This window comes from Staurois parvus, unplaced genomic scaffold, assembly GCF_062004578.1.
Source record: "Staurois parvus isolate SC_StPar_1 unplaced genomic scaffold, SC_StPar_1.0 ptg000694l, whole genome shotgun sequence".
NCBI classification, from domain to species: Eukaryota; Metazoa; Chordata; class Amphibia; order Anura; family Ranidae; genus Staurois; species Staurois parvus.
Window position 1 is genome coordinate 4,543,972 of NW_028318490.1, and position 117,888 is coordinate 4,661,859.

The window sequence follows — 117,888 nt, forward strand, 5'->3', positions numbered from 1 at the left end:
GACTATTTATTCTCGATCCAACAGTCCAGTGAGGGCGGGATAAAAAGAGAACCTAAAAATAGCCCCAAGATGGTAGCAGCCACTACCGTTTCCCCTCCAAATCCAAATTTGCAGGCAGAAAAAAAATCATATGCGGAAGTAGTCCGTGGGGGTAAAACCAATGGTTCCCCTAGATTTGTACCTCAAACCCAGCAAGTGAAGGAGGTCCATAACTTTGCACCCCAAAACCAGTGGGTAAGAAAGGATAGACAAAAGCCAGGGAACTACGGTAGTGGAAGTGAGAAGAATAAAAAGTATGGTAAGGGTCAGTACAGTGATGAGAATCAAAGGAGGCAATGGTATCCTCAGAGGTTCTATTATCCTCGCCAAAACCAACATGGGAATTTTTATGGGAACCCCAATTTCAACAGGCCCCATAATTACAATAAGAATCCCAATTTTAATAAAAATTCCGACTTCCAAAGATTTCCTCCACGCCAAGAACACCCTCAAGCTCAAAGGGGGGATACAGTACCCCAGGCTCCCTTTAATAACAGGGAGACCCCAAAACCTCAGAGAGAACAATGGCGTCGGGACCAGAGCAGTAGTTCTGACTCTGAGTCTCATTACCAGTCTCGTCCAAAGTACAAGCGCAAGTATAGGAAAAGGGAGAATCAACAGAATGACTCCTCTGAGCGTATTGGACAAATAGAGGCACAGGTCAGCAAAATGGCTGAACAAATGGACAGGCTTGTCACTCAATTTCCATCCAATCCTTTTTTAGGAGCAGCTCCTGTGACCAACCAAGGGTCACAGAATTAACAGGCAACCAAGCCTTAAACCAACAGGGGAGGACACTGAGTCAAATGACAGGAGATGTGTGCCCCGTCCCTGACACGCCTACTAATAGAGAATCTAGTTCTCAGGCAAAGGGGGACCAGTTGTTGGTTATTAATGATTCTCCTGTTTTTCAGTGTCCATCTATTGCCCCTAATATAGTCGCGGCATCGGAAGTCGTCGGGATTGACAAGCCAGACGGAGCACCAACTTCTAGTTGTGCTTCTGTCTTGAGACAGTCCAAGAATCCCACCAGGGAGGATAAGGGTGATGTGTCTACCACATGCGGTGAGATAAGAGCTAGTCATAGGTCATTGAAGGGCCCACAGATCTTCAACCACACCAATTTCATGTGTGAGCTGACTGAATCTGATGGGAGATATTATGCCACGGTGCAGGTGCAGGATGCCAGTGATCTTTCGATTGTCGGCTTAATAGACACTGGATCCCAAGCAACCATCATGTCACAGGAACATTTTGACAAAGTGGCGAATGTCATGCCCACCAAGCCGAGACTTAAAAGTTTTGACAGCTCATTGATTGGTGTAGGTGGAGACCCGTTACAAGTCATGGGTACCGCCTGGCTTAAACTGAAACTGGGTAATAAGGAACTGAGACACCCCATCATCATTGCTAGCATATCCCAGCACCACATGATAATTGGGATGGACTTCCTAAAAAGGCTGAACACCATAGTTGACTGTGTGAACCAAGTACTGTGGTCACAGGTAAATACCCCAATTAAATATGGGAAACTTAAAACTCCCCATTCCCGACAACACTGCCACCTGGTGGAAGAAAGGCCTGGATCATTAGAAATCCATTTCAGGAACAGCCAACTTCCTGATATAACGGTTATCAAACCTGATGACCATAACCCTATCAGAAGAGATGAGGAACACATTTTTAGAATTCCCCAAGATAAAATAAAAGATATTTCCCTCCAAGATGACATCCTTACGATATCTTTTCATCAGGAGGATAAACCAAGAAAAGGGGGAGATCATACCCAATTCTTGACAGGTATTGAAAGGGTTAACAGCGACTTGTTTATCCCCATCCGGATAAATGGTCTTAATAGGTCAAAATATGCCAAACTAGATTTGAGACAGGAACACAGCTTTGTAAGCCATGGGCTGATAAAACACCTGACCGAAATGGAAATGATCCGTTTCTCCACACCTCAGCGTCATTGGATTTCAGACTCCCTTGATGACTCTGATGATCACAATTCAATGGCTAGGTGTCTCTTAAATGTCACTGTAGGAAACAAAACAGCCACCCATGTGTTCCTAGTCTTGGATAATCCCCAAACTAAAATTTATTTTGGCAACGATGTATTACATCGCTTTGCAATGCAAGTCGACCTAATTAATGACTGTTTATGGAGTCGACTAAAGGGGGACCCCGAAAAATACCAAAATCTGGACTTAGCTTTAAAATCCCAGCAACAGATGCCTTATGCTGTTGAAGTCCAGGTAGCCCAGAAGATTACAATTCCTAAGGGCATAAATAACTTCATACTCCCCATCCAAGTTAAAAAGGGACATAGACTGAAGGGGTCAGATGCATTAGTATGCCTCTCCCATAAAATGCAGGGGGAGGGACTGAACTTTACACACACGCCCCTAGTCAACACACATCAATCCCCGATGTACATTTACATCCATAATCTGTCCAATCAGGACATCGTCTTACCCAAAGAGACCCTTATTGGTCTAGCGGTAGAGACTGAATATTACACCTTTGGGGTCACTAACCAGGTGATTGGACTCATCCCCGATGAATATTTGTCGGAGGAACAATTAATTGAACAAACATTCCATTCACTACCAGAGGGTATTTTCACCATAGAGTCCATTTATCCATTCGATTCTAAAGATGGCACCTGTCGAATCGAAGAGACATCAATTGTCTTTGATCACCCAATCAAAGAACAAGAGTACCCCAAAGAACCTGGATGGCAAGAGAACACACACACACATCACATACCCAATGACCTCACCACGAAACTTGAGGAGGCATATGAGATAGGTCAGCCGGAAAGCTTTCCTGGATTCAAGGAGTTAGTGGAAGAGATGGTGGCCCTCGCCGACGCGTGTGCCAGTGATCTCGACCGACAATTGCTCCGAGAGCTTCTCCTTGAATTCCAAGAGATCTTTGCCAAGGATTCTTACGATTGTGGGACTACTGACCTACACATCGCTAGGATCCAAACAGATCCAGATGCCCCACCAGTATTCGTAAGACAGTATAGGTTACCATTAGCTTCCTATGAATCTCTAGCTGAGATTATCAGGAAGTTACATGAAAGGGGTATAATTCGGCCCATCCACAGCTCCTACAACCACCCGATCCTGGGTATTTTAAAACCCAATGGACAATGGCGTTTGTGCGCTGACCTCCGTCAGCTGAACAAACGTGTGTACATGTCAGGATGGCCTGTCCCATACATAGACCAATGTCTCGCCCAGCTCCAAGGATCCCAAGTTTTCACAGCCTTGGATTGTGCACAGGGGTATTGGACCATAAAGGTGAGCGAGGAAGACCAATACAAACTGGCCTTCAGTTTTGGGAATCGACAATATTGTTGGGTACGAATGCCTTTCGGATTCATAAATTCCGGACATGAATTTGCTGTGTTCATGCACAAGGCCATGCCAGACGCCTTCGAAAGGGGGACGTTGGCATATGTGGACGATATCCTGATCAAAAGTACAGATATGGCCAAACACATTACAGAACTTCGGCATGTCCTGGGCCAATTAAAAGCAGCAGGAGTTAAACTGTCCTTACAAAAAGCCCAGTGGTGTCGCACGAAGGTAAACTTCCTAGGCCATGAAGTTACTGCTGATGGTTTGAACCCACAAAAGAAGAAAGTTGAGGCGGTTCTGAACTGTAAAGTCCCTACTAACCTTAAAGAATTGAGATCATTCCTAGGTATGGTAAACTACTCGCGTAAGTTTATTGATAATTACGCCGAGATAAGCAAGCCACTGCTTCACCTACTGAAGAAGGATGTCGAATGGTCGTGGGGTAAGAAACAGGAGGACGCCATGAAGGAATTAAAGGAACGTCTCACACAAGCCCCGTGTCTCGGATATCCCGAAGGGGGTAAACATTTCTATCTAGAGACAGGGTTTACGCAGGTAAGTATGAGTTCTGTTCTTTACCAGAAACGTGATGATGTCAGTAAGGTGATTGCCTATGCCAGTAAAACTTTGTCCCCGGTTGAAATAAAGTTCAGTGACTGTGAAAAAGCTCTATTGTCCACCGTGTGGGCATTACAGAATTTCCGCAGTTACATTCAGGGAGAGAGAATCATTGTTGAAACGGCACACCAGCCTTTACAGTATTTAAAGAGTGAACGTATCAAGGGAGGAAATGTGTCTAATAGCCGCATCACTGCTTGGACTTTGTCTTTGCAAGGGTGGCCTCTTGAAATTCGGTACAAACAGAACAAGGAAAGTCCAGTAGCCCAGGGCCTAGCCGAGCTCCATGATTGTTCCGCAACTACGCCTGCTATGGAGGGCCCGGACACTGACTTTCTGGAAGAACAACTGTTCTCTCCCTACAAAGTTTATGATGAAGAATACTGTAAACAGCTGCCGTGTGTATATGTGGATGGTTGTGCTTTTCATCACAAGGATGGGGAACAGCTCCAACTAGTGGCAGGTATTGGAATCGTTTGGACCCAAGGTGTCACCCCAATTTCTGTGGGATACAAACTTGGACCAAAAAGCAGTCAGGTTGCTGAACTTACTGCAATTCTTAGAGCAGTTGAGATGGCTATAGAGTTCAACATCAGAGAGTGTGCCATCATAACCGATTCCAATTATGTCAGGAATAGTTTTGTGGAGTATTTCCCTAGGTGGAAGCGAAACAACATGAACAAGAGTAATCACAAACCCGTGAAACATGGTAAGCTCTTTTGTCACATCGATGAACTGGTAAGGTCCAATGATCTCACCCTGCACTTCAAGAAGACCAAAGGCCACTCCAAGGTTCTAGGTGCCGAGAAAGAAGGGAACGATCTGGCCGATTCTCTAGCCAAGGAAGGGGCAATCACCGGTGAACTGTTAGACATTGATCAATTTTTAGGTACCGTACAGGTTGAAGCTGTCACCAGGCAACAGACCAGAACAGCTGGTGATCCGAATGCAATACAGTGGAGTCACGATTCTCCTAGTGAGGATTTAATTACTGCCCAAAAAGAAGACCCAATAATTGGCTTGTTTTATAGTCATATAGAAGATCCCAACCAAAATCCCATAAATAAGGAAGTATGTAGTGGGAAGGAGGATTTACGTATCTTAATGAAATCCAAATCCCAATTCTCTTTATACCAGGGATTGTTGATACGAACCTCAAAGGGTGGCGTACAACAATGGGTCGTCCCACTTAAATTTAGAGGTTTGATGCTACAGCATGCCCATGATGCTCCCACTTCCGGTCATCGTGGGGAAAAGATCACGTATGAGATCCTACGGGATTATGCCTACTGGCCTCATATGTTACGTGATGTGAAGGAGTACTGCCAAGGTTGCCTAATATGTCCCCAATTTCAACCTACCAAGCCAACTCACAGAGCACCTCTCCAGAAGAGGGGGATATGTATGCCTTGGTCAGACCTTCAGATGGATTTTATTGGGCCAGTAACAAAATCTTCACGAGGAAATCGGTATATGTTAACAGTTACATGTTTATTCACCAAGTATGTCGAATGTATACCAGCACCAAATAACAGCTCCGAGACATGTGCTGCATTGCTAATAAATCATGTATTTTCACGTTTTGGTTTACCTCAGAGGATAGAGTCTGATAGAGGATCACACTTCACTAGCGAAGTGATGGCCAAATTGTGGAAAATTTTGGGGGTTAAAAGGAAATTGCATATCGCCTATCGGCCAGCCTCTAGTGGTGGTGTAGAACGATACAATCAGACCATCGTTAACGTCCTTAAGAAATTTGTTAAGGAAACAGGCAAAGATTGGGATGTCAAACTGCCACTGGTCCTGATGGCGTTGAGGGCTACTCCGAATACAGTTACAAAAATGTCATCTTTTGAACTGATGACAGGTAGACGGATGGTACTGCCCCAGCACTTATTGTATCGCACTACAGATCAAAATTTGATCAATGCTACCACCACACACCAGTACATAGAGGATTTACGTAAACATCTGCAATATGCTTTTGCCTTTGCCCAGCGAAATTTGGAAAGAGCTGCAACTAGTGCTAAGACATACTATGATCTCAAAACCTCCAAGAAGGAATATGAGATTGGTGACAAGGTCTATTTATACAACTTTGCAAGAGACCAGATCAAGGAACGGAAATTCCTTCCATCTTGGAAAGGTCCGTTCTCTATCATTGATAAAATCTCTCCGGTCGCATATAAATTGCAGGTTACCCGGTATGGTGAAATCAGTGATAGATGGGTGCACATCAATCAATTACGTGCTTGCCATCCGAAGTCTCAATTGCAGTTGTTGGAAGACTAACCCACCAGTTCCTATCTGGAGATATTGAGATCATCATTAAATTTCCTTTGAACATATAATTCATCTTTTGTCTTACAGGATCCAGTAATATAATTTTATGTATATCCAATACTTAAACTGTTCATTTTAATAATTTAGAAAGGAAGGCCCAGACTATGACCAGACCGGCGATCGGAGGTGTCAATGACCGGACCCTAGAAGGAAGCTATAATGTCCTGTGGGAAAGACCAGATGCCAGAGATCGATCCGGAGACGATAACCTGATGTCCCAGGCCACCAAGGGCCAGTCCAGAGGAAAAAACCCGCCTAGGAGACCGTCTAAGAGACCCGTCGTGCGGAGGACCCATGGACCCCAAGGTGGATGTGCCAGGCCAGGCCGGCCTCATCACAAGACAAGGATCGTCATCGGAAGTGTCCATCTAAAGACGCCGAGTCAAGTTGAGGACCAACCAGCATCACCGCTGCCATTTTATTAATATAAAAAAAAAAAAAAAAAAAAATTTTTTTTTATTATTTCATTCCCTTCACCGGAGAAGACGAACGATCACTCTAACCAAAAGTCCCACTCATGTTTTTCGATACAGACACCCCTCTACGCGTGCCTGTACCCCAAAAACAAAGGGGGATTTGTTGTGGACTTTTGAATCACGTCTCAAAAATATGACTTTTATCAAGACATAATATTATATAACATCAAGTCAGCATAGCCGGATGTTAAGGGGTTAATTTGTCTTGGTTGGAAAGTCAATGACCATCTAGCTAGAGAAATGTAATGGGTGAAGGGATTGTTTTTCTTTCCTCCTAGAGACAATACTATTTTGAAGTTCTACAGGTGATCAAACACCATTATTCAGACTTCAATAAGCAGGTAAACATATACAAGGTCTGGACATGACAATAGAGGAACCAAACTGATTGTCTGAGAGCTTACCCAAACCTTGTAGAGTGTGATGAACTAACAGACCTCTGAAACTATTACCATATACTATTGTTCACCAAGGGTGAAAGCATTAACAATTGTTTACCATGAGCCCAATACAAGGGCCATGCAAATAGAGAGTTTTTTTTTCCCTACACAGAGAAAATGTTGATTCTGAAACAAAGGGGTGAAATTCAGGACATTTAAGTTTAAAAGTTCACTGTATATCATGACAAAAATATACTACAAAAACATATCATAAATAAGATGTTATAGATTTTAAACACCACTAAATACTCAGCAATGGGAACTATATATCACTAATTTGAGTATTGAGATGATGGGAAGTAAGATGTATTATAGACTAGCATTAGTTACATGTCTTATCAGGAAACAAACAGGATGGTACTTCAAGGAGGAATAACCGAATATACACCTATATTCCATGGTCCCTATTTAGAATAATATAGGTATCACTGCTATATATGGATAGAGCCGTATATTTTATTCCTGAAATTACCTGAAGATTCCACCCAAGGTATGAGTCATCTCAAATGCTCACATTGTTCTGTGATACATGACCGCCACCTGGCGGGCAGGTGAGAAATAGCTTATGTACACACATTTCTCAACTAGCCAATCAGGAAGCCTGGTGGGAAGGTATCTTAGAACAATGGACTAGTGGATATAAAAGCCCATGTGCTTTAAGGAAAAGAGATCCCTCATAAAAACCTCATGGAAAGACCTGACATCTGAAGAAGATCTGCTGAATAACTACTCTTCCATCTTTTCAAACTTCCTAAAACTTTAAACCTCTAATCTGATAACTTCCTACATTCTCCCCTACTGAGAATCTTTCACTTGCCCTATATATCAGTCTAAAGGCGTTCCACTGCCAGCTAAATCCACGGGAGAGTTGCCTAGTCTGAATTCCGGGTGTGGTGAGATATTTATTTGATTTTTGTATTAATTATTTTCTCTGTTGTGTGGAATCATAAAATTACCTCAGTGTATCATAACAATATTGGGTAGTTAGATATATGTAGAAAGATACTGTGTTACTGTTAAAAATTGTTTATTGCCATATTATAAATTTTTTTCATATTTCATAATTTATTGAATATTAATAACCAGAGTATCATATATCAAGGGATTCCTTCTTGCAATCCTATGGCCACGGCTTGTAAGAATATAACCTTTGAGATATTCGAAATTATTAATTATTAATAAATTTAATAAATATCATATCATTTAAAATTTGTGATTGATGTAATTAGTTAGAGACATTATTAGTGTGTCTTACATTGGTAGGATATATTTTTGATTGTGTGTACCAATATTCATTTATCACCAGTCTTTTGCGTTTTGTGTTAATATATATATAATTTTTGTACATAAATAAATTTTTATATTTATCTATTATAAGGCAAATTTTGTGTGTATGGTACGAAATCATATTGGCTAAAAGAATTCAAGGTATAATAATAAGTGGTGATCAAATTATCAAAGTGTCCAAATTATTGGTTTACTAAATATTTGCCGTATTTTAACGGCTGGAGGCACTGTAATATTTCATCTAAGGGAAAGGGACACGCCCTTTATAAATAATATATATCCTTACATAAACCACCACAACAATACAATATATATACAGACCGCTGGATGTGCAGTAATGTACATTCAGTATACCGCGCTGAGCCAAGCTGGCTCAAAACAAATGTCCCTTTGACAGATTAATCTGTCAGCCCGCTGGATGTGTGGTATATACAGTATACTGAGCCAAGCGGTTTCAAAATCCCTACGGTAATCAGACCGCTGGATGTGTGTATGTACAGTAGCTGAGGCTACATACAGTATACGCTGGGCCAATCACAGCGAGCGATGTATTCTACTAATGAATACAAAGCCTGCTCAGATTGGCTGAGGTTGTGACATCATCAGCCCACCTCTGTGACTCAGCCAATCCGAAAGTCTTTGTATTCATTAGTAGAATACATCACTCGCCGTGCTTGGCCCAGTGTATACTGTATGTAGCCGCAGCTACCGTACATACACACATCCAGTGGGCTGATTATAGTAGGGACGTACCGGTACGTTTTGAAACCGCTTGGCTCGGCGCAGTATACTGTATATACCGCACATCCAGCGGGCTGACAGATTAATCTGTCATAGGGACATTTGTTTTGAGCCAGCTTGGCTCAGCACGGTATACTGTATGTACAGTATTACCACACATCCAGCCAGCTTGACCCAAACAAACTCAAGGTTCACATTTTATACCCCGCGTATAAGACGACCCTCAATTTTTGGGGTATAGTGTTAAGTATAAAAAGTAGTCTTATACGCCAGAAAATACTGTACTTATTTGTTTAAAGGTATATACATTTATTGGAAGGTTATATTTATTTGAAGGCTATACACTATTTTAGCTATATTTTTTTCGAGGTATCATGTGGTCCGGAATGGAGAATTAAAGTTGGATACACAGGATTGAGATATTTTTGGTGGAGTACTAAATAATTAATTAATTTTTGGACATTAATTTTTTGGACACTAATTTTTGGATATTAATGTTTGGACTTTAATATATTTTATTTATTTATTTATTTAATTTATTTGTTTAACCACTTGCCGTCCGCCTGCTGTTTATAAACGGCAGGGCAGTGGCAATCCAGAGGCGGGTTGCCGTTCATAAACGGCACCCGCCTTTTCTAGCTGTGCGCGCTCCCTGGGAGCGAGCAGCACCGCGATCCGGTGCCCGCTGTGTCCTCCGGACACAGTGAAAGACCGATCGTCGGATGGGACCTCTGTACGAGGTCCCGATCATGTGATCACTGATAGGCCAATCAGTGATCAGTTGTGGCATAATTGCTTACTACGTGTGAAATCTGTGAATGATCACAGAGGTCACATGGTACAAGGCTATTCACAACAGCCTTGTACCATGTGACAAGCTGTGACCAATCACAGCTCACTCAGTACTTCTCAATGACTGCAAGAATGCAGACAGAGAGAAAGAGAAATGATTGCTTTTACATCCTATATAAGTGTAAAAGCAATCAGTGTAAAAAAAAAAAAAAAAAAAATCTTCATCACCCCCCACAAGTAGTAAAGTGTCACCATACCAAAAATAAAAAAATAATAGTATAAAAAAATAAAATAAAAATGTAAAAAAAAATGTTTAAAAATTATAATTTTTGGTTATAAACTAATTTGGATTTTTTTTTACTAAAAAAAAAAGGAATACATTTTGGCCAAGATTTATGATGAAATATTATTTATTTGCAAAATTTAAAAAAAAAAAAACACTTTTTTTCAAAATTTTTGGACATTTTCATTTACATAGTAAAAAAAATAAAAATCCCAGCGGTGAATAAATACCACCAAAATAAAGCTTTATCTGTCTCAAAAAAATGGTAAAAAATTCATATGGGTACAGTATTGCATGACCGCGCAATTGTCATTCAAAGTGTGATAGCGCTGAAAGCTGAAAATTGCCCTGGACAGGAAGGGAGTAAAATGTCCAGTCTGGAAGTAGTTCATTTGCATAAATTTTGGTGTGTGGTGTTTTGAGTTTAAGTGAAAGAAAAGGTTTCATTATTATTATATGCAATGACAGTCATGTACATTCACCGCCCACTTTATTATGTAAAGGCAGTTCTGAACGCAAAAGGGGGTCCAACCCAGTACTAGCAAGTTGTACCTCATATAGTACCTTATATAGTGGCTGGTAAATGTATATTGACATAATTGGATCTGTCTGAGTATCTCCATTCTGAGGATCAAACTATCTGGGCTGCTTTCAGTATAACTATGCAAAGTCTTACACCTACAACTACAATTTCCACACAGTCTTACAAAACATGTCAAGTTTCCCAATTTGTGGTTGCTTTTACAAAGCTGAGTGAAGTTCCTTAGTTACTTCTTGGCACGCACATACACATAAAATATGTTTGTAATTTAACCATTTCAATACCGGGCAATTTTACACATTCCTGCCCAGGCCATTTTTCACGTTTCAGCGCTCTCACACTTTGAATGACAATTGCGCGGTCATACAACATTGTACCCAAACTAAAATTTTATCATTTTCTTCACACAACTAGAGCTTTCTTTTGGTGGTATTTAATCACCGCTGGGGTTTTTATTTTTTGCTAAATTAACAAAAAAAGACCGAAAATTTTGAAAAAAAAACATGTTTTTCTTTGTTTCTGTTATAAAAGTTTACAAATAAATAATTGTTCTTCATAAATTTAGGCCGAGATGTATTCTGCTACATGTCTTTGGTGAAAATAACCCAAATTAGGATGTATTATTTAGTTTGTAGGAAAGTTATAGAGTTCACAAACTATGGTATAGATCTGAAAATTGATCAATCCTGAAGTACTGACAGCCAATCTAATTTCTTGAGGTCCAAGAATGTCAGAATAGTACAGATATCCCCAAATGACCCCTTTTTGAAGAGTAGACAGCCCGATGTATTTCATAAGAGGAATGGCGAGTTTTTTAAAGTTGTATTTTTTTTGTCATAATTTTTCGGAAAATGAAAAAATAAAAAAAATTATTTTCACTATTTTTTTTTTTACATAGTGTCACCAGTGCAGTACAGCATCATCATATAACTGGCATGGCGGTGAACAGGGACACTGACTGGTGACAGTATGAAAAAAATATATATTTTTTTTTTCTATTATTATTATTTTTAATTTTTGATTACATTTTTTTTTATTTTTTTTAAGATTTTTTTTTCATATTTTACTATGACCAAAGTAGTACAATGTTACCATAGTAAGTGATGGGTTAGTGATCAGTTTTTTTTTTTACACAATTTGCTTAGAGCAAAGAATTACTTTGCTATAAGCAAGCATTTACCTGAATGAAATCGATTCATTCAGGGGTTTTTTTTTTTCTTTGTGCTTAGCTGTGATTTGGCCACAGCTAATCACATGACATGTGCATGTGACCTGCTGTGACCATTCACAGCTAGACACTAGTATACAATGGATGGCATGAATGAAGCCATCCATTGTATACAACTGTCATGTGACCTGCTGTGATTGGTCACAGCAGGTCACATGGTACCGGCAACGGGGGCCGGTACCCAGATCTGTCATCGACCGTGTCCGAGGTACACGGCTGGTGACAGATCGCGCCGCTGCACGGCTCTGCAACCGCGTGAACTGCGCATGTGTGGGAGGACGCCAAATGGCGTACACCCTGGAAAGCTAAACCATTTTTGCGCCCGCCAAACAGCTATAGGCCGGGCGGCTAATGGTTAAATAGACATCATTTGAAAGTACTTCATGCTTTACATGTAGCTTGTGACTTTTATGGTATTCTCATTTATGAAAGTTTAGACTTGGTGAAAAGAGAATAAATAATCTCAAAACCTGATAATGTCAGGATCGGACTGACCATTTGGAAACTCGGGCACTGCCCGAGGGCCCGGGGTCAGTAGGGGGCCCCATGAGATGCCTGGTACCTTTTTCATAGGCTTTTTTGAGTTTGGGCAAGGACACAGGGGCCCCATGATCCCCTATTGCCCAGGGGCCCCATGAGTTGTCAGTCCGCCCCTGGATAATGTTTGACTTTTTCACTGTTTATGTAGTAAAAAAATAGTCCTTTATGTTGTCTTGTTCAGATGTCACTATTTCCTGACATAATGTAAAGCATCTCAGTCATATAATCATTCAAAAAAAGTCCAAAGAAGAGAGTTCATATGTCTCTGTCCTTCCACCCTTGTTGCTGACATACCTATTTAAAGAATCTTATGATTTCAGCATCCATGGAGTGTCAGATTCCTGATCCCTCTCTGCTCTCTGTGATTCCTCCTTTTGACCCCTACGTGACTAAAGGGCACAGTAGCAACATGGAGGCTGGTGAGTTGAACCACTGAGCTCAGCAGGTGGACCAGGAATCTGACAAACCCAAAAGTGTGTTAGATGTTGATGTTACAGGATTATCAGTGATCTGAGTGTGAGGTATAACAAAGATGCAGCCTGCAGTATCTGTATAAACAGGAGAATAAAAAACACGTGCTCACTTGCTCATTCTGAGTTTAGTGTGACAATTAGAAATGAATCTCACAATACAGATAATTATTTTCTTCATAGTGGCAGCACAGGTCTCATGGAGAAGCTCATAAATAGTGTTAGAGAGTGTTAGAGAGTTACCATTACTAACATATATGATACTAAACAAAGAAAGTGAATGTCAGAACAAACACTAAACTGAACAAAGATAGCATGACCTGGGGGTCCCCAAGGAATTCCTTTCATTTTCAGAGATATTCTGACTTCTTGGTTTGGCTATGGTTATGCATATTTTAGTTCTTGCATACTATGTATTGTCCCCCCTATTGTACAGCGCTGAGCAAACCCTTTGGCGCTATATAAACTCGTAGTAATAATAATAATAATAATACTAACTGGAGCTTAGTTATAAGCAAGCTAAACCCAAGAAAAGTAGAGGCACTGCCCATAAAGGGCATCCAAATTTAAAGTATAACTAAAGGCAAAACTTTTTTTTAGTTTTGGACAGAGTGGAAAGGGATTAGAATACCTATCAGGTTTTTATTGCAGTCTGTTCCCCCCATTAGGGAGATCCACCCTCTCTATTTGTCCTGTATACCATTATCATTCAAAGTGAAAGTAAAAGAAATCCTAAATTTTAGGTTGTCCCTAGAAAAGTAATAGAGGGCAATTTTCCAATTGGAACACTAGTTCTGGTGACCTGGGGATCCCCAAGTAATTCCCTTTATTTGCAGAGATATTCTGACTTCTTGGTTTGGCTATGGGACAGGAAGTGAAGGTAAATCTCCCCAAAAGGACACAGATAGCAAAATATAAACTGACAGGGGTTATAATCCTCCCTTACGCTATCCAACATGGAAAAAAAAGTTTTGCCTTTAGTTCTACTAAAGGAAAACCATGAAAGTGATATACTTATTTTCATGTGACCTGCAGTGGATTCTTCATAGGAACTCATGCAGAGCTCAGACCACTGACAACACTAGGTCAACTAAAATGCCCAGCTCAGCCTGTCACTACTGTCAGTTTGGAGGCAATCGCTGACTTTTTTAAGCTGTCTCATATTTTCTACAGTTATTTCAATATTGCCTGGATGGGAAGTTTTACTTTTCCAAAGAAATATTCTTTTCACTACAAATATGTAGAGCACTCAGAAGTGTAGTCTAGCTTTCCATGTGAAACACACCCTGTTAATAGGAATGCTGATGCAAACCTCCACTACACCGACTGAGTAATATATGGCCATGTGATTTTTGGTAATACAGCATAGGAACTACGTCCTACAGAAATCAGGATACTCTGACACATTTCATACTTAAAGAGTAACACCACTGCCAGACAAAAATAGCAAATAAAAACAATATAGCATATACAATGACCACAGAGGTCATATTGTAAAAGAATGTTATTAAAAATGACCTTTCCTTCTCAATCTGCAGCACTGTAATTTTCTGTAAAATGCAACACAATATGGCAACCCAGAGGTGTTCTGTACACAGAATGCCCCCTAGAAACATAATTTCAACATCGAGTGATATTTTGGGCATCTCCGGCAACAATAATGTCATTTTGATGAGATACAAAGGGAAATCACATCTAAAGGGATTCAGACCTTGCCCATTTTCTCATTAGAACCCTACAAGTGCAACTGATTGATAATTATAAAATCACTCCCATCTTCATTCACTTTGCCCCTGGACACAAACAGCTATTTCTTCAGAATGACAAAAGGTAGGAGTCTGCAGCAATGTTTGTTAAAATACTTGCAATGTGCATAGATCACCCAGAGGGGAATGTGTTTTTCCTGTCTTTTTAAATTTGCATAGATGGATTGAGATTTGGTTGGCTCAGCAGGGACACGCTGAATTTGAATCCATGTATGGTTGCTCCTGTTTGACAGAAATCAATCTAACTTTTAACTTTTGTTGAACAGGAATGTTGGAAGACTTTTGTCAATCAGCAGCTGCAGCCAACTGGTTGCAGCTGTTTTTTTTTGTCTTTTTTTATATTTTATAAATTTTCCAATATCAGCCTATTTCGTACAATAAGAATAAGCTCTCAGATCATTATATCCCAATAGAAAAATACAAAAAACAAAATACAATTTTACCTTCCCCCATACAAAACCCACCCCCACCCCAACCCACCTGCAATTCCCCCCCCCCAATCTTTTTTCCCCTAGTTCCATGTTCTTCACCCCTCATGGAAGTCCTCTGGATTTCCTCTTCCACTTTTTTTCTTAATTTCTTCATTTAATTTTACACGTCCTCTCATCTCTATTTCTCTAGTTTCCGCATATTTATTTGATCTCTTAAACTCTTCCCATTTTTCCCACCTTTTACGGAATCTCTCCATTTTATCTTCATCTATATGATAAAGCTCCTCCATTCTATACATATAGTCCACCCTTCCTATCCAATCCTTTATTTTTGGTGCCTCTTGTTCCTTCCAGAATTTGGGTATCAGACCTTTTGCTGCATTTATAAAATAAAATAACCCAGAGTTTTTAAATTTTCCACTGTAAACTCAGTTCCTGTAATCCCAATTATCTTCTGAATCTTGTGAATTATTCCCTCTCAATACTCCTGGATTTTAGGACACTCTCACCAAATGTGTGCTATCCTTCCTTCCTTCCTTCCTTCTTTTTTCTTCTTCCTTCCTTCCTCTCTCTACTTCCTTCCTCTCTCTTTCCTGCCTTATCCTCTTACTTTCAATCCTTCTTCTCTCTTCTTCCTTCCCCTCTCTCCTTCCTTTCTCTTTCTCCTCCCCTCCTTCCACTTTCTTTTCTTCCTTCCTTCTTTCCTTCCTTCCTTCCTCTCTCTTTCCTTCCTTCCTTCCTTCCTTCCTTTCTTCCTTCCTTCCTAGCCCTTCTCTCTGTCCTTCTCTCCTTCCTTCCTCCTTAATTCATTCCTTCCTTCCTTCCTCTCTCTTCTCCTTCCTTCCCCTCTCTCCTTCCTTCCCCTCTCTCTCTCCTTCCATCCTTCCTTTCTAACGTCCTTCCTTCCTTCCTCTCTTTCCTTCCTTCCTTCCTTCCTTCCTTCCTTCCTTCCTTCCTCTCTTCCTCTCTCTTTCCTTCCTGCCTTTCTTCCTTCCTTCCTTCCTTCCTTCCTCTCTTCCTTTCTCCTTCCTTCCTTCCTTCCTTTCTTTCTTCCTTCCTTCCTTCCTTCCTTCCTTCCTTCCTTCCTTCCTTCCTTCCTTCCTTCCTTCCTTCCCTCTTTCTCTTTCCTTCCTTCTTCTCTTTCCTTCCTTCTTCTCTTTCCTTCCTTCTTCTCTTTCCTTCCTTCTTCTCTTTCCTTCCTTCTTCTCTTTCCTTCCTTCCCCTCTTTCCTTCCTTCCCCGTCCTTCCTTCCTTCCTTCCTTTTTCCATGTTTACACTGAGCATATAGTCACACTGGGCAGATTTACACTGAAGGGATTACATTTGGGGAGGGGGGGGCATTACACTAGGGAGGGCCTACACTGGGGGGATTACACTGGGAGGATTACATTGTGAGGAGGATTACACTGGGGGGTTTACACAGGTGGGAATGCACTGCAGGGGATTACACTGGGGGGAATTATGTGTATAGTTACCTAATCTAAGGACACTCTGATACAGAGTGGCCATATGATCTCCCCAGAGGCTAGCTTTAGGGTAGAGGTCTCACCCATAGGCTTACTATGGGGCATCCATTTTCTGCTGTCCCTCCTCTCCACTGAAACCAGTGTTGGAAGCAGATCACATGACTGGACCAGAGAACCCTTATATTGGGGTTTGGAACAGGTTAATGCTTAGATAGGTTTAGACCGGATTTCTAAATGAAGTCCTTTTATTCACTAAATTTTCAAAATGTGGGATAGCACTATGTACAGTATTTCAGTAGACAAATGTCCCCACATCTACTGCTGCTTCCCCTATTGGAAACCCCCTTTTCCTCCTGGGGCATTGAGTCACCAGAGGCATTCTGATGCTGAACATCACACAATTGTACATCTATTTATTTATTGCTAGATAGGGGAATTGTTTGAAGATGGACAGACATTAAAGATACACACAAAGAGCCTACAACAGATTTTTTTAGATATATGTAGATTTGGCATTGAATCTCATATGTGACAAAAACCCCACTATATGACTGACCACACATCTATTGTCATAACCCTGTAACCCCCAAATTTAATACAGTTATTTATGCACAATCTAACCCAATACTGACTCATGCAGCTCACACCAATGTTTCTAAACGGGATCTAATCAAATCTAACCCTGAGGATGATCCACAATTGCAACAAGCACCATCAATATTATTCCTCTCAAAATGGGCTTACAAAGATCTTACCCATTGGTATATGGTACCCTTCAGGCTGGCTCACCTTCACCCTGCACAATCCGATAATTGCTTTTGTGAAAGTATTGCCCTAGAGATGTCATTCATATATGATGGACTTGCCTAATGCCAAGCAGGCTGTGCACCGAAACTTGTAAATTCTTACAATGCTTTTTCCATGTTCACAAGAGACAACTGGTTGGTGCTTCTCCACCTCCAACACTTCTCTTTCTCCAAACCTCATCATAAACTAGAAAACCTATTAGCAACCAAGCAAATAATAGCACATACCTGTTAGAAGCAATCCATGTCATTTGCTGAGGCAAGGCAAATGATTGATTCCTCCTTCTTTAATGAAAAAGTAAGAAATATACTCACTGACTCACACAAACGGTTCCTCAAAGCATTTCACTCCTGAGTCCAATATACCCATATCTCACTCTCTACAGACAGTCTGAAATTCTTATACTATTGAAGAAGATAAAACTGAGATTTTGCACCCCCATACAAGTCTATGAGAGTGCAAAATCCTCTTGAAGCAGGTCAAGTGCAGGTCAGAAAGATGTCAACTACAGGTCAAATTCATCTGTAACTGAATTCTGAATCATCTTATAAAGCATCTCAAATTGTTATTAAACCGATGCCCATGATGCAAGCCCAAAGTCCCTTGACACAGACCCAAAGATATATTTACACTCCTCATGAGTGGTTCCATTTCCAGACAGTGGTCAGTCCTACACTCTTGTTCAACAGTGTGTAGGTTGGGCTGTAGTTGGCACTGAGTAAGGGAAAAGAAAGACCATGGAACATGCCGATCTGTGTTTTTCGAGCTCTTTTAGAAAATAATACAACCACAGGAATGTAGTTGGCATGGCATCCAGCTGCAAAAAATGTATGCCAAGATAACCGTAAGAACTATTAAACTGATAAGTCAGTTTCAATGTTATGTTTGGTCAGAGACTATCTTTTTAAATTAGGCTATTACAAGTAGTTGGCATATAGCCTATATTTTAGATAAAAGTGTTTCTTTAATAAGAAGTCACTCCAGGAAGAGTAAGCCAAAACATTTTTAAAAACTGGACTGGATGTAAGCAAAATTCTTGCTGTTGACAGTGGGACCAAATTGGACACTTTCTATTATTTGTTTACTAATCTGCATTAGAACAATTACACCTGTGTAGCACAGATGTTATATTTCTCCAGTTATATACAAGTCTAGTGTCTATGGTACACCACACCACACTGGTGTCCTACTTCTAAACATAGAACAAAATCACAGCAACTACACTGCCATAGTCTAGGCCAAAGTGTGTACCAGGGTTTCCCACCCGTCATCCCAAGTCTGGGGAAATAATCAATTAAAAAATTCTGAAATAAACAAAAACGGTTATATGTGCAGCATATCCTACAAAAGATGGGTAATATCTGGAAGACCTTTAAGTACTGCCTGTTGCAGACCTGGCCAAAGTACATATAGCAATGGGATTTGCTATTCATGCCTAAGATGTGTACCGCTGGCACATGGATGCCAGATTGGAAATATCACTTTTAGCCCACAGGAATTTGTCTCTTCCAAAGTTGGGCCAATTGGTTAACATCCTCCAGACCAAAGTCTCTTAATGCACCCCTGGCATGGGAGCTAGCAAAACACTGCTAAGCTGCTTCAGAATTGCATCTTTGAACCTGAAATTGTTGAGCAGTAAAGTTTGTCAAATTGTTTAATCACATTCACCTGCTATTTCAGTGTTACAAATTTACACCATTTTAAAACATTTATGTGAATAAAATCAGAAAAGCTCATGTTGCAGATGCTGATACGAGTGTATTATGATTTTATGCCAGGATGTTTCTAGGGTCCTAGTAAACCAGGGGCACCTCTGAGAACACATAGTAAATATTTAGGGGCCTGCAGGATACCATGATGATGGAAATCTAATATAAGCTTTTTAAATTAACAAAACTTATTTGATCTAACAACTGTAATGTCACATTATGAGAACATGTCCAAAATAGAAATCAAATGTATTATTATTGCTTAGAGGAAAAAATGAATTGAAAAGAAGAAATTGCATAATGACCCAAAATGGAATTCTGAATAAAATATATTATCTTCATATCTCAAAATAGACCTGGGGCACTCAGTATAAGATTTTATGCTTCCAAATATTCTGTAAAACATTCCACTTCCAATGTTAGGACAACATGCCCTAGCAGATTAAATAGTAAAGCTGTATGTCTACAAGAAAGAAAATTATTGAACCTCCAAGTGAAATAAAATTTAAAATGGTATTTATGATTTGTAACAGAACTGTCATAACTAAGCTTCCATCATATCAAATATTATTTCCAAGATTTCACCATAAGTAAACTGATGTGTCACTCTGACCACTGAACAGATCAGAAAGCAAAGCATCCTGCCAGCCTTAAAATGGAAGTAAAGCTAATATTAGAACTAACAATTTGTCCAATCATTCCTGCTGTATGATGCTTGTCTATCAGCAGTTCCAGGGGTCCTTTATGACAGGACTGATGAGGGCTAGGTGTGGACTGACCATTTGAGCACTCAGGCACTGCCCGAGGGCCGGGGGTCAGTAGGGGGCCCCATGAAATGCTCCTGGTAGCTTTTATAGGCTTTTTTCGGTGTGCTTTGAGTTTGGCCAAGGACACAGGGGCCCCATGATCCCCTATTGCCCGGGGGCCCCATAAGTTGTCAGTCCGTCCCTGATGAAGGCAGAACCGATTCACTGACTCTTGCTGAACCTTACTCCTGGATGGCATCCTGATCTGCCAATATGACCAGCTGCCAAAAGAAACAAATATTCTTGTCATAGGACAGCTGGAAAAAATATAAAATAGGCTAGCTTTAAAGCAAATGTATAAAAATGTTTGTCAATTTCAGTTTTTGGATGTTTAATTGTGTATAAATCAATGTCTCTATGTTTGTATAAAATCCCTATTTTACAAATAAACATGAAATATGTGTCTCCGCTTAGTTTGCAGGCAATGCTGGGCTTTCAAATAAGAAAGTCCAGCAATATTTGCATGGATGCCGGCAGCCTGATTATGTTTCAAATGGTCTCACCTGGGGTGTACCACCCATGTAAACATTTTGAATCTATCCTGCTATTCACGACTATTCACAACATAGCAATAAATCAGCTTTAGAATGCTAATCAAATTGCCCAATACTTGGCACCTGCTGGCTAAGTGTGAAAAAAATGGAATATTATAAAAAAAAAAAACCATTTAAAAATATATTTTTGTTCTAGACATAATAAATAAGGAAGGAAAACACAGGGGCTTATCTGCTGCAAGGCAAACAAAGCACTTGCCTTGGGCAGTATTTTTCAGGGGGGTGGCATTGCCGCCCCTGGCAGAAGGGATCAGTGGTGTCGCTACAGGGTGTCAATTGCCCCCCGCGGGCTCGGCTGTGATCAGGCAGGAGGGCAGGGCAAGCCAGCATTGAAAATCAGAGGTTTTCTATATATTTCATAAACTTGGCATCTGATGTGTCCTCATAGAGGTATTTTTTTTAGTTCCTTCATTACTTCTGCAGTCTGACCATCTCATGTATCATGTCTGCAGTCTATGACCTTCCCCTGTGTTATGTTCGCAGTCTCTGACCTTCTCCTGTAGTATGTCCTCAGTCTATGACTTTCTCCTGTACTATGTCTGCAGTCTCTGACCTTCTCCTGTAGTTTGTCCGCAGTTTCTGACCTTCTGTATCATGTCTGCAGTCTCTGACCATCTTCTGTATCATGTCCGCAGTCTCTGACCTTCTCTTGTATCATGTCTGCAGTCTCTGTCCTTCTCCTGTATTATGTCCACAGTCTCTGACCTTCTCCTGTATCGTGTCCACAGTCTCTGACCATCTCCTGTATCATATCCGCAGTCTCTGACCAACTCCTCAAATGGAGCTCTAATGGAAAGAGGAGCAGCCTAAAGAGGAAGGAGTGAGGTTTACAGATGAAGAGGTGGATCTTAACTGCTTCCCCTGCTGCTACAGGGTGGCAGGACTGCGCAGAATCAGGTATTTATAAGTGATTTGCATTTCCGGGTAGGGGACGCGTGCGCAGGGGCGGACTGACCATATGGAAACTCGGGCACTGCCCGAGGGCCCGGGGTCAGTAGGGGGCAACATGAAATGCCCCTGGTACCTTTTTCATAGGCTTTTTTGAGTTTGGGCAAGGACACAGGGGCCCCATGATCCCCTATTGCCCGGGGCCCCAAGAGTTGTCAGTCCGCCCCTGAGCGTGCGTCACCCTACCCGCACTGCCATTGGCAGCTACAGATGCCAATCACCGTGTCCCGGCCGGAGATTCCCCGACAGCACCCAGCGATTGCCAAGTAACACTGACAGGGGAAAGACCTGTGTGTAAACAACACATGTCTCTCTCCTGCCAGCAATAACATGCTGCTGTGTATTTCTTTGCACAGCAGAGAAAAACACAGCAGCATGTTTCCCTAGTAAAACACACACAGAACACAGTAAAACAGCACACAATTAACCCTTTGATCGCCCCAGATGTTAACCCCTTCCTGCCTAGTGTCATTAGTACAGTGTCACTGCTTTTTATTATCATTTATTTATCATTTTATTATCATTATTGTCATTGGGATGTCAGTGGCAGTTAGTCAGTTCCCACCCAGTGTCAGAATGCCCCCCCACAGTCCCGCTATAAGTCGCTGATCGCTGCCATTACTAGTATGAAAAAACTAAAACTAAAACTTCCAGTATCTATACCGCCATTTGTAAACACTATAACTTTCATGCAAACCAATTAATTTACATGTATTAGGATTTTTTTTAGTAAAGACATGTAGCAGAATACATTTTAACCTAAATGTTTGATAAAATTTGATTTTTAACATATTTTTACAGGATATGTTTTATATCAAAAAGTCAAGAATATTGTTTTTTCGTCGCTTTTTTTTGTTTATAGCACAAAAAAAATGTAAAGGTGATCAAATACCACCAAAAGAAAGCTCTATTTGTGGGGAAAAAAGGACATAAATTTAATTTATGTACAGCGTTGCATGACCGCACAATTGTCAGTTAAAGTTAAGCAGCGATGTATCGCAAAAAATGGCCTGGTCAGGAAGGGGGGTAAATCCTCTGGAGGGTAAGTGGTTAAACAGGAAGGGATGGGACAAATTTAGATGGTGGGCGCCCGATTTTAGTCTTGCCTAGGGCAGCACACAACCAAAATACACCACTGGGAAATCATACTGTACGTTGCCTTTAAATCAGCTTTAGGTCTACTTTAATTATCACCATCTTCTGCAATTTCAATGCAGTTTTCCTGATGGAGGGAGTGATAGTGACTGTGTCATAGACAACATGTTTCTGCATTTAAATTGCTAAACCTCTTTCATCCTTAACCTGTACATCTGTACATTATCCCTCTTTGCTACTGGATTTGCAATGTTTTTAATACCAACTATTGGCGCCCCTTCATGCCTGGGGGAATTTTCATAATTTTTTTTCTTTTTTTCTTTGGTTGAATTAGATGGACTAGTGTCTTTTTCAACCTGACTATGTAACTACAGTATATAAATGGATGCAAAATTGTTGTAATTTGTACTAGGTAATGCATTCCTATTTTCCGGGTGTATGTATTGCAGAATCCATATTAACTTGGATAAGACTACTATGATAGCAATAAATGGCCATTTTGAGCACATGAAGGAGTGGAAATATAAACATGAGCTAGTGACTGTGGACCCATAAGGAGGAATATAGACACAGATGACTGAATGTCAATGGGACAAATGCATTGGTAAACTGAAAACAAGCTAGAAATAAAATATGTCTTCATGTTGAATGATTTATGTTGATCTCTATAGGTGTGTGCTCTGTGTGAATTTTATTGTGAGGCTATGGGGGGGGGGGGGTATGTGTGAGTGTTAGCCGCAAAGTAAAAGGTTATTGTCCAGTGAATGGGAAGGAAATAGTAAAATATTAATGTGGAGTGAAATGTCATTACACAGTGAATTGTTAATGTACAGAAAATGTTAAAAACCCAACAATGGCCTAGAAAATTGTGGAAAATGTATAGTACAGAAATATTTTAAGGCACATTACTTAAGAAAAGTTACATAAAGGAGAAACATAACACTAAGACAAGTTTAAAGTAGACTGAAAACTGAAGATTGATGTGTGTCATTGTTGGTAGCAATAATGAGCACTAAAAGCTGCACTGGGAGAAGAGTTGTCATTTAGCTATATTAGTTTCATGATCCTTGTACAAAAGTGAAACCCTTAATTGTTAAGGTCATACTATTGACCAGGAACCAGATAAGGAAATGCCACAGAGGCAAAAAAGCGCACTCCCGAACTCTGCACCTGTACATAGCGCACTCTTGAGTCCTGCACCATGTATGTAGCGCACTCCTGAGTCATGGTAGCGCACTTCTGAGTCCTGCAGCCTGTACATAACCCAATCTTGAGCCCTGCACCCTGTACATTGCACACTCCTGAGTGCTGCAGCTTGCGCATTGAAAACTCTTGAGCCTTGCACCCTGTACACAGCACATGCCTGAGTCCTGCACCCTGTACACAGCACATGCCTGAGTCCTGCACCCTGTACACAGCACATGCCTGAGTCCTGCACCCTGTATATAGCACATGCCTTAGTCCTGCACCCTGTACCTAGCACACTCCTGAGTCCTGCACCCTGTATATAGCACATGCCTTAGTCCTGCACCCTGTACCTAGCACACTCTTGAGTCCTGCACCCTGTACCTAGCACACTCCTGAGTCCTGCACCCTGTACCTAGCACACTCCTGAGTCCTGCACCCTGTACCTAGCACACTCCTGAGTCCTGCACCCTGTACCTAGCACACTCCTGAGTCCTGCACCCTGTACCTAGCACACTCCTGAGTCCTGCACCCTGTACACAGCACACTCCTGAGTCCCGCACCCTTTACATAGCACACTCCTCAGTCCTGCACCCTGTACATAGCACACCCCTGAGTCCTGCATCCTGTAGGTAGAGCACTCCTGAGCCCTGCCCCCTGTTTGCAGTGTGCATAATGTGCTCATGGTATTTAACAATGCTTTTGTAAAGCCCTCCCATTGTTAGTGCAATTTGGCTACACCCACCCTTTCATGAGATGTGCTTTCCCCAATAAGGTTGTCACGTGGTTGAAGTCCTGCATTTATTCTTTGAGAAAAATAGTCATATATATATATATATATATATATATACTGTTCAAAAAAATTGTGGTGTCCTGTGGTATTTCCTCCCTGATCTGGACCAGGGCATCACTGAGCTCCTGGACAGTCTGAGGTGCAACCTGGTGTTGGATGGACCGAAACATGATATACCAGATGTGTACTATTGGATTTAGGTCAGACAAGTGTGGGGGCCATTCAATGGTATCAGTTCCTTCATTCTTCAAGAACTGCCTGCACACTCTTTCCACATGAGGCACTAGCGTAGGGTCTGACAAATGGGTCAGAGGATTTCATCCCGATATCTAATGGCAGTCAGAGTGCCATTGTCTAGCCTGTAGAGGTCTGTGCGTCCCTCCATGGATATGCCTCCCCAGACCATCACTGACCCACCACCAAAACGGTCATGCTGAACGATGTTACAGGCAGCATAATGTTCTCCATTGCTTCTCCAGACTCTTTCATGTCTTTCATATGTGCTCAGGGTGAACTTGCTCTCATCTGTGAAAAGCACAGGGCAGCAGTGGCAGACCCATCAATTCTGGTGTTCAATGGCAAATGCCAATCAATCTCTATGGTGCCTGGCAGTGAGCACAGGGCCCACTAGAGAACATCGGGCCCTCAGGCCACCCTCATGAAGTCTGTTTCTGATTGGTCAGAGACATTCACACCAGTGGCCTGTTGGAGGCCATTTTGTAGGGCTCTGGCAGTGCTTATCCCTTTTCCTCCTTGCACAAAGGAGCAGATACCTGTCCTGCTGACTGGTTAAGGATCTTCTACGGCCCCCATAGTCCAGCTCTCCTAGAATAACTGCCTGTCTCCGATCCAGTCTCCTCCATGCTCTTGAGACTGCTGGGAGACACAGCAAACCTTCTGGCAATGGCACGTATTGATGTGCCATCCTGGAGGAGTTGGACTGTCTGTGCAACCTCTGTAGGGTCCAGATATTGCCTCATGCTACCAGTAGTGACATTGACCCTAGCAAAATGCAAAACTAGTGAAAAACAGTCAGAAAAGATGAGTAAGGAAAAAAATGTCAGTGACCTCCACCTGTAAAACCATTCATGGTTTGAGGGTCCTCTCATTATTTCCCATCATTAAAATGTCATTAACACCAAAGCAGCTGAAACTGATTAACAACCCCCTCTGCTACTTAACTGACCAAATCAATATCCCAGGAGTTTGATTGACTTGATGCTATACTCTGAATGAAAAGTGTTCCTTTCATACTTTTGAGTAGTGTGTGTGTATATATATATATATATATATATATATATATATATATACATACTCTGTTTTGTCTGCAGTAAAAAAAATACACATAAGCCATTTAAAGCAATTTTGTCTACAGTACTGTTAGAAACAACAAGTATTTTATTGACCTACCTATCATATACTGTATGTCCCCAGGTACAAGCACTAAAAAAAGTAATGCAGTTGGCTGAAATGTGCAGTATGACTATTTACCAGTAGATGGAGTCAAAGTAGTGTTTACAGGACAATGGAGCTCAGCCAGACTCAGTTGCTGAGTCCCAACATTACCATCTAAAACAGTGGTTCTTAACCTGGGTTCGATCGAACCCCAGGGGTTCGGTGAGTCAGTCTCGCGGGTTCGGCGGAGGTGAAGACCCACACCCGACTCATATGATTCGTGCAGTAAATATTCATTATTATGTTTTTGTTTTTGTGTGAAAATCATGTTTTAATGGTTTTGTTCTTTGTTCTTAACGGTTTTGTTCATTTTGTGCACCTATGTATAAATATATACCTAAATATATACCTATGTTTTGAATTTTAAAAATCATATTTTATTTTTCCAATTAAGAAGGGTTCGGTGAATGCGCATATGAAACTGGTGGGGTTCAGTACCTCCAACAAGGTTAAGAACCACTGATCTAAAACCTTCTACGGCAGGGATGTCCAATTGGGCCACATTGGAAGGAGAGAAATTGTCTTGGGCCACACATAAACAACACTAACTATAAAGAAAACTGATGAGCAGAAAAAGTTGGGCAGATCACTAATGATCACTGATATAGATAATGTATCTATCTGAGCAATAAACTTATTGAATAAAAAGCATAATGGGGGTAACATAAATCTAGTGCATAAACTAACGCATTGGTATCTAGTTCGATGGATGTAGTAGCAATTCTCAATGAATTCTCAAGGTGCTCATCAGATATTTTGGTTCTAATTTTGCTCTTTGTGTGCTTCATCCTTGAAAATATTTGCTCATAAATATGAGTGATGCCAAAAACTGATGACATGAATCGGGTGTGATCATATTGCCCGGGGGCCCCATGAGGTGTCAGTCCGCCCCTGGTGAGGTCAGATCTCCAGATTTGGATGTGGAATCCATACTGATTCCTGGTTAGTGACTCAGAATGATGAGCCGGTAACCAGCGTTTCTAGAAGGAGAGGTAAACAAAACCAGATTTATATTTGATCAATACTTTTCCATGAGTGCAGCAGTATGGAACTAAACATGTCAGTTTTAGATATGAAGTGAACCCAATAAATTGTGATAAAAAACAGAGCTCTGTAGAAGCATTGCTGTTAAAGCTTCTTAGATTACAGCAAAGCTGTAAAATGCTATGTTCCCATGTGACAGGCACCAAATACACTGGGGATTTCCTTACAAGGCTATGATATCTACTTAGTGATTTCACCAACAGACTCTTGTACATTACACAGAGTACCTTCTCTCTCATTTGATTGATGATTGTCTTCCTGCACGTTGTATTCAGAACACATCCCTGTTCCACAATAACTTCGGATTCCTTCAAAGTATTTGCATTCAATTTAACGGACACAGCTGTGGACTTCATCTTTTAAAGCCTAAAGGGGACCATACACTGATCAAAATTCTACCAGTCCCTACTGAATATCAATCAGTGTGTGGCCTCCCCCTCTCTAAAGAAGCCCAAGCTTCCATGTTGGAAAATATTCTGTCGATCAGCCAGTCAGTTGCACCGGCTGATCACTGTATTCTGACCACAGCAGGTGCCATCAGAATGAAATGTCCCGTTGGTGGTGGCAGTTGGGGGGAAATGTACATCTACTGTCAGGAATGGACTTGCCAATAGACTCACCTGCCTTGTGGGCTGCAGTACCAGGGCTGGCCAGCGGGTGCTCTCAACAACCAGAGGTTCACTTCGGCAATTAGCCATCACCTGGGGCTGATTGCAGGTGGTGTATTTAAGGGATGGCCAGACCTGCAGTCTGTGCCTTGGTGTGTGTTTTTCCATGGGCCCCTGTATCTTGTAACCTGCATTCCTGTTCCTGCCTGACTTGTTGCCAACCCTGCCTGATCCTGACCTCTGCTGACTTCTCCTGTTTGATCCCTGGCTTGTGACCCTGACCATTCTCTGCCTGACCCCCTGTACCTACCTGTCCGTTAGTTGCTGTACCCGGCTCGTGACCTGACTACTCTCCGCCTGCTCCTCCTGTACCTACCTGCCCGATAGTTATCGACCCGGCCTGCCTGATTACGTTGTGCTCTATATGTGTATGTACCTGTGTATCTATATCAGTTTAGGTTTGGGTTTGTTTCACCTTGTTGTATGTATTTGTGTTAGCTTGGGGTTTGGTGCACTGCGTTTATATTTGTATTGTTAGTCTTAATAAATTGTCTTATTTATACCATATCTGAAGCCTGCGTTTCCCTGTGTCAGTCCACACACTTCTGGTCACACCCGCATCCCTGACATCTACCTAATTTGTGACCAGCTTAAATCCAGCCAATTCACTTTTTTTTTAGTTTTAGAGTGGGAAAGAGTTTCAATTTCTGTTCTTATTTGTGCCCATTGGAGAGATTTTCTTCATTATCTGTCCTATGGCACCAGAACAAAAAAGGTAGCCAGGGCAAAAAAGCATCCGGTAATGATCTGCATGATGCACTGGAAGACAAATGATATGAATCACCAGCGAGGAGGGAAATGAACTGGCTATGACTGAGGTCAGTCACCAGGGAGGAGAGATGAGACTGGCCATGACGTGGCCACGTGGCAATGACTTGTGGCAGGATTGGGAAAAAGGCAACAAGGAGGCTGAAATGGCTGCAGAGTTGTCACACTTCAACAGGAAGTCCACACACTAAAACCAGCAGGATAAACAGGAATGTTCAGCAGTAAGGGCTCATTCACACTTGACTTTATTTCTAACTCTTGCCAAACGCCCCTATAGCGTTTGACAGGCGTTTGGGAAGCATTTTTAACGCTCCCCACATTTTTAACTGCACCACAACCGCACCGCAAGGCCCACCAGGACCATAGACTTGAATGGGAGGCTTCAACTCCTCCTGACTCCACACAAGGCGTCAGTTTTGACGCGACGCTAACGCTTCAGTGTGAACAGCACTATGTGCTGCCATGTGCAGAATTTTCATAGGCCTTTGAGAAGCGTTAAATCCGCTTCCCAAACGCCTGTCTGACGCCTGTTGACAAAGCTAGTGTGAACTGAGCCTTGGACACAACAGGCATTTTGCCTGTTAAAGGTAAAGTGCTTTCTGCTTGTCACAGTTACATTTTTATTTTAAATTATACATATCCTTTAAAGCATAATAAAAATCTCTCAGCATTAACTACTTTAATGCTTTTGCTACTAATATTACTAAATAGATAAGAAGATATATTACATTTACTTGTTTTAAAACATTTTTTACATTTCTTCAGTTACTTCCTAGTTTCTGGCCAAGCCCAAGATGATGCCATAGATCCCAGTTTTCGTGGCATGTTTTTTTGATGTGAGGGTAGGAGGGGTTTTCTTGCCTGCATGCCTGAGCTAGGGGCAGATGGATTCTAGAAAAGTAAATGCTGCATGAGTCATTCAACCCTACTCAAGATAACCATGGCTAGAAATTCTAGGGGTGTTTTTCTAAGTGATTTCTCAACAAAATAAGGCATGGAGACATGGACGGATAGGTGAAAAGTTGCAAAAATGGTCTGGCCTCCTGAGTTTAAAAGAGAAGTGCAGGGCCTAGCAGCAAAAGGGTTAAGGCAAGCCAAGAATTGTAGCCAGCAATTTCTTGTATGTTCAGTCTAAACACATACTAAATGTAAAGCTTATTTGAGCTGCAGTTATTCCAAGATCAGCCCCATGGGTAGTTTCACTGTGGCAGCACCAATATGGCTGATCTGTGTATCACTGATACTTATAAGGGTTGCCAACCATACAGTCTGTAAATATCAGGCGATTTACAAGCTGTCAGTAACAGACGCTGGTTGCCTGTAAAAAAATGGCTTTCGGACGACTTTCAAACTGAGCATGTGCTGCTCCAAAGCCAGCCGAGTGCCATTTTGCAATCTTCGGCACGCATGCGCTTTGTGGTGGCAGGTCAGGTCCACGTTTGTGCTGTGGGCAGATTGTGACATCATGGCACACAGCCAGTTCAGTGTGCATAAAATAGCCAACCACCATTTCCATCACAGGAGTTGGGAGGGAAGGAGGCACCTGGCCGTCCTAGCCACCACTTGGTCACGCACACTGCCCTGCTCTGCTGTTCTGCTGCTCTGTTCTCGGACACTGGCTGGCCTGCCTGACTGTCACTGTACCTGTCACTGCCTCCCTTGCCTGCTGCTGCCACACACCGCTGTGCCCAAATAATTTTGTTTGGCAAGCGGTATGTATATGGAATGGATTTATGTGGGCAAATGGCATAATGAATGAATGCACTGGCCAATGGGCATGGTTGCACTCTACAGGGCAAATGAACATGGATTGGTTCAGGTACGAATTACTGGCAATTTGGCATGCAATGGAGCAGTACTACTACTGCAGGAAGCATTATTGAATGAATGCAATGGTCAAAATGGAATGGATGGATGGAGCAATCTTGTCTGGCCTGGGACGAAATGAATACATGGTATGGTCAGTTCACTACTGGGGCAATAATGAATGAATGAATGAATGAATGCAATGGTCAATGGATTGAGCAGTCTACTATTGGACAATTATGTATACATTATATGCAAAGGAGCCGTAGTACTATTAGGGCAATAATGAATGAATGCAATGGTGAATGGATAGAGAAGTCTACTACTACTGGGCAATTATGAATACATTACATGCAATGTGGACCAGCAGTACTACTGGGGCAATAATGAATGAAAGCAATGGTCAATGAAAGGAGCAGTCTACTCTCTCTGGGGCTATTATTAACACATGCAATGAATGGAGCAGTCTACTGGGGGCAATAATGAATGAATGCAATGGTCAATGAAAGGAGCAGTCTACTCTCTCTAGGGCTATTATTAACACATGCAATGAATGGAGCAGTCTATTGGGGGCAATAATGAATGAATGCAATGGAATGGAGCAGTTTATATTGGAGCAAGCAATAACTGCAGTGGAGGAGCGCCGACAGCTCTACTATCATAACTGTCTTTTCTCCTTCTCCCTTTGTCCCTCTCTGTGCTGGTAGCTTTGTTCTCCCTTAACTCCCAATCATGCCACTTCTTTGACCAGCCTCAGCCTGTTCCACCACTGCCACCAATGCTTTTCCTGTTGCCCTCCTTGGATCAAGTGAACTGGACCAAACACAAGGTCAGCTGCCTGCCTACAAGCACTGCCTGCCTGCCTGCCTGCTGGAACTCTGCCTGAAGAATTCTCACTGAAGGCAGAGAGTCCACAGCCTTCACCCGCACAGGAATTGGAAGTAATGTCATACACCAACCCAGAAGTGAGGCAACAGCAGTGGCAAATGGGAGGATCAGGCAAGACACCACCAAGCCAACTCATAGATGAGTGGCGTATTTGACTGTTGATAATACATACATTGGATTTTATGTGATATTTTGACAGGCTATTTTATATTTACTTTTTTCATTAGAATTTTAACTGGAGTTGAATAAATTTTAAATGTTTTTATGGTATTTACACTACTGGATCTTTTTCCTCTGTATGTGTGTTGCCTGGTGGACTATTTTGAGAACAATATTGGAGGTGGCACAACAGACTGTGACTGAGAGCTGCTATTAGCCATAAGCACTTTGTGCCAATCATATTTATGAGAGGCATATTGATCCAGTGATTTTGATTGAGCCCTGGCAAGTGGTGAATTACAAGTATGCAGTGTATTGGAAAGTGATTTCTGCACCTATCCGGTGTTCATTGATGAACAATAATTATAAAACACATTAAGCACACTGTAAAGGTGTGGTGGACTATTTTTTGGGGTCACGTTTGGACTCTTTTTAGGGACTTTGGACTTCATATCTGTTTTAGTTTTTAAAGATTATATGCATTGATTGCCTAGCGCAGTGGTTCTCAACCTTCCTAATGCCGTGACCCTTTAATACAGTTCCTCATGTTGTACAGTTCCTCATAAAATTATTTACCCAGTAATTATAATTCATGAGTGTCGTTTTACCTCCAATACTGCTGCTTTCAACACAGTAGCTGCTTTTAACAGAGTAGCTGCTTTCAACACAGCAGCTGCTTTCTACACAGTAGCTGCTCTTTACACATCGGAAATATGTGTTTTCTGATGGTCTTAGCGGACCCCTATGAAAGGGTCGCTCGACCCCCAAAGGGGTCACGACCCACAGGTTGAGAACCACTGGCCTAGCGCCTCCTGGAATCTGTATTCATTGCTGATATCGTGTTATTGTATGATTAATATAAAGGAGGCAGCAGGGCTCTATTTTGGCATTTGGTTTTAAGATATTTTGTTTTGTTAAAAAATGTCTTCTGCACTGAGTGTTTTAGCACACCCCCTCTAAGGCATGGTGCTGATAGGTTTTTTGGTTTATTCATTAAGCATAGTTCGGTTAGCTAATTCTGTTTACATTAGAAAACAGTAGTAATTTCAGGAGGCAGCAAAGCAAGTCATTGTGATTACACATTCCAGTTCAAATTCTCTGAATCATTTTGTAAATACTTTCCAGATGTGAGGCCAATTTACAGACATAACTTCTTAGTTGTGCCATTTTCTTTTTCTATCCTTTAACCCCTTGACACCAACATAACACAAATATGCAGCCTCACAGAACTGGGCTTTTTTCGATGGGGCCACATATTTGCATACCTGTCTTTCTGCTGGGAGCGTGCTACACAAAGACCACGGTGTCACTGAGAGCCCCGGGTCCTAACGATCGGGACCCGGGACTCCCTATTCTGGGTCACATGATTGCTGTGATAGCCTCTGATTAGTTATCACAGTGATCAGTCACTGTACAGTCTGGCCCCCTTGTTTTTTTTTCTCTCTATGAATGGAAGAGAGAGAGGTATTGTATCTTTCTAACTCCTGGCATAGATAGAAAAAAAATTTTGTAAAAAAGAAAAAAAAATACCTAGATCAAGGTCTGATCTAGTTCAGTGCCAGGGTAAGTGTTTCGGTCAAGGTCAGGGTCAAAGGTCAGGATTTTTTAAAATTGGTATTAGTGTCAGTTAGTGTCAGTGTGTTTTAGGTAAAAAAAAACAATTGAGTACTGTCCGTGATACTTTTTTTATTTGCACTAACATACAATTTTGAGGACAAGCTTTCGGGGTATGTCCCCTTCTTCAAAGTCCAAACAGTACTATTACAAATCACAAAGTTAAAGCAGAATGTTAGAAGGGATTGAAAAAAAAAAAAAAAGAAAAAGGCTACAGATAAGATACATCAAAAGCAGGGGGGGGGGGGATACTACACTCACACAGAGGGGGTCAAGCTTCAGCTGATAGTCAAAAAAACAAAACAAAAAAAAACAAAATGTGCACTATTGTTTGTGGGCTGTACTATGGGTACAAACATACAAAAATAACATACACATATATGGTATCGCTGCAATCGCCAAGAGCTGAAAAATTTATTTTGGGTTGTTCTTTGGTGGAAGGTTATAGTAGTAACAAGAAACACACGGCCAAATTAAAAAAATATTTTTTTTTTACTATTCTGGGTCAGTTTTCCTTTGATAATAAAAAAATATCCATTTACCACCAAATGAAAGCCCAATTTGTCCTGAAAAAAACGCAGTATAATTCACCTGGATGTACAAAGTAGTTGTGATGATATGTACGGTTTTACTAACACATGTCAACTTGCAAAATTGTGCTTAGGCATTAAGATTTGTTTTACCCTTAGGCGTGAAGGGGTTAATGCTAGGTTCACATCTATGCCTGTTGGGACACGCACAGAAATGCACTGCCCTTTAGCAGACCTGCAGCAATGCCGTTAAAGCGGAAGTAAACCACATGAAAAAAAAAAAAAAAAACACTCCCTGCAAGGCAATGGCATAATGCGCTAGTATGCATACTAACACATTATGTGAAACTTACCTTAAAACTAAGTCCTCCAGTGGCACGCTGTCACCCCTGCAAAGGCTTCCATCTTCACCTAGTCTTCCTTTCCAGGTTCATGAGCTCTGACCATCTGATTGGCTGAACCGCGATGATGTCATTTCCAGGAATGCGCACGGGAGTAACGGGCTACGGCACACTGCTCTGGAAGAACGGCATGGGTGTGCCGATCCTTCAGAGCGCATGCGCCAACTAAAAAAAACCCTTAATATCTCCTAAATGGTGCACATTTGGGAGATATACATTTTACCTACAGGTAAGCTTTATTATAAACTTACCTGTAGGTAAAAATGAACAAAGTGGGTGTACCACCACCTTAATTGTTACGTATCCGCAAACGCACACATTTTGGCTTGGTGTAATGTATTTTTTGAAGGAGCCAGGGACTTCTTTTCTGCATTTCTCAAGCATAGGGCATTGAAGTGAATGGACTGCCCTACACACAACACGCAGGAAAGCACGCGCTCACTTGTAGGTGTGAACCAAGCTTAAAATAAGCCATTACAGGCCCACTCATTTGGCATAAACATTTCTTTGCTTACATGTATTGTCAGCATGGTACAGTACAGGGGCGGACTGACCATTGGGGAACTCGGGCACCGCCCAAGGGCCCGGGGTCAGTAGGGGGCCCCATGATATGTCCATGGCACCTTTCATAGGCTTTCTTGGATGTGGTTTGAGTGTGGGCGAGGACACAGGGGCCCCATGATCCCCTATTGCCCGGGGGCCCCATGAGTTGTCAGTCCGCCCCTGGTACAGTATACAAAGCAACAATATTGACTGTGTGAGGTGGCAGAGTGGCTAGCATGTCTACCTTGCAGCTCTGAGGTCTTTGGTTTGAATTCTGGTCAGGATACTATATGGAGTTTACATGTTCTCCTTGTGCTTTTGTGGCTTTCCTCCTGTACTCCAAAGACCTGCTGCTGGTAGGTAATTGTCTCCTTTCCTTTATGCATGAATGAGACCTTAGATTGTACGCTCCTTGAAGGCAGGGACTGATGTGAATGTACGGTATGTAAAGGTCTGCATAAAGTCTTGGTGCTTTATATACTTGTAATAAATTATTAAAATACCATGCCTTGTTTTGCACCATCTCCCTGCCATCTTGGTAAAGACAGGGATTTGCTTGTTCATGTCAGAGAAACCAGGAGGACAGTCAGGGGACATAACCACTGCTGACAAAAGTAATCAGTGCAACATTGCCTTAGTTCTCACACTGCAGATATAAAGATATGAGATTATAGGCACAGGAGTACCTAGGCACACGCATGTTTCAGGAAATGCACAGCTATTATTCAGGAGGAATTTCAGAAAAAAAGAGATTTTTCAAGGTACTGCTTATGTAAAATTAACATTTCTAGATGTTCCCTGTAACACAAAAAAATCTTTATTTTTTTAGTTCAGTTCCATTTTCAGTGCTTTTGCAGATGAATCATGTGAGGTGAATCAGACAGATATGAGTAGAAGATGCCTTGTTGCTCTCAGCCCTGCAGAAATCTGTCTCTATTCACTATACATTTTGGACTGCAGACAAACTGAATGTGAACTAGGCATGGTTTGTACTGGTCAGAGCCTGTGATCACAGCTCTCAAAGCATAGGGAAAATGGGTCTCCATTCACAGCTGCCAGTTTAATAAGTTTCCCTCAATTTATAACAGGGCAACTACAAGTAATGTTTAGCTCTATAGTGGAGGCCAAAGGTAGGGGGTTTAACTTTATCACTGTTTCGCTCAAGAGACCCACGTGTGATTTCTTTCCCCAGAGTTTCCTTAAAGTGTTACTAAACTCAGGACCCTGCATTCACTAAATCTGGTCTCCAACAAGTACACAGAACATGGAAATGCAATTATTTTAGTAAATATAAACTTCTAAATACCCTTTATCATCAGCAGTTACAGCAGTCTTGAGACTTCTATCAGTGTCTAGCAGAGCGCTGGTTAAAGCTTGTAGGAGGAGTTTTCATTCTCCCCTGATTGTCCTATGAGGCTGCAGAAACCCTGACCCTCTGTCTTGACAGTGCTGATCAGCCCTGTGATGATCACATGCACTCTCCCAAGAAAAAAAACCTCTCTAGCAATACTCACTAAACTGAGCATGTGCAGCTTGCCCCCAAGGCTCTGTTCTACCAGCAGATGGATTGGGGACAATAGAAGAAGGGGAGGATCAGAGAAGACAGGCTCAAACATCCTTTTTACAAAATGTGGATGATTAACCCCTTATGTTCCACAGTGAGTATAACAAGCATGCTTTACTGCATACACAGACTGATTTTACTTTATGGGTTTAGTAACACTTTAATTAATGGAGTGAAAGATTTACCCTAACTCTGGAGGAGGTCCAGCATGACCTAACCGGGAATGCAGTTCCACTTTACAGCCCATTCACCTACCAACTCTGGGTCGCGCCTTGTGCCCAAAAAACAAAATGGTACACGAGAGTAATTTGGCATTTCCATAAATAGCAGAAATACAAAGAAGATCTTCACAAGTGCCAACTTGATAATACATGCATTGGATCTTATGTAATGTTTTTATGTGCTATTTTGTTCTAACGTTTGTGAGTAGGATTTTAATTGAATTCAAATAAATGTAAATGTTATTATGGTATTTACACTGCTGGAGCTCTTGCCTCTGTATGTGTGTTCCCTGGTGGACTACTTTGAAAACAATATTGGAGGTGGCACAACAAACTGTGACTGAGAGCTGCTATTAACTATAAGTTCTTTATGACAATCATATTTATGAGAGGGATATTGATCTGATGAGGGGGATTACGCAATGGGAAGTGGTGAATCACAAGCATGGGGTGTATTGGAAAGTGATTTCTGTACCTACCGTATGTACATTGATGGACAACGATTATATAACACATTGTAAAGGTGTGGTGAACTATTTTTTGGGGGTCAGTTTTGGACTCTTTTTAGGGACACTTTGAACTTGCCTTGTTCTGGTCCCCCCTTGTGCCCAAACAACAGAAATTGATGCCTGAGAGTAATTTTCCATTTCAATAAATATCAGAAGTCCACAGAAGATCTTCACAATGGTGCCAGCTTACTGGGGTAATATGTAGCAGTATAATAATGATAGCCCAAATTAAATATAATAGTTGCAAATGGTCCATAGGAAAGAGACCTGCACCCACACAATTATAAATTAAGTGTAAATCCCTACATTTAGTAGGAGATATGGTCAGTCTTACCCCCCAAGTGAGAGCAGCCTTCACCCTCCCCCAAGAGAGAACACACACCTACATGGGCTTCAGCCACTCAAGAGAACATCAGGGACTTCTGACTTTTTTTCTGACTTTCCTGCAGGTTTGCTCTGGGTCAGTGGTGGGAGGGGGGTTGTATTTCTCTTAAGACAAGTTTACTTTAAGTATTTACACCAGTGGTCCCCAAGCATCAGCCCTTTGCTTGTCATTACTGGGCCTTGGGGCATTATTCCTCCCACTAACACCAACAGTAGGGTTCCATTTCTCCCACTGACATCAATGGTAGGGCACTATTCCTCCTGCTAACACGAATAGCGGGGCATTATTCCTCCGAATGACATCAACAGTTGGGCAATATCTCCTCCCTCTAACTCCAACAGTAGAGCAATATTCTTCCAACTGACAATAACTAAAATGCAATATTCCTCCCCCTAGATCCAACAATAGGGCATTATTTCTCCCACTGGCACCAACAATGAAGCACCATTGCCCCCACTGACACCAATAGGGCACTGTTCCCTCCATTGACCGAACAACAAGGCTCTGTTCTTTCCACTGACACCAACAATAGGGCATTATTCCTCAGCTTCTACTGACGCCAACAATAGAGTACTATTCCTCCCACTGACAGCAACAAGAAGACATTATTCCTCCTACAGATACCACAGAGAGGGTGCTCTTCCTTCCATTGACACCAACGCTGAGGCACTATTCCTTCCAACGATGGGACTTTATTTCTCCTCCTACTAGTCACAGGGACTGGGGCAATTTTACTCCCACTGACCACAGTCTGGCACCCCTATGGTCTGAAGGACACTGAACTGGCCCTTGTTTAGGAAGATTGAAGGCCACTGACATAGAGCATAAGTTTAACTATAACTACACACTTTGCGCAGCAGAAACATTGGTTTAGATCCAGCCAGCCAGATGCACATATTCCTCATTGAATAGATTGTGCTCAGTGTGCTCTTGGGATATTGAGATGTAGCAATTTACATCTTTCACAATGAACAAGGAGAAGAGAAGCGAAAGGAGAATGAAGCTGTTTCCTTGTTGTTAAACCTCAATGTGATGGAGGCTGACTGATTCCAAAGTGCCACTTATGCTGCATGAAGCACGTGGTTCTGATTACACTTATGCTTCACATATTTAACATTTTAAACTGATGAAAGCTTTTTATAGCAGCAAGTATACTCATTATAGTATAAATGCACATTTAGGGATAGGAATACATAAAGTTTACATTTTAGGCAAGTTGATTGAGAGTAGATCTTAGCTTTAGATGGTTTTACATTTTATTTAGTAACCCTGGGGTTTGCCAAGTGTGGGAGGCACTTTCCAGATTTTCCCTGCTACAGAAATCAGGTATCCTGTTTATACATGGGTGATCGCACCATCAGATTTCACAAGCAGACAGCATAGTATGTGGGTAGTCAGTACGCTGTACACAAACCAAAGCAATAACTTCAACACATTATTCTGGACCAGGAGCGGACTGACAACTCATGGGGCCCCCGGGCAATAGGGGATCATGGGGCCCCTGTGTCCTTGCCCAAACTCAAAAAACCCTATGAAAAAGGTACCAGGGGCATATCATGGGGCCCCCTACTGACCCTGGGCCCTCGGGCAGTGCCCAAGTTTCCAAATGGTCAGTCTGCCCCTGTTCTGGACCCTTTATACTACAGAAGTCTCATACACAAGTTGGAGATTTCTACTTTCCTGGTAATCACTTATCATCCACATCCACATAATGAAAGCAAAGCAAATACAATCACAACAATTTGCATATTTACATATAAGTAAATACTATACAAAAGTAGTCTAGAAAATAGAGTTTAATAAAATAAATATTATAAAACACAAAATAGTATATACATATACACATATGTTACATTACTATTATTCAATGAGGGATATTTTGCTCCCAAAGAAAATATGGGAGATGCCATTGCTGACCTCTGTTGGAAAATGCTAGTTGCCTGTCTGTTATGGTGACCATCTACTTCAAAACTATATATATATATATATATATATATATTTTATCAGGAAGTTGGAGTAAAGTAGAAAATTCCTTACTTGTAGGCTTGTTCTGGGTCAGCTACTCAAACAGTTGAAGTCAGCATGACTGTCTGGCAACTAGTATTTTTAGGTTGAGAAGCCAGCATGGTGGCCTTCAGGGTTCCCTCTGGAAAGGTTTCCTTTAATAAGCCACACATACCCAAAGTAATTACTCCAGATCTGTGTTCTTAGAGTTAGTTTGCACTCCCAGCCTTGTAGGAATGGTTTGTTATTCCCATTTCCTTCTCTTCAGCATCCAATCTGCTTTTTCTCCTCTTTCTGCTGCACAGCAAGATGCCCAAGACAACCATCACTACTGCTAATGCTCCTAGGCCTACTCCTATACCTATATATACATGCGACATCTTGGAGGAAGCAGTGTGTAGGATCCTGCAAGGGCCTCTCATACTTCTCTCTGTATCCTCTTCTGCCTCGGTCTCTGCTGGGCTTTCTCCAGCATTATTAATGGCCACCACACACACTGTATACTGGGTACCTGGGAGAATATTTGCAATGGAATAGGAGCGGTATGAGGCATTTAGGACTGGTCCTTTTTCCACTTGACCGTCTGGTCCTTGGTAGAGTACTCTATAATTGAGCACTGTAGATGAAGGAGAGCACCAATTTACAGTCACTTCTCTGTCAACAGACAAGACCTGACTCAGCGTTGGGGGATCTGGTTTGATGTTTGGTCCATCTATTCCAGGGCATAGACAATTACCACCTGCCTTGCTCTGAATCTCTTCACATGCTGGTGACAGGTGCTCACAGCGATTGAATGGGCACGGTTTCAAAGAATCAGGCGGAGGTGGAGGAACTGTTGGATCATTGTCATCATCATCATAGTAATCCTCCTCTGGTCCACTGGTGATGTACAGGAGACGCTCTTGGGTGGTTTGACTTTTTGTAACTTTAATGTGCTGTATAGCTCTAAACTGGTTACTGGCAGTAGTTGAGGTAGGTGTGCTCGCCTTTAATGATGCAGAAGGTTCAAGGGTGAAAACCAGAGACCTCGTATTCATGAGAAAGATGTGCAGGAGTAACAACAAAAAAGAGGACATCATCTAAAATGGAAATATGAACCATATTATTAGTGGAATATTAGTAGAAAAACAGAAGGCGACTCCAATGAAAGGAAAAAAAATAGGATTAATCAACTATATATAGACAAGAGGGAAAACAACTGTTGAAAGTTTGATAGAGGATGTTACTGTCTAGTATATAGTATTTTATATTGGGTATGCTTTCTTAAGGAAAGTATAAGAAAAAAAAAAGTAAACCTTTCATAAAGAAACAACAATGACTGCCATTGCTAACCTTCTTCTGAAAATGCTAGTTCTCTGGCTGTTATGCTTTGCCTGCTGTTTCACTACCTTTGAATCACTGAACTGGAACAAGTATCAAGAGGATTAAGGGGAACCTCAGATGTTCTTATTTGCATACTTTTCCTAGATTATTAACTCCTAGGCGATAATTGCCTGAAGGAGGGGAGTAGGTTCAGTTTTCAAAGAGAATTTTCACTAAAGTTAGCTAATTACTTTAAGCTGAGCGAAAATTCACTTTGCAGAAAATACTTAATGGTGTGTGAGAAAAGAAAAAAAAAACAGGAACTTTGCTTGCATATGATTGGATTATTGAAGTTAGCACAGATTCACTTCATTCACCAAGCTAAGTGAAAATTCTGCTCAAATAGTGAACAGACTTTTCTCATTTTGTAAATTAACCTCAAAGTTTAAGGGCAGCTCCTAAACTGACGTTCAGGAGCTGTTCAGCGTTTTTTCCAACAGCCCCTGAACTCTCCCTAATGTTTTCCTAAGTGTTCATGTACACATCGTCGTTTACAGGCAATTGAGCTTACAGTCGTTTTTTTTGAACGCACCAAACCTGCGTTCAGGAGAAGATTTTACTGGCGTTTCAAACACCAAACACTTGTAAACGTGGTTAACTGCATTATAAGTGTTTGCGTTTAGAGGCGTTTTTTAATTGTTCCATTTCCAGATGGTGCCCAGAGCCTTTTTCATCATCAGAAATGCATGCAAAGCGTTTTCCATGTATTAAAATGGACCCAGTACACCAGCGCAGTCAGTTCCAGGTTTCGTGTGAAGGAAAATGCAACCAGAAAAGACAGGTACTCTCAACACATACTGCTCTCTCTGCTTCTGCTCTCTCTAATCCTCTCAAAATGTCTGAAATAGTTAATTTTTTACTATTTTTCAGTGCATTCTGGGCATTTGGGAAGGTCTCCTGAGGTTAGCTTTTAAAAACGCTTCTAAACGCAAACGCACATAAATGCGGTATGCAAGCGCTGCTAAACTGACGTTTTTTTTAACCTGTGTTTTCAGGCAGGCAGTTTCCATCGTTCAGAAGAGTTTTCCAAATGCCCCGTGTACATGAGCCCTAAATCAAGAGGGTCAGCATGACAACCTAGCAACCAACATTTTCAGAACAGGAAGTCACCAACGGCAGCCTCCATAAGTCTTTCATGGAAGGTTTCCTTTAAATAAATCTTCCAGTATTCTGCACTACACCACCCACCTAGAGAAGAATGAAAGCGTTGTCCTTCCAGTCAGGTGCCTAATATTCTAAACTCATTGGCAGCTTCTGACACCCTCATTATGTCAGGCAGAGTTTTCTCCCTGAGTGCACACATTGCATTTTCTATTATTCTGTAGGCTGAACATAGCCAAACTACTGCCAATCCAAAAAACACAGTCATGCTACAATTCATGCCAATGTAGACTGAAAGGAGTTACATTAAAAGTGGTACTGAACCCAAAAGCAAACATTGATTATGTTACAGCTCACCAATTCTTAGATGTGGCGGTTGCATTAGTTTTGTTTTTTTTAGGCTTTCTTTCCCTTATTTTCACCTGTGATTAGGCCAGCAAGTCTGTTTTTCAAAAGGACACGCTGTCCATCAAATGTAGCACTTAGAGTGTTAAGACAAACCATTCACCAATGACTTTTATTCCAAAAGAGAAAAAAACTATAGCTGTAACTGCTTATAACGTGTGAGCTGCAGTTCAGTTTCAATTTGTTGGTGTATCTAAATCTGCTAGTGCATCTAACACTCCCCTCCCCCCAGACTGACAATGCTGCTGTCTAAGGCTAGGTTCACATGTCCACGTTCCTGCGGGACGCTTTTTGTGCAGGCACGAGAGCCCATTAATTTGAATGGACTCCCGTGCCCCAGGACATGCAGGGAAGCAGTCCCTGCACTTCTTTGGAAAACGCAGCCCGCACGGGAACCTCGGTTCCCAGTATGGTTGCGATTTCCAGTGCGGGCGGCGTGCCATGAGAATTAATAGCACCCGCCTGCGGATCCACATTCCTCTGTGCGGGTGGTGCAGCTGCACGGATTTTTGTGCGGATCCTCGGCGGCACCACCCACACAGATGTGAACCAGGGGTAAAGCAGTATCTATTACCCATTCATCCAGAGTAGGGGTGTCTAATACAGCAGGGGTGTTACTAGCCAGATCACCAGGTGAAAACAGGGGAAAAAAAGGTTGAAAAACTAATGCAGCCACCACATCTAATGATTGGTAAGCTGCAATATATTACATTTTTGGTTTTGGATTTAATACCATATTAAATCAATAGTGATGGCTCAAGCTTAATCAGCCCAGTTGGGAAATTTTAGCCAATTTCCCACATTGGTCTCCGATACCTTAGCAGATATAAGACAATATGGTAAAGCTTATGGATATTTTCCCAAACATGCATTGTCCAGTATACATAAACGGCAGGATATGAAGAGATCTGATGATCTAAACATTGCGGATGATCAACGGCCCTTTATTTTGGAGTGTTTGTAACCAATTGCTTGTTCAATCTGGCTCCCTATCTTCTGCTAAAATCTCATCCCAGCAGACAGGGTGAGGCATGTTGTAAATAACACTAGGAACCTCACAGTTTTAAATCAGCAGCCATTTCTTGAAGCTACATGTAGAGAATATGAGAAGCCCTTTTTGCAAGTTGACAATGTGCTAGAAATTATAAGGAGTTAGAACCTTGTACATCATGTAAAATATCTGTTCTATTTATTATAAAGCCTGCATAAAACTAATGGTGGCCATATACACTCCTAGATTGTAAGCTCCAAGGAGCAGGGCCCTCGAACCCCTAGTGTATCACATTGTATTGTTACTGTACTGTCTCCCATTATAATGTACAGCGCTGAGAAAACTTTTGACGCCATATAAATACTGTATTATAATAATAATATACACTTTGCTAAATTTCTTTTCCGATTCATCTCTTCCAATAGGAATAATTGATCTATAGTCAATAACCGATTAGTTCGATATGCCACATATGGAGAGGTGAATTTGATTGATGGTTAAGATACGATCGTAACTTATAATCGCATGTCTGTTTCTACCATGTAATCTCATCAATTGAAATATGATTGTATACATGAACACAGTATGTCAGTGCTGTGGATTAATACAGAACAAATTTCTGCCTTGGCTGATGGATGGTTTAATACATTTTCAATGATCGAAGTGTGTATAGTTCTCACAATAGAAGTGAAAAAAAAAAAAAGTTCTGCTTTAAAGTGAACATATATATATATATATATATAATAAATGACAATTTCACCTGCCTGGCCCCAACTCCTGTATACGATCATCTTTCCTTCACTTCCCCAGACCACCCTTTTTTTCTGCATGGGTAAAGCACAGGTTCCCCCCTAAAGAAAACCAGCGTAGAGGAAATGGTGATTACAATTACTGACATCTCCTATTGTAAATGCTAGTTCCTCATCTGTCATGCTGATCCAGTGGCTGTACCTACATTTTTAGTCCCAGAGCTGGAATATGTATATAGATTAGAGGTTCTGACTTCAAACACTGACCTTCTATTCTGCATGTTTTTCTTTGTTGGTGTCCTAGAACGTATTGATGCCAGTGGCAGCCAGGGAACTAAAATTTTCAGCATTGGCAGCCCATACACATCTCCCAATATAGTTTTTTGAACAGTAAAAGTCGATACAATGCTTGTAATGTCAAGTCTGCCACCTGATCTGTAAAACAAACCAAACCATGGCAATAAAACACCTATTTGCTCTGTGCAATGTAGAAGCTTGTTCCTTAAATGCCATGTCTCCAACCCTTTACAATAATCAGTTATGCTGAACTCACCTTTTAGTGCAGGTTGCCGTTATTGACTCTTCGCTTTTTTTTGTTTCTCTGGTTATAATTTCATAAATTGCATAAATTTATAGTAATCCACTTTGTGATGTCACCTCAATGGATGAGCCTGAATCACGGGCTGAGTATGTGGGAGTGGAAATGAGTGGATGGAATCTGGGATCAACACAAAGAACAGGAAAAGGCAAGATTTGAGAAAGAAAAAAGTAACCTGACTCTCTGCACTGCTCCAATGTGTGAAAGGAATGTGGACTTGTACAGATGTGTTCTTTCCTGCCTCTCAGCTGTTTCTGGTGAAGGAAAGAAAAATGGGCGATGGCAGTGCTGGCTTGTTTTTATTTTTTTGGCACCCAAAATTAACATCCTCAGGCACAGTTCCCTATGCCATTAGAACAATAATGAATGTCCCATCTGAGACCAAACAGCACACAGGTGTGCACATCCACATTACCAGGATGCAGGAGTCATTTGTTCACACTTGTGCGACTTGTCTTGTGACTTTGGATACAAAGTCACATGACAAGTCACAGCCCATTGTTTTCAATAGCACCTGTTTGACTCTAAGCAACTTTGAAAAAGTTCCTGCATTACTATGATGTGAATTTGATGCGACTTTAGTGCCTGAGTGTAAAGTCACATCAAAGTCGCATTAAAAGTTGCACTGGAAATCATGCGACTTTGGAGTCACACAATGGTGAATTAATCCTTAGTGTTTGGGGCAGGGTTCTCCATTGACAATAAAGGTCTTTTCACACTGATCACTTTTTCTTCCATTTTTGCCTTACCAAAAGCGGAAGATAAATGTATGACCATTAAATCCTATGGAGCGCTTCACACCAGTCAGTTGCATTTTTAAAAGTTCTGCAAGCTGCATTTTTGGTGCAGTAAAAAAAATGCACCAAAAATGCACCTCATTATTAAAATAAATAAAAAAGGCATCAAAAACACTGCAAAAATGCACCCACAGTTGTCCTTTTTTCACAGGTGTAAAATGCACCAGAAACATGGCAAAAACATGTTTTACCGCATTTTTGCACTGTAGCAGTTTGAAAGGAGCCCAATGCATTTTTTCTGCAACTATAAATGCAGTTAAAAAACCTGCATTTTAACACAAATGCAAAGATGAATGGGAGTGTATGAAATGTGTTTAATTGCAGGCAAATCCATCTTTTGCTGGAAAATGCAGGTATCAGGGGCGGACTGACCATTTGGAAACTTGGGCACTGCCCGAGGGCCCGGGGTCAGTAGGGGGCCCCATGAGATGCCCCTGGTACCTTTTTCATAGGCTTTTTTGAGTTTGGTCAACGACACAGGGGCCCCATGATCCCCTATTGCCTGGGGGCCCCATGAGTTGTCAGTCCGCCCCTGGCAGGTATATTTGCTAAAAAAAATGTGTGGTAAAAAATGCATGAAAAAATGAAAGCATTTTAAAACATAAAAGTATAAATCAGCTTTAGGCTACGGGCCCAATTACACCACAACACATGACACACATAGGGGGTTATTTTCTAAAAGAGTGCAAAAATCTGGTGCAGTTCTGCATAGAAACCAATCAGCTTTCAGGTTTTATTGCCAAAGCTTAATTGAACAAGTTGGAAGCTTATTGGCTACCATGTACAGTGGCATCAGAGTCTGCGTTCTCCAGTTTTAGTAAATCAACCCCATAGCATTAAACTGCCAATTCAAAATGATTGGACTAATGAACCACAAATACATACAAAAATGGGGTAGGCTGCGTAGAGCAGTGAGCCGCATCATGAGACAAATATATTACAAGGTTACAGCTTGAGTCATAAATTCCTCCTTTGACTGCTTTCAATTCTGTGTTTGTGACTGCAAGAAACCTGACCACTTCCTAATTATGTGTCTGTTTAGAGTGGATATCGGTCTCATCGTCAGTAAAAAAAAAACAGTGTTTGAACTTTGCAAACTGTTGCACCTGGCTGCCCAGGAATACAGTTGCACAGGTCTGCAAACCTGTTTCAAGACACAGCCTGATTCGTGAAAAATTGTGTTGCTAAGTTGCTTGTGTTGTCTAGTGCTGTGATGAAGCACCTATTCATTTTTAGAGATCTTGCATCCTGGGCTTAAACCACTTGCCTACAGGGCACTTATACCCCCTTCCTGCCCAGGCCAATTTTCAGCTTTCAGTGCTGGTGCACTTTGAATGACAATTGCGCGGTCATGCAACACTGTACCCATGTGACATTTTTATCATTTTTGTGACAGATAGAGCTTTATTTTGGTGGTATTTAATCCTCTGGGATTTTTATTTTTTCTTAAACCAAAAACCACAGAAAATTTTGAAAAAAAAATGAGCTAATGAGGCTGCAGTAATGGGCACTGATAGGCTGCACTGATGGGCACTGATGAGGAGGCACTAGTAGGTGGCACTGATGTGCAGCACTCATATATGGCACTGATAGGCGGCACTGACTGGCACTGTTAGGCAGCACTGATAAGCGGCACTGATGCACACTGATAGGTGGCATTGATTGGCAGTACTGACTGGCACTGATGGGTGACACTGAAAGGCAGCTCAGATGAGCACTGAAATGTGGTACTGATGTGGCACTGGCAGGTGGCATGGATGAGCACTGATGGACACTGACAGGTGGCGCTGCTGGGGCTACACAGATCAGGGCACACTGATCATCAGTGCTCTGATGATCAGTGTACATGTCCCCTCCAAGGAATGCCGATTACCGGCTCTCCTCGCGAGCTGTCAGCGTGACAGCTCGTGGGGAGAGAAATGCCGATAACCAGAATTTCCCTGTTTACATGTAATCAGCTGTGATTGGACACAGCTGATCACATAATCGAGCCGACATCTTCAGCTCTTTCTGTGGATCGGTGATCCGCTGTGCACTCCGGGAGCTGCGCATGCGCTGTTAGAATGGGAGGATGTCATATGACGTCCTCCCAGAATGAGAGAACCACCTTGCGTCCGTCATATTACTATATGGCAGGTGGGAGGTGGTTAACAGGCATTGTATATGCCTAGCAAAAGTTCCCAGTACCTTCCCATGCCCAGGGAATTGTCAAGATGCACATGCACTAGGCAACACTGATGTGAAGCATGCTTCTTTAATAAGTGTTTACGAGCACATGCACATCCCACATCTTTTTTGGTGGCTCCTCTGGAGGGGTAAAGCATTGAGAAATTACTAAAAGTGGTTGTAAACCCCAGACATGAAATATGAACAAAGCATATCCCTCTATATTGTGCACTTGTCTCAGTTAAGAGCACTAAGTGTCATTTCTGTTTGCTGCTTTGTTCCTCTGCTATAGGCATGAGTCGCTTCTAACATGTTTTCCTGACACCAAGAGAAAAAAGAGGGCAGGGAGGAACCTCCAGTACACAGCTTGTGATTGACAGCCTGAGCTATGTCCCTGTGTGATGTGTGAAGGGGGTGTTCCCTTCTCTCCAATCAGCTCTCAGATATGTAATTTCAGCTCACCAATTTTAAGAAAGCTCAGACAAGCTTTATACATTCTGGACTTTGAACAGAAGTAGAGAAGAGGGGACTGCAGATAGACAGGTACAACCTACGTAGGATTTGTTTCATATCTGTGTATCAGCTGAGGCCAGTCACTTCACTGGGTATGTGCAGGAGATACAGCCACTGTAAGGTGTGTTTGGACACCGCAGCACTCACCTCATCCGTTGCCATATATTGCTGTAGCTGCACAATAGTCTGAATTGAGCCTTAAGGTTCAATTCAGGGACACTAATTGCCACATCTTACTTGTTTACAGTGATGAAAGCCCTTTGCTTATAACAATCAGCACCTGCACCAATACGCTGATGCCATTGTAAGATAATGTGTACATATATTAACCAAAAGCAAGCAAAGGGGGAAACAAAGTCTGACTTTCCAGTACCTGGGATAGACGCCTCTTCCACTAGTCATGGCCATTTTTTTCTGTCATTGTTTCTCTTGCCTTTATGTTATATCACTCAATTAAGGAGGTACGTATACCTGTTGCCTCCATATCTGAAATACGAATAGTCAACCCTGTGGTAGGAGACTTCCACAAGCCATGTCCCTCCCTAACCTTTAGGTTTTTGCTTATCCTCTCATATGCTGTCCTGGAAGACTGCTTAGGAGTTAGTCCAGGGGTTTCCAGTCTTTGTAAACAAAGGGCCAGTTTACTGTCCTTCAGATTTTGAGGGTGTTGGACTGTGGCCAGTAAACATAGGGAATGCTCTGGCATCAGTGGGAAGAATAGTTCCCCATTGTTGGTATCAGGGGAAGGAATAGTGCCCTATCATTGGTGTCAGTGGGAGTAATAGTGCCCCCTCATTGCTGTCAGTGGGAGGAATAGTGCCCCATCATTGGTGTCAGTGGGAGGAATAGTGCCCCCTCATTGCTGTCAGTGGTATGAATAATGCCCATCATTGGTGTCAATGGGAGGAATAGTGTCCCATTATTGGTGTCAGTAACAGGAATTATGTCCCATTGTTGGTGTCAGTCGGTGGAATAGTACCTTGCATGGTTAGGGAGGAATAGCACCCCAAGGGCCAGATAAAGGCAAGTAAAGGGCCACATCAGGCCCCCGGGCTGCAGTTTGGAGACCACTGAGCTAGACTTTACAGGACAGCAGTGTGCCAGGCTTTGGGTTATGTCTATTTGTGGTAAATGTTACGGTAGCTTTTTTGTTTTGGTTCTTTGTTAGTACTGTCAGTTTTGTAGAAGAGCTTCTTCTAGTGGATGAGACGCCTCTTGGGAAAAACAGCTCCCATATTGGCTGGCCTTCTTCTCATTGGTCAGGTGGTAAACCTGTCATGTTAAAAATCTACATTTAATAGTATATTGCAAGTAGCCTTCCATACTTACCCCATGGCAAAAATGTTGACATATTGTAATTACCATTTTTAAGTAAGTGAACAGGCACATTGCTGGCTATAAAAAGATGCTTTTTGTATTTGAAAAACGGTTGTGAGCAGGGATGGTTTTCTTGAGAGAGGAGGCATCTTCTAATCACTCCGATTCTTAAAACGTTAAGGAAGGCAGAGTTTTCTGCTCTACAAAAACACCACGTGGCAACAGCATTGACATGAAAGCAATCAGTGGGGATGTGTTCAGGGTGACGTGCAGTGTTACTTTTCCATGACAGTATAAAAAATACAGTGAGCGCTCCAATGGTCAGCAGCTGAACATTCAAGGAAAACACATAAAAGTCCCAAAAATATACTTATAAAGAAAATGCAGCGCTGTGTGATGTTACTATATTGCAGGCAGATGTAAATAATAAATGAAACCAAAGCAAATCAATAAATAAATTAATAAATAAATCACAGTCCAGTAATGGTGCTCGCTGATTCCCAGTGCAAAAGTTAGAAATGCGCACTAACCAGAAACGTATTAATAATACGCATGTGTATATATCATAGAGATGATATCTCCTCTCTTTTCTGGTCTGGTAACGGGCAGGAGCTGAAGATAGTAGAGATGAAGCGCCCTCGTGTGGCGAAATGGAGGGCCAGCAGGTCACAGAAATCCTTACAGAAGTGTGTGAAGTGGAAAATTCCTCCCCTCAAAGGCTGGTGCAGGGATCAATCTAGGTCTGCAGAAGCTGAAAAGGCTCATCGCAGAAGACACAGGAAAGAACCCATAGTGTAGTAGGTTGATGAAAATGATTTTATTCAAGAAAAACAGGAGTGTTCAGGAAAAACTCACAATGGTGCCAGGTTTAATCAAATGACTGACCCTTTAAGATTAAAGATGGCCGCTGGGCCTCCACGTGGCATTGGCGGCGTAGTGTCAATGGCGTCCTGGGCTCCACCTGACGAGTTTCGCGCGCACGCACTTCTTCAGAGGTAGAGCTCTACGCCACCAATGCCACGTGGAGGCCCGGCGGCCATCTTTAATCTTAAAGGGTCAGTCATTTGATTAAACCTGGCACCATTGTGAGTTTTATGAGACAATTATGGGCCACTTTGTTTTGGTCTATCACATAAAATCCCAATAAGATACATTTACATTTTGGGTTGGAACATGACAAAATTTGAAAAAATCGGAAGGGGTATGAATACTTTTTCAAGGCACTGTATGTCTCCTACCGCCTTATCGCCAGCCATCTCCTATTTCTGCCTGCATGGGAAAAGAAATCTAAGAAGGGAGTTAGACAGCAAACACCTGTAAACTTTAGGAATAAGGCCCCTTGTATTATTAGCTTGAACTTCACTGTCCAAAGTGGGGGTAAAAAGGAAAAAAAAAAAAATAATACACATTCAAGGCCAAAACCATGGGCTTTGAAAGCATGTTTTAAATTGTACTGCTACTGGAAAAACCACCTTCCATCCAGACTGTACTCTATACAAAGCTGCTGATATGTTTTCAGCACTCCTTCAGAGTACAACTACATCAGAGTAACAATCCCAGCACGTTCTCATCTTGAAAAACCTTCCAGCTGGGAAATTTCAGCAAGCGTTCTATTTGACCAATATGGTGTAAATCTGGTGTGCCCTAGGATACCCAGCGTTTTTTTAATGGATTGCCAGACCTTATAAATCATGTAGAATGTGGGATAGATATATTGATTGAAGGGTGGAATAGAAGAGTCCAAAGCCGATAGAAGATGTAGACTACCTTTTTCCAAGCCTGAAGGTGTTGAAGTTGAGCCGCCAAGATATATAGATTTGGTACCAATAGCCACCCTTGATCATTTGGGTACTGTAAACAAATTCATATTTAAATTCTAGCAGGCCAGTTACCCCATATTAAAATCACAAAAAAATCATACCAAGTTTCTTAAAATATTTCAGCAGAATCCAACAGGGTGAGTTGGGTAAATAGTACATTAATTGTGGCATCCAGACCATTTTCAATCACCCTAAATATTTAACCTTTCCATCCACCTTAAGTTGTGATCCAATGTACGGAATACAGACTTTTTCCAGTTGATCATAAAACCGGAAAAAAGTACCAAACTGCTCTAAAACAGACATTGCAGTAACTAGTCAGTCCTGAGTATCAGCCATATACAACATCTTATTGCCTGCATGCAGAGTTAATTTTTTTCCTCAGGTTTACGGCTACAGAAATCTCTCACCTCCACCGTTTGTCTCAGCAAACCAGCCCGAAGCTCTATAGCCACTGAAAACAGAAGTGGTAACAATGGACATCCTTGCCTAGTACCATGAAACAAAGAAGAAAAAAACTGGAAAAAATCCTCATTGACCCTAATTAAGGTCTTAAGTGATGTATATAGGAGCTTGACCCAGTTACAGAAAAGTACCCCCAAAGCCAAAAGGCTTAAGCACTTCCGAACATAAAATGCCATTCTATGCTGTTGAATGCCTTAGCAGAGCTTTATTTGTCGAGTTATTAACAAGAATATGAATATTCAAGAAATGTACGCCTTATATTCACAGCAGTTGAGGAGTTGGGCATTAACCCAGTTTGATCTGGATGGATAATAGATGTAATAACTCTGTTCAACCTGTTGGTCAGAATTTGAATAACTGTATTGAGCAATGAAATTGGTCTACAGCAATGCAGACACAATAAATTCTTCTCTTTCTTGGGTAGGACCACAATATTAGCCTCTGTCATTGACATAAGAAGATATTTATCCCTAAAAACAGCATTGAAAGTCTAACAAAAAGGGTACAATTATCTTGCCATATTGATTGTAGACTTCATTAGGGATGCCATCTAGGCCGTGGGCTTTTCTTTTTGGGAGAGATGCTACAGCAGTTTCCAGCTCCTCCCGAGTTATGGGAGCATTCAGCAGGTGTCTGCTTGAGACAGTGGAAAAGTGTATATTATCTAGAAATTGGGAAAGGTCAGTGATCGTATAAGCAGCCCTAGAACTGTAAAGTTCTTGACAGAAGGACCTGAAAGTTGCCAGGATTTCTACAGATTAACTGCATATTGTCCCAGTTGCTGCATTTATGGCATTAATATAGGCAGTATTATCTTGTCAATGGGCAATAGCAGCCAAGAATTTACCTGCCTTTTCCCCCTCTGCGTAAGCCATATGTTGATTAAAAAAACAACTATCTGGCAATCTTTTCTCCATAAGGAGTTTAAGCGGAGTCTGCGCCTCAGTCCAGGACAAAACAGAAAGTCTCATATCAGAGGAATAACAGGCACATGGAATAGGCAATCCACAGTCTCTTGGATGGGGATGAGGTACAAAATCTGACATGAGGTAAACAGTCTAATATACCATATGTACACAAAATGCAGCGCTGTTAATACATCACGAATAATATTAATAAAACACAGTCCAATAAAAGGTGCTCCTTGATTCCCAGTGCAAATGATAGGAATGCGCACTAACCAGAAAGCGTATAAGTAATACGCATGTGAAGATATATCCTGAAGCTTCCCCTCTCCTTTCTGGTCTGGTCATGGAAATAGCTGGGAAAGATGGAGATCATGCGCCCTCATGTGGTGAAAGAGTGGTCCAGCAGGTCAAAGAATCAATCGAGATAAGCCTCCCCCTCTCAGGAGCTGACACAGGGATCACTTGGGGCTGTGGAAGTTGAAGCAGCTCCAATGGGATCCACCCACACAGCAAGATCTGTCTGTGGAATGTTCACACTCATAGCATCTAAAGTCTTATCATTTACGACAAGATCCTGATGAACAGCCTGGGCCAATTTCTTGGCTGCAGGCTCATTGTTGTCCAGCACTTTCTGCAATAGTCTGGCAGTTTCTTCCTCTGATGGACAAACCTTTACTATAATCTTCTCTCATTTAAAAGTGTCCACCTGGAACACTGCATGGTAAAACTCTCTATACTGTGTAACTGTTGAATAAAGTGCAGGAATCCCTTATCCAAAATGGCGGCACGTGCACTGCCAATTTGACATCATCGGCGTACCCTACGCATTACATCACATGACTTCATCCTGATGAAGTCATGTGATGTAACGCGTAGGGTACGCCGATGATGTCAAATTGGCAGTGCACGTGCCACCATTTTGGATAAGGGATTCCTGCACTTTATTCAACAGTTACACAGTATAGAGAGTTTTACCATGCAGTGTTCCAGGTGGACACTTTTAAATGAGAGAAGATTATAGTAAAAGTTTGTCCATCAGAGGAAGAAACTGGAAGAAACTGCCAGACTATTGCAGAAAGTGCTGGACAACAATGAGCCCGCAGCCAAGCAATTGGCCCAGGCTGTTCATCAGGATCTTGTCGTAAATGATAAGACTTTAGATGCTATTAGTGTGAACATTCCACAGACAGATCTTGCTGTGTGGGTGGATCCCATTGGAGCTGCTTCAACTTCCACAGCCCCAAGTGATCCCTGTGTCAGCTCCTGTCAGCTCCTGAGAGGGGGAGGCTTATCTCGATTGATTCTTCTTTGACCTGCTGGACCACTCTTTCACCACATGAGGGCGCATGATCTCCATCTTTCCCAGCTATTTCCATGACCAGACCAAAAAGGAGAAGGGAAGCTTCAGGATATATATTCACATGCGTATTACTTATACGCTTTCTGGTTAGTGCGCATTCCTATCATTTGCACTGGGAATCAAGGAGCACCTTTTATTGGACTGTGTTTTATTAATATTATTTATGATTTATTAACAGCGCTGCATTTTGTATACATATTGATTTTGGGACTTTTTATGCGTTTTCCTAGAATGTTCAGCTGCTAAAATTACTGAGAGCGCTTACTATATTTTGTACCATTTTTACCAGTCTAATATACCAGGGCAAGCTGTGGTAGAGTGAAGTGATAACTCTAAAGTGGAAAAAACAAGGAGAGAGACACAGCACCTATGAGTATAGGCTGTTAGGTAGTTTAATGGTTAAAACGGTAAGTTTAACAACTCCCATGTAGGAAATGACAAGCAGGCTCATAAGGGTTAAATGTGTACAGCACCTCGTAGCAAAGTTAAGGAATCACAGTGAGAGAGGATGCTGGCTGGACAGCAAGGAGCGCTGGAGAGATGGAGGAACGCTTAAAACGAAAGCCTGGCAGGTCAATGGAGAGTCCGGAGCGGCGGCGTTGGCGTGACGTCATAGGCATGTGACATGTTTCTGAGCATGCGCGGGATCCAATGTGGATTGGCGAGCTCCTTCAAGCGCTCAATGCTTTCTTGATTCCTGAACATGGCTACAAGGTGCTGTGCACAATTAACCCTTATGAGCCTGCTTGTTATTTCCTACATTTGAGTTGTTAAACGTACCATTTTAACCATTAAATCTACCTAACAGTCTACACTCTGTGTCCCTCTCCTTGTCAGGACAAACAAAAACACCATACCAACAGTGGGGTTTGGAGGAGGGAACATCATGTTGTGGGGCTGTTTTTCAGCATATGGTACTGGCAAATTTCATATCACTGAAGGATGAATGGAAAAATGTACCAAGACAGTCTTGCTAAAAAATCTGCTGCCATCTACCGGGATGATGAAGATGAAACAAGGGTGGACATCTCAGCAAGACAATGATCCCAAACACAAAGCCAATTAACCTCCCAACTGGTTTCAAAGAAAGAGAATAAAGCTGCTAGATCGGCCCAGCCAAACACCTGACTTGAATCCAATAGAAAATCTATGGAAAGAACTAAAGATCAGAGTTCATAGAAGAGGCCTACAGAACCTTCAAGATCAGAAGACTGTGTGGAAGAATGTGCCAAAATCACACCTGAGCAATGCAGGCGACTAGTTTGTCCATACAGAAGGCATCTTGAAGCGGTCATTACCAATAATGGATTTTGTACAAAGTAGTAAATAAATTTCAGTTAGCATGTTCAATACTTTTCCCCCCATGTCATTCCATTTTATTACACAACTTAATTTCTGAACTTATTTGTCTTGGTTTCTTTGTATGTATGGATTGCATGGGTTGTTACCAACATGTGGTGAAAATTTCATGTCAACAGCACCTTTTTTGTCAATAATAATTCCCATAATAGGAGGGAGTTGTTCCATTTTGTGCTGTATAGGGATGATGGCATTTCCATAATTTTCTACCCCATACAGTATATTGTACCACAAGAAATGGGGAAAGTAAGGCTGATGACATAACAATACCAAACACAGAAACACACATATATTTTAGAAAGAGGAGTGAAATTAAGGGTGTCAAAATACCATAAACGCCTAACCCTTTTCCAACTGATCTCACTGTTAGAACCTCTGAGAGATAAGAAGCCAGGCTTCTCTTAAAAAAAAGAAAAAATAATTTTATATATACAATAAAATTACTGCTGTCATGCCGATTTTCAAACATACTGAACAGGGGCAGGTATGCACTGTTCAAAATTTGTCTGGTTGTGCAGGGACCAGATACAATTTCCAACAGCGTATGGCCAGCTCTAGGATAGGATGCCACTTCAAAACAGCAACCCCACACTTTGTATGGAGTCTGTATGATGCACAACCAGAAACCACCTTATATTTAACAAAAAATAAGAAAAGAAAACAACTTTATTGATGTTTATCAATATAATCATTCAGCAAATTGTGTGTTCACAAATTTACCTTCGGTTATTATTTACTAGTATATTGTGGCATCTATGCCATGCTTAGCTTTGGAATGTTTACATTGAGAAATGTGAATAATATTGGTTACAGATATGTAGTGTGTGTGTGCAGTGCTTGCTAATTAGTACTATGTGTTTGACAACATCTGGTTGCTCTGCATTTATTAAACGGGTGTGAAGTGCAATCTAGGTTTAAACTGAAATTCTCCAAAACAAATGTGATTATGCTAGGAGTGTTGCGTAAGAAGCATTCATTTGAATGGATAGTATAGGTAAATAGGTAAGCTCTCATTCTATATGACTGTATAAATATAAGAAGACTGTACAGATGGGACATGTATGACTCTTAGATTTTTTTTTTCTTTTTTTTAAGTCAAGATAACATGGTGTTTTTTTATACACTATGAGCACTGATGTGTTCATACCCTCATGTCTATGTCTGGGCTTGTACCAATTGTACCGCTATATTACGAATCCCAAGGTGTGGTTGTGCTGTACGTCTGCCAACTTGGAGAAAGGTGAAGTGGAGGAGGTAGGGAGACATTTCCGCTAACCCAGTATGGAATGTGTGCTGCTGGGCTAGGGTTTGTACATGTTAACAGTCATTGCATCATAGAACACAGTATTCCTCTGAAGATGGGCGGGGAGATAGCATAGCTTATAACAAGATGACAACACATAGGCACAGGGTCAAAAGGGAGGTAACAAAAATGTAACTATGAAAAGAGAACATATTAGTCGCCTAAATCCTGTAAACTTACCAGGAAATGCAAAATAGCTATAAGAAACAACATTAGAAGGATAAAAAAAAAAAAATCCACAAAAATGAGAAACAAAGTAACAGATAAACAGAAGTTCCAGCTTCTAAATCTTTACAAGGGTGTACACGTGTTATTAATGTAAACCTCAAAGCAGCAAAGATACTTATCTCTGTCCTATGCTGCAGTAGAGGGTGATGTGGTTGTTTTCAGTAGTTTAGACAACATGAGGGTGTTGCAATTCAACAATAGCTGTAAAAAGGCATAGCATAAGTAAAGCAGCCCTTAGACATAGGATCAATGTCTCATGCAACGGTTTACATCTGGACAATGGTATATCTATGGGCAGGCTGCATGCCCAGCCATCCAATCTCAGTAAAAAAAAAAAAAATCAATCCCTTCTCCTCACTAAAGATGGCATTGCAGGTATCTACTCATTGCATAAACATGTCCTGCTAATACGTGCATGCATGTATGTGCCACTGTCATTCTCGAAAACAATAAATTGCTTAGCTCTTCTAGCCAGCATCATTTACCTACAGGCAGCCTGCAATATAATGTCATCTCTACTTAGCTATACCAGTCCTTTGGCATGAACAGCTCTCGAAAAGGGGTACAGGGTGAATGCAAAAGTCCAGCTTTATTGGTCATTGCCCACTACTCTGTGCACTCCTGTGACGAAGGGCAAAGCTTGTAGTGTGCAGCTCGCTCTGAGCACCCATATCTCCAGAGTCATCTGGATCCACAAGGGAAGACATTTCTTCACGCTCTTCAGGGACCTCAGCAGCCTGGGGAGAACCATCTAGACACAAGAGTGACATGAGAAATCAGTTCACAGATACCCTAAGAAGGAGCAGAGATGGCATACAAAACGAAGATTAGAAGAAAACTGCAATACTATACTATTACTCAGTCACCTGTGGCTAAACTGAACTGCAATCAGAAAACAAGGCCTCCTGTTTGAACCATTCTGGTGAAAGGCATCAAGGGGACTATGTTGTACTGTTTTTTATATTTTGAATAATAAAATAATTTCTGAACCCACATCCTGTGTATTCTACTTTTTTTGGAATTGAATGTTGAAGAGCTTGTTGGTTCCTGGCATTCACTGTTAATTAAAGAAATGGTAGATTTCTCAGAACAAGTGACAGATCTACTTGTGTATGTCCAGCGCTAGAAGACATCACATGAACCAAGCATCCATTGTTGGGATCTGGATAGTGTTAAAGTGACACTAAACTCTGGTTCAATTAAAAAAAATGTATGGACTATGGAATATGTGATTTGTAGTGTGCATAAAGCAGTGCACATGATCGCAACTAATCTGCACTGCTTGTTCCAAACTGGAAATGAAGGGGGGAAAAAGGGGAGGTTTGAAAACTACAAGTGGATTTCACAAAGAGGCAGAAAATTATAGTAAGAAACAATTTAATGAAAAATATATTACAGGGCCATTTAGTAGTGGACGTGTATGAATTGTTTTTGAAGAATAAGGAACATTGTTTAGTGTCACTTTAACCACTTGCCCTCCTGAGGATTTACCCCCCTTCCTGACCAGGCCATTTTTTGCGATACGGCGCTCTGTTACTTTAACTGACAATTCCGCGGTCATGCAATGCTGCACCAAAATTAAATTTAGTTTTTTTTCCCCACGAATTGAGCTCTCTTTTGGTGGTATTTGATTGCCTGTGCGCTTTTTATTTTTGCACTATAAAAAAAAAAACCCAACTATTTTGAGAAAAAAAAAATATATATTTTTGACTTTGTTATTACACATGTCCAGTAAAAAAAAAATTTAACAAATCTAATTTCGTCCAAATTTAGGTCAAAATGTATTCTGCTACATGTCTTTGCTAAAAAAAAAAAAAAAATCCCAATATGTGTAAGTTAATTGGTTTACATGGAAGTTTTAGCATTTACAAATTGTAGTATAGATACTGGAATTTTTTTTTTTCTACTAGTAATGGTGGTGATCAGCGACTTACAGCGGGACTGTGGCAGATATTCTGACACCGGGGGGAACTGACTTGGTTTCACTGACACCCCCAGTGACACCAATACAGTGATCAGTGCTAAAAAAAAAGCACTGACACTGTACTAATGGCACTGGGCAGGAAGGGGTTAACATGAGGGGCGATCAAAGGGTTAACTGTGTGCTGGGAGTGTTTTCCTAGGGGGCAGGGGGGGTTGTGCGTCACTGTAAGCACACTGCTTTGGATGGCTGTTGGTGATCGTCAGAAATCACCGGCGCCTGCAAGTAATTACCGTCCAGAACCCGGGGATTGACAGCCGCAAATGGCGGTGCGGGTAGGGCGCACGCCCCCTACCTGGAAATGCAAAATCACGTATATATGTGATTTTGTGCACCCGTGCCACCCTGTAGCAGTATATCTGCTATAGGGCAGACGGGAAGCGGCTAAGGATCATCCTTACCAGTGTCTCTTTCTCCATCTTCACCATGTCCAAGAGTCTCCGCGTCTAGTGGACTATCTTCATCTGTAAAAAGAAACACTCTGTTAGTGCCTAGTCCATCCTAATTAATGTCCTGATCCTACTATCTCCCACTATTAACATATACTATTCTGTATATTAAAAGGAACCTGTCAGAATAGACTTATGACACGATCACTGCTAAATGGTTTAAAATGTACCAGCAAAAGCCTGTTGTTATCCCTTCTTCACTGCTTAGTGATTCACTGACCTTTAAAAATTATACATGCCTTCAATGTACACATTGTTGGATAGGATGCATTTATTCAACGGATAATAGGATGGTTGGAAAACATGTCGACACTTACTGTTCGATTGATGGTCTATCATAGACTGATTTGTATTGAATCTTTGTTGATTATGTGGTTGTTCTGCCTATCTTGCTGCCTACCTCTTTCATGTACTTGATCTTTATTTTTCTACGATTGTGCTTTATATTACTGTTCATTACCTATGTGCCTTTTTCTTGATGTATGTTATACCTCATGAAGTTGTGCGGTTTTTGTAATCTCTCAATAAAAAAGTTTGTAAACAAAAAATTTATACACGCCAGCTCACTTATTTCAAGTCAAGGATTAACCAAATAATATTGTACCATCAAATGCTAACTCGCTATGAGAGATCCTGACAGATTTTTTATTTTTATAAATTTGAACTAGAGTTATAGCAAAAAAAGACCAGATGGTCCATCAAGTTGGTCGTCTTTTATATTGTATATAACGGTTGTGAGTATAGACCAGGGGCGGACTGACAACTCATGGGGCCCTCAGGCAATAGGGGATCATGGGGCCCCTGTGTCCTTGCCCAAACTCAAAAAAGCCTATGAAAAAGTACCAGGGGCATCTCATGGGGCCCCCTACTGACCCCAGGCCCTTGGGCAGTGCCCGAGTTTCCAAATGGTCAGTCCGCCCCTGGTATAGACCTATGTCTATCCCAAACATGTATAAATTCATTTAATGCTGATTGACCCATTAACAAGTATGTTCCAAACATCCACTACTCTCTTTCAGTAAAATAATACTTTTCAAGGTAACAATTTTTACTATTATTTTCAGGCCAGAATAGGCAGAGGCAAACCATAAATATTAGCATTTCACCAATCATGGATGTCATCAGGAGAAGCCTGGTGACATCCATGTGATTGACAAAATGTGTTGGGTGGGACTTCCTATGTCACATCTGGTGTGTCACTTCCGCCTGTTGGAACGCAGGTTTTCTCTCCGCAGGCCAATTCAGAGTGAGGGGAATACTTCCTATTTTTGGCTGTATTTTATCCAAGAACACTAAGTGCAATGTGATTGTTTCTTCGAACATAATAAAAGCAGGGTTACACTATTCCTTGGGTCTTCCCTTGTTTTCTTTAATCCATGATCGCTGGTATATTGGAGAGAAAGATGAGGAGGATATTAAAGTTTGGTGGTTGACTACAAGGTCCCTTACTGATTCAGTTGATGGCTGGAGGAACAATTGATGAAGAAGTGCTTGGATGAGAGAAATAATTGCAGTTTGACCAACTTATTTATTCAAGGGGTCCACATTTCTGATGAGTATTTGATCACTGGCGGTGAAGAGCATGAAGGATTGGAAGATATGGATTGAGCCCAATATTTCCATGGACTTTCTGAATTTGACTCCTATGGGAATGTCACAAAATTAAAAGGGGAGGTGTGTTATAGTACAATAGAGTATATATTTCATTTTGAACACAAAAAGGTTCACTTGTTTGTTTATAGGTTTTGGCACAATAATAAGATGTTTTGAAGTGACTCACGTAAATGCGTATATACAGGGGGAGGTGCACTATAGCAACTTTACTAATCTACTAAAAGATATTTCTCGCCAAGTACACTTTTGGGTATTAATTGTGAATTTTATATTTTATGCTTATACTAGCACTGAACTATTGATTTTTTTTTTTTTAATGGTTTTGAATACCCATGGAGATATCTAGTGTTCAGCAGCTGTGGGGTTTGGAATAAAAACATAGCGCAGGACCAAATATCACACTGGTGTTTCCCATTTATTGAAGTCAGAAAGCTAGGCAACTAGCATTTTCAGGAGGTGGTCAACAATGACAGCCTCCACAATTCTCTCAATGCATAATTTCCTTACATCACAAGGAGAGAAAATAAAGATTTACACATAGTCTTATTTACTTCATAATGAGTTCTGTTGACCAAAGATTCATGAATAATGATACTAAGTGACCCATAAATGTACTATACTGGTTATCACTAATAAAACTGGGCAATGTTGCCATCCCGAACTTTTAAATTATTATATTTTATACAGGAGCCTAAAAAGGAGGGGGAAGTTAAGAAACAACCATATATATGCATCCTGTTTATGTACCAAACTTAGAGTATTTTTACTACTTGCCCTAAACAACCTTATTACATAATTGCAGAAATTTGGCTGGGCATACAAGTTTATCCTCAACCCCTTCATGCCTAAGGGTAAAACAAATCTAAAGGCCTAAGCACAATTTTGCAACTTTGACATGTGTTAGTAAAACCGTCCATATCATCACAACTACTTTGTACATCCAGGTGAATTATACCTTGTTTTTTTCAGGACAAATTGGGCTTTCATTTGGTGGTAAATGGTAATGGATATCTCCTGATTTTGTTTTTATTCTCAAAAAGGATATATATTTTTTTTTAATTTAGCTGTGTGTTTCTTGTTGCTACCATAATCTACCACCAAAGAACAACCCAAAATAAATTTTCCATTTCTTGAGGATCGCAGCGATACCATGTGTATATTATTTGTTGTTTGTACCCGTAGTACAGCCCAGAAACAATAGTGCACATTTTGAGTCTGTTTTTTTTTTTTTGTTTTTTTTTTAACTAAAAAACACACGGACACGGATACCAATTAAAAAAAAAAAAAAAAATTTAAATCCTGACCTTTGACCCTGACCCAAGCACTTACACTGGCACTGAACTAGATCAAACCTTGATCTAGTTATTTTTTCTTTATTTTTTAATATTTATTTTTTTAACAAACATTTTTTTTCTCTTTATGCCAGGAGTTAGAGAGATAAAATGCACCTCTCTCCTCTATTCATAGAGCGGAAAAAAAAAAAAAACAAGTGGGGCCGGGCTATACAGTGACTGATCACTGTGATAGCCAATCCGAGGCTATCACAGTGATCATGTGACCCGGAATCAGGAGTCACGGGTCCCAATTGTTAAAACAGGACCCGGGGCTCTCAGTGACACCCCGGTCTTTGTGCTGGGAGCATGTTGTGCGACATGCTCCCAGCAGCAAGACAGGTACGCAAATATGCATAAAAAAAGCCCAGTTCTGTGAGGCCACCTATTTGTGTGACGTCAGCGCAAAGGGGTTAATGAATCATGATATAAAGCACCATATACATTCAACAGATAGTAGGAAAACTAAGATAAGCTTATAGTCAGCAGTTCTATACCACAATCACAAGATAAGGGGAATTCTTTCACCAGACTAACAATTAATTTTACCTGTGCCCACAGGTCATACCTGTAGTATTACAACAGTTTTGATGATCGTGTATGGGTTAAATTAAAAAAAAAATAATAATAATAAAATATCTTTGGTTCTCATTTCCAGAAAAAAAACTGATTAAGTTGAAAAAGTTCTGGGAAATTGTCCTTGAGGCAATTCATTTTATGGTTCTCCACTTATGCATACTTCTATATAGGATATGGATGTGCAGGTGGTTGTAGGAGGAATGTTCTTTGGGTGATCACATCATTCCAAAAAACCTTTTCTCCCCACTTTTCAAGGTTTTTTAGAAGAATACAAAACAGACATGAGGTGCCGACAGGACAGAAACGTTTCCTAAGGAAGGCAGCTGTAGTAGTGAAAGATTTCTGTCCTGAGCTTTCTTGGCATCTCATATCTCTGTTCTGTTCCAAAAACAGGAAAAAGTGAACAAAAAATAAATAAATAATATACAGTCATGGCCGAAATTGTTGGCACCCTTGATATTTCTCCAGGAAATCATGTATTTCTCACGAAACGTATTGCATTAACACATGTTTTGCTATACACATGTTTATTCCCTTTGTGTGTATTGGGACAAAACAAAAAAAGGGAGGAAAGAAAGCAAATTCGACATAATGTCACACAAACCTCCAAAAATGGGCTGGACAAAAGTATTGGCACCCTTTCACAACTGCGGATAAATAAGAATGTTACAAGCATGTGATGCTCCTGTAAACTCACCTGGGGCAAGTAACAGGTGTGGGCAATATAGAAATCACACCTGAAAGCAGATAAAAAGGAGAGACGTTCACTTAACCTTTGCATTGTGTGTCTGTCTGTGCCACACTAAGCATGGACAACAGAAAGAGGAGACGAGAACTGTCTGAGGACCTGAGAACCAAAATTGTGGCAAAATATCAACAATCTCAAGGTTACAAGTCCATCTCCAGAGAACTAGATTTGCCTTTGTCCACAGTGCGCAACATTATCAAGAAGTTTGCAACCCATGGCACTGTAGCTAATCTCCCTGGTCGTGGACGGATGAGGAAAATTGATGAAAGATTGCAACGCAGAATAGTCCGGATGGTGGATAAGCAGCCCCAAACATGTTCCAAAGACATTCAAGCTGTCCTGCAGGCTCAGGGAGCATCAGTGTCAGCGCGAACTATCCGTCGACATTTAAATGAAATGAAACGCTATGGCAGGAGACCCAGGAGGACCCCACTGCTGACACAGAGACATAAAAAAGCAAGACTACAGTTTGCCAAAATGTACTTGAGTAAGCCAAAAGCCTTCTGGGAAAACGTCTTGTGGACAGATGAGACCAAGATAGAGCTTTTCGGTAAAGCACATCATTCTACTGTTTACCGAAAACGGAATGAGGCCTACAAAGAACAAAACACAGTACCTACGGTAAAATATGGTGGAGGTTCAATGATGTTTTGGGGTTGTTTTGCTGCCTCTGGCACTGGGTGCCTTGACTGTGTGCAAGGCATCATGAAATCTGAGGATTACCAAAGGATTTTGGGTCGCACTGTAGGGCCCAGTGTCAGAAAGCTGGGTTTGCGTCCAAGATCCTGGGTCTTCCAGCAGGACAATGACCCCAAACATACGTCAAAAAGCACTCAGAAATGGATGGCAAAGAAGCGCTGGAGAGTTCTGAAGTGGCCAGCAATGAGCCCAGATCTAAATCCCATTGAACACCTGTGGAGAGATCTTAAAATTGCTGTTGGGAAAAGGTGTCCTTCCAATAAGAGAGACCTGGAGCTGTTTGCAAAGGAAGAGTGGTCCAAAATTCCGGGTGAGAGGTGTCAGAAGCTTATTGATGGTTATAGGAAGCGACTGATTTCAGTTATGTTTTCCAAAGGGTGTGCAACCAAATATTAAGTTAAGGGTGCCAATACTTTTGTCCAGCCCATTTTTGGGGTTTTGTGTGACATTATGTCATATTTGCTTTTCTGCCTCTGTTTTATATTTGTTCCAATACATACAAAGGGAATAAACATGTGTATAGCAAAACATGTGTTAATGCAATACCTTTTTTGTGTGAAATACTTGATTTTCAGGAAAAATATCAAGGGTGCCAACAATTTCGGCCATGACTGTATGCCCATTCTGCTTCTAGATTTTTACCCTCTCTCAATCAACATCGACTATTTTGTACTTTATGCTGCTGGCATTAGTAAATACATAGGAAAACATATGTTTACTTAGCTTAAACTGTTTTTTAAATTTCTTTAGTTACTTCCTAGTTTCCATGCCTAGGCAATTTATGTCAAACATTCCAGGAACAGTCAGAAGGGGAGGGAGGGGTTTTGTCAGGTAAAAATCCCTACCTGCCTGCATTCCTGAGCTAAGGGCAGATTGATTTAGGAAGTAAATGCTACATGAATCCTATGTCCTTATTCAAGATGGCCATGGCCAGAAATGCTACACAGTGTTTTTCTAAGTGATTTCTCAGCAAAATAAATCATGGAGACATGGTTGGATTTGGGAGTTTGCTTTGAATATTAAAAATGAATTAAATAGCGCTTTTGGTTTGTGGTGCTCAGATACAGTGTACTTCCGATCAGGGGAGGACTGACAACTCATGGGGCCCCGGGCAATAGGGGATCACGGGGCCCCTGTGTCCTTGACCACACTCAAAGCACACCCAAAAAAGCCTATAAAAAAAAAAAAAAAAAAAAAAAAGTACCAAGGGCATTTCATGGGGCCCCCTACTGACCCTGGGCCCTCGGCCAGTGCCCGAGTGCTCTAATGGTCAGTCCGCCTCTGCTTCCGATTTAAGGAAAGAAGCAATCAGCTACAAGTTAAACCTTAAAGTGGTTGTAAAGGCTTCATGGATTCTATGCTTGAAGGTAAAAAACCTTCTGTGTGCAGCAGCTCTCCCAGCCCCCCTCAATACTTAACTGAGCCTCATCGCGATCCAGCAATGTGAACAACCACCTTGGCTGCCCCAGATCTCTGCCTCCTCATTGGCTGAGATAGCAGTGGGAGCCAATGGCTTCCACTTGCTGTCAATCACAGCCAATGAGGAGAGAGGGGGGTGGGGCAAAGCCACGGGTCCATGTGTGAATGGACACACAGAGCAGCAGGTACCCCCATAGCAAGCCATTTGCTGTGGGGGCACCCAGCAGACAGGAGGACCCAGGAGAGCTTGCGGGGGACCCGAGAAGAGGAGGATCCAGGCTGCTCTGTGCAAAACCACTGCACACAGTAGGCAAGTATACACGTTTGTTATTTTACAAAAAAAAAACAAAGCAAAGAAAAAAATTTAGAATCGCTTAAAAAAAAAAAAAAAAAAAAAATCAAGTTACACTTACGGTAACGTCTTTTCCAGGAGTCTTTCAGGCCAGCACTCTGAGAGACCTCGGCTCCTCCCCAGCTGAGGAAACACCTCCACCTACAATAAAAAAAGCTCCACTCCCCTCTGACCTCAGTTCTCCAAGCATCCTCCGGTCACCTGGGGAGACACAATGCGAGACAACATAATCGTAATAAGCCATCTTCACATAACAAATATCAACACGGGTGGGAAACCGGTGCTGGCCTGAAAGACTCCTGGAAAAGACGTTACCGTAAGTGTAACTTGATTTTTCCCCTACCGTCTTTCAGGCCAGCACTCAGAGGATAAGCGAGTACTCGCCCCTCGGGCGGGCTAACTGCTTGCAAGACCTTACGACCAAAGTCCTGCTCCTGCACCGAGACCAGGTCCAGTCTGTAATGCTTGGCAAATGTGTCATAGCTGGACCATGTTGCCGCTCTGCAAATCTGCCCTGGGGAAACCCCTGCTAGCTCTGCCTGGGTAGCCGCCACCGCTCGGGTGGAATGTGCCTTGATACCCTCCGGGACCTCCAGGCCTTCCGCCTGATATGCTCCTGCAATCGCCAGCCGCAGCCAGCTGGCCAGCGTCCTTCTAGACGCCTTCTTGCCTCTTCTAGCCCCCTTAAAAATAACAAAAAGGGATTCGGTGCTTCTGAACTCCCTAGATTTCTCTAGATACTGGAGAACGCACCTTCTTACATCCAAACAATGATATCTCTCCTGATCTACCCCCACCGGGTCAGGAAAAAACGAGGGAAGGACAATGTCCTGTTCCCTCTGGAAACTCCGAGCTACCTTCGGAATGAAAGACGGGTCCGGTCTGAAAATGATTCTGTCCGAAAAAATACGGAGATAAGGTGTTCTGATCGAGAGAGCCTCCATCTCGCACACCCTCCTCGCCGTGGTAATCGCCACCAGGAAAGCCGTTTTAATGGTGAGCTCACTTATCGGGCAGGACTCCAGGGGCTCGAACGGAGCCCTGGTCATCCCCCCGAGCACCTTGGCCAAATCCCACACCGGAAACGGTCTGGACCTCGGAGGCCTCTGCCTCACCAGAGCTTTGAAAAACCTACTCACCAACGCCTCCCTGGCCAGGGGCGTCTCTAGGAACACACTGAGGGCCGAGACCTGGCCCTTGAGCGTGCTGACAGACAATCCCTTGTCCGCTCCCGCCTGCAGGAATTCCAACACGGAAACCAAACTATGGGTTGCCATTGCCGTCCGGTCACACCAGGCTGTAAAGCAACCCCAGACCCTACCATAAATGGCCTGGGTCTCCTCCTTCCTACTGGCCAGTAATGTCGCCACTACCTTAGGCGAGAACCCCTTCTCTAAGAGGAGCTGCTGCTCAGAAACCAGGCCGTTAACCGTAATCTTCCCACGCTGGGGCAAAGAACCGGCCCCTGTGTTAACAAATCCTCTCTCGGTGGCAGCTCCCAGGGTGGACGAGAGGCCAAACTTTTTAGGGTCGCAAACCACGCCCGCCGCGGCCAGAAGGGAGCTATCAGGATTAACGAGGTCCCCTCTGTCCTGAATTTCCTCAGGACCAGGGGGAGCAAGGGAACCGGGGGGAAGGCGTAACAAAGCCGGTAGTCCCACCTCTGACCTAATGCGTCCACCGCTCTGGACCCGTCCCAGCGGGATAGAGAGAAGAAATTTGGGACCTTGTTGTTCCTCCCGGAGGCAAAAAGGTCCACATCCGGGGATCCCCACCTCTGCACAATCTCCTGAAAGACATTGGGGTTCAAGGCCCATTCCGACTCCCTGAGCAGAGTCCTGCTTAGGAAGTCTGCTTTCTGGTTCAGCTCTCCTTTTAAGTGTATCGCAGACAGGGACGCCAAGTTCACCTCTGCCCAGGACAACAGTGTCGCCGCTAAGGCTCCGAGGGCCTTGCTCCTTGTCCCTCCCTGCCTGTTTATATAAGCCACTGCCGTGGCATTGTCCGTTAGGACACGCACGTGCTGGCCCGTGACCCACGCCTGGAAGGAGTGCAGAGCCTCCCACACTGCCCTCAATTCCTTCCAATTTGAGGATTTGGCCTTCTGCCCCAAGGACCATTCCCCGAGTCACCAAATTTCCCAGGTGGGCTCCCCAGCCCCTGGCGCTGGCATCTGTAGTGACTTCCGTGGATATCGGAAAGCACCACAACAGCCCCTGAGTTATGCTGGACGATCTCCTCCACCACCATAGAGACCTCTTCACACTGGGGGGAACCAGGACCCTGCGTTCTAGGGAGTGACTCCTCCTGTCCCAAACCCTCAGGATCCACAACTGGAGGGGACGCATATGCAGACCTGCCCACTGAACTGCCGGAATGGACGCTGTCAGTAATCCAAGTACCGACATGGCCTGCCTTATGGATATCGACCTGCTCCCCTGTAGTAATCTGACCCCGGCTTCCAACTTGGTGATTTTTTCCAAAGTCAGGCTGGTCTTCTGGTCCACCGAATCTAGAGCGTAGCCCAAGTAAATCACTTTCTGAGAAGGTACCAGGCAGGACTTCTCCAGATTCAAAATCCACCCCAAGCTTTCTAGATGGCCCCTCACTATAACCAGGTCTTGCCGTAAGTGAGCCTCTGAATCTGCGAAGAGCAGCAAATCGTCCAGATAGGCCACCACTGAAATCCCCCTCAAGCGAATAGAAATCAGTGCCTCCGACAGAACCTTGGTGAATACTCTTGGCGAGGAGGAAAGGCCGAATGGAAGAGCCCTGAACTGCCAATGTCGAATTCCTTCCTCCCCCCCCACTGCCAACCTGAGGAACCTCTGAGAGGCTTCCGCCACGGGCACGTGTAGGTAGGCGTCCTTCAAGTCTATGGATGCCATGAATGCACCTGGCGGTATTAGGGACCTGATTGTAAAAATGGAGTCCATGCGGAACCTCCGGTAACGCACTGACCTGTTTAGGGGTTTCAGGTTCAAAATCAGTCTGAACGCCCCAGACGGCTTTTGAACCACAAACACATGGGAATAAACTCCCTTCCCTCGTTCCTCTACCGGAACCCTGGAGATGACCCCCTGGGACTCTAGAATCTCTAAAGCGCCCACCAGAGCCGCGTCCTTCATCGGATCCCTTGGACGGGTCGTCACCAGAAAAGTCTCGGGTGGCGGCCTTAGAAACTCCAACCGGTAACCCCTTCGGATGACATCCAAAATGAAGGGGCTGGTGACCACGGCTTCCCACTGTGGGAGGAATGCCGCCAATCTTCCCCCCACAGGAGGAACCAAGTCACCTTGGCTTTTGGGGCTGCTCAGGAGGGCGAAAAATCGCTCCCCCTCTTCCCCTACCTCTCTGTCCAGCAGACCTATCCTGACCAGGCGGTCGCAGGCTCAGCCTCTTTGCCGGGCGGGCCTTCCGTGTCCCCCCCTCCTGCATTTTCCTCTTGAGGGGGAAGGACTTCTTCCTATCAGCTGTCCGGTCCAATAACTCCTCCAACCCCGGGCCGAACAGACAGTCTCCAGTGAGGGGGATGCCGCACAACCTAATTTTCGAAGTGATGTCCCCCTTCCATGTTTTTAGCCACAGCGCCCTTCTGGCTGAGTTGGTCAGGGCAGCAGACCTGGCCCCCAACCTCACCGACTCTGCGGAAGCGTCCGCAATATACCCAACACCTTGCAAAAGGGTCTCAAAAGAGGCCAAGATTTTTTCCTTGGGAGAGTCTGCCACAATATGGGCCTGTAATTGCGTAAGCCAATACTCTAAGTTTCTGGCTACCACTGTCGTAGCCATGGCCGGCTTCAGGTTGTACAGGGTCGAGTCCCAGGCCTTCCTAAGGAGAGACTCCGCCCTTCTGTCCAATAAGTCTGGTAAGACCCCTATGTCCTCAAACGCCAGATCAGTTCTCCTGGTCGTTTGGGAAAAGGCTGCGTCTAGTCTAGGGCTCTTGTTCCAGACCGCCTCCGGGTCTTCCGAAAACGGAAATCTCCTTCTCAAAGCCTTAGAGAAGAACGGCTTCCTTTCCGGGTCCTGCCACTCCTTCTTAATGGTGTCCACCAAAATGTCATGCACAGGAAATACTCTGTGCTGGTGCTCCTCCAACCCCTGATACATTTGGTCGTGGAGAGATAAGGCCTTAACCTCCTCCTTAATGTCCAGGGTTTCGTATATAGCCCCCAGGAGCTCATCTACCTCCTCTAGAGTCAATTTGTACCGGGAGGGGCCCCTCCCTTCCTCCGAGGGACCCTCCCCCGCCGATTCCTCCTCAGACTGGGAGTCCCCCACTGGTTCCTCCCCGGTCATAAGGGGTTCCCGACGACTCACCGAAGCTACCTGGGGGGGGGGGGGGGGGGGGGGGGGGAGTGTAGGTAATGGGAGGGCAAACCTCTCCATGAGGGATTTGAAGGAGTCGAAGGTGGTAGTCAACTCCTTCACTGACCTGGCTAGGTCCCCCTGTTCCGGCTTCTCCTCCCTCACCAACCCCTGTATACATGGGCCACAAAGAACCTTTCGCCAAGATTCTTTCAAAACTTCCTTACAGGAAGGGCATCTCCGCTTGGGCTCCTGGTGCCTAAGTTTAGCTCGGGCCTTGCCCTGAAAGACACAAAAGAAAGGGGGGAGGAGGGAAGCCTAATCAGTCCAACACTAAACACCCCCCCCCCCTGCTCCTTCCTGGCAGAGCAAAAAAAAGGGCCTGCAAATCCGCAGACCCCTTGCCCCACCTTCCCACTGCTAGGGGCCAACAGGTAGGGGAGGCCTCCACTGAGGCACCTTACCTGTGACTGGCTGGTGCTGGCATCTCCTGGTCCCGGTGCCTCCAACATCCCGTACCGGAGGGTGGTCGCCTGGCGCTGGTCTGTCCCCCAGACCGCTGTGCACCGCACCGCCTTTTCAAATTTCGCGCCGCCGTGGTGTGAGGGCCGCGACCGGAAGTCGCAGCCCTGGGCGAAGCCCCGCCCCTTCCGCCGGAAACCGTCGTCTCCCGACGTCCGACCCGGCAAAGTCCTCCGACCGCCAGCATGGGAAGGAGCGGAACTCCCCCCGATCCTCCCCAGATCTCACCACGGCCACCCCAACGCCCCCCCTCGCCGGAGAGGGTCGGGGGGCGAAGAACAAGCAAGTGCTTTGTCCCGTCCCCCGGGATGCACTCTCACTGCCCGCAGCCTGCCCAGGGAGGATATGCAGCCGGACACTCCGGCCTTCACTCCCGGCTGCGTCGGGCCTCTCAGCCGGCTATCCGGCCCTCGGCTCCCCTATCGTCTGCCCTGCGCCTCCTCGTGTCTCCCCACCGGAGGAAACACCTGAACTGAGGTCAGAGGGGAGTGGAGCTTTTTTATTGTAGGTGGAGGTGTTTCCTCAGATGGGGAGAAGCCGAGGTCTCTCAGAGTGCTGTCCTGAAAGACGGTAGGGGAAAAAACAAAACAAAAACAACAAAAAACTTAACACCTTAAGAAATACAAATGTCCAAGGAGTGTCCTGACTGTTGTGTAACACAGTAAAACTGAGGAAGTGGCAGGTTTGACACAAAACTGATCTTTATAGTATATCAAATAAAATTTGATTGCTCATAAATTTAACCATGATGACTAAAAGCAATCTATTAATATCACCACAATACCACTAGCTCCTCTGCCACATCAGCGTTTGACAGGTTTTTGTTGTATTGTTTATAAATATAAAAAGGACTGGTTGCTAAAAGGTATTGAGCTGCTTTTGCACAGCTTTATGGAGTAAGTCTGATATGATTACTGGGTCTCCTATTCATTAAAGGAGCTAATTATTAAAAAGCAAAATAAAAAAAATATTCAAGACTTATGAAGCTACTTAACTTCAGAATGTTGAAGATGTTAATGGTGAGAACTTGTACAGTCAGGTCCATAAATATTGGGACATCAACACAATTCTAACATTTTTGGCTCTATACACCACCACAATGGATTTGAAATTAAACAAACAAGACGTGCTTTAACTGCAGACTGTCAGCTTTAATTTGAGGGTATTTACATACAAATCAGGTAAATGGTGTAGGAATTACAACAGTTTGCATATGTGCCTCCCACTTGTTAAGGGACCAAAAGTAATGGGACAATTGGCTTCTCAGCTGTTCCATGGCCAGATGTGTGTTATTCCCTCATTATCCCAATTACAATGAGCAGATAAAAGGTCTAGAGTTCATTTCAAGTGTACTATTTGCATTTGGAATCTGTTGCTGTCAACTCCCAAGATGAGATCCAAAGAGCTGTTACTATCAGTGAAGCAAGCCATCATTAGGCTGAAAAACAAAACAAACCCATCAGAGAGATAGCAAAAACATTAGGCGTGGCCAAAACAACTGTTTGGAACATTCTTAAAAAGAAGGAACGCACCATTGAGCTCAGCAACACCAAAAGACCCGGAAGACCACGGAAAACTGTAGTGGGTGACCAAAGAATTTTTTCCCTGGTGAAGAAAACACCCTTCACAATAGTTGGCCAAATCAAGAACACTCTCCAGGAGGTAGGTGTATGTGTGCCAAAGTCAACAATCAAGAGAAGACTTCACCAGAGTGAATACAGAGGGTTCACCACAAGATGTAAACCATTGGTGAGCCTCAAAAACAGAAGCGCCAGATTAGAGTTTGCCAAACGACATCTAAAAAAGCCTTCACAGTTCCGGAACAACATCCTATGGACAGATGAGACCAAGATCAACTTGTACCAGAGTGATGGGAAGAGAAGAGTATGGAGAAGGAAAGGAACTGCTCATGATCCTAAGCATACCACCTCATCAGTGAAGCATGGTGGTGGTAGTGTCATGGCGTGGGCATGTATGGCTGCCAATGGAACTGGTTCTCTTGTATTTATTGATGATGTGACTGCTGACAAAAGCAGCAGGATGAATTCTGAAGTGTTTCGCGCAATATTATCTGCTCATATTCAGCCAAATGCTTCAGAACTCATTGGACGCCGCTTCACAGTGCAGATAGACAATGACCCAGAGCATACTGCAAAAGCAACCAAAGAGTTTTTTAAGGGAAAGAAGTGGAATGTTATGCAATGGCCAAGTCAGTCACCTGACCTGAATCCGATTGAGCATGCATTTCACTTGCTGAAGACAAAACTGAAGGGAAAATGCCCCAAGAACAAGCAGGAACTGAAGACAGTTGCAGTAGAGGCCTGGCAGAGCATCACCAGGGATGAAACCCAGCGTCTGGTGATGTCCATGCGTTCCAGACTTCAGGCTGTAATTGACTGCAAAGGATTTGCAACCAAGTATTAAAAAGTGAAAGTTTGATTTATGATTATTATTCTGTCCCATTACTTTTGGTCCCTTAACAAGGTGGAGGCACATATGCAAATTGTTGTAATTCCTACACCGTTCACCTGATTTGGATGTAAATACCCTCAAATTAAAGCTGACAGTCTGCAGTTAAAGCACATCTTGTTTGTTTAATTTCAAATCCATTGTGGTGGTGTATAGAGCCAAAAATGTTAGAATTGTGTCGATGTCCCAATATTTATGGACCTGGCTGTACATGTACATAAAATCCCCCACTGATCATAAAGGAGATACCCCAAAGCAGGTTGGCTACTATTTGGATTGTCCGCTTTTATTGTATCTGGACCTCATAGCACTGGTGTGATGCTTCAGTTTTAACGTTTGTTACATTACAAGCCAAAGAGACCATGAGATCCTTTGAGGTGTAGAAGCTGCCTACCAGGGAACCAGGTCATCTACATCAATACTTTATGATAGCAATATTAGTAAGATAACCCTATGGGCTCTTTCACACGGGTGTTAAATTTTAAAGTATCCTTAAAAGCACATAACGCACCTACAGACTTAATGAGCATTTTGGATACGTTGTACAAGCGTTCATGTTGCATCAGGCAACACTTCTCAAACACCCTGCAAATTGTTTTTTTTTGGTTTTTTTTTTTTAAAACAAGGCTCAGGGTCAGTTCACATAGATATGGATCAGATGCGGTTTGAACCGCATCAAATCCGTATGACATGTGAAATAACATTGGTTCCTATGGTGCCTGTTCGCATATGTCCAGTGCACTGGAGGTGCAGATTTAGGTGTCCGTTTATGAACCAGCAGTAATAGATCGCTGCTCAGTTCTCTGGCATTCTCAGGAGAACACAGTTCTCCTGTGAATGCCGTTTATGAAGCATATGTAGATCAGTTCTCCAAAAGAAGGGAGAACGGTCTACAAATGCTGGAAAATGGCTGATTTTACTATAATCTCGCGATATTACAGTAAAATAGTTTACTAAGCAGAGGTAAATTATCTCTGCTTAGTTTTCGGTCCCTCCAATTCTCCAGCTCTGGGCTGGAGAATCTGGAGGGAGAACACAGATCTCCAGTGAAGGGCTGAACATGTTCTCCTGAGTGTCATAAACTGTGAATGACCAGAGAATAGCAGTGATCCTCTGAATCTCAGCTATTCTGTGTGTCATAAACGGACACCATTGTGCGGATTGAAAAAGAGTCAAATCCGACTTTTGAGCAGTGTGGTCCAGTTTAGGTGTGGATTACAGGCTATTAACTTCTATGGGAACCATTTCTAAACCGCACCGATAAAATCCTGACCTGAACCGGATCTAAACCTGTCCTGAACCTTATATAAACATGACCTGAACCACTTAACTACTGTATCAATTAGCTGTGAAACCTGAGCTTCAATCCACAATGCACATGTGTAAATCAGAACTAAAAAATGGAAAATGATCACTTTTGACATTTGGTAACCGCAATGTAAACACCAAGGGCGCATTTACAGTGCTTTTAAGGTGCTGCTGTGGTGCATTTCAATAGAAGTGAATGGAGGCAGTTGCAAAGCATCACCTAACAAAACTGCCGGCAATGTTAACGCCGCAACATGAAGCAACGTTAACACTGCAGTGTGAACACCTCCAGCCTCTCACTATTGTAACAACTTTAAGTAGGCAGTCAGGAAGCAGTAAACGCAACGCAACCCAACCGCCTACTTTCAATGCCTGTGTAAACAAGCCCACTTTCCTCAGCTGTAAAGCAGGACGAGCATATACAACAAATTGCTCCAGCCATCTGGTTTATGTTTAGATTACTTTCACATTAATAGCCTTTGCAGTTGCAGCAACTAAGAAAATGTATTAATGTGTTGTATTAATAGCCAAAAACAGCTTTGTCATTTTAGATGACATGTCCAGCAGGGTAGATTTCCCTTCACTTCCTGTCTTGGAGACACAAAAAGAAATCTCTCGAAAGTGAGAATTCCCATTTCAGAGAGTTATCACAGAAAGAGATGGCCCCCTATTGGACAATTTTCCCTCTGATGATCACTCAAAATGTTAAGATTTACTTTTAGTTAACATCCTGATGACAGTGGTCACCAAAAGAAATAGATGGCTGAATCTCCTTATTAGGGAGACAGACACTAAAATAAGTCAAGAGTGTACTAAAACTGCTGAAACTTCAAAAGTATGATCCTGCCACCTAGGGACCATATCACATATTACACTGCCAGTAATTGAGCCCCACATCAAACCATGTAAGCTCATGCCCCTGTGCACCCTTCATGTTGCATTTCATCTATAGGCCTTTGATTCAACAATAATATTTTTATTACTTAGACTACTAAAGTTATATAAACAAGACCCTCTTTTGGCCGTAAGGTCTTGCAAATATTGGTTTATGCTCTATATATTCTAAATACCAAAAAAAAAAAAAAAAAAAAAAAAAAAAAAAAAAAAAAGGACAGAGAAAGTAGTTTGACGTGTAGTTTATTTAAAGCAACTATTTTTTTTTTTTTTTTTTTTTTTTTTTAAACTAAATTTATTATTTTTTTTAATTCTGTGATTTGCCCAAATATACATTGACAATAACCTGGGTTTAAACTGGCAGAGCAGATGCCATGCAGAGAGAAAACCCTGGGTGTATGAGGTATTCTGGAAGATTTTTTTTCCTTGCGTATTTCTCATATGCCCAAAGTCTGTAACTAATTGAATAAAATATACATTAAGGGGCCCGATTATAAATCAGGGATTGATTGGATCACTGATCTTTTGCCACACACCACTGCAGATCTGTCACATTTGCTGCATTTTTAAAGCCTATTCAGTGGCCTGGTGTCTGCTTCCAGAACGATGCTCTGTTGCTGACATAAGCTAAACCTGTACTTTATAAAACATTCAACCATTTAATATGTGACAAATTTTATATTCACTCTTCCCATTTAAAGCTTGGTGTTTTTAGAAAATGCAGAACAGAATTATTTTTTAAATTATGCTACTTCAAATTGCACGGATTAAGACAGTGCCATAGAAATACATTAGATTTGACTTTAGGTGCGATTTGTAATGCGACTTTAGGTGCAGTGTAGCCAGGGCTAATATAACAAAATTGTCAATTTGTGTTAATTTTTGCTGAATCTGTATTTACATTTCAAAGCACGATAGCCTGCAGGGGCTCCAGAATACTCAGAAAGACACTGGGTGATACAAGCAGGTACCTTAAATAGTTAGTCTGGCTGAAAAAAAAAAAAAAAAGTACATCCAGTTCAACCATAAAAAAAAAAAAAAAAAAAAAAAAAAAAGTTATGATCCTATACCCACAGTGGATCCAGAGGAAGGCAAAAAAAACAGCAAAGCATGATCCATTTTGCTTTTGCAGGGGAATAAATTTCTTCTTGATCCCCGAGAGGCAAACCGGATATTCCCTGGATTAACTTTACCTACAAATGTTAGTATCCAGTTATATTATGTGTATCTAGGAAAGAATCCAGGTCTTTTTTTTTAAAAGCAAAGCACTGAGCTGACCAGAACCAACTCTTGAGGGAGTCTATTCCACATCTCTTACGGTGAAGAAACTCACCATTGAATTCTATAGGAGACCTGAACAATTATATTCCAACCACTATATCTGATCTCAGGAAATTGCTGAGATAAACAATGAAGTCTCAAAGAATGCAAAAAATATTTTATAATCCATGGTAAGGACATTCACGTGGTAAAGATTCCTTAACAGTTTTGTATATTTTTCTTTCCTAAAAATATTTATAAAGTTTTAAACAAGACCACTGCATTTAAATACCACTAATTTCTGTAAGAGGACAATGCAGGTACAGGCCAGACTGTAGCCCCAGCATACAGTGTCTTCAGGCGATACCTTACCTGTCTCAAGGGATCTTCGTCCTTGAATCACTGTTGTACCCGTTTCTGTGCTGCTTTGCCCTGGGTCAGCCTGTAGAAAAGTTAAAGCATTAAACGTCATTTTTTAAGGCATCTGTTTATAATTTTGTTTTCCCACACAAGATTCATGCAACTTTTGCCCAAGATTCATACATTTTCTGATTGGATACAATTGGAAAAAAAAAAAAAAAAGTGAATCCTAGGTGAAAGTTGTGCGAATCGTGTTTGAAAACATTAATATACCCCTAAGGCCTCAAACTGGCACTGACAACCCTGCGTTTATATGCATTTAGAAGACATTTCTAAGGACATGTAACGATTTTTAATGGTGTGAGTCACACTGCATTGGGTGCGGTCAGTTTAGCTGCATTTAAAGAGAAAGAAAATTTGTGCGCCCAGGATCCAATTAGAAACTCCAAATGCAGCTAAACATATGTAAATAAAGATGTGGGCCAGGAGGAACAGGCTCAGCATTCAGGAAAGGGATTGCCCTCTTCTGTCTACGTGCAATGGATTGCAGGGCAGTCGAGTGTGAATAGATAGCGGAGTCCGTTTACACCCAGCCGTCAGTATAGCACTTTGCATGGACACTGTGTCCACTCTGCATAAACTGGGGGGGGACAGACTTAAAATCCACCCGCTCTTCTCTGATCAGCAGGAATCTGTGAGCAGATTTCCTGTTGAACAGGAAGGAGTACGCCATGTGAAAGAGACCTAACATCCATGGTGCAGCATGTTCACTGTTTAGTGACCTCAGAAGAAGAGAATGTCTGGGGTTCTGAACAGCTAAACAAGCCCAGAAATATACATGGAGATCAGTATTTAGTACCACAAAAGATTATGTACACATGAGGCCCCATTCTCAGAATTGACAGTTGTGATCACTTTGCATATATTCTGCAGAACATTATTTCTACATCTTTTTACCAGCTGAGTACCACCACTCACCCTCACACGAGATCTCCCAAAACCCCACTGAAGATAGCTGAGCAAAACCAAGATGCTCATGAAGATGAAGTTGCTGGAAATGCCAATCACAGCAGACATGACTGGGAAATTATACAAGAGGTACCTGTAACAAAATACTGAATGTCAGAATATGCCAATAATATGGCGAAAAGAAAACGGAAGTAAAAAGCCAGATTGAAAAAAAACAATATAAAAACCACAAATAACACTAAAGAATTTCAAACTACTGTCCTTAAGCCTTCAAAAAAATAAATAAATAAATAAAAAAGGAGGCTAATCCAATATTAGTTATCTTGAAGTATCACAAGGAGTGAAACCAAAATGTGGACCCAAAGAGGGATTACTATTAACCTTATAATAATTCTGAGCTGATGGAATGAGAGCACTGCTCTTAACTGTAGCCTCGTGTAAAGCTGCTGCCATCTAATGGATAAAGGAGAAAGACACAGGATAAATTGGAGAGGTATGCATCAGTTCAGATACCCAAACTTTACCTGACAATTTTGTAGATTTGGGCACTTTACACTGGCTCAGTGGTAGGTACAAAGTTCTACAGGTAAGTTCAAGTCTACAGAGCCACATGTGGAACTTTGAACTGAGTCAGCAGCAAAAGTATTGCTTTGTATGGCCTCCCTGATGTGGAAAGTTTGGTGGAGGAGAAACGATCAACAACTACCACCACCAAAAACACTAACAGCTGAGACAGGTTCACTTGTATACACTGTATAAAAGTGCCACTGTAAAGTTCTATGCTACTATGCTGTAGAGTATTATTTTTCCAGCAAAGCAGTATAGTCAAGGAAGAGTGTGGTCAGTTGACAAGTGTTGGGCAAGGTGATGCTCTTTCACACGTCCTAGCTTTCATGCATTAGTCGGTGCAGGAGAGGCATTGGAAAACTCTGCCCAGCACTGCACCAGCATACGCGATGTGCGTGGTCTTTGACAAGCTCTCTAACTTCCTAATGAATATTTCAGAGATGCTGGAATATCTATGCTTTATCAAATGCAAGCTAGTTTTCAAACAAGATCTCTGGCTCTGGTAAGGAAGCCCCCAAACAGGCCTCCCTTCATGGGTACCAGGAACCAACAAAAGTGTAGACATACAGAAATAAATGTCAAACATTAAAAGGTGAGAGAGTCCAAGTTACTTTTATGGTTTGCAATTTCTTCACATTTAAAAAAATGCCAACGTATGTCCGGGCATCAGCTATCACTGACCACACTGCATAATTGGAGTCTAAAATGAGATTTCAAATCAGTCCAAATATACATCTATTTGGTTATAGTCTTTTTGAGTCAATTGAAGACTTTATTTATTTTTTCTAAGTGTGTTGGTTGCTTTTTATGTGATCGAATGGCAAACGGTTCAAAGTATTTTGGACATTTCACCTTTTGGCTTGGCGCGCCAATTCGTGAATGTGGACACTTTGCAGTTCTTGCAGTAGTATGGGAGCTTCAGACATGCACAGAACTGGATAGTAACATTACTAAGTCGTGCTCTGACGATCAGAGTTTCACAGTGATGATGTATTGAACGAATGAAAAACAGTACTGATTGAAATTATGCAAGAAAAAAAAAAAAAAAAAAACCCACACACACAGCTGTACAGTAATGGAAAACAAGTCAAAGATGTAAGCAGCCCTCAAAATTTCCACTTGACCGCTTGCATTGAGCAAGTGGAAAGAACGTGGGGGCAAGCAGCGCCTGGACTATGGGTGGGTGGGAGAGTTGGCGGTGGGGGCAGTTACAAGCACCAAGCTGTGGGAGGGAGAGGAGAAGCGGCTTCCTTGTAACTGCCCCTACCGCTGCACCGATCATCCCCGATCCTTCAATTCCTTATCGGGGGCCCCCCTGCATGCTCCACATTACTCAGCCCCTCCTCCCATCCTATGCACCAATAGGAGAGCTAAGGATAGAGGCTGGATCTGCTCTGCCTCCCCCTGTGCCCACCCACACTCCAGTCCGTGTCATGCAGAAGAGGATGTATGGGAGGGAGATTGTATACAAAGCAGCCGGCAGCTCTGTGATGCTTCTGACTGAGCATGTGAGCTGTGGATTATCCATGTGAGTCCGACTGACCATCTGACCTTCCTTCCTATCCCTTTCCCTTCCTTCCTCCCCCCCCCCCACTTTTCCTCCCCTCCATCCTTCCTTTCCACCCTTCCTGCACTCTTTTCCTTTCCTTCCTTTATTTCTGCATAAAACATTTAACAGTACCATTTCATGAGATAATTTACAAGGGCTTGAATAGGGGCGGGGCAGGGTAGGGGTTGGGTGGGGCAACTGGTGGCGAGTAACTCTTAAGTCCTGGTTAGTATCTCAGGATTTGAAATTTTGAGCCCAGGCACAGCATAATAGATTGCATTAGAGTACCAGGCAGAATATGCACATATAAAAACAGGGTGAAGGCAGTGTTTCCCAAACCTACTGTATGCCCCACTATCAACAGTCCATATTCTGAAGGTAACCTCACATGTGCACAGAAGAAGTAATTTGTGTTTCATCGATGTATTATAGCTATAAATGTAGACAGATAAACATAATATGTTGGTGAGGCTTAAGGACAGGTTTGGAAAACACTGCGGTAATGTAAAGATTGCTGGAGAACATGCAGTAACCCTGATCCAACCTTCATTGATTTGATTTCTACATACTGAAATGTGACTGGTTGGTATAAGTTACTTTGCATATTATTAGTGCCCTTTGCTCCAATTTATTAAACAAGCCTGAAAATACACCTTTATTATCATCCATAATTTTACAATTTTCTTCGGTTAAAGTAGTATTTTTCTCAATAGAGAAATATGCGTAACATTTGAAAACTCAAGTATTTTATGTTATTTACAGACAATATTACTGTACTGTAGAAAGAAGATGTATCTATGCAGGAATAAATCTTTTTAAAAAAAACAAATGGAGTATAAAAATAGTGCTAAAATGGACAAAAGACCTTAAAAGGTGTCGAGCTATTTTATACTGAGAAACCCTCTTCTGTAGGTTGAAAAAATGTTTCCAGGTAATCCTATTTTTGTGTGATGACACCATAGAGCAGTTTAAATCTTTGATTAAAGGGAAAAAAAAAAAAAAAAAAAAACGGACCCCAGAACATACAGTCAGGTTTAGATTTAATGTGCATTTAGCATTAAAAGGACCAGTCTAGCAAAACCCATATTTAAATTTTTGATAGATGCTATAGATTTAAAGCTGAAGTTTAGTATTTGTTTCTAAAAGCAACAAGAAAGATATTTACATGATCAAAGAAGGCCCCATGTGCTTGTAGGTGCTGCACTCCTTGAAATCTTCAGTCATCCGCCAATTAGATAACACCCCCCCCCCCCCTTCCCAGCTGTGATCTTCCAGTGCTGCAGGGTTATGAGTGGCCACCCTATTCACCCCCCCCCCTCCCCCGTTCCATCCATAAAAGCTGTACTATTGGTTCCCACAATGAAAAACGCCCTATGAACGAAAGGCAGAAGGATTAATGAGAGGCCTCCTTTCTCCATTCATAGATCACTTTTCATGCAGAAACTAATAGTTTGGTTTCTATAAGCGAAGCAGGGGGGCAGAAATAATCTGCATTATTGATGAGTGCCTGTGACAACTGTAGTCCTGCATATTAACCTCCACAGCACCAGAAGACCACAGCTGTAGAGCTGTAGGGGTATCCAGAAAGCAGAGAACTGACTATTTTAAAAAACACATCAGCGAATGCTGGTGCTTGATGTCCATGGTGCAGATTTAAAAAAAAAAAAAAAAGTCACCAGCTCATTCAATCAATGGTGGTTAAGTTTGGGATTTTTTTTGTAATAATTACAATTCCCTAGGTGGATACAGCATCCCCCGCCAGCTATAAGGCTAAGAACTGAGTGATCAGACACCGCTGATCGCTCAGTTCTCCTTGCTGCTCTGAGCTGAGGTTCCCCAGTGCTCACTGGAGTGCTGGGCTGTGGAGGGGGCAGGCATCAGCTGCCAGTCCAGGGATCTGGGTGGATCCTAACTGTAAAGTCATGATCTTTCCCCAGCCTGGACCAGCCGAGTGACATTCACCGACAGTGGACTTTAGCCTGCATTCCTGTAAAATTGAATTGCATTCCTGTGATCCACAGGAGAAGTACAGCCAGACAAGCTTTAGCTGTACTTCTCTAAGACTTCTTGCATCTCACAGACACTAATGGTCTGTTCCCATATCTGTATACCCGCCATGGTCATCATGAGGAAGTTCTACTCTGGGTTTCGATTTTTAAATGTTTCTTATAATAACCCCAATTTATTCAAAGAAAACACCAGGTTAAAAAAAAAAAGTTTTTTTTTTTTTTTTAATATGAAAATTACAGGGACTTGGCACAAATATAGATACTGATCCATGCATTAAAAGCAATATGAATAGAAGTCTATTCTGGCAAAAAAAAAAAAAAAAAGAAGAAGAAGAAGGAGGTCTCCACATTTTTGAGATGGCGCTGAATAGAACCAGGCGCTATGGCATAGAGATTTCTGCACCGATTTGTGAAAAAGATACAAGAAGTTTGGTGGACTTATTCCTGCAGGCTCCATTATATCACCTTTAGGAGGACTAACCTTTTGAATGACAATTGGGAATATAGCCAGTTGGCTGATCTATACTTGGTCTCACCTGAGTCCAGTAAAGTGCGCATGGACACGGAGCTCTGCACTGTATATCTGTAAACGGATGCTCTGTATTTGTATCACTGCCCCTGTGGTTGGGACATACTGCAGAAGAAAGCAAGAGTAAAAAAGGGAGGAAGCAAAAGAGTGCTGAACAAATAAGAACAGGGTAGTGGGTGGGGGGTTATTTACAAAGACAGTTACCAAGTACAGCATGTTCTCATGAGCATTTAGACTAGGGCTACACAGGCAATTAATCTGCTCTGCTACTAATGGCTTGCTGACTGAATTCAATGCTAATGTAATAACTGTGTGCTGCAGAGATAACTGCCAACAAGTGGGGAAGTCTGAGCAGCAACAATATTTAAAGTGTATCTTTAAATATTCTGTTACAGAAGTCAAAACTATTATGTTGTAGTTTTAACTAGAGTAAGGAATGGTTAGAACCTCGGCTGAGATTTTTTTATTGTTGTCTGTGTTCCTAATAAGGAGATTTACCCCTCTCCGTGAGCCCCAATGATCACTGTTACAAGGAACAGGGATAAGAAACCAAAATGGAGTTGTAAATGAAACAGGAACAGAAGGGAAATCATCCAATGCGGATACTTGTTCTGATACCTAAGTGGGGCTGTCCCTTATTTTGGAGAGATTCACGCTTTCTGTTGTGCCTATGGGACAGGAAGTAAAGGTGATTCTTCCCAATAAGACACAGACAGCAAAGAAAAACCGTTAGGGTTTCTTAACCATTCCTCACTCCATGCAAAACTAAAAGACAAAACAAAAAAACTTCGCTATACAGCACTTTAATCTATTGTGATAGCATTGGTCAGGCGACAAGTTCTCTTTATGGAGACATCACCTAATTTCTCCCCTGCCCTCCACCACAGCTAATCAAGTACAGGTCATAGTTCATTAGCTGCATCCCCAGTAGTTGTGAGTTCATTCATCTGATTTTTTCAGCTCTCCTTCTGCTCAGCATCTTGAAGCAGTTTTTTGTGGTTCTGGGCTCCTCGGAGGAACAAGAAAGCCTGTGAAACACTGCAGTTAACACCAGATAGGGGGTGTCATAGCTATGATTAAAGCTCAAAAAGGACAAAATGCATTAGCATCCAGGTCATGTTTTATGTACAGTGGTGTAGTGCAATGCTGGACACAAAAACAAAAAACAAGTCACACACACACAGGCACGTTTAGCCAGCACTTACGCCATTAATTATTCTAAGCATGTGAGAGACCCACTACCAAATGAACACTTGCCCTGGCACGTCATAGCATTCACTTGGCACCCCAAGAAATAACAAAATCCAACTGCAATATTCTTGCACTGTCAAAACCTCCACTTTTATTATCACACAACACACAGGAGGATATACCTTATAGTCATCACAATCTGCATAAGAACACACAGCAATAATAATGTGAGCATTACAGCATGAAAGAGACATCTTTTGACAGTGTCACAGCAAAGAATTAATACATTACCAAAGCTACAGGAAGGAACAGACCCTATCGGAACCATAATGCACAGGAGGTTGCAGAGAAGAATTAAACACAACCATTATGATGACCCATATAGCCTTGGCAAAAATCCCAGCGTCAGAGCATAGGAAAGCTCCCAACTTGACTTGTTCAGGCTTCACAAAATATATCCTGTTTCTGGCAACTTTCCCGAAATTAGCAGGCACCATGCCCACTCCATGAGGAGTTAGCAGAAAGGCTCCGAGTCACACCGAGTCACTTTACTAGTAAGCAACATCTTATCTCGTAATATCACACTATTGCCACAAATCAGCTTCTTATCTACCCCTAACTTAAAGATTTCTAACGTCTCAAACAAGTAAACATTTTTACATGCAAAAACTATTTATCTAATTTAAGCAGTCTAATGTAAATATTTCTAGATGTCACAAACACTTATCTGCTTTAAGCAGTCTAATGTCTTGTGACTCTGTTCCTTTACTCTAAAGAAATTACATCTGTGTCATTTCTCCTGCTTCTGGCATATGGGCAATGATGCTTTATTGTAAAAATTCCCCAAGAAACAAAAGGGTCCAAGGCCAAAACATTTCATAGGCAATACAAGTGAGCATAGAAAAAAAAAAAAAAAAAAAAAAAAAACACAAAAAACAAATCACCCCCTTTAAAAAAAAAATAAATAATATCACATTTTGTTGCTTTGTAGCCTGAAATTAAGACACAAACTGTTTTATCCAGCTGTATTTACTTAGTGCCACTTACAACATACAAGTGAAAGATATAACACCAACATGTCATAGAAAAAAAAAAAAAATCAAAAACAGAATCAGAGTTGGAAAAAGGATCACCCCCTTGTGTCAGTATTTTATTGAACCATATTTGGCTTTAATTACAGCCTTTAGTTTGTTGGGATATGTCTCTACTAACTTTGCGCATCTAGACTTTGCAATATTTGCCCACTCTAATCTGCAGAACTGCTAAAGTTCAGTTAAAATTTGCTGGTGACCGTTTGTGGACTGCAGTCTTCGAGTCATTCCATAGATTTTCAATGGGGTTTAAATCTGGACTCTGACTAGGCCACGCAAGGACATTCAACTTTTTCTCCTTCAACCATTGTGTGGTCATTTTTGCTGCGTGCTTTGGGTCACTGTCATGTCGGAAGGCAAACCTTCTTTCCATTGACAACTTTCTGGCAGATGGCAGATTTTCCTCAAGAATTTGACGGTATTTTGCCCCCTCCTTTTTTGCCTTCTATCCTGACAAGTGCTCCAGTCCCTGCTGCAGAGAAACATACCATAACAGGACATTACCACCTGCATGCTTTTCTGTAGGCATGGTGTTATTTGGATGGTGGGATGTATTTGATTTATGCTAGACATATTGTTTCGTGTTGAGGATAAATAATTAAATTTTAGTCTCATCTGACCAGAACACCTTTTTCCATGTGGTCTCAGACTCTTCAAGGTGCGTTTTGGCAAAGCTCAGTTGTGACTTCATGTGGCTTTTCTTGAGGAGTGGCTTTTTTCTTGCAACCCTCCCATACAAGCCACATCTGTGGAAAATGTGTGATATTGTTGTTACATGTACACAATGACCAATCTGTCAAATTCCTGCAACTGCTTCAGAGTTGCTGTAGGCTTCTTGGTAGCCTCTCTGACCAGTTTCCTCCTGGCTCTTTCATCCAGTTTGGCACAACATCCTGATCCAGGGAGGGTCTGTTTTGTACCAAAGACCTTCCACCTCTTAATAACAGATTTCAATGTGCTTCTAGGCATTGAAAAAGCCTTTGAATTTTTTTTTATCCATCTCCTGATAAGTGCCTGTCCGCAACTTTATCCCAGAGATCTTTTGAAAGTGCCTTGTCACCCATAGTTGATGGTATGCTTCAGCTGTACTATCAGGGACTGAAATGCTCCAGGAAAGCCATTTTCATGCTGAGCTAATCAAATGACCACAGCTGATCACAGACGAAAATCAAATGGCTTTGTGTGCATTTGAGAAGGTGATTAGCTACACCTGATTGAGTTTACAAGTCATTTTTAGGAGGGGGTGATTCTTTTTCCAACTCAGTGTTTCTATTTTTGAATTATTTTTTTATGACGTGTTCGTGTTATAGCTTTCACTTGGATGTTATAAGTTGCACTTATACAGCTGGATAAAACAAAAACTGTGCCCGTCTTCATTTTAGGCTGAAAAGAAACAAAATGTGATTATTTTAAAAGGGGTCGATTCTTTTTTTTTTTTATATCCACTGTATTTGCCTTTTAAATCAGCAAATTTTAAATACAGATCTTGAGCTGTGTGCCAGCATTCTACTCTATTTGAGGACTTTTTGTGGTGGACAGGTGCCCTTGCTGCAGTGCACTTTTTTTGCTTGTTGCAGTGCTACTCAGGACTAGAGAATTGATCAAGTTATAAAAATTTAGCCTCAAATCACTGCATCTGTCTTTTTAAATGTCCCGCCAATGTTATGGTCACCATTTATAGAAAGTGTGCAAGTGTGTGTGTGTCGGAGGAAAGAGGGGGATGACAGATAACCACTTTGTGATAAAATTAGAGGTTTGGCACAAACTGTAGAAAAATAAAGAAAAAAGAAAAAAGAAAAAAAAAAAAAAAAAAAAGGAGGCCAGTGAAATACTAAAAGGAAAAACCAATGACTGATCACAGAAAATGACTAACCGAATCCTCCCGATACTCAGAGTACAGCTCCACTTCAACAGACTGCTTCTGTTCAGACATACCAGACAGCAACATAGGTAATGTGGTCAGAGTCTCCAGTGTCCGCAGCAGAGGAGATTTGAAGTGCAGCATTGCCTGGAAAGACACAGTATGATAACATGATGCCAGGCTCAGTACGAGTTATTGTGATAAGACTTGGACTAAAGCTGAAACCATTTAAAATCCTTAACAGCCACAAAGGACATACATACACATTGTGTACACCAAATGCCATTGCAAACCCAGTTATTATCTTGTAGAGGTTACATCAATGTGCTGCACATGGTCTGTGCAGAAAACAGAACTGTGGGAATGATCCAGTAGACCCCTACCTGTGATAGATGTGGTGTCAGACCCTGGCCACCTTCACCAACTTAAATGGCTGGTCCAACTCACATTGTGCTGTAACTGATGTGCGAAAATGACACTCAACCTCAGCCTGCACAAAGATTTTCCAGCTTGCAGGACTACAATTTAAGTGCTAGCAGATAAAATGATCACTGGGTTTGGATAACTACACAGTTAACCCTTTATAACCCCCAAAATACAACCACCAGATATTTATCATAAATAAAAACGTTCACAATATTAGCAATAACAATTTTAAATTTAAATAAAAGTCTGTAAATACCCATTCTGTCACAGCAGACAGCAATATTCAGTGATTTGCAATACAGTAACGCCATTTAAAAAGAGACTGGGATCTCTAGTTTTTGCCTTAGTACATTAGAGACAATATTAACCACTTGAGCGTCGGAAGGTTTTACCCCCTTCAAGACCAGGCCATTTTTTAGCTATTCGGCACTCCCCACAGCAAATGTACAGTGAAGGGGGGGCGCGGTTGCCTGCAAGAGGTTAACACTTTTCAAAATATGGTTTAATACAAAAAGGAAAAGCAGTGCAAACAAAATATCAACATAAAAAGGGTATTACAAAAAGTAAAAAAAAAAAAAAAAAAGACAAACATGCAACAGTAAACAGAGTTTAAAGAACCTCTTTGCAGGGGAAACTTTGCTTTTAAATTATTATTCTAGGGACAGAGTCACTTCAGTGAGATAACATTTATGCCCGTAGATACGAAGACTGCACTGCATAAAATTTACTCCTGTGGCTCCACACCTTGTCATGAGTTTGTTTTAAGAAGATTTGTATTAAAGCGGAGCTCCACCCAAAAGGCAAAGTTCCATTTTAATGCTTTGTCCCCCGCTCCCCATTAAGGATTGGCACCTTTGGGGAGCGGGTACACAAATTTGACAGGTACCCGCTCCACTTTGGCTGCGATTGCCTAGGCGATCAGAAGCGGAAGTTGTCCTCCCCCTCATAGTTTTCTGGAACACGCGCCACGGAGAGGAGACGGCTGGTGAAACCAACGGTTGTGAGGACACCGCAGGACTGAGGGACATGTAAGTGGCTGTATTTTAAAAGTCAGCAGGTACAGAAAAAGCTTTGCCTCACTACATTCTCTGCATTAAGGTAAAAAAAACAAAACAAAAACAAAAAAAAAAAAACACTTCTGTGTTCGGCTCCACGCAGCCCCCCAATAATTACCAGAGTTCAATCTCCATGCAGCACTGCCTTCAAGGGCAGCGGCTCTCTCTGCCCTCTCTACTCACTAGCCATGGAAGCAGCAGCGGGAAATCTTGGCTCCTGCTGCTGTCAATCACAACCTGTGAGGGAAGAGCGGGGGGCTGGGCCAAGCTGCACCGTGTGTGTCAATGGAAACACAGAGTGGCTCGTGATTTAGACCCCGTGATTCCCCACACAGCAAGCGGCTTGCTATCGGGGCACACAGAAGGGAGAGGAGCCAGGAGTGTCAACAGGGTACTAAAGCAGAGAAGGATCAGTACTGCTCTGTGCAAAGTTATTGCACAGAGCAGGCAAGTATACCTTGTTTGTTGTTTAACCAATTCCAATACCAAGCACTTTTACCCCCTTCCTGCCCAGGTCAATTTGCAGATTTCAGCGCTGTAATGACAATATTTTCACACAAATAAAAATGTCTTTTGGTGGTATTTAATCACCACTGGGTTTTTAATTTTTTGCTAAATGAAAAAGACAGAAAAAAAAAAGGTTATAAAAATTTACAAATAAATAAATGATTGTTCTTCATAAATTCATTCTACTACATTTCTTTGGTGAAAATAACCCAAATCAGTGTTTATTATTTACTCTTTAGGAAAGTTATACACAAGCTATGCCACTTCTCTGAAATAGTGATCATTCCTGATGTACTGATCTCATTTCTTGAGGCCCAAAAATGTCAAAACAGTACAGATCTCCCCCAAATTACCCCTATTTGGAAAGTAGACAGTCCAAGGTATTTAGAAAGGTATGGTGAAATTTTGCAGCTGTAATTTTTTTGTCATAATTTTATGGAAAAAATAGGAAATTAAAAAAAAATTAAAATTTTTTTCTTTACATACTGTCACCAGCGCAGTACAGTGTCATCATATAACTGGTTGGTGGTGATCAGGGACACTGACTGGTGACAGTATAAAAAAAATTTCATCTTTTATCACAATTTATTTTTTTAACATACCATGACCAGAGCAATATAATGTTACCATAGTAACATTATACTACTCTGGGGAAGTGATCAGGATTTTTTTTTTTCTTTACACATTAGGATTATAATTTTTACTGAATGAAATAGATTCGTTCAGTATGTATTGTTATGATTAGCCCTGTCTGTACCATGTGATCACTGTGACCAATCACAGCTAGCAACACAAATTTTACACAATGAAAAGCATGAATCAAACCTGAGGCGCGTTCCAGGAGTACATCATAGGACATCCATCCGGAGCGATGAAAGTCCCACCCAGCACTTTTGCAAAAGTTGTTAAAAAAAAACAAAACAAAAAAAACAAAAACACACAAAACCTCTTTACAATCACTTTAGCTTGAGGTGATTGTAGCCGTATTAGTGCACTTGCGACAGAAATAATTGAGTAATGACGTGATACTTTTTTTTATTTGCACGAACATACAATTTTGAGGACAAGCTTTTGGGGTATGTCCCCTTCTTCAAGGACCTTGAAGAAGGGACATACCCCGAAAGCTTGTCCTCAAAATTGTATGTTAGTGTAAATAAAAAAAGTATCACGTTATACTCAATTATTTCAATCACTTTAGCAAATCCTGGTTTTGTGAGTTTGGAAAGTCCACTCAATAGGCATAAGATGGATCCGTGGCTCTAATAAATCTTGGCTGATGTTCCTTGTTTGATGTTAAAAGAGAGAGCTTCAGACTACTGATGTAGGCTCTCTTTTCTGGTCCCCGAGGAGGGTGTGGACAGAAATGATCTGACCAGTCAGAAGGTCTGAGGAGTGGCTGATGGGATGTCACAGTATTTATAAACTCCATCAAATACAGTTGCATACATATTTTAATATTTTGGAATACCTACAAGTTGCATTCTGGTAACTTTTATATTATTGCTCAGCCTGAAATTTCCATTTGATGGAATACATATACAGTAGGTAGCAGATGGCTATTTCGCCTAGGAGATGTAATGGGCCTAATCCGCCTCCAGTACCTCTTAGGATAGTGGTGTTTGGGCTTAAAATTCTACTAATTGATACAGGTAAATATGTCCTTATTCTGGTTGTACTGTTATCTTGTAAGCAAGCAATGCAATGAGGTTTGGATTCTTTGGCTACTACCAACCAGCCAGGAATTCATATGTGGCTATTCCATCAGCTGAGCCATGTATGACAGGTGATAAATCGGAGATTATTAGCTAGGAAGGATGTGTGTTAAGATTCTTGTTACTCAAACCTGGAAGCTTGAAGGTTTTATTATGGACATTAGAGCAGGACTGGCAAGTGCACTGTGGTAATGCATCAAATTCCAAACAAATATTCTTTAGAAAATCAGAAATTTAGTGCGTTTTGTAATCCGATGGTGCCGCCATTAATTTCGAAATTTGACCAACCAAGCCTTCAATTTCACCTCATGTTGCTACAGAAAACAATTTTTGTGGTCAAGAATTTTCTCTTCTTTCCAGGTCACAGCTCATGGCATTTCTTTTTATTTATACTTCCCACACAATTCACATCATTTATTTGAAATTCGTTCGTTTTTCAAAAAATTTCCAACATGCCTGATCACTCAAATTCAATGGTCACAGGAAAATCGGCCGTTTCTGTCACCCACTAATGGTGCGAAATGCAAACAAAAAATTCTTAGAAAAGATTTTTTGAAAGAAAATCCTTTCAGAATTCGACCCATGTATGGCCGGCTTTAGGTTCTGTTAATCCTATCAATGTACTGATAAAGATGTTTGGAATGTAGCTAAATAATTGTTACTTGTATAAAATGCCCTCCTGGGATTATGGAAAGGGGAATCACTAATGTTAGGTGTCTCCGATTCTACAAAATGTCATAGTGGACTTATGAATTCTGAACATAACTGCCCTGTGTCTACTCACACAGTTCTGGGGATGCCCAGTTCACATTATCATCACACCACCCACTGCAGGCTATCTGCAGAAAACTTAATAAGGGTGCAGGGGCAGACAGGTACGGGACAGTAACCCTGCATGAGATAGAGCAGCAGTGACTGGTCTTTATTACAGGAAGCTCCTGTAAATGTAAAATTTTTACATTGGATTGTGGCACAAAATCAGTAAGGAATTCAAAAAGCACACCAAGATTTAAGAATACATATGACTCATGTATTTAGACATTTGCTTATCCTGGAATTCAGCTTTAAAAGTAATAATTGCCTTTTTGTAATTATTGTGGCCAACGTAGGTAAAAGCAGGTAAAAACATGTAATAGAACTTATGACAACCGAGTCCTAACTAATTAAGCAACAGCAGGCCATAATTTTTCTACAGGGAACTTAGGCAAAAATCACTGCAATGCACAACAGTTCTAATATCTGCTTTCACACAAAGGGATTGATTTAATATACTTGAGTATGCAAAATCTGGTGCACACAAACCAATCAGCTTCCAGGTTTTTTTTTTGTCAAAGCTTTACTGAACAAGCTGAAGTTAGAAGCGGATTTACTACCATGCACGGCTGCACCTGATTTTCCACTCTCCAGTTTTAGGAAATCATCCCTTTATTGTTTGACAGGTCCATTGCTTCAGGGTCACAGGAGGGAAATTTGGTACAGTGAGTAGGACACTAGTCATCTGCAGCTTGAAAACACAATCCCCTCTCCCGTAGTCTATGTATAATTAAAATGCTATAAAGGCCCATCAACTCGCTGTCACTCATCTGTTTTGACATTCTATTTTCCTGTTAAACATGTGCCTTTACCTCCACACCATACTCTAGTTTGACAAAGTAAATACATGTATAAAAATGTGCTTATGGGAAGAAAACAACAGAGTAACTCACGGATCGAGCAGTGTAAGAAATCTGTTTCCCCCCTCGAGTGTAACTTGACATAGAGACCATGAACATCCCAAGATCCTGATTAACCATGGACTCCGGGACATGGAGCTCCAGAGTAATGCGATAGGGCTGTCCATACATAAGCACCTGCAAGTAGGAAAAAGAAAATAAATCTGTTATCTACATATAAATTATGACCATATACCACACTATATTATATGTATACCAACATAAAAGTAGAAGAAAAGCCTAACTATATCTATTCTTAAAAAATTTCCATCCCCCCTCCTCCTACCTATCCTGAATAAAAAGATAAATATGAAAAAAAAATGTGAGTACTTACCTATTTTTTTTAATCCACTGGTCCGGTCTCGTCAAGTGTCTGGCTGTCCTGTGTCAGTGAGCAAGCGCTTCCTTATACAGAGGTGCAGAATCACATGACCGTAATGGAGTGGATTGAAAATAGATAAGAACATAAGGGTTTATTTACTAAAAGCTGGTTCACTCAGAATCTCGTGCACTTCTGCATAGAAATCAATCAGCTTCCAGGTTTTATTGCCAAAGCTTAATTGAACAAGCTGATTGGCTACAATGCACAAGTGCATGAGATTCTGAGTGAACCAGCTACAGTAAATAAACCTCATACTGTAGGGGCGAGGGAATATTTTTAAGAACAGTTATAGATAGGGCTTTCTTCCACGTTAAACAGGGAGCATATTCTATAAAATCTGCACACAGGAAAAATGTTTGCCAAACAGAGTATACAGGATTATGTGATAATTCTTCTTACCCGATCACGATTATTTCTCAGAAGAGACACATTGGCTGTTGGGAACGAGCACAAGATTCCAGGTGGTGCGTCACAATTGGAGCTAAAGAAGGCAGAAATACACCAGTAAATACAAAAACGGGCTCCCTATTGAATTTGTGATTTACAGTTGTGACCAAAATTATTCAACCCCCAATGCTGTAAAGGGGTTTAGGGACTATAGTGTACATTTGGAATTGTATTCAGAATCAAATCCTACAAGGACGTTGTAACTACCCAAATGCAACTAAAATGACATCAATTGTTTATGTAATACAGTAGTAAATGGTTCTTATGTGGTTTCTTCATTGCCACAATTATTCAACCCCTTAAAGACTACCACTCTGAAGAACAGAGGTTCATACAGGTGCTTTCCATCAGGTATTGAAAACACCTGTGGATGTCACCGAGCAGCAATCAAGCATAATAAGCACCAATTAGGCAGCTTTAAAATGACTGTGATACTCAGCTCCTTCTAGACATTTACTGGTGTGGTTACAAACATGGTGAAGGCAAGAGAATGGTCCAGGAAGACAAGAGAAGAGGTGATTTCTCTTCACAGGAAGGGCAATGGCTATAAGAAGATTGCAAAGATGTTAAACATACCAAGAGACACCTTAGGAAGCATCATTCGCAAATTCAAGGCAAAGGGCACTGTTGAAACGCTACCTGGTCGTGGCAGAAAGAAGATGCTGACTTCGACTGCTGTGCGCTACCTGAAGCGTAGAGTGGAGAGAAGTCCCCGTGTGACTGCTGAGGAACTGAGAAAAGATTTGTCAGATGTGGGTACAGAAGTTTCAGCCCAGACAATAAGACGCACACTGCGTAATGAAGGCCTCCGTGCCAGAACTCCCAGGCGTACCCCCTTGCTGTCTCCAAAGAATAAGAAGAGTCGACTGCAGTATGCCAAAAGCCATGTGGACAAACCACAAAAGTTGTGGGATAGTGTTCTGTGGACTGATGAAACAAAATTAGAACTGTTTGGGCCCATGGATCAACGCTATGTTTGGAGGAGGAAGAACAAGGCCTATGATGAAAAGAACACCTTGCCTACTGTGAAGCATGGTGGAGGGTCAATCATGCTTTGGGGCTGTTTTGCTTCTGCAGGTACAGGGAAGCTTCAGCGTGTGCAAGGTACCATGAATTCTCTTCAGTACCAGGAGATATTGGATGGAAACGTGATGCAGTCCGTCACACACCTGAGGCTTGGGAGACGTTGGACCTTTCAACAGGACAATGATCCCAAGCATACCTCCAAGTCCACTAGAGCATGGTTGCAGAGGAAAGGCTGGAACATTTTGGAGTGGCCATCGCAGTCACCAGACTTAAATCCGATTGAGAACCTCTGGTGGGACTTAAAGAAAGCAGTTGCAGTGCGCAAGCCTAAGAATGTGACTGAACTGGAGGCCTTTGCCCATGAAGAATGGGCGAAGATACCCGTAGATCGCTGCAAGACACTTGTGTCAAGCTATGCTTCACGTTTAAAAGCTGTTATAACTGTAAAAGGATGCTGTACTAAGTACTAAGATTGAATGTCACTTGGGGGTTGAATAAAACTGATAATGCTGTGAGCACAGAAAAGACATTTGTGGTTATTTCATTATAACTGTTATGTTATATTTGTCTGACCTACAAGTGCCTCTTTAATGTAAATGTAAGCAAGATGACTGAATGATCAAAAGCAATGTCAAACTGGCCAAAACACTCAATTTCAGTGGGGGTTGAATAATTTTGGTCACAACTGTAATTGAAAAGGTAATTTGCAAATTTGTGGCCATCTTTGGGGAGGTACATACTAACCATATGGAATGGAGTATAAATCCTGTAAAACTGTCATTGACTTGCCTTTCCCTGTAGCACACACATAATTAGGTACTCCATACATGTCTCTAGTCTCCAAATTACATCCGTTTAACTTATACCTTCAGTCAAACTCAGATTCCATTTCTGGATCTGTGGATTAGCATGAAAAATGGAACATTAGAGACACTTTCCGAAAAAAGACCTCTGCGAACACCTTATTGCAGTCATCATCCTGAATGGATAAAAAATGGAACACCAAATCGGACAATTCCTGCACATTAAACGCAACTGCACAGACCCAGAGAAATATAAAGAGGAAGGAAAGGAACCGTATGCCAGATTTTGTGAACGTGGTTACTGCCATAAACAAATTAGACGTGCAAAGAAAAAAAAAAATATCTCGGTGATGGGAATAATACCGTGCGATTAATAACTCAGTATGGAGTTCAGTGGAACAGGGTACGAGATGTCCTTCAAAAGCATTGGGGGATTCTAACTAACAATCCAACTATATCACAAATTGTAGGGCCTACACCAAAAATGACAGCCCAAAGGACATGCAACTTAGGTGATATCCTTATGCAATCTGAATTTGTGAAAAACCCGACACAGAACTGACTAACTAAATATCCTCGATCAAAAGGCATGCTTGCATGCGGAAAATGCCAGACGTGCCCTTTTGTAGATCGCACTGCCACATTTTATGACAGTGCAGGTGAAAAAGTTTTGAATTCAGGATTGAACTGTAATTCTACATGAGTAGTCTATATGATAACTTGCCCATGTGATAAATTCTACATAGGCAAAACTAAGCGACCCCTAAAGGTTCAATAGGGGAACACATGAAAGAATTTAGGGAGCAGAATCCCAAAAAACCCCTAGCAAAACACTTTCATGCCTGTTAATTTACCTTTGTGAAAGAGAGCAAAGGGTATTTATGTGCTTAAGATCCCCCAAAGACGTGGGGATTTTGATCGCATTTTGCTACAAAAAGAGAAAAGCTGGATTTATAGGTTACAAGCTCTAACCCCATGGGGACTAAATACTGAAATGAATTTACAAGTTTTCCTAGAAAAATAGTTCTTTGTGAACAGCTGTGAACCTTGTTAGCGTAGACAATTTTGATTCTCCTTTGCTTATTCTATTTTAAGATATACACTGCATAAGCCTATTTTTGCTGCATTGAAAACACAAATGCAAGCTCTATATATTTAGTAGAGGGAAAGTTGTGATGTTGGAATCAGGTTCAAAAGCCAGTGCGCTGTTAAAATTTACCGAGCTGTATAGCAGCATAACCATTACAAATATATAAAATAGCAAACAAGACATTGATTTAATTCACTAACGGCGGTCGGTAGGCGGAGATATTGTAGATATAAGGGATCACCTGAACACCGCCCGACATCTAGATGAAGCTACACTATGTTCTAGTGAAACGCGTTGACGTCATCCACTACGTCACATGTGAATGCCGAGGTGATGGTCCCTTGGAGTCCCCTGGAATGCTGGTAGGAGCATGGAGAGACTCTTGACCTATACAAAGCCATAAGGATCAGCAGCCAACTCTTTGTGAGGATTGGACTGACACTTTGAATTGTGGAATGGCAGTGGGCGGGCGGGTGAGCGGTAATGTATGTGCCACCCTTCCCTGGGAATTAGAGGAGACCTCAAGGACAGAAGAATACTTAATACTCCTTTTTATCAGGTCCAGGTGGACTGAAAGAAAAACGGTGTTATAAGTAACTGTGTGCCATTTCTGGTTGGCTACTTGCCCTAAGGTGATGCTGTTCATAGTCTGTCTATACCAGGGGTGTCCAAACTTTTTTCAAAGAGGGCCAGATTGGATGAAGTGAACATGGTGGAGGGCCGAACATTTTTCCAAACATTCTTTGAACCATTACAATTAAATGCAAATAATTTATTTTATGCCAAGTTAATTGCAAACGACATACTTTTCATTTCATAACATTAAGATCAACTGACAGCTGAGTTTTCACAATGTATTGAAAATAAATTTTAAAAAAAACTTACCTGCACTGATGTGAAGGGTGAAAAAGGTAGCTGGAGCTGAAGTCTCTGCTCGGCAGCCGGGAGGGGAAGAGAAACACACTTCACGCTGGAAGCCCGGCCCTGACGTCACCGCCCTCTGTCGCTCCCAGCGCAGCGCAGTCACGCATGCGCACTGCTCTCAAGCAGAAGACTGTCTGCCACAGAAGGTAGGGCCGTGCGACAGCCGCATTTACACAGACCAGGGAGAACGCGCCGCAGTCAGGCATGCGCACTGCCCTCTGCTCTCAAGCAGAAGACTGTCTGCCATAGAAGGGAGGGCCGTGGGAGGGCCACATTACACAGAGCAGGGAGGGCTGTTGGAGGGCCGTATTAAACCGACCCCCGGGCCGTAAATGGCCCGCGGGCCGGACTTTGGACATGCCTGGTCTATACTCACCATATCCACAGTTGGATAAGCTGCTCCCTGATGCTGTCAAGTGCATTTACCAAGTCCTTTATTGCTCAGGACATTTTGTGATTTTTCTTCCTGCATTGCACTCTACGGGGTTCTGTGTGATGAACTAACTCTTTTGATTCCCTATGGAATATAACCATCTAACGGATGATTTTTCTCACTCAAACTGCCACACTGACCATCTTGGGCCCGGTCACCTAATTGAGCATGCCTCTTTAGGCTTTATTTTAGTGCACTTGTGTCTCCTTTTGATTATTGGGCCCTCAGGGATCCCAGATTCACACAAGGGGGCTACCTTGAAAGCTATTTTTGACAATATAAGTGGGGTGTTGCCACGGTATGTAACCCACATGTGAATTTATATGTGTCTGGACGTACTTTTATTTAAACAAAAACAAACAAAACTGCACTCAAAGTAATACAAAAAATACATTTGGTGCTCAAATCATTGCTGCCACTTCTAATAAATCAATGTGACCAAAAAAGGAACAACTTAACCTCCCTGGCGGTATTCCCGAGTGTAGCTCGGGGTAAAGTTTCAGCACCACAAGCGGTAACCCCGAGCTACACTCGGGCTTACATTGCGGCGCTGCTCCGCGATCCCTCGATCACTTACCTTGTCCTGCGCTCCCGCGATGTCCCTCCTGCAGTGTCCCCGGCAATGTAATCAGGCAGATTCCAGCATCTGTCATCTGGGTTCCATCCCCTGCGAGCGTCGAGACGTACGGGGGACGGAACGGCGGGAAATTTGAAAATGACAAAAAGTGACTGTCACAAACGTGCACAACACACAGCGACAGATGCCGACTCCATTTTGTTAAGAGTATCCATTTCTCCCTTATTCTTCCCTCCCCCTCCCTCTCTGAGAGGAAACATTTGGCCAGCGTGTGTGTGTGTGTGTGTGTTGGTTGTGAGTCACTGGCAGGCCAAGGCATTTCTGAGCTAGGTGCCTGGCTGTCTGGGAGAACCTGTGCCATTTCGCACCTCGGAAGAGATAAGGCAAGCTCTCTCAGGAGTTGAAAGAGATTCTGACCTAATGAGCCTAACTCAGCGTAGGTGACAGAATCAGATAACACTCCTCAAAATCCATTTTTCCCCTATGTCTAATATCTTGGAATATGAGAGACTTACATAAAAAAAAAAAAAAAAAAAAAAGACATACCGTCAGATTGGATAGGAGGAGCCGAACAGTTTGATCACTCGACATATCTCGCATACACAGGAAAGCAGAAAAATAGATCTCATGAACCGTTTAGCCTACACTTTCATAATTCATATCTAATCAATCCTCAAACTTGTCTGCATAATAATCTACCCGCGGGTGGGATGTCACTTGTGCATAGGAAAAGTTATGAGCCCAAATATGAACTAAACAAGATTTTGGCTCTAGTTTAGGTTGACACCCAGAACTCCACAAGGTATTGGTCTGTGGCGTCAGAGACACCCCCTGCTGGGGACTTTAGGCTGTCAGGCCTAAGAGAAGTTAAGTTGAAGAATGCTCCCATTAACCATCGTAACATAGGGAGATCAAAAAGCACCCTTTTGCTCTGAAACTTGGATCTGCTAACCCAGGACTTTGGCAAGTACCTTAACCCTTTCACCTCTTTCGGATATCTCTTTGCTGTGCTATGGTTCTTTGTATATGTATATATCTTAGTTACATCTTTTTTCTGTAAATATTTTTATTGCAGCCGTTTGACCTTTTAGTAATAAATCTTTCTTTCTGAAAGTGTTGAACTGTTTCTATAGCTCTGTATTGCAATTTACGAATCCCTGCCTCTAAAGAGAACGCTACTATTTGTTTAACCCTCTGTATAACATGCCTGTGTTATGACCATTTTATACAGACGATTATCTCAATCATTATAGTGTTTTAGCTGAGATCGACGAGTTTCCTCTTTCTCTGACAAAAAGGAGGTGGTGGCAGTGTGAAGGGTTAATTGCGTAATTAACCTGAGCCAGGCTTCCAGTACATCGATTGTGGTCCGTTAGCTGGAAAATCGTTGTGCAGGGTGCAGCTGGGTGTGGCATTGTTACGCATGTCACATCGCGGTTTTAGATCGGCTAGTCCTTCGGTCACGAGTTTGGGTGAAAAGGTCTGGGGTCTGGCATCGCGATTGTGACATATTGGGCGTCGCAATCGTGGGATTGTCGCATGTTGGTGGCGATCTTGCGATCATGACAGTGACATTCACTAAAATCACATAGTAAAACATTACTGTATCAAAGCATTTCACATACATTTTGTCCCTAGTGCTTTGTCCTGTGCCCTGCCTGCATTTTTACTTTTCTTTCTGCCTGGAAACTGAGAAATGTCCATGGCGTACAAAAAGCGTCCCTTTAGGTCAAAAGCGGTTTTAGACCATCTAGAGAACAGCAATAGTAAATTAGAACCACTTGCAGAATTGAATGATGATTTGTGGGGAAATTCGGCATCAGACACTAAAAAAAGATTTTACGACTAAGATCAGTGATGTGCGAACTTGGAGCTATATTTCAAATTTCAGTGTTTTTGGTTTGATTATATTATTGAATTAAATTTATTATTATATATTAAATTATCATTTATGATTTCACGTTTCAAATTTTAACATACCCGGGATGTTTACTAGACTCTTGTTCGGACAGATTTCAGTTAGTTATTCCTAAAAATTACAGGCCTACAATAAAAAAAAAAAAAACTACATATTTCCATGCAAAATAATGGTACCACTTTCCGCACCAAAAACCTGAAATAATCAAACCGCCAGGGAGGTTAAAGTGGTTCAGTAGCGCAAAATATCATAAAGTGAATACCTGCGCATCCTAAAGAGATTGACATCTTGGTGTATGGGAGATGTTTTTTTTTTTTTTTTTTTTTTTATTAAGCGATTTGGCCAGCCATGAGAGCAGGTGGCATATTCATTTGGTGAGTGCACACCCAAAAGGGGGAACATTTAATTTTGTACACGTCTTGAACTTTCTTGGATAACTTTTTTGTGGGTTTATTAAAGACTTTATTTAGGACTTTTTCACATCAAAAGTCATATTTTGGTATTTATTGTTTTGTCTATTCATGGTTTCTATGTGCTGAATTCAATGATTGATGCTTGCATCCACACTGGTGTTTTGCTCATATTGTGTAATAAAACTGTTGGTTTTATGATATTTAGTATTGAGACTCATTTTCTGCGATACCTATGCCTAGTAAATATTTGTCATCAATAGTAACCACTTCTGCCTACTCTTTGGGCAGTTCTGTTTTTACTAGGTACTCTATACATGTCTCTAGTCTCCAAATTACCTGGTAAGACTTAGTCTTAGACAAGACACAGGACAGGACCACCTCACCTACACCTCCTCCCTCCACGCCGCCAAGCAGGCCTACTTCGTTAACCTGATCAACACCCTCTCCACCTGCCCTCGCCGACTCTTCTCCACCTTCAACTCCCTGCTCTCTCCCCCCCCTCCTCCACTCAGTACCTCACTTACCGCCCACGAGATTGCCACTCATCTCCACAACAAGATTGACGCAATCCGCAAGGACATAGTCAACTTGCAATCTACCTCCCCATCTAGCCTCCCCCCTTCCATCACCCCCTCATCTCTCCCCTCCTCTGACCTCGCAACGGCACTGCCCCCCACCACACCCAAGGCCCTGCCTACCGTAACCCCCCCATCACTGCACTCCTTCAGCCCTACTACCACTGAGGAAGTCACCAGAGTCTTCTCAGAAGCCCGCCTCACTACCTGCCCCCTGGACCCTATCCCCTCTCAACTCCTCCGGTCACCCCCCCCTTCCCTCATCCGCTCCCTTACCCACATCTTCAATCTCTCCCTCTCTACTGGCGTCTTCCCCTCCCCCCTAAAACATGCGCACATCACCCCCATACTCAAAAAGCCATCCCTGGACCCCACTGACCTCAACAACCTCAGACCAATTTCCCTGCTGCCACTCACTTCCAAGCTCCTTGAGCGCTTGGTCTTCGATCGCCTAAGCGCCCACCTAACTGACAGCAACCTCCTTGACCCACTACAGTCCGGCTTCCGTCCCCTACACTCCACCGAAACTGCCCTCCTCAAAATCACCAACGATCTACTAACCGCCAAAGCCAAAGGCGACTACTCTGTCCTCCTCCTCCTAGACCTCTCCGCGGCCTTTGACACAGTCGACCACCCCCTCCTCCTTAATAAACTACTCTTCCTTGGCATCAGAGACACCGCTCTCTCTTGGTTCTCGTCCTATCTATCCCAACGCTCCTTCAGCGTTTCCTACAACGATGCCACCTCCTCTTCCCTCCCCCTCTCTGTTGGGGTCCCCCAGGGCTCTGTCCTTGGACCCCTTCTCTTCTCCATCTACACCTCCTCCCTTGGCAAACTCATACACTCCCACGGCTTCAATTACCACCTCTACGCTGATGATACTCAAATCTACCTATCCACCCCTCACCTCACCCCCACATTCTCCGCCCGCATCACTCACCTCCTAAACGACATCTCTGACTGGATATCGCTCCATTTCCTCAAGCTCAACCTCTCCAAAACCGAGCTTCTCGTCTTCCCCCCAGCCCGCGCCCCCCCCATCCTTTCCATCACTACCAACAACACCACCATCAATCCTGCCCAGCAAGCCAAGGTCCTTGGCGTCATTCTGGACTCAAACCTTTCCTTTTAACCTCATATCAAATCACTTACAAACACATGCAGGCTCCACCTCCGGAACATCGCCAAAATACGCTCCTTCCTTACCCCAGACACCACTAAACTACTCGTACACTCCCTGATTATCTCACGCCTTGACTACTGCAACTCCCTCCTCACCGGCCTACCCCAGTGCAAACTCTCCCCGCTTCAGACCATCCTGAACTCAGCTGCCAGACTCATCCACCTCACCAGCCGCTCCACCTCTGCCACCCCCCTCTGCCTCTCCCTCCACTGGCTCCCCATTGCCCAACGCATTAAATTCAAATTGCTCACCCTGACCTATAAGGCCATTCACAACACTGCCCCTAACTACCTCACCGACCTGATTCCCAGGTACCACCCTACCCGTACCCTTCGCTCTTCACAGGACCTCCCATCTTGCTCCCTGGTCTCCTCCTCCCACGCACGACTGCAAGACTTCCCCAGGTCCTCCCCCATCCTCTGGAACTCACTACCCCAATCCATCAGACTGTCACCTTCCCTCCTCACCTTCAGGCGCTCCCTGAAAACCCACCTCTTCAGGGAAGCCTACCCCACCCTCACCTAACAGCCGCTGCCAATCCCTCCTCCTACCACTCCATCCCCCCACAGCCATTTCCTCCTGTGCCTCTACCCCCTCCCTCCTAGATTGTAAGCTCAAAAGAGTAGGGCCCTCTTACCCCTTGTGTGCCGTTTGATGTTACTGTTCTGTTTCATGTATTGTGCCCCCCTCTATTGTACAGCGCTGAGCAAACCCTTTGGCGCTATATAAACTCGATAAATAAATAGGACCAGCCTATGTAATCTTCTGGAGCAGTTTCTCAAACAATCCTTTGTAAAAACAAAGGTTTCCTTAGGTTTACCTTTGGACAAAACATTTTTTTAGCTGTGAAAAGAATAGGGAAGTGATAAAAGTTGTTACTGCTGTCCATGTTCACTTGGGAATGTTTTCTCTGTAGGAAATTCATAGCGGTCACAGGAACAGGAATAGAGGGAAAATGGGGACACCTGGTCCAGTGACAGCTGTCTAAAGGCATCTTGGAGTACTTTCCTGTCATTTCCTCTTATCTCCCTGGAACAGGAAGTGAAGGGAAATCTCCTTAACAGGACACAGACAGACAGACAGACAATAAAAGGTTTTAGCCATTTCCTCCTCTAGCCAAAATAATAAAAACCATTGTAGCAGGTTAGCACATAATGAGATGAAAGACTTCTTTTGATTGTAAAGCTTTATGTATTAAAGTAAACATGTTGCATTTAACTTTTTAAACATCATGATGCACAACGTGAAACTAATTTTGGTATTTAACACAAAACCAAAAATGTAATATTTTGCAGCTTATTAGATGTGGTGGCTAAATCAGCTTTTTTTTTTTTTTTTTTTTTTTTTTAAGCTTTCCACCTGGTGATTTGGCCAGTAACACACCTCTTGTATAAGAGTGCCTACACTCTGGATGATGGAGCAACAGAGACACCTTTTGACAGCATTATCAATCTAGGGCAAGAGGAGTGTTTGATGTACTAGCAGATTAAAAATACACTAAAATTCAAGCTCCAGCTAATACTTTATAAGCCATTACAGCAAAAAGTTTTTCTTCTTTTGGGAAAAAAGGTATTACAAAAATACAATCTGATCACTGTAAGCATCTCTGTCGGTGGCAAATGGTTTGTCTCAACCCCCTAACTGCTACATCTGCAGGACAGCTTGTTCTGTTGAAAAAGAAGAGACTTACTGGCTAGATTACCAGGTGAAAATAAAAGTTTGAAAAAGAAAACTAATGCAGCCATCACATCTAAGAATTTGTAAGCTGCAATAATAAATATTTGCTTTTGAGTTTAATAAGGCTTTAAACATACTAAATTTATATATTATTAATAAAATATGAAATGCTATCGTGCTCTTTTCAGCATTTGATAAAAACTCAAAAGCAGAAAAAGGACTATTTTTGATGATGATATCCAGGCAACCAATAAATAGACACATGAAACACGTCTAAGGGGCTAGGATCTCTCTCTCTCTATCGAGAGAGAGAGACCCCACAAACTGGTGAGCTCAGTGCTCTGCTTTCTCCTATCAGCATGCTCCTTGTACTGATGCACAGCAGGTTGTCTCCTTGTGCTGCTTCTCCTGCTCTGAATTACAGACTAAACTACAAGAGGCCGGTACCAAATCAAATCCTGGTACCTACACTGTTTGCATAAAAATACATTTAATGATGTACTAAAGCAAATCTGCATAATTTGTGCTCATATCTGCCTGGAGGTAAGCTTTAAAACAAGATAAAACTGCCAACAAACAAAAATATTCTAGAAGAATAAAATACTGTTTGGACACTCACCTAAACTGGTAGTGCACTGGACTGGAGTATTTAACAGTTGGCATGTAGGAATAGTAGAAGCTGCCATATAAAAACACAGACACCCAGAGAAGCAGGAGCAGGATACAAAACAATATTCCAGTCTGCAGAAGTATCCTCCGTGCTCGCAAAAACATCAGTAGACACATGTCTTCCATCCATAGCAGCAGAGGGGGTGATGTTTCATGAGACATGATGGTGGAAGGGTAGTGATCACAAAGGCACAAGAAATGTCTGGCAATTGGCGACCTAAATTTTCAATCTTGGCAAGAGTTAAAGGGTTGTGCTTGCTGGGACTACGTTGAGATTTTACACGTGGTTAAGCATAAAAAAGTATATTGATCAAACACAATAAGAAGTAACAGGATCTGTAGAGGAGACAAGGGGCGCTGTATGTAAGGAATGGCTAACTGTAAATGTATCATGCTATTCATAGGTCTAACAGGCTGTATAAATATCTAGCAGGCAGTTAAGCAAAGAGGAGGCTTCTAATGGAAGAAAATGGAGATTGTTCGCCTGTTCCTTCAAAACACATGTCTGTAACATGCTTTGTATGGATTTTAAAATTCTGCTAACTTCAGAAGTAATTTGTGTTTTTCCTGTCACATTACATTTGAGTGTGGAAATTAAAGTTATCTGTGGCATATGATGTCCTAAGTGGAAGTGTACAGGAGGTCACTGGGGGAGGGGAAGAAATGCCAGGACCAGTGGTTTCAGGCCAAAGGCAGTCTGTAGAGAGGAGAAAAAATATGCAACCATTAGTAACAGTTAATATCACATGAAAACAGAAGCTTATTTCAAACTACTAGATGGATCCTTCATTAATGTCAAATGATACACATCCTACAATACTGGCAGATCATCAATATGTGGCACACCCTTCTTAAAGTGGAAGAAAACCTAACAATTATTCTTTAAAACATTCCCTCGCCCTATTGACAGATGTGTCTTTCAACTCACTTTATCGTACACATTCTTTATGTACTTAAATTCTTTTCTCTCTTTTTCCTCCCTATCTTTTTTACACATATGTACTCTTCTGAAATGTACTTTTCAAATGTGCCTTGTTACCCCATATAAAAAAAGATCTGAATACTTGTCTTTTTTTTTTATTATTATTTGGTCCAATCACCACATCCTGCAGCTCTGACTCCCTGTGAATCCCAGGAGCAGTGACATCACCCATAGGCTCCCATGACCCAGCCACTGTTGGCAATCCTCACTCTCCCCTGCAACAGCTACTCACTGGGAGCAGGAGATACAAGCTCACATGACAGAACTGAAGTGGATTAAGAAGAGGCAAGTACACTGATTTTTTTTTTTTTTTTTAATACAGGGTATGCAGGATAGGTCGGAGGAGGGGGGAGGGAACACTTGTAAGGTCAAGATCGCTTTTCTGAAGAAGTTATGTTTTACCCGTATATAGGGTGCACCATTTAACATATTCAGCATGCACCCCCTTTCCCCCCTCCCTGTAAAAGAGGGCAGGGGATCTTCTCCCCACACCCACTGTCACAATTTAAAAAACAGAGTAGCCGTGCAGGGTTCCGCCCACACAGCCGCAGCATTTATTCACAGTTTCTTGTGAATGATTAAGCTACAAGTACTATTAGTCAGTGACAGCTTCTAGCTCTCAATGAACTGCAAGGGCACTGGTAAGCGCTTTCATAGTTCAACTGTCTGCCTGCTCTCATGTAACTGCCTGCAAATATCAGTGGCAGACAGCTATCCTGAGTCTACCGGAGCCTGGCATTGCACCAGCTACAGTTGAGCAAAAAAGTGTTTAGTCAGCCACCAATTGTGCAAGTTCTCCCACTTAAAAAGATGAAAGAGGCCTGTAATTGGCATCAAGGTAGACCTCAACTATGAAAGACAAAATGGGAAAACAAATCCAGACAATCACATTGGCTGATTTGGAAAGAATTTATTTGCAAATTATGGTGGAAAATAAGTATTTGGTCACCTACAAACAAGCAAGATTTCTGACTCTCACAGACCTGTACCTTCTTCTTTAGGAGGCTCCTCTGTCCTGCACTCATTACCTGTATCAATGGCACCTGTTTGAGGTTGTGGACAGGTGTCTTTTATACTGATAACAAGTTCAAACAGTCACACTCCAAACTCCACTATGGTGAAGACCAAAGAGCTGTCGAAGGACACCAGAAACAAATGTGTAGACCTGCACCAGGCTGGGAAGACTGAATCTGCAATAGGCAAGCAGCTTGGTGTGAACAAATCAACTCTTGGAGCAATAATTAGAAAATGGAAGACATACAAGACCACTGATAATCTCCCTCGATCTGGGGCTCCACGCAAGATCTCACCCCGTGGGGTCAAAATGATCACAAGAACGGTGAGCAAAAATCCCAGGAAAACACGGGGGGACCTTGTGAATGACCTGCAGAGAGCTGGGACCAACGTAACAAAGGCTACCATCAGTAACACACTACGCCGCCAGGGACTCAGATTCTGCAGTGCCAGACGTGTCCCCCTGCTTAAGCCAGTACATTTCCGGGCCCTTCTGAAGTTTGCTAGAGAGCATTTGGATAATCCAGAAGAGGATTGGGAGAATATCATATGGTCCGATGAAACCAAAATAGAACTGTTTGGTAGAAACACAACTCGTCGTGTTTGGAGAAGAGAGAATGCTGAGTTGCATCCAAAGAACACCATACCTACTGTGAAGCATGGGGGTGGCAACATCATGCTTTGGGACTGTTTCTCCGCAAAGGGACCAGGACGACTGATCCATGTACAGGACATAATGAATGGGGCCATGTATCGTGAGATTTTGAGTGCAAACCTCCTTCCATCAGCAAGAGCATTGAAGATGAAACGTGGCTGGGTCTTCCAACATGACAATGATCCCAAACATACCGCCCGGGCAACGAAGGAGTGGCTTCGTAAGAAGCATTTCAAGGTCCTGGAGTGGCCTAGCCAGTCTCCAGATCTCAACCTCATAGAAAACCTTTGGAGGGAGTTGAAAGTCCATGTTGCCAAGCGACAGCCCCAAAACATCACTGCTCTAGAGGAGATCTGCATGGAGGAATGGGCCAACATACCAGCAACAGTGTGTGCCAACCTTGTGAAGACTTACAGGAAACGTTTGACCTCTGTCATTGCCAACAAAGGATATATAACAAAGTATTGAGATGAACTTTTGATATTGACCAAATACTTATTTTCCACCATAATTTGCAAATAAATTCTTTCCAAATCAGCCAATGTGATTGTCTGGATTTTTTTTCTCATTTTGTCTCTCATAGTTGAGGTCTACCTATAATGCCAATTACAGGCCTCTCTCATCTTTTTAAGTGGGAGAACTTGCACAATTGGTGGCTGACTAAATACTTTTTTGCCCCACTGTATCTGCTGATTGCATCTATTATGTGCATCTATTTTTTTTTTTTTTTTAAAAAAGGTGAACTTAACCTTTAAGAATAGTTAGTGTTAGGCTTTTCTTCCACTTTAAAGCCCCACAGTGGGGTTATCTTCCTAAATGCATAAGCAGAGGTTACCTCATATGACGTCACATCAAAATGATCAGAAGATCCAAAAGACAGCAACAGGTGACACTGAACAGAAATCTCAATTTATCAATAAAATAGAGCTGAACCCACTCCTGCAGTTCCTGGAACTCTCTACTGGTCATTGCTGCCTTGTTAAAGTATAACTAAAGGCAAATCTTTAAGTCTTGGATGGTGTTGAGAAGGATTAGAACACCTGTCAGGTTTTTACTGCTGTCTGTGCCCCATTACAGAGATTCAGATTCGGTGACAAGGAATTTCCTTACTACGGAGGGATTTTCTGTCACTTCGGTTTTGGATATGAGACAGAGAGTAAAGGGAAATCTCTCTAATGGGACGCAGATGGCAAATAAACACCTGACAGGGGTTATAACTCCCTTATAATATCAAATATGAAAATAAAAAGTTCTGCCTTTACCTGTACTTTAAAGTTCCAATATGTAGGCTTGGGAGGTGGAAGGCAAAGGGTCATGCTCAACCTACTGCCTAGACATAATGAACATTTATCCTATGCGGTGTGGAGGATCCCACTTCAAGGGTAGATTATGTCTAATTTATACAAAAAATCACCAGCACCAAAAAATATATTGTGAAATAATTCCCAAATAAATGCTGCTGCTCCTTAGTGACATTAATAAAACAAAAAAAAATCAAAACAATGCAAATAAACAACTAAAAAAAATAATAAAGAACACAAAATAAAAATATTTATTATATTTTTTTGAGTGTTTATTTGCGCTGTTTTGATGTTTTGTTGTTGTTTAGATTATTTCTAATCCCTAGAGTTGGGCTTCATCTAAACTTTAGTGTTAATGCATCAGTAACAATACTGTTTATTCAGCTTAGCCTACAAATTCTGGTTTACTTTTAACCACTTGCTAATTTTTTTAAAAAAGCGGTTTCTTCATTGATGTTGTAAAACTGCAAATAATCTTTCTACACAAGTTTAGGTCAAAATGTACTCTGGTACATTTCTTTGATGAAAATAACCCAAATCAGTGTTTAATATTTAGTTGGTAGGAAAGTTATAGAGTCCACAAACTATGGGATATACAGTGCATCCAGAAAGTATTCACAGCGCTTAACTATTGACACATTTTGTTATGTTACAGCCTTATTCCAAAATGGATTAATTTTTTTCCTCAACATTCCCTGATGTACTGATGGCCGATCTAATTTCTTGAGGCCCAAAAATGCCAGGACAGTACAAATAGCCCCCTAATGACCACTTTTCGGAAAGTAGGCAGTCTGAGGTATTTAGTAAGAGGCATGGTGAGTTTTTTGAAGCTGTCATATTTTGTCATTTTGTGGAAAATAAAGAAATGAAAAACATTCACAAATTCTTTTTTCATACTGTGAAAAGGGACCCTGACTGTCGACATGTATGTAAAATATATGAATAAAAAAAATGATTTTTTTTTTTATACTCCTGTGACCAGAGCAATACAATGTTACCATTGTACTACTCTGGGCAAGTGATCAGGATTTTTTTTTTTTTTTACACATTATGATTGCCCATACTAATAAGTATGTATAAGCATAAGCAAGCCTTTTTACTTACTGAAACTGATAACCGTATTTTTCGCTCCATAAGACACACCTGACTATAAGACACGCCTAGGTTTTAGAGGAGAAAAACAAGAAAAAAAAATATTCTGACCCAATGGACTGCAGACACAGGACAGGGGATGACCAGAGACTGCGGACACAGGACAGGGGATGACCAGAGACTGCGGACACAGGACAGGGGATGACCAGAGACTGCGGACACAGGACAGGGGATGACCAGAGACTGCGGACACAGGACAGGGGATGACCAGAGACTGCGGACACAGGACAGGGGATGACCAGAGACTGCGGACACAGGACAGGGGATGACCAGAGACTGCGGACACAGGACAGGGGATGACCAGAGACTGCGGACACAGGACAGGGGATGACCAGAGACTGCGGACACAGGACAGGGGATGACCAGAGACTGCGGACACAGGACAGGGGATGACCAGAGACTGCGGACACAGGACAGGGGATGACCAGAGACTGCGGACACAGTACAGGGAATGACCAGAGACTGCGGACACAGTGCAGGGGATGACCAGAGACTGCAGACAGTAAAAGATTACCAGAGACTGCGGACCTTTGGGGAGGGAGGGGGAACGGGTACCTGAATTTGACAGGTACCCGCTTCCACTTCCGCAGAGTTGTCCTTCCTTCTTCCTCCCGGGCCGGCTTCTGTGACAGCCGGGTGCCCCACTGCGCATGTGCGAGAAGCGCTGCGCTTTGTGAATGGCCCGGAGCCTTCTGGGACCTGTCATGTGTCCCAGAAGACACTGGACCATTCACAAAGCACAGCGCTTCTCGCGCATGCACAGTGGGCACCCGGCTGTCACAGAAGCCGCCGCGGGAAGACTGCAACGCTGGAGTGAGGAACAGGTAAGGTCCTGCAGGAGAGAAGAGCTGAGCGGCCGGCCCGATATTCTGACACGGCGGCGGCAGAAATACCGGACCGGCCGCTTTACATTCGCTCCATAAGAAGCACTGACATTTTCTCCCCTTTTTTGGGGGGAAAAAAGTGTGTCTTATGGAGCGAAAAATACGGTAATTGAGTAGTTTTTGTGGTGATCAGCTGTGATTGTCCACAGCTTATCACATGCTACAGATGGGTTGTGATTGGCCCAGTCTGTACATGTGATCACTGTGACCAATCACAGGCAGCAGCACAGTTGTAAGCAATAAATGGCATGAAAGGAAGCCATTCATTGTTTACAACTGTCTTGTGATCTGCTGTGATTGGACACAGTTATCACATGGCACTGGCAGCGGGCCAGTGTAGTGATCTGTCATCAGCCGTGTCTGGTGGACACAGCTGGTGACAGATCGTGCTGAAGCGTGGCCCATGGGGCACACAATGCGTAATCCTGGGAGGACATCATATGACATCCTCCCAAGATAATAAGGATCCTGCTCAGCCGTCATCTTATAATAGGCCAGGCAGGAGGGAGTTAAAGCGTATGTAAACCCTAACAATGAACTAGGAGGGGTCATGTAGATGAGGAGAGTTCCCTTCCTGCCCAAGTGTCCTTTTAAACAGTTCTGAATGCTCAGGGAGCTTACAGTTTAAGCTCCCTAACTCACCTACATATATACAGTGAGGAACAGAAGTATTTGAACACCCTGCAGTTTTGCAAGTTCTCCCACTTAGAAATCATGGAGGGGTCTGAAATTCACATTGTAGGTGCATTCCCACTCAGAGACAGAATTTTAAAAAAATTCAGGAAATCACATTGTATGATTCTTAAAGAATGTATTTGTCTTGCACTGCTGAACATAAGTATTTGAACACCTGAGAAAATCAGTGTTAATATTTGGTACAGAAGCCTTTGTTTGCAATTACAGAGGTCAAACATTTCCTGTAGTTCTTGACCAGGTTTGCACACACTGCAACAGGGATTTTGGCCCACTCCTCCACACAGATCTCCTCTAGATCTGTCAGGTTTCAGGGCTGTCGCTGAGCAACACGGAGTTTCAGCTCCCTCCAAAGATGTTCTATTGGATTTAGGTCTGGAGACTGGCTAGGCCACTCCAGAACCTTGATATGCTTCTTATGGAGCCACTCCTTGGTTATCCTGGCTGTGTGCTTCGGGTCGTTGTCATGTTGGAAGACCCAGCCACGACCCATCTTCATTGCTCTGACTGAGGGAAGGAGGTTGTTGCTCAAAATCTCACAATAAATGGCCCCATTCATCCTCACCTTAATACAGTGCAGTTGTCCTGTCCCCTTCGCAGAAAAGCACCCCCAAAGCATGATGTTACCACCCCCATGCTTCACAGTAGGGATGGTGTTCTTGGGATGCAACTCATCCTTTTTCCTCCAAACACGACGAGTGAAGTTTAGACTAAAAAGTTCTACTTTGGTCTCATCTGACCACATGACTTTCTCCCATGAATCCTCTGGATCATCCAGATGGTCATTGGCAAACTTCAGAAGGGCCTGGACATGTGATGACTTGAGCAGGGGAACCTTCCGTGCAATGCATGATTTGAAACCATGACGGCGTAGTGTTCTACCGACAGTGACCTTTGAAACTGTGGTCCCAGCTCTCTTCATGTCATTGACCAGCTCCTCCCTTGTAGTTCTGGGCTGATTCCTCACCTTTCTTATCATCAGTGATACCCCACGAGGTGAGATCTTGCATGGAGCCCCAGTCCGAGGGAGACTGACAGTCGTCTTTAGCCTCTTCCATTTTCTAACAATTGCTCCAACAGTTGATCTATTTTCACCAAGCTGCTTGGCAATTGCCCCGTAGCCCTTTCCAGCCTTGTGGAGGTCCACAATTTTGTCTCTGGTGTCTTTTGACAGCTCTTTGGTCTTGCCCATGGTAGTAGTTGGCGTCTGACTGACTGTGGGGTGGACAGGTGTCTTTAAAGAGCTCAGACAGGTGCTACTAAGTTAGATTAATGAGTGGAGTAGAGTTGGACTTTTTAAAGGCACAGTAACAGGTCTTTGAGAGCCAGAATTCTTGCTGTTTCTTAGGTGTTCAAATACTTATGTTCAGCAGTGCAAGACAAATAAATTCTTTAAAAATCATACAATGTGATTTCCTGAATTTTTTTTAAATTCTGTCTCTCAGAGTGGGAATGCACCTACAATGGGAATTTCAGACCCCTGCATGATTTCTAAGTGAGAGAACTTGCAAAATCGCAGGGTGTTCAAATACTTCTGTTCCTCACTGTATGTATACACACTAGAGCCAATTTTAGACAGGAGCCAGTTAACCTATCAGCATGTATTTGGAGTGTGGGAGGAAACCTAGGTACCTGGAGGAAACTTGCACAGGGAGAACATGCAAACTCTAGACAGTTAGTGCCAAGGTTGGAATACGAGCTGACAACTCTAGTGCTGCCAGAGGGAAGTGCTAACCACTTGTCCATGCAGCTGCTGCATCACAACTGTTATGAATGGGACTGTCTGCATGGGGATGCAATGAACACCTGTACCCTCCTATGTGAGCAAACACATCCCTCTTATGGGTGTACACTGTAGTATGTACATGTGAATGAGGCCTAATGAAGTGTCTTCCATGTCGACTGGCTGCTGCAAAATGTAGAAGCCTTCTGCCCACTTCCCCAGGTAATGCTCAGGCATCCTCTGATCTCATCTCTAGCCGAACTCCAAACTGGCAAACCTCCCATGATCATTCTCACCCCGAAGCCCACCTCTTTGTTTACATACACTGCGGGATGGAAATGACCCAGGCTGCAGATCATTTGACATATTTTGCGATACAGTGCTGCGTTATTTTAACTGACAATTGCGCGGTCATGCAACGCTGCACCCAAATGAAATTTATGTCTTTTTTTCCCCACAAATAGAGCTTTCTTTTGGTGGTATTTGATCGCCTGTGTGGTTTTTTATATTTTGCGCTATAAATAAAAAAAAAAGACAATTTTGAAAAAAAACCCACAATATTTTTGACTTTTTGCTATAAAACAAATCAAATTTCATCATAATTTAGGCCAAAATGTATTCTGCTACATGTCTTTGCTAAACAAAAATCCCAACATGTGTAAATTCATTTGTTTATGTTAAAGTCAGAGTCTACAAGAGCGGTATATATACTGGAATTTATTTTTTTTCATACTAGTAATGGCGATGATCAGCAACTTATAGCAGGACTGCGGCGGGCATTCTGACACGGGGGGGGGGGAAACTAACTGCCACTGACATCCCAATGACACTAATACAGTGATCAGTGCTACTGAAAAGCACTGACACTCTACTAATGACACTGGGCAGGAAGGGGCTGACATCTGAGGCGATCAAAGGGTTAACTGTGAGCTGTGTTTTACTATGTAAACATGCTACTGTGTATTTCTCTGCTGTGTAGAGAAATACACAGCAGCATGTTACTGCTGGCAGGAGAGAAACCTGTATTGTTTACATACAGGTCTCTCCCCCTGTCTCTGTTCCTCGGCGATCACCTGTGGGGAATCTCTGGCCGGGACCCGGTGATTGACATCTGTAGCTGCCAATGGTGGCGCAGGCAGGGCAGTGTGCGTGCCCCCTACCCAGAAATGCAAAATCACGTATATACACACACACACGTGATTTTGCACAGCCCTGCCACCTTGTAGCAGTAGTTCTGCTATAATGCGGACGGGAAGCAGTTAAATGCTTTTAAAGGGCAGAGGAGGAATTTGCGGTCTCACTGAACCCATATCTCTCCAAAAAGAGTATTTGTCACATGCCTATTGCTGTCACAAGGGATGTTTACATTCCTTGCGACAGCAATAAAAGTAATACAAAAAATAATAAATTTAAAGCGACATTTTAAAATTAAAAAAAAAAAAAAAAATTAAAGTGACCTTGTCCCCCCTGTGCTTACACGCAAAGGCCAACTCACGCAACACTCCAGCATGCACGCAAAGAGTAATCGTCCCACACGTAAGGTATCACCGTGAACGTCAGATCAAGGGTAGTAATAGCACCAGACCTCCTCTGTAAATCTAAAATGGTAGACTGCTAAAGTTTTTAAAGCGTAGCCTATGGATAGTAAAACTGATGTAGTTTGTTGCTCAATTTTAAAGAGTAACATGTTTGGTATCCATTTACTTGGCGTAACATATAGTTTTTTTTCAAATGGATTATGTACAGTATTGTGTTTTTTTGCATTAACCACTTGCACCCCCTTCCTGCCCAGGCCAATTTTCAGCGCTGTCGCACTTTGAATGACAATTACGCATTCATGCAAACACTGTACGCATATGAAATTTTTATAATTTTTTTCACACAAATAGAGCTTTCTTTTGGTGGTATTTAATCACTGCTGGGTGTTTTATTTTTTGCGCTGTGAACAAAAAAAAAATTTGGCAAAAAAAGTTACTCTTTGTTTCTATTATAACATTTTGCAAACAGGTCATTTTTCTCCTTCACGGATGTGCGTTGATAAGGATGCACTGATAGGCAGCACTGATGGGCACAGATAGGCAGTACTGATCATCAGTGCTGATCGCTTCTCTGACAATTGCCAGTTATCGGCAGTCATTTCCTCACTGTGACAGCGTGTGGAAATTGCAGCCAATAACCGGCAACCAGGGGCAGACTGACAACTCATGGGGCCCCCGGGCAATAGGGGATCATGGGGCCCCTGTGTCCTTGCCCAAACTCAAAAAAGCCTATGAAAAAGGTACTAGGGGCATCTCATGGGGCCCCCTACTGACCTTGGGCAGTGCCCGAGTTTCCAAATGGTCAGTCCGCCCCTGTCGGCAACTGTATTGACACAGTGGTGATCTGTTGTGTCATTGGACACAACAGATCAGGTGGTAAAAGGCCTGTGATTGGCCATTTACCATATCACGTGATCACCTGTGTCCGTAGGACACAGCGATCACCGCTGGGGGCATGTTCTGGATTGATGTCCATGAACGTTGTCCCAGAACCAAACAACCACGCTGTAGCCGTCTTTCGGCCATAGCGCAGTAGGGAAGAGGTTAAAATAAAAAGTATTTTTTCCCCAAACAACTGCGCACATACCATGTGACAAAAAAAAAAAAAAAATTGCAAAACCCACCAATTCATTCTCTGCTTTAAAAAATATATAATGTTTGGGGGTTCCAAGTCATTTTCCAGCAATAACTACTGTGACATGTAAACAAAGGGTGTCAAGAAAGGCCTGGCCTTCCAGGGATGAATACAGACAAGTGGTGTCCCTGCTGCTGGGTAGCCAAAAATACTAAATAATAACTAAAGTCCAAATGAAGTCCATCTCTGTACAAAGTTTGCAGCTGGAACAACGCTTCTACCTGGCTGCACACAGAAAATTCCCGAACATTCCTCCTCCTCCTGACACCAGCCACTAACAATCCCAGCACGACTTTCTTCCCAGGGCATGTCATGATATAATAAACAGTCACATACCGCCCATGGACCTCTCACGCTGCATTCATCTGCCAGCAATGAGCTCTGACACACACCATTTCCGTGCTTGCTGCATCCAACCCCGCCCACCGCAACCACAGCCAATTATCAGACCAGAAAGAAGTGACCAATGATAAGCCGTTTTCATTTCATACTAGAAGATGTTAGAGACGTGCTGTGATTGGCTGGTTTGTAGGCGGGGGAGCGGATTCCGGGTGGTATAGTCCTGTACAAGGGGAGGGGGGGACAAGCGTACATTTATGTGTTCCTCTCCTCAGAGATGAGCCGTCCAGAAATCTTGGCAGAGGTGCCATTAGAAGGGGAAGCACGCTTTGCTCTGAATGTTAATGGCTCAGTAATGTGCATTGAGGTAGGGCTGGGGCTGTCTTCCTGCAGTCAGAGTCTCTGGTTAGGCCCCAGTCTGGATTGTGGTCATACTGGAAGCATGCTGGTGAACTCTGCTGGGCTTTATTTTATTACTCCCCAAAACAAACTTTTATTATATTGCAGCTTACCAATTCTTAGATGTGGCGGCTGCATTCATTTTCTTTTTTAGGCTTTCTTTCTTTTCATCTGGTGATCCAGCCAGTAAGGCCTCTTTCACACGAGCGGACCAATGGGGTCCACCTGTCCATTTTTCTGGTGGATTTGATTGGTCCATCCATAGACTTCTAGAGGTCAGCAGACAATACTCATCCAATCCTGTACGCCAAAATGGATGGATGGGGATCCATTCCATATCCGTTCAGCGGATCAGATCGGAAAACAATCAGGTGGAAACGGACAGGCGGTCCATTTCCATCCAACTGTCCCATTGAAATCAGCAGGCAGTGTCTGTGTCCACTCTGCAGCAGTGTCGACAGAGACCTGTCATCCGCCTGTTCAGCCGAGAGATCCCCTGCTGAGCAAGCGGATTACGCTGAGGGATCCACCCTGTCTGAAAGGGGCCTAATGCTGGCCATACACTATACAATTTTCTGTCTAATTTCCTTTAGATTTACCTTTAACTATGTAGTGCGAGAGCCTAACTGGATACAATTGAAAGTGTTGCTTAGGTTTGACCCCATATTAGGCCTTAGGCTGACCATACATTATACAATTTTCTTGAGATTTTTGGTTTAGATTTACCAAAAACCATAAAAAAGGAGGTCAAAACTAACAACACTTTCAAATGTATCCAATTAGCAGGCTCTCGCACTACATAGTTGAAGGTAAATCTAAAGGAAATTGGACAGAAAATTGTATAGTGTATGGCCAGCCTAAGTCTGTTTTTCAAAACAAGCTCTCCAGCACAATGTATCAGTTACAGAGATGAGAGAAACCATTTAATTGAAGATCGCTTGCAATGATCAGCTTTTAATTATGTAAAACCTTTATCCCAAAAGAAAAAAAAACAGCTGGAACTGATTATAAAGAACTAGCTAGAGTTTGGCTTCAATTAGTGTATTTAAATCTGCTAATACATTTAATAATTCCTCTCCCCAAACTGATAATGCTGCTGTGCCTCCTGTGTCATTCATCCAGATTTGGGACACTCTAATATAGGAGATGTACTGGCCAAATCCCCAGGTGAAAACATGGAAAAAGAAAACGAATGCCACCACATCTAATGATTGGTAAACTCCAATAGATTCCATTTTTTTGGTTATGATTTAATACCGCTTTAAACTGGAACAAATAAATGTGTTGCTTTAACATTCAACGAGAAAGTGATCAATCACCCTAGAATTACACTATGAACTGTAAAATGATATTAAAGACAATAAAAAAAATAACAAACATGTCATACCTGCTCTGTGTAATGGTTTTGCACAGAGCAGTCCCAATCTCCTTTTGGGGTTCCAGGCCCCTTTGTCCTTCCTAGTGCCCCCATAGCTAGCAGCTTGCTATGGGGGCATCCGAGCAGGCTCGCTCCCAAGCTACTGCTCTGTGTGTCTATTCACACTTGGAGTGCGGCTCAGCCTGCCCCTGCTCTTTCCTCATTGGCTTACTGGCTGTAATTGACAGCAGCAGGAGCCAATGGCTCCATCTGCTCTCTCAAAGAGGAGGGAGAGGCTTTCATGTACAGCGCTGGATCGCAATGGGGCTCGGGTAAGTATCTGGAGGGGAAGGTGTATTACCTTCATACACAGAATGCATGAATGTAAAAAACTT

At 42.2% G+C, this 117,888-nt stretch overlaps 2 protein-coding genes across 4 annotated transcripts; both read right to left on the reverse strand.

Annotated features, from left to right (window-relative positions):
• Positions 1-39,062: 39,062 nt before the first annotated feature.
• LRRN4CL (LRRN4 C-terminal like) lies at positions 39,063-44,663 on the reverse strand. 2 transcript variants are annotated; one of them, XM_089652843.1, is made up of 3 exons: positions 44,450-44,663; positions 44,164-44,331; positions 39,063-40,367 (listed from the first exon to the last, which is right to left on the reverse strand). In XM_089652843.1, the coding sequence occupies exon 3, from the start codon at positions 40,365-40,367 to the stop codon at positions 39,498-39,500; it is 870 nt and encodes a 289-aa protein (XP_089508969.1). In that variant the 5' UTR covers positions 44,164-44,331; positions 44,450-44,663; the 3' UTR covers positions 39,063-39,497. The 2 variants fall into 2 exon arrangements, with proteins under 2 accessions (XP_089508969.1, XP_089508968.1); XM_089652842.1 differs by lacking the exon at positions 44,164-44,331 and having other exon boundaries at positions 44,450-44,653.
• Positions 44,664-55,847: 11,184 nt separating this feature from the next.
• Positions 55,848-115,828, reverse strand: BSCL2 (BSCL2 lipid droplet biogenesis associated, seipin). 2 transcript variants are annotated; one of them, XM_089652844.1, is made up of 10 exons: positions 115,735-115,828; positions 104,272-105,018; positions 92,986-93,067; positions 92,199-92,342; positions 86,805-86,939; positions 82,657-82,754; positions 78,005-78,128; positions 77,039-77,108; positions 59,113-59,175; positions 55,848-57,481 (listed from the first exon to the last, which is right to left on the reverse strand). In XM_089652844.1, exons 2-10 carry the CDS (start codon positions 104,481-104,483, stop codon positions 57,327-57,329), a joined length of 1,083 nt encoding a protein of 360 aa, XP_089508970.1. In that variant the 5' UTR covers positions 104,484-105,018; positions 115,735-115,828; the 3' UTR covers positions 55,848-57,326. The 2 variants fall into 2 exon arrangements, with proteins under 2 accessions (XP_089508970.1, XP_089508971.1); XM_089652845.1 differs by lacking the exon at positions 115,735-115,828 and adding an exon at positions 115,620-115,731.
• Between the last annotated feature and the right edge of the window lie 2,060 nt (positions 115,829-117,888).

Excerpts from the sequence above, each read along its gene's own strand:
- LRRN4CL (XM_089652843.1), bottom strand. The coding sequence starts at position 40,367 with ATGATGTCCTCTTTTTTGTTGTTACTCCTGCACATCTTTCTCATGAAT.
- BSCL2 (XM_089652844.1), bottom strand. The coding sequence starts at position 104,483 with ATGTCTCATGAAACATCACCCCCTCTGCTGCTATGGATGGAAGACATG. Across the intron at positions 93,068-104,271 it reads CCAGTGCACTACCAGTTTAG|CTCCAATTGTGACGCACCAC; the intron begins GTGAGTGTCCAA and ends TGCCTTCTTTAG. Across the intron at positions 78,129-82,656 it reads GCGCACTTTACTGGACTCAG|GTACCTCTTGTATAATTTCC; the intron begins GTGAGACCAAGT and ends ATTTTGTTACAG.